General features: G+C 40.8%; 1 long non-coding RNA gene across 1 annotated transcript; it reads right to left on the bottom strand.

Moving 5' to 3' along the window:
• Positions 1-40757: 40757 nt before the first annotated feature.
• LOC147822179 (uncharacterized) lies at positions 40758-97408 on the bottom strand. The gene is made up of 3 exons (XR_015445984.1): positions 97276-97408; positions 96722-96810; positions 40758-40906 (listed from the first exon to the last, which is right to left on the bottom strand). It is a non-coding gene; the product is annotated as an uncharacterized LOC147822179 (long non-coding RNA).
• Positions 97409-144179: the final 46771 nt, after the last annotated feature.

Genomic DNA, 144179 nt, shown 5'->3' with positions numbered 1-144179 from the left:
TAAAAAAGTGTTCACAGAAGTGATGGCAGAAAACTTTCCAAGCAGGGGAAAAGAACTTCACATACAGATAAGTGAGGCATATAGGACTCCAGCTAGCCTTAATCAAAAAAATCTACATAGGCATATAATAGTTAGGATTCCAGAAATCCAACAGAAGAACAAAATTCTACAAGCAGTGAGAGAAAAGAAACAAATCACATACAAAGGAAAGTCCATCAGAATCACAGCAGACTTCTCAATGCAAACCCTCAAGGCAAGAAGAGCTTGGAGTGATGTATTTCAAGCCCTAAAGGAAAACAGCCTCCAACCCAGATTGATGTACCCTGCAAAACTATCTTTCAAAATGGATGGAGAAATAAGATACTTTCATGATAAAGAGCACCTCAGGAACTACATAAATACCAAACCAGCACTCCAAAAATTTTAGACAATATCCTAGGAAAAGACAATGAGGATCACAACCCCAGGAAGCCCAGCAGAATGAATCCACTGGGCGTGACAAATTAAACACACAGGGAGAGAATCCAACAAAAAGAAAAAGTCATGACAAGGCTTTTAAAACTTTGAACTTCATCTCCCTAATGAGTGTATAATTCAGTCTTGTTATTGTACTGATTAGTATTTTTCTGATTCTAGAGTTGCACACCTTTCCTTGTGCTGTACTGGCTATTTTTCATCTTCTTATGTCTACTTTTTAATTGGGTTGTCTATTAATGAGCTGTAAGAGTTCTTGATATATTCTGGTCATAGGTTATATGCACTGTAAATATGGTCTGTTTAAGGACTACTTTTCATTTTAATGATGTCATCTAAAGTTCTAAATTTTGATGGAATCTCATTTATCAATTTTTTTCTTTTATACATCATGTTTTTTGTATCCTAGTTAGTTCTTGCCTACCCTAAATTCAAAAACATTTTCCCTTATAATTCATTCTTAAAGTTTTATACTTTTAGGTTTTCATATTTAGGTTCATAGATCCCTTCAAGTTATGTTTATGTATGGAAATAAAGGGTTGAGGTTAATTTTTTATATACGGAAAAAAAGAGGATGTTTAGGTCATCAGTGTTTAAGTGTTTCACAAAAATTTCTAAAAGTCATTATGGTCAGACAAAAAGCAATAGTCACAAACTCAGGATACCCAGTCCATCCCTGTGAGATGTGACAGTACTGCTTTATTTCTGCACTTTCTTTCTTGGATAGCTGGACATTTTCAAATCCACTCTTGTGTTGAGAAAAAGAGAACCCAACCTGGACATGACTTATGGCTACTGCAGTTTCTCCATAGTCATGTCTTCTTATATACTCTTATACAAATTGTCTTTAATGGAAATTATGAAACCAACCTCTCTTTTCTGTAAATTAAAGTCTCTCTCCTAGAAGTTCCACTCTTTTCCCAACTGTGGCATTTTGTCTTCAAAAATAAAGAAATAAACATCATTCATTCTGCTCTAGAGATGGCTACTGCTTAGCCATGGAGGGTGGAGGGTTGAAGATGAACACAGCTACTGGGGAAGATCTCAAGTTCCTGTCTGTGGGTTTACATTGTCAATCCAAAGTCTTGGGGATCTTTTCCTCATTCTTTAGAAATAAAATAAAGATGAACAGCATCTAGAACATATTCAAGCCTTGGAAGAAGCCTTTTTACTTTGCTTGTCTACCTGTAATTTAGTTGCTTCCGTATCCTGTGACAGTTAATATGTCCAGAAACCTTTTGCTGAGTAATTATGGCTATTCTTTTTCATCATTGTGCGAATGAGTGCCTTCCCATTTTTAGACTTTAAAATCATAACTAAAAATCTAATATATGGTCTCACTATTCCTGCTCTTCCTACCATTTATGTGTTCTTTTGCAGGTTGCCGCTGGGATGAGGATGGAGATGGCAGCTGAGGTTTACTGAATGCTGACATTTGTGGTTCATGGAGCACTGACCATTCGCTCTGCCATTCATGTATTGTATCAAGTAGGTTCTTTACTGAAATTATTTCCTTGATCTTCATCATAATCTTAGGAGCTACCTGCTCTTATAAATATCCTTTGACAGATTGGGAAACTGAAGCTCAGAGAGAGGATAGAGCAACTTTCTTAAACACACAGAGGTAGAGAGAAGTAAAATAAGGATTTGAACCCAAAAGTCCTGAAAGCCACAACCTAGACTGTGCTTCAGCTCTATGTATGTTGCTTTCTGGAGTATGGAAGTTGGGACTTCTCAATAGGAGGCTCAGGCTTGGCCAACAGAAGTCCAAGAGCCCCTTGGAATTTTGTGCAGAATTTTGGATATGGTTTGATTTATTTTGTTTATTTTTCAGTGGTTAGGAATTTAATCACACACCCCAGTTTTTGAATAGTTTACATATGGACTCCCAACAGTTGGGTATTTATTTAAAATTTATACTTGCACTGAAACATTAATATATCTACAATAAAGCACAAATAAACACTTGGGATTTTAAGTGGCATTTTAGTCAGTTTGGGTTTGCTATAGTAAAAACACTGCAGAGTGAGTGACTGACGCATCAAGTACTTTTTTATCACAGTTCTGGAGGCTAAAACTCAAGATCATGGTGCAAGCATGATTGGATCTTCTTGGTTGCAGACTTCTCACTATTGGCTGACACTACTGAAGAGGCAAAGTATCTCTCTGTAATCCCTTTTATAAGCACACTCTCATCCATTCATGAGAGCATCACTGAAGACCCTACCTGTTAATCCCATCACCTTAGGGTTTAGGATTTCAACAAATAAATTTTGGGTGAACATAAATATTCCGTCTGTTGCAAATGGATAAGATAAAACCAAAACAAACTACTTGAAATCTAATTATGCACTAATTGTGTATAAAACTCCACTCTCACTAACAAAATTAGTATTAAAATGAACTTCATACTCAGTTTTACATGTTTTACCAATTGTGATGTCTTCATATTATTAATTTAAAATACTCCAAGGCATAACATTTAGTTAGAATGAGGTTCATTGCTCTAGTTACCTAATATTATGTTACAGCTTATCCCCATATTGAGTGTCTTAAACCCATAATTTTGTTTTACTCATGAGCTGTGGGTGAGGATTAGGAAAAGGCTCCGCTGGCCGGTTCTCACTTGGAGTTTCTCATGTGCTATGGTCTCATGCTGACTAAGGCTGTTGTCACCTGAAGGCTCAACTGGCTAATGTCTCAGGTGTCCCATTTGCCTGGGAGCTTTAGTCCATAGCAGTGTTGGTGTAGCTGAGCTTATTACCTAGCATCTTGTTTCCCTTTGACCAAGCATCCCAAGGAAGGCTGTAGGGAAGCTGTGTGGCCTTACTTGACTTAGCCTCAGAAGTCATACCATTTTCCTTCTAGTATAAGCTGTTCCACAAAGCAGTTAAGGTCTGGAGAGTTGGTCTACACCCCTTGATGAGAGAGGAGCAGGATGACATTATAAGCCAGGATACTGAAGGAATGGGAGACATTGCTGAGGCATCTTTGGAAAATATAATCTGCTCACTCATCACTAGAGATTTACTCATTTGCTAGTAGACATAAATGACTGAGTGGAATACCTACTATGTGCCCTGCTGAGGATTGCCCTTAGATCTTAAAAATACAATGGAATGAGCCCTGCCTTTCTGCTGTAAAATGGGTCATCTTTTCACCTGTAAAATGAGCTATTCTTTTTATCCCCCGTGGGTGGGCTATTGCTTTGTCCTGTAAACCAAACCCAAATTTTCTATTAATCCACAAATTCTACAGATTTTCACTGTCAAAAACACATAAATACTCCCATCTTCAAACTATAGTGTTCTTTTCTTGAGGCCCCACACTCTTATTTCTTTGAGTGTATACTTTAAATAAACCTCTTTTTAAAAAGATTAGGGAAGAAGGGAAAGGAAAAATTATGAGAAAAGAAAAAAAAAAGGAAACAAGGTCTATGCAAATAGGGAAGTGTGGAGGAGGTGAAGGGCACACGGGTAATGGAAAAAAAAAAACAAACAAGATGCATCATGTACAGGTACAAGCACCCAATGATAAATGTAAGCGTATTCTATATGTAAAATGTACCAATAAAAGAATTTAAGGAAAAAAAAGATTAGGGAAACAACACTGATGAATACAAGGTCCCTGGCATTTTGGAGCCAATATTCTAGTACAGAAAATATTGGACCTTGGATCTCAATGTAAATCTATATTTTAAAATAATCTTGATAACTCCATTTTTTGTTTGTTTGGTTTCTTTCATTTTTTTTAATGTTTAGTTTCTTGACAGGTCACTGATCACTACTATTTTGTCACAACGTAAGTGACAAAGAGCTCCTAACAGGAGTGGGAGAAGACAAAACCGAGCCACTTTCTTTGTTGTGCACAGATGCTCATGTTTCTAGCATTTTCTTTAACTCAGGTGGCTCTGCAGTAATCTTTAAGTCACTAGTGCTTTTTGTGGGAGCTGCTTAGATAAGTGTGGCTGGTACAATCTGTGCATCCATATTACTGGGCACGTGTAGCTTGCGAGAAACCTCGCTAAGCTATAGCCTGGTGGGAAAGCTCTGTGGTCTTCCCACTTCTCCCCCGCCCCCCTGGATGGTAGATTTCCCAGCCTATCTCAGAATTCCTGCAGTACCATATGCAACTGATGCAGACTGGGTGAGAGAAGTGTCAAGCTGCTTATTAAAGGATAAAACAGCTTAATTCTTTCTTATTTTAGTATAAAAGTAAATATAAGTAGGAGGTCTGACGTTGTCTTTTTCCTGCTTATTTTCCACTTTAGAAGCCACTGCGGAAGGCAAAAATAGAAAACATTTCTTTGTCTCTCACCAGTGAGAGAAGATGATGCCCCTGGAAATGACACAGTCCCCAAGGATGGGACAGCCCCACACCTTGTCCCCATAAGGGCCTTCTCTTGAGTGATACAGCAAAAGGAACTGAAATGAGTTGCATGTTGCAGGAAGGATCCTGACACACAGTCTTGTCTGAATGAAAGAAAATGCAAAAGAAAAGCTAGTTACAGCTTAAGTAGGTAGAAGGAGAAGGCTTTTTTTCTTTCTTTCTTTCTAGCTGCTTGTACATTTTGGGTGGAGAAGAATTTCTCTGAAGAATTTTACATCTTACAAGTGTTCCTGTCCATATATTCGAATATCTCAGGTTTTCTTCTATGGAAGCCTTTGTGTTATTGTGTGAGGAATCTATAAAAAGAGATAAGCCATCTTGAAAATGGAGCTGGCACCAGGATGTTCTTGTTCCTTTTTGCCACAGGCCACTGGCATTTATCCCTGAGTTGATGCATGAGTGACTGGGGTTATTGCTCCTGGAATCCATGTTAAACTGCACAAGCTACAGAACTTTGCTCAGATGTGCTATATACTCAGCCTAGGCTTGTCTCAATTCTGGTTGCATAACCCTAATACGAATAGCAATAGAGATACAAATGGCAATGCTAATATTAGTTCTAATAGCTCAGAGCTACTCAGTGACTACTCCTTGGCAGGCACTGTGCTTGGTACTATGCAATTGTATCTGTCATTCCTCATGGCACTCTATGAGGTATACACTACCATTTACTTGACATCAGGGCAAGAGACAGCTCTGAGGTGCAGGGAAATAAAACAACTCGAATCACACGGACTAAGCTTGGGAAGACTCCCATAGTCTGACTCCAGAGTTGCAAGGAAAATTAAAGACTTCTATGTATGTGTGACTCATTAGGAAGTTGTGTGAGCCAGTTCCATTGCTGTGTGATCATCGTACGTCTCACGCTAAGCATTGCCACGTGTTGTGGGCAGAATTTGAAAACGATCCTCACCCTTGCTTAAACCCCTCCCCTTGAACATGGGAAGAACCTGGGACTATCACAAGAAAAAACGATTTTGCCATTGTAACTTTAATGAATAATTAGTTGACCTTAAAATAGGGAGATTATTCAGGGTGGGCCTGATCTAATCAGGTGAGTGCTTGAAAGGAACAATGCTTGTTTCTGGAGAGAGAGTCAAAGAATAAGACTTCACTGCTGCTACGAAGATGGCAGCGGCCACATGGTAAGGAGTGTGGGTGGCCTCTGTGAACCATGAGTGACTCAGCCACGTCACCCCTGTACTGCTGATGTAAGCTGAGCCCTGACAAATGGGGATGGTGTGCCTGGCACAGACTAGCAACCCAATTAATACCAGTTATTACCCTACTGTGTGTTTCATGAACTGGCGAGTAAATTTTAACCCCAGTGGAAAGAAATCTTATGAAATATAACAAATATCTTTTCCTGTTTACAGAGTTTATGGCGTCCTTTTCTGGGCTATTTGTTACTCCAATATGGAAGTGCCTGTACCATGGGGATATCTTTTGGCACCAGAGACACTGGTGGCTCCTCCCCAAATGCTCCCATTCCATGTGGTTTTTATTTAAGCCTCTGTGGGTGGAGAATTTTTACTCTTTCAATGAACTTTGTAAAAGCTCCTGTCCATGTATTAGAATATCCTGGTATCTGCAGTAAGAATTGGTTTATCCTGCTTTATTGCTGTCAGATGTTCCCCTCTGGGGTGGGCATGCATGGCACATAGCAGCAGTCACCTGCAAGGGGGGCCTGGAAACCCACAGTGACCTGTGCATCCGGCCAGCTGTCTTCTGTTTGCCCCTGCACACCCCTGGCTGCTCTCTGCCACCCTGCTCTCTGGCCAGAGGGATGACCTTTAGGGGCTGCATCAAGGAGCTCCCTTGCTCCCCAGCATTCAGTGGGGCAAACTGGTAAGAAATAGGAGAGAAAAGATGGTGCTGATGTGTGCTCCCTGCAGGCCCCTTGCTATGGAGCTGCTTTGCTGGTTGTTGCTTCAGTGACCACCATTCCTCTTCAAATGGCCTTTTCTACATGGCTGTCCTTGTGCCTGACTCTGGAAACTACTCCCTTTCCTGTGCCTTCATATCTGGGGATATGATCTGCTCCTTTGACCCCCTCTACTGCATGCCTTTGTTACAGTGCTTTGACTCCGCTGCCATAGACTTACCCTAACTTGAGTGGCCATCTTGTTTTTGATAAACCTTTGAGTGATCCACCAGTAATGTTGGATTTGTATGAACGGCTGAGCCCTAGTTTCTGACTGCAGCCCTTTCATTAGCAAAGTGAGTGGGTCTGGATTCTAAGAGACCATTCCTGTTACTTCTCACTGGGCTTGGAGTTCAGATTACAGATGATGGAATTGGGCTGAACCCTGGCCTCTGTATCAGAGGTATCCCAGGATGCTTTGCTACCAGGGCATCTCACTCAGCTGCATCTTATTTTGCAACAAGCTCAGCTTTGAATGCACTGAAGTAGAAGCTGATCTGATGAAAGAACGAACTCTTCAATAAGTCAATTTTAAAGGTTGTTTGTTCATGTCTCTGGCCAAGCAGGATTTTCCCTTGAATTCCATTTCCTGCAGATTATTTTCGGAACTTCTTGAAATGGAGACAGCGTTCAGTTCTGATATGAAGCACTTCTATTTTGCATATTGACATACATTTTAACAAGAAAAAGGTCAGGGATGGGGACAGTATTGCATGTTAGCGTGACAGCCGACATTTACCTGGGCCTTCTTGATACATAACAGTTTAAAATAATCTAGTAAAATAATTGTCATGATTGATTTTTATTTTCTTTTTGGACTCAGAGTTTGCCTTTGTTGCTCTTGGGCTAGGTGACTTTTGGAAGCTTAAATTTCCTTTTGATGGAAATTCATTTCTTAAGTTCTGGGTGGATGACAAACTTTGATTAAAATCACAAACTCTTTTATGATCTTTTGGCAAAAGCTGGGGAACTCAATTGCTGCTGACATATTCTTTGACCAACATCTATTCATCGGTTGACATTAGAATAGCAGAAAATGAATGGCTGGGATTTTTGAGCATACTATCCTTACTTGTAAATCACACATCCTCTGAGGACTTTCCAGGGGCCCAGGAAGAAAGATAGGCATTTAAATGTATTGTCATCACATTTCCAAAAACTATGGGGCTTTTCCTACAAAGAGTGTGATCATACTTTTGGCAAAAGAGAAGAAAAAATAATTTATAGACTGCTTTGGTACTTTCACTTATGAATAAATAGGGATGCACTGGATAGGTAGATACAGATTTGATACCTGGAGGTCTAGTGGCCACATCAGATAATGCAATTTAGGGTGGACATTGTCATGATCCCTCAGCAACTTGCATGTCCTAGTCTCCAAAATTGAGACTTTGCCACTTTATATGGCGAAAGAAACATGATGAGTGTGATTAAGATCTTGAGGTGGGAGATTGTCCTGGTGGACCAATGTCATCATAAAGATCCTTACAAGAGGAAATGCAAAGGTCAAAGAATGCAAAAGAAGGTTTGTGGTGGAGAAAGAGGCTGGAGTGATCTGCTTACAAATGGAGAGAGTGGCTATACGCCAAGGACTGCAGGCCACCCTGAAAAGGGCCGGGGACTGATTATCTCCTAGAACCTCAAGAAAGAATACCATTTTACTGACACTTTTTCTTAGCTCTGCAAGATGTATTTAGGATTCTAATCTCCAGAAAGATACAATAATAACTTTGTGAGGATTTAAGTCACTAAGAAAGTGGTTTTCTGTTACAGCAGCAAAGGAAAACTAATACAAAGTTACCATGAGATAAAAAGCCTGAGGTGAGCGGATGTAGCTCAGTAGCACAGTGCCTGCCTGGTAAGTGCAATATCCTGAGTTTGATCCCTGGTACCAAAAAGAAAGAAAGAAAAACCCTCAGCTGGGATGTTAAAGCAGAAAGATGGGGCTTGCTGGTGACAAAATGGTACCACCATTCTGGTTGTGGATTTGCTACTTCTGGACTTATTTTATGTTGGAAATAAACTTGCATTTGATTTATTTTATTATAGGCCACAGTTCTGAAGGGTTTTTTTTAATCCATTGTTTATCAGGCATTCATTAATTACAAGGCCAATATGAGCACTGGAGTTGTTTACATCTCCCTACGATCCACATCCCACAACCCTCTCCTTTATCTAACTCATACCTCCAAGTCAATATTTCTTCTACCTAAATCAACCCAGGCCCAGGTAGCAAATGCCTGGGCATGGCCCGGTACCCACCAGAATTATGCAAACCAGCCGATCCTAAACTGATCACCCTGCCCTCCTTGCTTTGCCCGTGGAAACCTCAGTAAAGGCTGAGGTCTATACCTTCCCCTGGCTCCCTTCAGCCTCCTGGCCAACCCCAGTGCTTCTTCCCAGGGTCCTGCAAGATGGGCCTCTTGTTTCCAGGGCAAAAGTGAGTAACATTAAACCCTTCTTTCAATGGCATTGACCTCTTAGTCCCCTTACAAATTAATATCTGGCACAAATCAGCCACCAGACTAAATTCTAAGCAATAAAAATTAAATACATTAAAGCAAAATTTCAAAGAGTGATGATGACTTGAAGAAAATAAACAGGGTGATATAATAAAGAGTGGCCACATACAGATAAGGTGAAGGATCGTGTGTGAGTATGTGTGTGTGTGTGTGAGTGTGTGTGTGTGTTTGACCTTTAAGCTGAATGATGAAAGGGGGCTGTTTGGGTGAGGGGTGGGGCTGTCCAGGTACTGCAGGGATAGGAAGAGCTGGGCCCAGGAGCAGAGGTGGCCTGGGGCTGGATGAATTTAGAAGGCCAGGTGGTTGGAGCATCAGCAGAATGGAGAATGACGAGGTCAGAGGATGCCAGATCAGGAGAAGGAAGCTGGCTTTTCTCCTTGGTGCTGTGGGAAGTCACTGGAGGGGTTTAAGTGGAAGCCGTTGGCTCCGATGTGCATTTTAAAGAGATCACTACAGATACTGCTATTTTAAGCAGGGGAAAGCCAGCCCACAGTACGGCATGGTCCGATTCTGTCAGGCCAACTTTCATTGGTCCCTCCTGGGGCCTTAAAAATTATATTATAGCTGACTACTAATGTACACACGAATTGTGATCTAGGACAGCAGAGCAATGCTGCTTTCCTTTGTGTGTGGTTTCCGCATCAGATATCGTCTTTCTCTGAGGCTGATAAATATAAGTACTTAGGAGCATTTTATGGATCAATGAAATATTAATGGAGCTGGGGGTGCTTTAAGTTTATTTATAAAGCTGGGTCATCTATAGGTCAAATGCCATTATAGCAAATGTGATTGTAATGAATATCTTTGATAAATTTGATTTTTAAGTTGAAACCCATGTCCTATTTATTTCAAACAACATGAGCTAAAGGCCTACAATTTCTTAAATGCGATTCTGAAACCCCAAAAAGAAAAAGGAAAACCTGAAGATCAAGGTTTGTTTCTTTTAATGTATTTTTAGGATTCATTTGTAGGCTAAAATGGAACTAAATTGATAAAGGCATATAGATATAGGGGCATAATCTTTATTCATTCTGCTGCTTGGGAATATCTATATATTTCACTGCAGAAATACTGAGTTTGACGCACAAGAGCGTGCTCTTGCTCCCTATGAGCTTGTTACTTATATATATATAAGGATCTATATCTATATCTGCATCTATCTCTATAGATTATATACATGAAATTACCTAAGATCCAAGTAAAATCTGAATACAAAAATATGTTTGACCCAAAGAGTTCCAGATGAAGGATTAAGAACCTTCACTATTGCACATGATAAATTCTTCAGAAGCTATGAGAAGGAATTTGAATCCAAATTGATATTAGGAAGTAGATAAGACATTTAAAAGGCTATCTCTCTAGATCACACAAATATGAACAATACTTACATTTGCTTATAACACTAGTTTTACAAGACATTCTTTTTGTGGTTAAGGATAGAGACTTGGATCCTCTGTTAAAATCCAATTTCAGGAGCTGTATATATATGAGCCTGGCAAAAACGAGATGCCCAATATGTATTTGTGGAATATAACCTTTAAGTCAGTTGATGAGATAAGCTATCAAATGTTGAGGGAGCCATCCTGGTACTGGAGTTGGTGAGCGGATCAAAGTCTTCCAACACCTACGCTAAGGTTTCTTCTCCCTGTAGATCACAGCCTTGCTGAAATGAAAGTGAAGTCTTTTACAAGGTGATCAAAGGGATTAGGACATAAAAGAGGAAGAGGAGGAGGAGGAAGAGAGATTTTTGTTTCAGTTGGACAGAGCTAACCAATCTGTGTAAACAGCCAAGAGCTTTGTTTCCACATAAAAGAAGACTCTCTAATCAGTGCTAATCGAAGAGCATCATTGGCAGTGAGAGATTGTAAAAGCAAAATATTCACTTTGAAAAATGAAACCTATTAAATTCAGGGCATTGTAATTTCCTATTGTAAGACTGCAGTACCAGCGATTAAATTCTATTGTGTATCTAAAGTCCTTGTTACTGTTGATGTTTAGCATTACTAAATGAGATTCCAAGAACACAGGCTCTCCATAGTAAAGTGCTTTCTACTCCTCATATGAAACAATTTTCACATGTCTTAGGTTTGTTCTTGATTTATCTTTTTCCCTTACTCTCTGTATCCTACCTGGGAGCCACTCCTGTATATCTGGGAGCACCTCCAGATATATTCTGTGCATCTCACTCTGCTCACGTGGTTCAGATCTGGACAACTCCACCACCTTCTGAACCGCTCTATCTGCTAGTCACCCCCCACACAGCAGGGAGACTGCTTTCTGAAGAGAGAGGAACATTCTTTGGCTGTTTTTCTCAGAAGCAGACTCTGAGGGAGGATTTTTGTGAAGTACAAGACTAGTATTCCTTAGCTGAAATGCTTGGAACCAGAAATGTTTCAGATTTCCCGGTTTGAATATTCACTTAGAATTTACCACTTGAGGATCCCTCATGTGAAAATCCTAAATGCTCTGAAATCTAAAACTTTTTTAGTTGCATGTTGGCACTAAAAAATTTTCAGATTTGGGACATTTCCAACTTCAGATTTTTGGAAATGGGGTGTTAAACCTGTGAGATTTTAGGATGCCAGGAAAGACCAGAAAGGGAACAGGGTAACGAGGACAGGAAGAGAAGAAGGTTAGACAAGCATTATTCACTTGCGGCCCTAGATAACAAGTGTGATTATTATTTTATTGTGAGGAAATAGAAGTCCAGCATGGTCATGTAAATTGTTCAAGACCACCCAGTCAGGAGAAGTAGAGAGAATGTGACCCTAGAAATCTGTCTTAGAGTGTATCTTCCTATGCCTGGTTTCAGAAGATCTTGTAAACACAGATGACAGGAGAACTGCAAGGTCTAGGCAGCACAGCCTTGTGCTCTTCCAAAGTGTCATGATCATGAAAGTCAAAGAAAGAGTAAGGAACTGCTCCACAATGAAGAGGAGACAGGAAGAACAGAATGTCATGGGTGATCCTGAACTCCATCTTTTTACTACGAAGGGCATTATCAGGGGTTTGGAAGAACATGATTGAGATTTAAAGACTAGGTTGTAAGAACAAGTTGTATTGGACTCCTGATTATGACTGTTGAGTGAAGTCCTTGTTTGTTGGAAATATATGCAAATATACATTAAGTATTTGGGACACTGGATCAGGAGCTTGCTTTTTTTTCTTTCAGTCCTGAAAATTGAAACCAGGACCTTTAAACCATCTGTTATTCTTATTTTATTTTATCTCATCCTATTTTATTTTATTTTGAGACAGGTCTGAAAAAATTCCCCAAGCAGAACTCATAGTCCTCCTGCCTCAGCCTCATAGAGTGCTAGAATTATAAGCATGTACCACCATGCTTAACTAGGGACTTGCTCTTCTAGGTCAAGACAATAAGTTTATTTTTGCCCCTACTTACAGCTTTTATACAATTTTGAGATGGCTTCGAAATTAAAAAAGCAGTTAAAAAATTCTCAAGCAACACTTGTTAAAATCTAATTATATTAGTTACAATTCTTAGCTTTGGGTTTCCAAATAGATATGTAATAAGAAGTTAGCCAAATAAACCAGGCTTTTGAGGAATGCATTGTTCTTATGGGAATGACTCGAGCCAGGCTTTTATATCTCAGGAACCAAGATTTGATGGGCAGATCATAAAGCCATAGGGTGAGAAGAGCAAAGTTATGAATTAAAACAAATTTATGATCATATAAGAAGAGAAAATCTCTTGGGGACCAGAGGAAAGGCTTAGAAAGTTGGTGAGGCGAGTACAAGCCAGGAAATTGTGATAAGAGCATCATGGTTCTGGATTTGAGGTCATCCAGAACACAACTTTTTGGTTTGAAGACTGTAGAGAACGTAGTCCCATGGAGAAGCTCTGCATTGGCCACAAGGATAATTCTGACTGGGACTGAATCAGGAGGACACCATATGAGTGCCTAGGCTGCCTCCAGGACCCCACAAAACCCAGCAAAAGGGGAAACAAACAGCCATTCATAGAAAGATATAGAAGGAACCAAGGAAGATGTAGAAGTTGATAGTTCATAGAAACCATCTAGCTAGAGAAGACTGGATTCAGGGAAAGGGAGTTTAGGTGACCAGGACTTCATGTTCAGGGTCAATGGTGAGGCTGATGGTCATTAGCATCAGGTGCTAGCATAGAACCCAAAAGACTAGGTGTCCCAGTGGCTTCCTGAGGACACCAGGCTAGAACATCCGTGGAGCAGGGAGGACACATTGCATGATAATAGTTGCAGTAGGCCAGGAGGAGATTCCTGCAGATTAGGGCAGAAGGAACGGGGGTGAAAGGGACTTCCTGACATTGCAACATTCACCTCCCCCTGGAACCCAAATGCATCTGAAAAGAACCAAGAACCCTGAGATTAGAGAGAACCCCTGAAAGGTCAGATAATAACCTGCCCCACAATTGACAAAAAGTACTGATGTTCTTTACTGATAAATTGAGAGATTTCTACTCTCTGTGAGGTAGATTTGAAAACAAAAGGAGTACAGGTTAGAGCAAATTATTTACATACTCTGTTTTCCTTCCTCTTTTGCAATCTGGAGTTAGTGGTTATGAACGTTGACTTCCTTTTAGAAATGATGAAAGTAACCAAGAGATATGAGGGTAAGGTTAAAGGCATCTTTGGATGAGGCGGCTCTTCTAGGGACCAGAGACCAAAGAGAAGAAACTGGTGAAGAAGAAGATTGAAAGAAAAGCACCAGGAAGAGGAGGAGCCCCAAGAAAGGCCCTGAAGTTTACTGAGCTTGGTATGTTCTGGGTTAGAAGAAGGCCGGCGGGGATGCTGCTTACAAATGGAATGGATGGAAGGATGAACAGCAAGAAGGAGTGGCAGGCAAGGGCCAGATCTGCGTGTGGAGAACCTGGAGGGTCACAGCGAGGAGTCCTGGGCTTCATGCCAAGTGCAGCAGCACCCATGAAAAGGTTTCAGGGACAAGAACAATATGACTTGTTTTAAACTGATAATGACGGACTGTTGGGTAAAAGATGAGAACTAGGAGGTCAGGATAGAGGCTATTGTAGCAAATAATCAGAGAGGGAGTCAAGTGGGCAGATTCAGGATATAATTTAAAGTTAAAATGGCCAGAACTTGCTGACACATTGGCTGTGGGAAAGAGGGCAACGAGTTCGAATTCCTAAAGTTTTGGCTTGAATAAGTCAGTGGTGATGGGAGTTGGGGGGGTGGGCGATGGAGCCTTTGAAAGGGGAATGGTGGAGCAAGTGGTCTGGGGTGGGTTAGGCTTATTAATTCCATTGTGGAAGCATAAAACTAACCCATCTTCAATCAATAGTAAAGGAGGTGGATCTGTCAAACAGCAATCTCCTCTCCAATGTCAGTGATGATGGCCATGCACACAGCAAGCCAAATAACATCAGGGCCAAGACCATGTGTTGCCATTATTACGCTTTTATTCGGTTGGTAATTTATTAATGGCATTGTTTACATTTGCCCTTGGATGTCTTGCTAAAATTAAAATAACTCTTGAATTTGTCAACTGAATCCTAAATTAACAACCCACTAACGGCTGTACGTTGTGATATAAATCTGCCTGTTCTCTTTGATCCAGACAGTTATATACATTTTTGACATATATAATGCTTGACATCAGTCCAAAAAAGGGTAATACTCCACATTTAAAGTAGAGCTGAAAAAAAAGGCACTCCATATTGCATAAAAGAAGGAGTTAGATTGCCACCAAAGTGAAAGGAAATCAATCGGTCGACTTTGGAGACCCGTTTCAGTCTGTTGTTGACATTGTTTTCTGGTAGTAATTTTCTCAAAATGTTAACAGTATTGAGTTTACCTATTGATTCTATTATTTTTGACCTTGCATTAGTGTGGTCTAATCTTACATGCCATAAAATTTCCTTTCACAGCTAAAATTATTGTATGACTCTGGAGGAAACCTCCAATCAGGTCAGACACCCCCCTCTGGATTTTGATGAGCCTATAAGTGGCAATAATGAGTTATGTTGACTTCCAATACTCTTTCATGTTGTTTACATTTTATTAAATGGTTTAAGCAGGGTCATCATATAAATGATCAACATATTGACTAAAACACTCAAGCCGGGATGAATTGAAGGCCACGAGAGCCAACCAGATTGGTCAGCTTGAATTTGAGTCAATAGCATAAATATATATTTGGCTACAAAAATCGAAGAAGTCAACTTCACATTCATTATTCTGAAAACTCTACTAAATAAATAGCTCCAAAGCATGCCACCGGGACATGCATACTCCACTTACCTGGTAGCTCCTCCCTTCCAAAAACATTTCCAAGCTGAATGAATACAGCAAAATGGAAGCCAGTTGAAGTCTGAGTGAATGAGAAACCAAAAACTCTTGTATGCTTTTCCCGAGAAAAGAGTAAACTTATTACTGGCTCTAGGTTGAGGGAACTTGGCAGCTGTATTTTCGAAGGGCTTTGGAACTGTAGCAGTCCATCCATTTCCCAGCCTGCCCCTCCCATGTGTCTCTGTAGGAGGTCAAACCACCTGCTTCCACACTTCCCCTCCCATCCCTTTCCTCTGATGCCATAGTCAGTCAGTCCCAGGCAAAGAAACTTTAGGATTTACTGGCACCATGCTAATGGGTTTGCCCACAAATACTTAGAAGACTATTGCTAGAGAAGTTAATTTGCCTCTTAATGATTTAATTATATGCTACAGCTCTGCTCTAGGAGAATAACAATGTTCTTTGCTTTTCTATGTGGCAGGGCTGCCGAGCTGGGAGACTTTTGGAAAAGAATGTGTCATTTGGTGTCCTTACAGAGAGGGGAACTGAGGATTAGGGCAGAGAGCAACATTTTTCCCAGGCCACAAATAACCGTTCCCATTTATCTGTAATGGATCTAGGGAGACCTCTCCGGATTACAATGAAGACCATTACACATTGTGCTCTGATTTTTATTTATGCTGTCTTGATGCATTCTGTGAAGTAATTTTAGTCTTGATTTTCATATAAAGTTCAGAGGAATCACCTGACTTGCCCAGTGCAGAGTTAGTAAATGGATGAGCTAGGAGTCCAGTCAAGGTCTTTCAAACCCCCATCTCAATTTGTTTTTCACTGAGCCTACTACCTTTCTGTGACTTCAATAAGGGCCTCGAGTTCCTTAAAGCCCTTGAATAGGGATGGTCATTGTCACCCTTAGCATTAGACTTGGTCTGCTGACTGGACTGTGTGCCTAGCTTTGTGCAGCAGGTTGGTTTCCTTGGAAGCTGACTCTGAGGCAGAATGGAGGTTCAAGCTGTTTATTAGAATCAACACCTATAAAAAGAGGCAAAGAGAGCAAGGTTGGATAGCAGAAGGGACAAACTGACACACAGCCAGACAGAGGCTCTGCTAACCCTTCGGGGGCTCTGAGGAGGGCGCTGCCCATCAGAGTCCTGCTCTGGGCAGACATGGTCAGCCTTTATGCCACAATCTCACCTCAATGTTAGAAGAAGATCATTTGGAGTCAAATAGCATTTTGCACCCGTGGCAGGCCCTGCGTTCAAGAACAGACAGTGTGGGAATGGACTGCTGACCATACAGCCCTGAGCTGGGCAGCCAGGCCTTCCCTGCTGGGAGAGCTGAGAGATGCAGCTCTGTGTCCATAACTCCGTTTACAGGCATAGCTACAGAAACACTAATCACTCAAGACAGACACCAAAGGAGGAGCAAAGGATTGTAGAGACCTGGCCAAGATGTCTAAGTCTGCCTTTGACCAGCTAGGGCCCTGCGGGACCTTGGTCAAAACTTGAGATCAATCCTACCCGTGAAACAGGGATAATCACACCATTTTGCTCCCTCATGATGAGAACTAGGACTACTTTCTGTGGAGGAGAGATTTCTGTGACCCTCTGGAGAAGGAGCCCCTGTCACCCTTCAGTCTCTCTACCACGCACCTGTGCGGGTTTCTCTTCCTGGGTGTGAGCATACTCTTTCTTCTCAGTGCATCCTGGGCAGCCTTGAACTTGTAGCTGAATCATCCCCTGTGGCCTTCAGAGATCCCAGCTGGGATTTGGGCCTGGGAATTAAGAGAGGACTCTTCTGACCCTGGCATCCTATCAGCGGTTGTACTGTTGCTCTCTCCCTGGATATCAGTACAGAGGTCTGGTGAGAATCTAACCGGGGTCTCCCTTCTTGTCTCTGGGCTGCAAGGGAAGCTAAACATGAAGGCTTCCGGGTAGAGATGGAGGCCACAGGTGGCCTGCCTGGTGCCCTTGGGACTTGGGTGAGGATAGAAGGAGAACTTGGGATATTTGTTCCACATTGGCCTCCGAGTCACGCCTTTTGCTTGCATTTCTCAGGTTTTCCTTGTGACAACACCTGGAAGGAGGCAATATTGCTGGCCATATTCCAGTGAGAAAACAGAGGCTCACAAACTTCTCAAGGCCTTGTAGCTGGAGAAGGCTGGAGCTCAGAGCCAAAGCAGGACAGTGTGACAGCAGGCTCAGAGTGTGAGGCAGATGGGGCTGTGTGGACCATTTGACGGGCACTGCTGGGGAAGCTGTGAGGTTTACAGTCATAGCGTTGACCTCCGTGCAGTGCAACATGGATCTTTCTCTCCTGCTTTCTCTGGTGAGGGTAGATTCACTGCCAAGTCTCATCTTTCTATCAATCAGTTCCTCCTGGCTTTAATTAGGGGTTCTTCCAGATTAGATTCTCCCCAGTTCATTGAACTTTTTCCTCAGATGACTGTTGGCTCTTTATGTTCTCTCTTTTCCATGTCTGCTGTCTAGTGGAATAGTGGTTGGCTTTTCCTTGATGACATTTATCAGATTAATTGTGCTTAAATTTCACATAAGGCAATCACTGAGTATAAAATGCTATAGTCAGATTCTCCTGGGTTAAAAAGTCCTGGCTCTTCTACTTATAAGCCACATCATAAGACCTTAGTTGATTTTTTTAAAGCATGGCTTAAAACTTTCCAACTGTAAAGGGACATAATTGTTAAGTGAGGTGATGAATTTCAATGTCTGGTACATAATAAATGCTCAAGAAATTCTCACTGTTTTTATTCAACAGTTTTGCAGGTAGGCCAAAGGGACAGATTTGAAGTTGCATATAATTACACGGCAGGGTGGGTTCTTGTTTGTCTGTCTGCTTTTCTTCTTCAGATCAGGAGAAGCGGCACAATTGCTAATACGCTGTCACTAAAAGGATATTTGGAGATGAAATGTCGTGCAGACATTAAGCACCTGGAAGGGGAGAGCTGAAGAGTTCTCAGATCTTCACACACATCCAGGATGACTTATTTCTCAATGGAAACCGAGAGATTCCTCAGGGGCAAAGATACCCAGTGATAAACCAAGCTCCTTTTTTGAAGATTTCCCAGCATATTTGTCCCTAGAGGAGTGCGCCTCGAGGAGATTTATTGTTGGAAACTTTTAGCCTCGAGCTTAATTTCTAAAAGTATGTATTTCCCTAGAAACAGAGTAGCTCCGTTTGAAAGTCACAGGTGCCCCCAAGCTCTGCTCCCAAGATTACCTCAAGTTGCATTTAATACCAGCCTCAGACCTGGAAGCAGATTATTTATTTTATCCTCTGAGAATAATTTTTTCTCTTCCACTTCTCATTCCAGTCCCTGCTGTCTCATGGACCTCTATGTGCATGTGCATCCCGAGAGAGGAAAAGGGAACGCGAGGAAAGTCTGATAGAAGTGCTCCGTGGGTGGCCATGGTTCCTCCTCTTTCATTAATATGCAAGGATATTTACCTTGCTGGAAACCGTGCTCAGTCTTATTCTGATGCATTAGGTGTAGTTCCTCCAGCTGCTAACTCTGAGATCAGGGCCAGAGTGGCCTTGGTAAATAGTTCAGGAACCCTTGAAAATATCAAAATCCAAGGATGCACAAACCCCAATAAAAAAGGGCATAGTATTTGCATGTGACCTGAACATATCCTCCTGGATACTTTCAATCATCTCTAGAACTTACAATACCTATTACAATGCACTGAATGCTATACAAATAATTGTTATACTATATATTTTTTTGTGGTACTGGGCATTGAATCCAGGACCTTCCTACTGAGCTGCATCCTCAGCCTCTCCTCAACGCTCTTTTTTATTTGTTATTTTTGGACAAGCTTTTGCTAAATTGCCCAGTTTGAGCTTGAACTTGGAATCCTCCTATTTCAGCTTCCCAGAGTGCTGGGATTACAGGTGTCAGCCACTATGCATGGCTTATACTATATTTCTTACTGTATTTTTAAGAGAATAATGACAAGAAAAAGTCTGCACATGTTCTGTACAGATGCATTTTTTTCCCAATATTTCCAGTCTGTAGTTGGCTGAATTAATTCATGGGTAGAGAACCCACAGATACAGAAATCCAACTGTAGTTTATGTAGAAGGCAAAGCCAAAAATCACTGATGAAAACTCACGGATAAAATCACCTGAGTTGAACAGTGAGACAAAGATGGGAAAGGAACAGATAAAGGGCATGTTATCAAGCATGTTCCCACTAGGGGTTATTGTAGCTTCCTCCTGCTGGGCCACAGTGTAGAAGAGATCTCCAAGGTGAGCTATTCAAGAGGTGAGAGAGCTGTGGTGTTTATACACAGGAGTTGGTTGAGGAATACTCCCTGGAGGTGTTGATTCCCTAGCTCTTCAGGTCTGCTGCAGCCAGGGTGGACTTGGAGGTCAGAGACCAGAGGCAGAAAGAACACCAGGCTACAGCTCCATGAAGTGGCAGACGCTAAGCAGAAGTGGGTTGGCACCAATGGTAGTGCCTACAAGGGCTGTCCATGGATAAAATATTTTTATTAATTTTATTGGTACATTTTAGGTATACAATATAATGACATTCATCATTGGAAATTTGCACCTTTACATAATCTCTCTTGGTTCTTACTTTTTCCCCTATTCCCCTGTCCTCCCTCAAACCTCTCCATCCCTCCCTCCCTACAAAGACTTTGCTTCCATTTTTTTCTTTTTATCATATTAATTCCATTCCCTTCTTTCTTTAACCCTATCCCTCCCACTTCCCCTTCCCCTTTGCCCCTTTTCTTCCCATTTCACATTATCTATTATAACTTTTAGTCCTTATTTACACTTTCAGGTTCTCACACTAGAGAAGCTGTTCGGTATTTACACATGTGTGTCCTATTTATTTCACTTAAGAGTATCGCGTCACTGTGCATCCATTTAGCTATAAATGTCTCTAATTCTCATTTTTGATGGCTGAATAGTACTCCATTTTATAAAAGAACCACATCTTCTTTATCCAGTCTCCAGTTGTTGGGCAACTGGGCTGCTTCCAAGTTTTAGCTATTACAAATTGTGCTGCTATGAACATGGGTGCACATATATCACTGTGGTATGATTCTTTTAATTCTTTGGGGAAGAGACCCAGCAGGGGAATAGCTGGGTCAAATAGGACTTCCACTCCTAATTCTCTGAGGTATCTCCATACTGATTTCCACAGTGGTTGCATCAGCCTACACTCCCCCCAGCAGTGGAGCAGTGTTCCTCTTTCCCAACAGCCCCACCAGCATTTGTTATTGTTTGATTTCTTGATAGCAGCCATTCTTTTTGGGGTGAGGTGGAATCTCAGCATTGTTTTCATTTGCGTCTCTCAAAAGACCAGTGATGTGGAACATTTTTTCATATGTTTATTTGCTATTTCTACTTCTTAGTCTGAGAAATGTCTGTTCATTTCAGATGCCCATTTTTGGATTTGGTTTTTTAATTTGGGAGGTCTGATTTTTTTAAGTTCTTTATAGATTCGAGATAGTAGACCTTTGTCTGAGGGACAGCAGGTGAAAATTTTTTCCCATATTGTGAGTTGTCTCTTCACTCTGTTGGTGGTTTCTCTTGCTGTTCAGAAGCTTTTTAGTAAGACGAGATCCCACTTCTTGATTGTTTGTGCTAGTTCATGGGCAACTGAGGTTTTGTTCATAAAATCTTTTCCCACACCAATGTCTTCAAGACTTCTTCCTAAACTCTCTTGCAGCTGGTTTAGTCTTTCTGTTTTAATATTTAGATCTTTAATGCATTTTGATTTTAGTTTAGTGCATGGTGAGAGATATACGTCTAGTTTCAAACTTTGGCAAGTTGAAGCCCAATTTTTCCAGCACCATTTATTAAAGAGGCCATCTTTCCTCCAGTGAGGGTGATTGGCTCCTTTGTCAAAGATGAGGTGGTTACGTGTGTCTGGAGCTGTTTCTACATCTTCTAATCTGTTCCACTGGTCCTCAGGTCTGTTTCTTCTCAGTACCATGCTGTTTTTATCACAGTAGCTTTGTAGTATAGTTTCAAGTTGGGGATTGTGATACCCCTTACCTTCTCTTCATTGCCTAGTACTGCTTTTGCTATTCTAGGTCTCTTCTTGTTCCAAATGAATTTTTGGACTGTTTTCTCAAGGTTGGTGAAATATACTTCTGGAATTTCAATTGGGATTGCATTGAATCTATATATGGAAGTATGACCATTTTCACTATGTTGGCTCTTCCTACTCAGGAGTAAGGGATGTTTTTCCATTTTCTGATATCCTCTTCAATCTCTTTATTCACAGTGCCATAGTTTTCAGAGAAGAGGTCTTTGATTTCTTTTGTTAGGTTGATTCCTAGGTATTTCAGTTTTTTGGATGCTATTGTGAAAGGAATTGTTTGCCCTATTTCTCTCTCAGTGAGTCTGTTGTTCATGTAGAGGAAAGATATTGATATTTGTGTGTTGACCTTGTAACCAGCTGCTTTGCTGAATTTGGTTATTAAGTCTAGAAGACTTTTGGTGGAGTTCTTGGGGTCTTCTATATAGAGTATCGTGTCATCTGCAAATAATGACAATTTGACTTCTTCATTTCCTATCTTTATTCCTTTTATTTCTTTCTCTTGTCTAATTGCTGTGGCTAATGTTTCCAAGACTATATTGAACAGGAGTGGTGATAGTGAACATCCTTGTCTTGTTCCTGATTTTGGTGTGAAGGATTTCAGTTTTTGACCATTTAGTATGATATTGGTTGCTGGTTTTTCATAGATGGCTTTTATCAGATTGAGGTAGAGACTGTCTATTCCAATTTTTTGTAGGGTTTTTATCATAAATGCATGTTGGATTTTGTCAAATGCTTTTTCTACATCTATTGAGATGACCATATGGTTTTTGTCCTTGGTTCTATTGATATAGTGTATTACATTTATTGATTTGCAAACTTTGAACCATTCCTGCAGCCCTGGGATGAATCCCACTTGATTAGGGTGCATGATCTTCTTGATGATCTTCTGCATTCTTTTTGCCAGTATCTTATTAAGAATTTTTGCATCTATGTTCATTAGTGAGATTGGCCTATAGTTCTCTTTTTTGGTTGGGTTTTTCTCTGCTTTGGGGATCAAGGTGATGCTTGCTTCTAGGAATGAATTTGGGAGTACTGCTTCCCTTTCAATTTCATTGAAGAGTTTAAACAGTAGTAGCAGTAGTTATTCTCTAAATGTCTTGTAGAATTCAGCTGTAAAGCCATCAAGACCCGGGCTTTTCTTAGTGGGTAGGTTTTTAATTACATTTTCAATTTCATTGTTTGATATTGGGTTATTTAGAACTTTTAGGCCATCTTCTTTCAACTTTGGCAATTCCTGTGTATGTAGGAATCTGTCCATTTCTTCTGTGTTTTCCATCTTATTGGTGTATAGGTTCTGGAAGTAGGTATTGATGATCCTTTGGATTTCTGCTGGGTCCATTGTAATTTCATCCTTTTCATTCCTAATTGCATGGATTTGGGCCTTTTCTTTCCTTTTTCTGATAAGGTTGGCTAAGGAATTTTGTTTATTCTTTTGAAGAATCAACTCTTGCCTTCATTGACATTTGGTATTGTTCTCTTTGTCTCTATTGCACTGATTTCTGCTCTGATCTTTATAATTTCCTGCCTTCTATGGGGCTTGGGTTTGTCCTGCTCTTCTTTTTCTAGAAACTTGAGGTTCAGCATCAGATTGTGTAATTGAGCTTGCTCTGTTTTCCTAATGTGAGTATTCACTGCTATGAATTTCCCTCGTAAGTGTGCTTTCGTTGACTCCCACAGATTCTGATATGTTGTATTGTCATTGTCATTTAGTTGTAGGAACTGTCTGATTTCTTCTTTAATTTCCTCTGTGACCCACTGGTTATTCAAAAGTGTGTTGTTCAATTTCCATGTGTTTTATGAAATTCTTGTGGTTTCTTTTGCTATGGATCTTCAATTTCATTGCACTATGGTCTGATAATATACAGAGGATAACTTCAATTCCTTTGCACTTACTTAAACATGTTCTATGAGTGAGTATGTGGTCTATTTTAGAGAACTACCCATGTGAGCTGAAAAGAATGTGTATTCTGCTTTTGTGGGGTGGAACACTCTGTCAACATCCGTTAAGTTCATTTGTTCAAGAGTTTGATTGAGTTCTAGTATTTTGTTGTTAATTTTTTGTCTAGTTGATCTATCCATTTGTGAGAGTGGGGCATTAACATCCTCCACTACTATTGTATTAGTGTTTATGATTTTTCATGTCCATTAGTATTTGTTTCATGTAGTTGAGTGCACTAGTGTTTGGTGCATATACATTAATGATGGTCATCTCTTCCTCTTGCATTGTTCTCTTTAGAAGGATGTAGTGTCCTTCTTTGTCTGTCTGTAATCAGTGTTGGTTTGAAATCTACTTGATCTGCCAAGAGGATAACTACTCCTGCTTTTTGGGGGGTTCCTGTCTCATGGAGTATTGTTTTCCACCCTTTAACTTTCAGTCTGTGAGTTTCTTCTTGAATTAAGTGTGTTTCTTGTATGCAGCATATTGTTGGATTTTGCTTCTTGACCCATTCTGCCAGTCTATTTCTTTTGATTGGTGAATTTAGACCATTAACATTGATGGTTATAATTGATATATATTGACTTATCCTTGTCATGACTTTTTCTTTCTGTTGGATCCTCCCCCTTTGCATTTAATTTCTTGTAGTGCCTAATAGATTCATTCTGTAGGGCTTCCTGGAGTTGAGATCCTCATTGTCTTTTCTTAGGATATTGTTTAAAATTTTTTGGAGCGCTGGTTTGGAATTTGTGAAATTCCTAAGGTGCTCTTTGCCATGAAAGTATCTTATTTCTCCATCAATTTTGTAAAATAGTTTTGTAGGGTATACCAATCTGGGTTGGAGGCTGTTTTCCTTTAAGGCTTGAAATACATCACCCTATGCTCCTCTTGCCTTGTGGGGTTGTGTTGAGAAGTCTGCTGTGATTCTGATGGGCTTTCCATTGTATATGATTTTTTCTTTTCTCTAACTGCTTGTGGAATTTTGTTCTTCTGTTGGGTTTCTGGAATCTTAACTATTATCTGCCTGTGTGTAGATTTTTTTAATCAAGGCTAGTTGGAGTCCTATATGCCTCACTTATCTCTATGTCAAGTTCTTTCCCCCTATTTGGGAAGTTTTCTGCCATTACTTCATGACCAGTTTTTTAATTTCATCTGCACTTTCTCCTGTTTCTTCCTTGACTCCAATTACTCTGATATTATTCTTCTTTGCATCATGTAGCAGCTGCTGGATTGATTTCTCATGGTCCCTTACTATTTTTAAGCAATTTTTCTTTTCCTGGTCACTAATTGCAATCCTATCTTCTATGTCTGGAATTCTATCCTCGCATTGGCTCATTCTGCTCAGTAAACTTTCAATGGAGTTTTTAATCTCCTCAAAATCTTTTTGCATCTGTTTTATGGATTCTATTTGTTTCCTATGTTGGGATTCTATCATACTCCTCAGCTTCTCTATTTTTTTTTTATCTGTGTCTATTCTAGATTTATTAATCATGTCTTGTACTGTGGACATAATCTCTGATGCTATCTGATAAATTATTTCTGATTTCATTTTTTCCAGGTCCCCTTTCATTGCCAGTTCAGGGAGTCCAGGTGGTTGAGTATCAGACTGTTCCATCACGTTGCCCTTTGGCATTCCCTTAGGTGATCTGGAAGTCTGGTTTTGGGACTTATTTATGTGTCTTCTCATTTCAACAGATGCAGCCTGCTGTGTCTTTGTTGAGGTGACTTTTTGCTCACCCAGTGGTCTTGAATTCTCAGGAAGCCACCAAGAAGCCTTTACTCTGCTGGTCACCAGTACACTAATTCCTGAGTTCAGAGTGGTGGCCTTCTAGATTCCTGAGCTGATCTGTTGTCTGGGCGGGCTTCTGGCTGGGGCCTGAGCACACTAGGGATGGTATCTAGGTGTGCCTCTCACTGGGGCCCCTATATAGCTATTGCCTGGGAGGGCCTTTGGTTGGGGGCTGTGCATTCCAGTTTCTGTTGTCTGCACAGGCTTTGGCTAGGGTCTCCTTGCACTTATCAATAGTATTGGGGAGAGCCTCTGGGTATTGCTTGTGTGCCTGTATACTCTTCTCCAGGCGGGTCCCTGGCTGTGGCCGATGGTATATTGAGCCTCTGGCTGAAGCCCGTGTGCCCATGCAGCACCTTTCTGGGTGGGCCTTTGGCTTGGGCAGGTGTTCCCGAGCCTCTGTGGTTGAGGGGCACCCCCAGCTGGGATCCACCTGCAGCTGCACCAGTCTGGGCCACACAGCTGCTCCCTGGGATCTGCATGCACTCTCTGATGGAATGGCTGGCCTCTGGGAGGAGACATGGATTAATTTTTTGGTTTCTAACTTATTGTATTTGAACTTTGCTTGGTGCTGAGGTGGCACAAGGTTTTGATAGATAGTTCTTCCCTGAAGATAGTCACAATTTAGTGAGGGAATTGAGGGAACTGGAGAAGTCAAACAATTCCAAACCAGTGAGTTGAGTATTATCTGATGATATATTGATCAGTATGTGCATAATTTTGATACACATACTATGTTTCAGGTGTACTCTGAATACCCACCTAAATTATCTGATGTTCTCAAGAACCTTACCAAAGGAGTCCTTTTATTTTCAGTTTCGGAGATAAGGAAAGAGACATCTAGAAATGCTAAGGTATTCAGTTGGTCAGTGAGTTGAATTCAGGCTCTTTGGCTGTCCTTGAATACTACACTGTAAATCAGGTCTTCTTAACATCGCGCTATTGCCATTCCGAACTGGACTCTCCCTTATTTGGGGGCATCCTGTGCATTGTAGGATGCTCCACGGCATTTATGGCTTCTACCCACCAGAAGAAGCCAATAGTCCCTCTCCACATCCACATCCCTGCCTCTAGTTGTCCCAAACTTTGTCAGTGGCCTCCTGCTGGGACCACTGCAGTCTACTCTAAAGCACTTTCTCCTGGAAAATCTCCGTAGAATGGAGATGAACAGTATTTCTTTCTTGATGTTTGCTTAGTTTTCCTTCCTACAAAATAAGGAGAAAAGTAAATATTGTGGAGCTGGTCATGTCTGTAGGTTAATGGCCTGATATCTTCTAGTGCAGAGAAAATGGAACAAGAATCAAGCTATGGAAAAATCAAGTTAAGGTTTTTGGGCATCTAAGTTGTGAATTGGACATGCTTGCTCGCTGCACTCTTGTTATATGCTCTTCAAACAGCCTGGCTCTGTGGTCATTTATTTAAATATTGTCTTGCCACTTGATTAAAAGAGAGCTTAGTGAAGATATCAGTAGATGAGAGAGGAGAGTGAGTAGAGATGGGACTGTATGTTGTATTGCTTTCATTTTCCTTGAGCTATTTTATTTGTGATTATTCAGAGTTCTATTTTGATTCCTTCCTTCAAGTAAATAAGTCCCCTGTCTTCCTATATTGCAAGCCTCGAGATTCTAAGTTTTATTTCCCAAATCCTTCAAACTGTTGTATCCATGTGGCTTCTTGGAGCTGGTCAAGTTTGGCAACTGATCCTTGAGATTTCTGGATATTCTGTGCAAAGACTGTAGTCGTAACTTTGATATTAAACTGTCCTTGTTTGTCTCCTTTTTTGTCGAAACACTCTAATTCAACCTCCTCCAAAAAATTTTTTGTTTAGTCTATGTGATCATCCAAATTTCATTTTAATGTTGTAAGTCTGAAATTCATTTTTTTTAGTTGATCATGAATCATGATGCTTAAGCAATCATTATAACAAAGCATTTCCATCTTCCTCTGGGTAACTATTAAACAGTACTTTGCTAATTTGCCTGCAAAGTCTGTGACAATGTGTTTGATAATCACTGCCCATGCTCATGAAAATAGTCACCCTGGTGTCTTCAGTTCGGTTTGGGTGCCCTTGGTAAGACATAAAATGCCACTCTGGTCATGGGTCAGGTGGAACTAGGTGTTTCCTGGCTCTATCACGACTAGCTGCATGAGGTTGGAAAGTGTGGTAGACAGGATGAGGTCCCTCAGCAGCCCCCCAAATTTGCTTTATTTATGCCATTAAGTGTATGCTGGTTTGTTGCACCAACAAGCAGAAATGAAGACAGCAAGCTACGCAATCACCCTGAATCATTGGTCATATACAAAATGGAATAACTATTTTTGTCCCCTTAGGCTACTGTGAAGTGGGAAAGAGAGAGGTACTTGGCCCTGAAGGTTCTGAATTAGTCATGGGTTTTTAATTTTGCTATACAGTAGCAGCCCCAATATCCTGTTTATGAATAATATATAATACTATCAGTAGCCAGGTACAGGGTTGCACACCTGTAATTCTAATACTCTGGCAGGCTGAGACAAGAAAATCACAAGTTCAAGACCAGCCTGAGCCACTCAGTGACTTAGAGAGACCCTTTCTCAAAATAAAAAATAAAAAAGGCTGTGGGTTCAATCCCTAGCACCCCCAAACACACAAATTCATCAGTGATGGTTAATTTCAATGTGCCCAGTTATTTGAGGAAAAACAAATCTAGGCGATACCTTGAAGGTATTTGTGGATGTGACTAACACTGACAATTGGATGACTTTCAGTAAAGCAGAGGACTATGTGAAGGCTGTTAGAGTGATGTCGAATTTTCCAGAGGAAGATGCTGTTCTGTTTCAAGATGAGGACATACAACCCTGCCCACATTTCCTGCCTGCTAGCTTACCTGATAGCTTCAGACCCAAGACTGGAGTGAGATCAAAGGAATCTCCAGTCCACCAAACTTCTCTACAGATTTTGGACTTGCTAGCCCCGATCTGCACAAGCAAATTCCTTAAAATGAATCTCTTTCTTGTCTCTGTGTCCCATTGGTTCTGCCTTTCTGGTGGACCCTGACAAATGCACTGTCCAAACCAAATGGAACATATCAAAAAGATGTAAATGCTCAGAAAAGCAAGGTGTGGTAATGGCAAGCACATAATATTAAACCCGTTTATCTGGCTGGGAACTTTGCAGTTCTCTTTGACATTTAAAGAGGTTGCACCTGAGTAGTTTTCTTCACCTTTAGACCAAAAATGTATAATTAAGTTACAGTAATAACAATCACTTCAAACAAAATATCCTAGCAAAAGAATTGGGATGGTTCTGTGATGTTCTTTGTTATGGAGTTTGACCTTGAACTTACAAGACAAGCAGAGTTGATATTCAGCAAGAATCATTGGTTTGCCCTTCTAATTCACCCTTTCAGTCATTCTTTCTCCAATGCCCTCTGAATGTCCCTACCCTGTCCTGGTCACCCAGAGTCTTACCTTGGACATTTTACTGGCCAAGCAGCTAAGACATTAATGTCTGCCCAGGCGAATATCTGTCTGATTGATGCCATGCTATTATTATATGTTCTTTATTATTTTGGCTTACACCTATCTAAAACTAATATACAATACACAAAGGGCAATATGTATAATTTTAACATATGTTATCAAATAAAGGAAAAAGTAGGTGAAAAACATCTTCATATTTCATTCTTTTTCTTAGCCAAAATTTTAAATCTTCATTTTCAAAGCCACTCTTCTTAGAATTAATGTATTATATCTCTTGTTTACTGTTTCCTTTATCAGACAAGAGCTAAAAGTGACTATTTTAAATTGGACAAATATTTAGATTTTCTTCTCTGACTATAACTCTGAGAGCCTCACTTGCTGATTCACATTTAATTCTTCTCTATAAATTATCTTGCTATTGGCTTTGGAAGAAAAGACCAACTCATTCACACTGTGGGACTTTCCTCACCCAATTTCATAGAGGAATTCATTTGCCAAACATGAGGATTTGATCAATAAACAACTTGCAATCCCTAGGAGGCCTTTAAAGGGATTTGGATTGTCAAACACTGACTCAGGATTTGTTCTAGTAGTTGTTAAAAATTACATGAATGTAGGGTTTTTTTTTAACCTCAATCAAACAGTCGGTAGTAGGAGATGAGAAGACTTGGACCTGTTATTGATTAGTTGCTATACAAGCTCTTCCAAAGGAAGTTAATCAACCAGGTGTTGACAATATCAGCAATGTCTTGCATTTGTCTTGGAAATTATTGCTTAGAATTGCAGAGTTGCTGCTACACTATTCCTTCCCACCAGGAAACAATAGAGGTGGGTTCATTTGTTCCACATCAAATATTCTAAGAGCCTATGACCATGCCTGTCCAAAACTAAGTGTTATGGCATAGACCAAAAGAACTTCTGGGCCAGGAGAGAGAAGTCACTCCCCAACACACTTCCAAACTAAGCTTCCTGATGGTAAAGCCCATATCCATCTTGTTAAATGCAATTCTCAGCACCTAGCACAGTAGTGGTCCAGAATATTTTTCAATATAGAAGATTTCAATGTAGGCCAAGATTATGCCCTAGAAAAATATGGGAAGAGTATAAATTAGTTAGGTTACAGGAAAATACAGTTCATAATAAGGAAAAAAATCAATTATACTTGGGTGTATTTGAGTCCTTGATATATACTGAGATTACCTAAGAAGCAAATACAATTCATAAAGAAAGAATTTACAAATGATTATTCTTTTTGTAGGAATTTAATGTAAAATTAAAGATGAGGCCATTCCCCAATTTTGAGTATGTAACACATGTAACATGTAAATCTGATATGATCACCCTATGCATGTTAAATATTGTAATACTTAGGAAAATTACAACATTAATAAAATATTTATATATAATCAATCTTCCTTCAAAAAGTGTTCTCTGTGCTCTTGGATGGGGACCTTATAGAAGCCATGCAGCTCTCATATGCAAAGCAGAAACTGTGCAAGGGAATTCTCAAGAAGGATGGGGGACAGCTCTTTGTATTCACAAAGCTTCTGATCCCAAAGACTGGTTTCTTCTCACTCTTACCCACTTCCGGTTCTCTGCACATCAACTGAGTTTGGACACTACTTACCTGGAGTCAATATCAGATCCCACAAGTCAAGGGGTCTTGATTTAGGTACCAAACAAAAGTCTTAGGCCACCAGTACACAAACAAATCATTCATAATTGAGCATCTGGCAGTTTCCTCTTCAGGCTTTGCTCACTGAACTGAGAAAGTCAAGTTACTTACTTTTACTGGTTTATAGAAAAAGAGATAAATGAGCAGCCAGATGGACAGACACATAAGGCACAGTCCAGAAGGCCTGCAAGTTCAGGAGTATCCATCTCCTTTGAGTTGAGGTGTACCACTGCCCTGCCTGCGGATGTGTTTATCAACCCAGAAGCTCATGAAACCTGCTCATTTGGGTATATTTTTAAATGGCGTTTTCACCATGTAGGCGAGATTAGTTAAACTGTGAGCCACCAGTGATGAACTCAAACTCTAGCCCTTTTCCTTCCCCGAAGGTCGGAGTGGGACTGTAAGTCCCAAGTTTCTAATCAAGGTTTGCTCTTTCTGGTTCCCAGTTCCATCCTAAAGCTATTCAGGGAGCCACCAAGAGTTGCTTCTTAATAACAAAAGATGCCTCTATTACCTTTACCACTCAGGAAATCACAAGGGATTTTTCAAGAGCTGGGACAAAGGCCAACTATCTTCCTAGGATACCACAGTAGCAGAGAGAGGGGAGTGGGAGGAGACTCACACCTGGCCCCTCAAGTCCACATGCACATTTGGGAAGAGATGAGAAGCCCAGGCAGTTGCGGTCCCCTGGAGGACTGGCCTCTTGATGCCCCCTCAGTACTCAGCAAGTCAACAAAGAAGGATAGAGTAGGAATTGCATTCCACTACAGATCTTGGCTTTTGGTATTGTATGGCACCATTCCTTCACTTGTTCTAGCCAAAACCTGTCATGCACCAAAAGTGTAAAATGTGGCTCAAATAACTAAGTTCTGTGAGTACAAAAGGATGCAAAAATAAGCACTATTTAGTCTGGGTTTCCAGTATGGACTGCATTCATTACCAAGGAAGTGATCATTTTCCAATTCATCCTCACAAGTTCACCTCCTTAGGCTTCTTTTCTATGTTATTTCTGTTACTGCTTTTGAAAATTAGTTCCTTCTCTTTCTTACCCCCTCCCTTATTTTATTCTAACCTTCTCTCCTCTGGTCCCCTCTGATTCTTCAGGTTTTGGTGTCATACACATGTTCGCAAACATACTAATTAGTCAATTACTCCGGAACCCTTCCATCCTTCCATTAGGTGCCCCAAGCGCCTCGCTCCTGGTCACCCTGGCCTAGGCGTTGCTTTGCTCTGTGTAGGCCACTGGAAGGATGAGCCAGAGCCACTTAGCATCATGAGTGATGGTGACTTGACTTTTACAAATCAAATGGAAACAGGAGTATTTTAACCCCAGAGGCCTTTCTATTTATCTCTTTCTAAGGATAAAATATTAGCATTTTTCTATTAAAAAATTAAAATAGAGTCCTTCAGTAAGGACTACCTTAAAAAACACAGGTCAAAATCCCCAAAGAAATATCAACATTTTAAATAAATTTTCTATGCTTTGACAAATCACATAAACAACATTAAAAGGCACACTATAAACATAAATGAATATGTACAACATGTATGATATATGCAGTATAAATATATTTACTACTGAAGTGCTCTTGCAAAATGATTTTTAACAATAAGAGCTATGGGGGCAGTAGATAAAAGACCAAATACTTCCTTCATATAAGGAGAAATAAAATAGGCTATTAAATATTTGAAAGCATTCAACTCTAATGAAAAAGAAATTCATATTCAAACAGTGTATGTCTTTTTATTCTGTAAACCAATATTGTACAACTTTAGAAAATTTAATGCTGGCGAAGTTGTGCTCAGTTTCTTCCAGAAGGGCCAGATATGGACAATTTCTCTTTCTCACCAGCTCCTCAACATGGAATTAACTATTTGTTTTGCCTCTTTCCTGATTTAGTCCCTGTGGGACTAGTTTATCAATCTCAATGCCTAGCCCTTGTGTGTAATTGATATTTAAGTCCCTTTACCCTTTCAACTGCTTTCCCCTTGGACTTCTGCTCACTAAGCTACGAAACTGCCACACAAAGTGACCAACTTGTCCTAGTTTGCCTGGGATTTTTCTAATTTGAGCACGGAAAGTACCTAAGAAAACCCCTCATCCTGGACAAACAAGGGCAGATGTAAACCTTCCTGCCATGTGAAATGAGACAGAATCCTGTTGTACCCTGTCCCTGGTGTATTCATTTTCTGGTGCTGCTGTAACAAAGAATCACACATAGTAGCTTATGGCAACAAATCAATTCTATCACAGTGCAGAAGCATGGGGTTGGGAATGGGGGTTCCACGGGGACATTCTCATTCTGATGGCTCCAAAAAAACCTTTTCTTGCCTCTTCCCGCTTCTGTTGCCCGGGCCAACAATATTCTGTGTCCTTCTCTAGGCAGACGCACCTTTTCTGTCTTTGGCTACATTGTCTCCTTGCTGTTTTCATCCTCTGAGCCTTCACATAGTCTTCCTCTCTGCTGTGTTTGTGTCCATGTTTCACCTTTTTATGAGGATAGCAGTCCTGTTGGGCTAGGTCCTATTCTAATGACCTCATTTAACTTGATTAAATTGGTAAAGATTCTATTTCCAAATAAGCCACACTCTGAGGAACCAGTTTTAATGACTTCTATACATCTTTTTTGGAGAACACACTTCAACACAGAACAGCTGTCTTGTATTCATTGGTTCATATACAACAAACTTTTTAGCATAAGCCATGGCAAGTTGTAAGTGCAGGACTGAGATGTCTGTACTTCATCCACGAGTCATCAATGAGTCACTGATGGGATCTGAATAAAGGAGTGACATGCTGTTAGTATCATTTTAACAACCTTAACATGGGAAGAGTGACTATGATGGATTGAGCCATGATGGAAGTGGATGATTAAGACTGAGAAAGTTCCTGGGCTTAGTGCCTGGCTACAATCACCACTTCCTGCTGCACCCAGCACTTGGGTCAGGACACATCACACATCTCTGCACACGAAGAAGGCATGTCAAAGGCAGGGTGCAGACATGCTCACAGTGCCATCCTCTGCTCTGCTGCTCAGAATCCCATTGGGCCTATCCACTTGTGAAAGACTTCTTTATCAAACTACAGGTAAGCACCCCATTCTTGGTCTTTGTGACTGTATTACATTCTCATTGATTACTCCTTTCTTACTTTGAACTTGGCATCTTGCTTTGATCTCAAGATCAAAACTCCTGGTCATAAGCCAATCATCTGGAAGAGGGCAGCACCACTTGTCACGGACTCTGACCATTCTTTCCTGCCATCTTGACTCTGAGATTAAACTTGTGAAGGATTTCATTACCTGGATCCTTGAAACATATCAGCAAGGAAACTGTTAGAGTGCAGAGACCAGGGGATTGGAATACCCAGGACCCACGGTTTCAGCTTCTCAGCCAAATCCACATCCCTCAGAGAATCTGCCCTATTCTGAAATTTATAAGATTTAGCCTTAGGACCCGCCCTCTGACCCTAGCCTGATGAACAGGAGTGGGTGTCCAGCCAGCATTGGTCAGATAGAGTAGTTTCTTCCTCCAAATGTAGCGTGAGTAGAGTGGATTAGTTTACTGGAATGTGGTTCAACCTGGAGATTCACATATATTCCGGGTCTAAGACTCCTTTCTTAGAGTATCCTTGATGAGGTACCTGCAAGGGTGTTGAGCACAGGAGTCTGTCTTCAAGGAATGAAGGAAAGACATGGATATTCACTCACCAATGACTGAGAAGCAATCAGAATACCAGTCTCAGTTCTAGGTTTTATGATTATGACAGGGAAGTGGCCTCATATACCACAATTTGCTTTAGAAAAATGGAAGAAGGATAATAAATAAATAATAGTACCTGCTGTAGGGTGAGCTAGGAGATGTATGGAAAGGATAAGAGAATAAAGATTCAGAGAATAGTGTATATGAGGGGTTACTGTTTTAGGTAGAAGAGCAGTGGAAGGCATCTCTGAAAAGGTATTGTTTGGTCAGGGGCTTGAATGGAGGGATACAATAGTACACAGCAAGAAGAGAGAACAGGTGAGATATGATTGCACAGAGGATGGCAGGGAGGTTTCTGCGGCTGGAGAAAAGGGGGAGAGTAAGCAAGTTATGAGCTGTGAGATATAGGCAGCGGACAGATCAGGAGGCTCCTTGATTATGATAAGGATTTGAGATTTCATTCTAAGAACGATGGAAAAGCATGGAATGACATGTTTACAGGGATCATTTCTAATGCTACATGGAAGACAGATGGCTGTGGGAGACGTGAGGAAGAGACAGAAGAAAGAGACTGACCCTTCATGTGACATACAAGTCCTACCATGCTCTCCCTGTTTTCTTTGATCTGAGAAATTCTTGTATATATTTGGGATATCTAATTTATTGGCCAAATTTGATATATTTATATTTTTTTGCAACCAGATTTTCCTGTGAGTAGGGCAGCTTTCAAGAGTCTAAAATATGATAGAAGTAATAACAAAAGGGAGAGAGAAAACTATGAACCATACCATGGTGATGCATCTATAGGACCTAATTATGAATTAATTTTAACCACAGGTGGTGAAAATAGAATTTACTCTATGGAAAGATGTGCTTTACAATAGTCCTTCTCAACTAAGTATGGTCCTGACCTCCAAGGAACACTTGGCAATGCCTAGAGACATTTATTTTTTTGACTGGGAGGTAGCTACTGGCATCTAGTGCGTAGAAACCAGGGAGGCTGCTAACCTTACTACAATGCATAGGACATCTCCCCAGTACAGAAATTTTCTAGCCCCAAATATCAATAGTACTGAGGTTAAGAAACTTTGCTGTAAAGTGTTATAGAAACAAAGAAAATGTGCTAGAACATAAGCATTATTGTTTACCAGGAGGGCTTCCTGGGCTTTCAAGTTATCCCTTCTAAGTTGAAGGAAGAAGAAAGGATAGTGAAAAGTATTCTTGGAAGATGAGATGGAAGGCTCTCGAGGTGAGTCAGCTGCTGTGGCCTCTGTTCTCTGACCCACATGTCCATCATGAAGCAGGGTCTATACCATACCCAGCTCCAGGAGGGGACCCGGTCAGATGCAGGTAATATATTTGGAGTACCGACTTCTTGTAAATGCACCATTTTCTAGTTCTTGTCCTTTGTTGTACAGTTTTGAAGATAAGCATCAAATATTGCCAAATTACTGTCAGTGGTTTTTAAAGAAGATCTGTGCAAATAAAAAGAAAACAGATTGGTGCCCAGTATTAATCCTTAATCTTCATAAATGAGTGGAAGAGAAATCCTTTGCAAAATCAACTAATTTAAGCAACTAACTTAAGCATTTTCCCTTTCTTCTTATCGAAACCTTAATGTCTTTGTGAATTCAATTAAGTAAATAAATTTTTGTTGAATTGAATTGCAAATAAATCCATTTGTTTCTTGGTGAAGAAGGGGCAGGAGAGGGAGGGAAAAGGAGGAGGGAGAGACTGACCTCAACTTCAATTTCAGGCCAGGATTCATATCTGACAACTCCAGAGGAGAAACAGAGACAAGAGTGGCTGGGACAGCCCCATTGCTGGCATGGTTCTCAGCTCTCTTGGTCCAAGAACCTTCATTTTATCTCATTACTTCAGAGAAGACTGTCATTGTCTCACTGTTACCAGGTTTTTGGGTGCTGGAGTCTCCTTCTGGAGGTGGTTTCTGCATTCTTTCTGTCCTAAGCAAAGAATTGGTCAAGACAAATATAGACAGTAGCAAAGTTTTATGATAGGTAGGAAAAGAAGCAGGCTCTGCAGAGCAAGTTTGGGCCAAGCAGGAAAGGAAGTACACCCTACAGTGTGAGAATGGGCCAACATACAAGATGGCACAGTGGCAAAAACTCACTGTGAGCTCTTCTTTTCATATCACCCATTCCTCAGGCTGACATCAGGTCTGGGCCACCCTATCTAAACCTACTCAAGTGGGCATGTGTTCTGGGATCCTGTCACACCTCCTTTCCCACCCAGTTTTAGCCATGCTCTAACTCATAACCATCTTTACAAATCCTCTTGGAAGAATGGCGACTCTAACCCTGAGGTAACAACTGATAGATTTTCCTCAATTTAAAATGGCTGCTACATATAATGGCTGCCTTTTCCTTCCCATCATGCCCTTCTCCCCGCCAAAGCCCAGTTGGAAGATGGCTCCCTTCCCACCCAAGCTGGCCTTCTTCTTCCCATGATGCAGTGTTTCCCCACCTAAACCTAGCCCCAAAATGGTTCCTCCCGCCAAAAGACAGCCTTCTTCTTCCTAACATGCCCCTCTTCCTGCCAAAAGAGTAACCTTATACTTGCTGTCTTCCTAGCAACTAGTGATGTCATGGGCTCCTCCAATCCTGGTCACATGCCTTTCTAAACCTCCAATCCCTAACCACCACATCCCTAAACCCTAGCCTAGCTCCCACAGAAGCCCTCTGTATGCAGGCCACGCTGCTGCACTCCTTTGTTCAGAGGCAGCCCGCCACCAGATTGTTTCTCCTCCTCAATGAAGGCTTGTTATGTTACTGGTCTAGTCTTGGTTTTTGGCTCTTTTACCTGACAACAACTTGGACATATTTGAGGCAAACTTAGCAATTTCATTTTACATGTTGCTCTCATGGTTCTTTTCCACTCACCTCTGCTTTTTAGTCACTTGTTTATCAAACACCTATTGCATTCTGGGAGACACAACAAAGAACCAAACAGGATCACCTGGAGTTTATAGTTGAACAGGTGAGGCAGACAGTAACTCAGATGCTTAACTAAATTACTGTACTTGGGGTAGTTATAGTCTAAGGGCAGGAAAAGAGGAAAGAGAATAGCAAGTACATGTGAGTGGGATGGGAAGGAAGTGATCACTTTGGAAAACTTGGCTCTTGAAGGCTGCCTGGAGAGGTGACCTATGAGACAGGAAGGAGGTGAGGGAACAAGGTTGGAGGTCATTTAGGAGAAGCCAATTGTGGAAGGCTGGAATGTCCAGCATTAGTGCTCTGAGCAGGAGTCGCAGCTGGTGTTTAGGAAACCTTGTGTATCTCTTCATGCGCCTAGATTAAGTGAACAGGTAACGGGCAGGGAATGGGGGCTCCAGTCAGGTGGGTTTCATAGATCATTATGAGAAGGTTGGTTTTTTATTGCAAGTAAGTTGGAAACCACCAGAGGACTCAAAGTAAGGAGGTCCTTGATGTGTTCTAACAGGATTATTGTGGCTGCTGTGAGGACAATAGGATGTGAATCCTTAGTCTTTACACAGGGAAGGATGTTGGTGGTTTGGAACAGAGTGGTGTAGGATGGAGCTGCTTCATGATACATTATTTTTCTTTTGTCCACTCATTCTCACTTCTCCATTTCTAGCAATGGTTGCTAATTCATGATTACCACTGACATTTCCTGCACCTTCATGAGTTTCTGGAGCCCTGTCTCTTCCCCGTTTCATTATTACCAAACAGCTCAGCTGTGATAGACTGCTGATCTTCATCTTCAGATTGATTAATTTCACTTTCACACCCATCACCCACACTTCCAACATCTTCAGCACAGTTTTCTTATGATGAGTCATTTACAAATGACAGCTTTTCATTATAGGAGTTATCTTCAGAGCAGGATATGTTGGACTAGACTCAGGTAAAAATGTTTCCTCGATTCTACTTAGTGCTCTCTCTCACAAAATAGGATTTGATGGGTTTCTTTGAGTCCAACCACTGTTGAAATAATTACAGAGCTGTTTTTTCTTATTTATTTGCTGATCAACTGGGAATTGTGTTATTGTTTTACATGGGAAATGTAATTTCAGCAGTCACTACTTTTAAATGAAATGATAACTGTGCTGTATTGTGATTACGTAACATGCTCATTATGAACTCAGGGCCATGGTCTCTTGGTCTCTCTGGATTCCACACTGGGTGGGAAGGAGGAACCTCACTTTAGTTAGACCTGACTTGGCTACTGGAAGTTCCTCATTTATGGTAGGGTCATCCTTCCAATTTTAGTATATGTGCTGCTGAAGCAAGCACTGCGGTAGGGTTTAGATCAGTTAACTAATGTAACTGGGTGGATCATGCAGGTGCAAGAAAGCACAGAGTAAGGAAAATAAGCCATGTGTCCACAGTGATGGACTGCATCATTTGCTGTTGTACTGTTGGAATGTCATCTCAGCATCGCCAGATTTCCTTAAAAGAAGCTGGGAATCTGCACATCTATTGACACTTTGATTTTTCACTTCTTTTCACTTTAGAGCAACTAAATGGATCTTTGAACCAGACCTAATCTAGGTTGCCTATTTTGCAACTCCTGCTCTGCAAGGAGACATTTGCACTTTCTGTGTTTATCGGGCTGACTTTATGTGCTCTCAGTATGGAAAACGTGGGATTCCAGGCATACAGGTGAGGCCTGTCATAACTAACGGCAAGCAGTGTTACTTCAGGAATGTCTTCCTGTGTTTGGATTGCTATAATGAAACACCATAGACTTGGTAGCTCATCAACCGCAGAGATTTTTTGCTTGAAGTTCAGAGGACAGGAAGTCTAAGATCAAAGTGCTGGTAGATTTGTTGTCTAGTTGATAGTTTCCTGGTCCATAAATGATACCATCTACTTCCCTCTCTCGAGTGGTGGAAGGGATGTGCAAACTCCACTGGGTCCATTTTATAGGGGCTTTGCTCTCATGACCATGTGGGCTCCCGCCCATGTTTGCTTACTGCCTGTGCCAGTTTAGACAAATTACAAAGCTCGCATGTGTTCTGACTCCTGATTTATATAATAGGTTAACTGTAAGACCTACCTCTGAAGATCATCTAGAGAACTAAATGGGATAATACAAGATGTGACAAAAATATGGTGAATGTAAATTTTGATAACATTTATTGCAGTAAAAGACATTGCCATTAATCCTCCTCAAAAGATTCCTCCTCACTTTGAACACACTGATCCCATTGTTCTTGAAGCAGTTTTGGAAGTCCTTATTCTTATCTTTTGTTGTACTACTATGGCTGGCTCTGTGTTCTGAATCAATTCAAAATGTGTACCTTTCATGGTCATTTTAACGTTGGGGAAGAGGCGGAAGTCATAAGTTACGTGGTTCCAGATCCAGTGAATAAGGTGGATGAGGGTCCACCACAATGCACTTAGGAGCCTGCCTTTCTGTTAGATGGCACTCAGAAGCAGCATTCATACCTCATGTTTCTGATCACATCTCATAAAGACCTTCATGCAAGAGGTCTTCCATATCTGCTTCGAAAGTGACAAGAATGACGTGATATGTGTGTTTGAAGCAAGGGGGAGTATTTTGAGGAGGATTAATACTTTAAAAAAAAATTTAAGCATTCACCATATATATTTTGATCACATCTCATATATGCAAAATGTCCACAACAATGCCTGCCACAAAATTCATGATCATTGGTTCATATGTCCTTAGCAATGACTTACCTCCTAGAAGAAACACAGCTGTGTGATTGTCCACACGGAGATCTCCTTTGACATATATTGTCTTTACCTTTAGACTATAGGAAGAGATCTTCTGCTTAGAATTCTCCTTACCAGTGAGAACTACAGGAGAAACTGGCTAGGTATTTAGAATCTAGTCCTGGTTCTACTTTTCTTCAAAGTCCAATACAAGCAATCTAACCAAGTCAGGCCAGGAGCACCCTCCAGCTTTTAAGAAATCATCTTTTTTGGGTGCATGGAAATTACATCAGGGGATGTAGAAAAAAGAGCACAGATCTGGATTGAAATCAATCTGTCCAAATCTCAGCCCCACAACTATACTTTTCTGCAACCAGGGCTCAGGCACATCAGCCCCCAAGACTTGTACTTCGGTAATTCAGGAAAATCGGTCTCAATCTGTCTGTCTCCATACCCTCTCTTCCTCCTCTCTGTCCTTGTCTCCATTTTTGTTTTACTTATGAATTTTTAAAAATGTCTTTGTCATTGCTAATACATATCAAAGTTGTGCTAATGAGACACAGATCTAGACAAAGGGAACTCAGAATTACAGAAGCGAAAATTCATAAAGAGTCAACCCTGAGTGTTAAACTTTGGAAAATGCTCTGAAGTACATTTCCAGTGGGTGGATGGGGCCTGGAATCTTGGAATGTAGGTTCTGATTCAGGGTTAGGGTTGACCTCAACATAAGCTTCCCTTCACAGCTCCTGATGCTGCTGCTACTGCTCTGCAGACCACACAGGAAGGAGCTCTCCTTGTCTCCTGTCCTCTCCTTGCTCTTTGTCCTCAGATTATGTCAGTTCTTCTCTAAACATCAGTATGTAAAATGAATGAGCAATCATGTTTCATTTCATGTATTTATTTCTCTGTTTGGTTTAACAGTGACCACTTTTCAGATATGAGTTAGAAACGCTGTGATTGTGTGTATGAGGAGAGGTGGTTTTTCCAGGAGCCAAGCTGCCACCGGAACATGACATTTGACCCTCTTTGTCCATGGCTTCTTCATCTGCAATTCAACCAAATATGAATCAAAAATATTCAGAAAAAATTGCATTTGTACTAAAGTGTCCAGGTTTTTTCTTATCATCATTCCCTAAGCAACACAAAATGACAAATATTTACATAATATTTACACTGTGTTTGTACTTACATTGCATGGTAATTAATCTAGAGATGAGTTACGGTATATAAGAGAATGTACATAGGTTGTATTCAAGCGCTGTGCCATTTTTATAAGAGATCTGATATCCACAGAGAGTTTTTGGAATAGATCTGCTACAAGTAGAGAGGATGACTGCATTTTCCTGTTCCAACACCTAAATGGCCAAAATAACAATAATAATAATAATAATAATAATGTTATGATTATGGTGATAATGCTTATTGCGTGTATTCATAGTCAAGCACTGTATCAGCACTTAATTCAGTACATTTCTTTGTCTGCTCACGATAACCCTATGTATGTGGACACTCTTGCACTGATTTCAACTTTACACAGATTGAATGCAATCAGAGAGTAAGAGACTCTAAGGCACTGGTCTAGGGTCACAGAGCAGGAACATGGTGGCAGCAGGATTGAACCAAGGCCTGGGATACTTCAAAACTTATAATCTCATAGGACTGGAGGCACACCAGCTATGCTGACTGAGTATACATGTCCTGGGTTTCCCAGGGATGTCCAGTTTCAACATCTCCCCTGGAGTTAGGAGTCAGGTATCCGGGAACCAGAAGTGACCACAGTAGGATATAGTGGATGAATCTTAGCCCCACTGAGGAAGACCGAGCTGTTGCAAAAGATACTTCAAAGGCATGAATGAATCCAAAGGAAAATGCCATTTCCTTATTCGCCATCTTGCAAAATATGCCAATAGCCAATTTCTGGAGTCCTCCTATGCTGAGGAGTAAAACAGGGATTGAAGAGAAGATCTGAACAAACTCTAGCTGAAAATATATGGCCATCGGAGTAGGTTCTAGCTAATCAGGCAGCTTCCTAAGTAGAGTCTGATCACTATTATGGGCAGTGAAGACCCAGGCATCCTAGGTAGGGCATTTATGGAGGCAGCCCAAAGGCCCCTACCAATCAGGAATGGAAGAGACAGGAGATCTCATACCCATAAGCAGCTCAGAGTCCACTCACATTAGGAGTGCAGAAAATTGGTAGAGAAGGTGAATTTTGGAGCCAGGACCAACCAGTAACCAGCCTGGGCTGTGGGCCCTTCTTAGACTCAAATCACTCATGTGCACGGTGCATATAAGGGTGCCTTCATCATAAGGCTTTTGGGGGAATTGAGTAAGGGATTATTTGGTTATTTAGTAGGCCAGAAACAATCCCTAGTTTTGTTCACTACAGCATCCTCAGTCCTAGTGGTTCTTCGTACAAAGGAAGAACTGAATGTGTATTTCTTATATGAACACAGAAAGACCCTGCCCATAAGACAAAGTGGGAGATAAGATCTTTTATAGTATAAATGCAAAGTTCACATGTAGGAAGACTCAGGCCTGGGTATTATCAGGAAAATCCAGCCCTGAGGAAAGAAAGCCATGATGTGAGCAACACTTTGATAGTCCTTAATCTGAGACACATACTCTTGTAAGTAAGCACTTTGCCCAGGATGTGTTGGGTCATCACCACCCACATCGTTGACTGGACTCTACTTAGGAGGCTGCGTGATTAGCCAGAAGCCCAATCCAATGACCATATCTTCAATACCTTTAATTCTTTAGATAATCTTATGACGCCTAAGATATTTTTGTCATCCCTGCCACATCTTGCAGATGAAGACACTGAGATGCAGAGACGATCGTCTTGCTTAAGGCCATGGAATTAGTAAATTGGATTTGAGGCCAGGGGTTTGGCCACAGAGCGCATACTCTTGATCACCATCTACCATCGCTGCTCATCTCAACGCTGATTTTTCCGAGACTGTTTTTCTTGAAGGACACTGCCAGGGTAGGAGGACTTGTGCTTCCTTTGGGCCAGCCTTGATCTCTGTTTTATAACAGGAGGTGAGCTTTCTGTGGAGGTTGGAAAAGGCCATGTGAATTAAGCAGTGATTGTGCTTTTTAAGGCTCACAAGTAAGTCAAGCAGAATTAAGATTTATTAGAATTAAATTATGGTTCTTCTTCTATCAGAGCAGCTGTGCTCTTAATTATTCAGTGGAAGATCATATGGGCTATTCCATGGAAAGAGAGCAAAAATGGGTGATGTTTAGTAACTCTGAACATACAAGAGGACAACTGACAAAGATTGATTTTTAAAATAACAATGAATGCAACTCAGAAGATAGTGTTTTGGAAAGTTGTAAAAATATTACTTATACTATATCTTTTGAAACTTTTTAACAATAAATATGCATTATAACGTTGGAAAAATATATTATTGTATAGGATCTTCTTACCGTGGTGATAATAAGTAAATGTGGATTTAATGACATCTTCTATGTGATATCTAGCAAAACTAAACAATCTGGAAGATTATCCCCTTTTCTCTGCGGTAAGTCCTTCCATCAGGGTCTGGCTCCAGTTTCTCCTCCCTTCCAGAGACACCAACCTAAGTATCTCCTGGGTCCCATGTTTGCCTATATTGCACTATTTTCATCCACACTGAATATTATACGTTGTTAATTTTTTTACTTTAAAACCATCTCCAATTGAACAAATGGACCTCAATCATATTCATTAATTAAATATCTATATGCCACTGTATTTATATCTTTTCCTCACAATTCCTTTTCTTTGTTTGATTTTTTTTAACCTCTGATTCTTATTAGAAGATCAGATTTACTTATTTTCTTTTTCGGTATAAAGTTCACAGTTATATATCTTATTTCTCTTCGTCATATTTTATCTATAAATTGGACATCACATTCATGGAGAACTTTTTTCATGTCACATCATGAGTCAATGAATATTCCCTGACCAGTACAGAAGCCTTAGCATGTTTCACTTCCATTCATCAGCTTTACTTCCTAATCTACTATGTAGAGATCTGCAAACCCAGGTTCTTATTAGAGATAGAGAACTTAGGTATTAATTTTTAAGTGTTTGATCAGTGTAAATAGAATGGCCATCTGCCACACTTCAGAAGCATTTGGCTCTTGGCTGTGGAATCATCAAAGGCCGGGAAAGCAGCTATATTAATTGTGCCATCTTTTAAAGTTACATTATTACTTTTTTCTTTTTTGCCTTTTATAGAGTTTTACATTTTTATTATATAAATGAAACATGTATAGCGTGAGATTTTGATATACACTTACATGCTGAAATGATTATTATTGGTAAGCAAAGTAACATAACCATCACCATCCACAGCTGTCTTTTCTCTGTGTGGTAAGAGTATCCAAAATCTACTCTCTTAGAATATTTTCAGTGTAAAATACAAAGTACTAAGTATAGTTCTCTTCCTGGACAATGCATGTCCAGACTTTCTTACCCTACATACCTGCAGGATGCCAGGTTTTGCCTTATACTCTTCCTCTCCTCCTTTCCTTGTTCCTGATAACCATTGCTCTACTCTGACTGTCTTTGACTTTTCTTAGATTTTACAATTTGATCTTAGGTATGTTGTGTTGGTTTCTTATTTTCCATTCTTTCTAATACATCATTTTCCTCTATAATAAATTCTTCGATAATTTTCCTATGCTGCACAGGCTTTCAAGGCATTCTTTGTAAAGTATCTGATTTCTCTTACGTGTAAGTGAATAAATGAAATAGTTGTTCAGTTAGGTACAAGTTCTAAGTTTGTAATAATATTTCTTTCTTTTCTTTTGGTACCAGCGACTGAACTCAGGACCTTGCATTGTGAAGCAGGTGCAGTGCCACTGAGCTAAATCTCCAGTCCTGTAATAATATTTCTTATAAATCACTAGTCTTCTAGCCTACAATGTTATCAATGCAATAACCGCCTCAGAATTTTAATCTTTTTAGGTAAACTATTTTAACTCTTTGATATATTTTCAAATTTCTATCACTTGATTTTTGCGGTGAAATTCCACTGTAATATCTGTGGAGGTGGGTAATTTATTGTTATTAGTTTTCGTGTCACTTAATGTTTAATTACCCCATTCAATTTAAATATCTTTCACTCTTCAGCTCTAAAAATTTTCTATCATTATAATTATTTTATTATTTTTTTAAAAAAATTTTAAATTTTATTATTTTTACAAATATTTTCTTCTCTTCAGAATTTTCCTGTAAAAAATGATGGCCATTTTGGATACACGCTTTACGCCTCCTTTGTCGCACAGAATTGTAAGGGAAAATCATGTCCGCATCTTAAGGTCCTTAACCAAGTCTGCAAAGACAGTGTTTCCACACAGGGCAGCATGCGTTCCCAGGGCCCTGTGTCTCCGAGAGCCTGCTGTGCTCCTCTTACTGCACCCGCTGCCCTGGAAGTCCTCTTCATGCACCCCCACCCCCCAGCGAGGTTCTGCTCCCCACTTCCCCATCTGCCCTTCCTTCTCAATCCTTTACAGACTTCTCACCACTCACTTCTTCCTCTTTCCTTCCTTCCTTCCTCTCTTCTCGGCTCACCTCTTGACTGTGTTTTACCCTCTTCCTTTTCCCTTCCCCTCGCCTTCCTCCCCTCTACCCCTTCTTCATCTCACCCTTGCCTCCCCTTCACCTGCCTCATTCTCCTGTCTCTTCCTTTTTCCCTCCTGGTCTCCAGCCTCCCTTTACACTGCTTTCTCCTCTCTGACTTCCTGCAGTCTAACATCGCCAAAGCTCTGATCAAACACCTCACCTCCTCCACATCAGGAACCATCAACATCTCTGATTTGCATCTCATGTTCTTCCTTCTTGCTTTCTAGTATCTTGAGTCACTGAATTATAAAATATCAATTTCTGAAATTTCAGTAAGGTTTTAGAGAAAGCTTATATTGTTTATAATTTTGATACACAGAATTGCCTTTTTACCTACTATATATTTTAGACTTTGAACTCCAAGTGGCAGAGACTCTGCCATATTTATGTTTTTGTTTGTTAATGCCTGTACATGGTGTTCTTGCACACTTATGTAATGCACGTCACTGTGGATTTTGTAAGATGAAATGCATCTGGTTGTTTTAACTGACTATCCAAGTTGTTTAGATTGTTATGTCCCAAGCACAGAGAGAGCGCTCCCAAACCCAGTGTCTGGGCCATAATTTGAAAACAGCTCTCCAGTTTCTGTCAGTCCGAGTCTGAGAGTGGCGTTAACCCTTTCTCAGAGGAGCGGATTGGCGGGGTAGCAGGTTTGTGCCTTTTTGGTATGCAGATGTTCATTTTCAAAACTTAATTTAAAACAATAAAAAGTGTACCTCACAATCATTTTGTCTCCTTGTTTACTTAATATGATTTATTCTAAATGGATTCACATCACCATAATGTATCAGAGTTCTACCACCACCTGTATTTTGTAGGGGAAATAAACAAGACCTCTCTCATCAGATGAGTTAATTACACTGACATATTCACTCCTCCCCAGAGATACCATAAACTGAAATGCTGCAAAGCTTTAATTCAAACAAGCAGCTTGGAAACAAGAGCTATGCAGTGGTATACTTTCCTTTGGAAGAATCAAAAGCTCAACGCAGATTTGATCCTAAGGGGCAAGATAACTTGAATTTATCAGATGGAGGCTCATTTGGGGTCGGGGAACAAATCTGTAGGTGAGCTGGGCTTGAACCTATTTCTCAATGTTTTGGCTTCCCCTAGTAATTTCTCCCTCCTCTTATGTGTCTGCCCAGTGATGACTGTGCTTATTCCGCTTATTCCACAAGGAGCAGGACAGCACGTGGTCCACTGTCAGTCACGTTAATCTTCAGGAGGTGGCTTCAGTGCCGTCACCGGGGCTTCCATCTGTTAAGAAACCGTAGTCGTCTTGAGGGAAGAGGCTCCTGCGGATGTCTTAGGTCAGCTTCCCTGAAGCAGAGCCTAAGGTGAGGGTTTGTAGCAAGGGATTTTTTGGAGAAAGCTCCCTGGAATTATGTAAGAAGATGGGAAAAATGACAAAGAAAGGCAGGAAGCCAAGCAAAGTATGGCCTCAGGCAAACCCCAGCCTCAGCGTGATGGCACGGGGGTGCCAGAGCACAGATTACACGTGGGATGTTCTTCTCCACTGTTGGCAAAAAAGTTGGGCTTGCATATTCCCCTTCTGGCTGGTCCTTGGCTGCGAGCCACTTAGGAAGGACGTATACTCCAGGCACTTATGGTTTCTTCCCTGTGGACAAAGAGCCCTCAGGTATATATGGGGGGCCCGTATATGATTTATGACTTATGATTTTCCCCATCCAATGCTGTGAAAGTGATCTGTGTATATGAAACTGCAGTTGAGTTTTAAGTACGGGTGTCTCCATGGGCTGTGATATGCAGCAGGTACTTCCTCGGGGTGATATGGAGAGAGCCACAGCTCCCAGGCAGCCCCAGGGTCACCGGGGAACATCTGAGACTCTACATTGTGCCATGCTGCTCAGCTAGTCTGCTCTGTACGAGAGATGCAGTAGATGCATTTCCAATGTACAATACTGAAGAGTTCATTGTAAGATAAGGAACCTCTGTAGAGGCAAAAATCCACAAAGATTGGCATGGGGAAGGCACAGAGAGACTGTAAAAGAGATTCAAGGTGGGGTGAGAGGAGCAGAATTTCTGTCTTCAGTCAGGAGCACCAGGTGGCTGAGCCTGCAAGATCCTAGCTGGGGGAGGAGGGCAGCTCTCTTCCCACACATTTGGGGCTACTGCATGCATTTGACACTCTGTGCAGAGCACCTGCAGTTCATGCAGCTTTTAAGAGCCTCTACAATATTTGAGACCTAAGCTTTCCATAAATCAATGGTTTAACAGATAAAAAAGATAAGCTATAAATTAACAAAGTTTTTAATACTTCTAATATTTATTGAGTTCCTAAGAAGTTTCCTTCTTTCCTAGGAGCTGGAGTTACTGCAGTGGACAAAACATAAAAAGTACCATGTGGCAAGAATCAAAAGACAAGAAGTAAAATAAGATACATAGCACGTATCTTATGTGCACAGCCCAGTCAAGAAAATAAGCAGGGTAAAAGAAAGAGGGCACATGGGGATGGGGGCAGTTGTAAGCTAAAGGAGAAGAGGAAGCCTGATTGAATCTTCCCTTAAGTTTTATGGGTGAGGGAGGGCTATTCAAGAGAAAGAAGAGCAAATGCAAAGATCCTGAGGCCAAAGGTTGCCCAAGGTGGTAAGAAACAAAGAGTCTGGTGTGGCTGAGTTTGAGATGCAGAGAGTAACGGGAAGCAAGCACAGAGAGGGGGATTGGCTGCCTCATGTAGGGCTGTAGTCACAAGGACTGACTTTGTTTAGCAGTAATAAAATCTTTATTATATTTCAAGGGGTGTACATTTTGGTTTTCTCACTTTACTACACTCCCTGCTATTGGGGCATGGGAAAAGCCCATGGAATACAGTCACTTGGAAAGAAGTCTTAAATAACACAGTGTTATATTTCTCTTTTGGCATTAGTATCACAGTAGCTCAGGATAAAAAGCAATTCTGCTTCCTGATATCACTCAGGAACCCAGGTTCCTTCCACCTCATTGCTCTGCCTGTCCCTCAGGCATTGTCCTTTTCTGTGTAATGATCTTGAGTAACCATCTGTGTGGATGCTGAACATTCAGGCCAGAAGGACTGGGGGTAAAAGACATCAAGTAACTTCTGTTCTAGGGAGCACAATCTAGATGTCACACATGTCATGCCTACCTATGTCCAACTGCCAAGACTGAATGTAGTGCAGAGGTAAATTTCACAAGCCAATTTGACTGGGCTAAGGGATGCCCAGCTGGCTGGTAAAACATCATTTTCTGGATGTGTCTGTGATAGTGCTTTCAGAGGAGATAAGCATTTGAATCAGTAGAGTGAGCACAGGAGTTTGCCCTTGCCAGTGTGGATGGGCATCTTCTAATCCACAGAGGTCCCAAAAAGAACCAGGTGGAGGAAGGGTGAATTCATTCTCTCTCTCTTCTTGGCCTAGGTCATCCATCTTCCCCCATCATGGACACTGACACTCTTACTTCTCCATCCTTCTCTTTGGACTCAGTCCAAAGTTCCTCTGGCTATCAGACCTGGGAACTTGGGCTGAAACTAAATTGCCAGCTTTCCTGGGCCTCTGGCTGCAGATAGCAATGTGGAACTTCTCAGATTCCATCACTGCACAAGCCCAATCTCAAATTCAGAACTCTATATGGCTCTATTTCCCATTTGTCGGGATTCTCGAGAACCCTGGTAGAGGCACATGGCCACATGTAGAAGTACACAAAAAGGTGACAAGGTAATGTTGTATTCTTCAAAACTAAGGGGTGGAGAGTGGCTTCTATTACTAAGATGAACAAGTAAAGAATGGGTTCTGGGATCCAATTAACATTCTCTATTATACCTAATGATTGCTGTGAACTTCTGATCTAAATCAAATTAAAGGAATGACTCAGAAATAAATGGCTTTATAAACAGTCTTTCCAATTACTTTAACAAAATAAATTTTTCTATGTCATAAAATCCAGGCAGTACATTGTATAATTTCAGGGAGCTCCATTCATTGTAGGTTGCCCTGCAACCTGGCAGCCCTAGGAATGAATATATTTTAATATACTTGTTATAATAGCAGTCGCTATAGGTTAAGCAAGTCTTTTATTTTTAAAATGATACATAAAAATAATGCATATTTATGAGGTACTACGTAATGTCTCCATACATGTACATATTGTGTAAAGAAAGTCTTAAAATTGCCCATGTACTTTGGCCATGTAACATTGCAGGGGTATGAGTCAAGTGACACTGCACCCTAGGAGAAGTGGTATTTGCAAACTGAACTCACGGGAGGTAGATTGATAAATCCACAAACCAATTTATTCATTTACAGGAGGAGATATAGCTGGCACAATAACTCAGCTAGTCTCTTTCCTGGTATTGACTTACCTGAGAAACCAAATTAATTATCAGAAGGTTGCCCTGCTAAGTATGGAATTAGAGAGAAAGGAAATTGGATGGTCTTAAGGGATTGTTCTGATAGACTTGGATAAGTCCTGATAAATTGCCTTTAAAGAAAGGAATGTAATACATGTGGAGGAGCCTGTGGCTCTGTCCCAAGCACCATCGCTTTGAACTCTAATGTTGACCCAAGTTTATCACCCAAAGCTTTTAGTTTACACTTGTCATTATTATATTATGAGATTTTTTACAAACCTAAATTTTATTTTCCATCAATGCAATGTTGTTAAGTGCCACGTTCTTGTTGTCTAGGGAACTAGTTTAATCTCATAGATAAATGGCAATCTGTCATCAGAAATAATTTCCTCCTTTAGACATTCTTCCCATTCTTTGGTTTGTCTCACTCTAGGGCATTCCTATTTTTTTTCTCATCACCATAACATATGCCTCAAAAAGCTTGGAAATACATGGTAGTGAAATAAATCAGATGAAACATCTTATTTCGTTATAGTGAATAATTGCTCGCACTCCAGCAAAATTCTAGTCCTTACACTTAGTGGCTCTATGATCTCAGGCAAGAGAGCTTTCCTTAGTTTTCTTATTTTTAAAACGGAAGATAATAATGCTGACACCCATGTCCTAGTGAGTGTGTTGACTGAGTTACTGTGATGGCTGGGTGTGTGAGAGTAGTTTGGAACAGCAATCCTCAAAGGAATTGTAGCTCGAGGATTCTGAACGGTTCCAGAGCCCTAAGAGCCGCAAAACCAAAAGCCTTTTCATCACAGTATTAAGGGATTGTTGGTCTTTCCACTGACCTGACTTTTGCACAAGCAGTGGAAGAGTAATGTTGGGTGGAAATGCTGGTGCCTCGGGATGGAGCACGGTGGCAGCAGCAACTGGGACATAAATGACAGTATTTGTCACCCTGACATGGCTGCAGGGGGGAAAATTAAGCAGAACACTGGCTTACTCCAAAGTGTCCCTGATGGAATAGCAACATTTCTTAATTGTACCGAAGTGCGTGTGCTGAAATGGAGATCTGTGTATGCACTGAGCTGTACAGGGAATCACTTTGGTTCTCGCCAGAACAACACTGATACGGTTGATTTGGGAGCTGAGGTCACTGTTGTTTTCATGATGCCAGAAACACTTGATTTGGAAGAATGACAAATTAGGGTTATTTAGACCTCAGGACCTGCCAGATTGTTTTTAAATGAGCAAAATGAGCCATCACCGCATGGAATACAATGAATGGTATCTGTTGCCAGGACAAAAATTCTTATTTTCAAGGGAAAATGAGAATGTTCTAAAACTTGAGTCCACTGCTGTGAGACTGACTGCTCTCCACCCCTAAGCACTTCTCTGACAAGAACATTGATGATACAAAATTTGTCAACAGCTGGAATATCTTCTATGGTTTGGATGTGTGTCCACCAAGGGTCCACATGAAGGGGTTTGTGCTTGGGGTGATGGTATTGGCTGGTGCTAGAGACCTTCAAAAATTGGGGCCTAGCAGGAGGTCCTTAGGTCATCAGAAAGTGCCCTTGAAGGAGACTGTGGGACCCTGGGCTCTCTTGCTTTCCTCTGCTTCCTGATTTGCAATGTGACCCTTTACTCTGACTTGTTACCTTCAACAGATGCCAAACCAATAGGCAGCCCTAATCCTGGACTGGACCCTCCAAACTATGAGTTATAGAAACCTTTCCTCTTTATAAATTAATTGCCCTAAGTATTTCATTGCAGTAATTTAAAGCTGATAAATATATCTTCATAACTTGGTAACTCAGTGTGGCAGACAAAATGAATTTTAATGTAATAGAACATGAAAAATCTATTGATATGATTTCAGATTCTACATTGCAACTAACCCTCAAAAAACTAGCATTTGGTGAATTTTGGCATAATAACAAAGACTATCTATACTTATCAAAAAAGCTTGTTGAAAATACTCTTCTAACTACGTATGTGTATAAAACTGGGTTTTCCTCATATACTAATTCAAATAGGGTAACATGTCACAACAAACTGAACATAAGAGAAGAGTATATCTGTTTTCTGTAGTCAGATTTTTAAAATATACTTCTTGTTATATCCTTTTGTTTAAAAATTATAGTTATATTTATGTAAGCATATGTCTTTATGTTAACATGACATGGATTTGCTATTACATATTATTATTAACAGCATTTTATCAACATGGCTTTATAAATACACATTTTAAAATTTTTCCCTGCTTTAATTTGTAATGTGGTAAATATTGATCACTATTAAGCATAAGCAAAAAATCTTTGGAAAGCTCAATAGTTGTTAAGAGAATACAGGCATCCTGGGAGCTAAAAGTTTAAGAGTCACTGGTTTAGAACATTGCTTAGTACACAGTAAAAGATATACAATCCTTAACTCTTTTGTGATATAGTTATTTACAAACCTGTAACTACTTATTACTAAATTATATATAATTTCATTTAACAGTTAACTAAATTAATTAGTTCACTTTTAGTAAAGATTTATTGCATGCCAGAAACTGCTTTACATAAACTATCAAATATAATTTTAAGAAAATGTGATGAAATAGGTAGAATTATTAGCTTTATTTTATAGGAAAAAATGTGATACAGGGAAGGCAGGTAATTTGACCAAGGTCACAGAGCTATTCAAGTAGCTGCAATGAAACCCCTGGGAGTCTGATTTTAGAGATTCTGAGCTTAATGTCCTTTTCCCTCTGCAAGTGAGTTGTATTTATTTTATTCGTCTGTATAAAAGGTCTGAGTGCCTCACCAACTTGACCGTACGATCAGAGTTCACTTCCAACCCTAGCAAGTCTTCCCATTACTTTACCGGAACTCCCTAAAATTGTGTCACATGGGGCCACATACAGTTCCATCATCGGCCATCTTTCTTTTTCTTGCCTCTTTCTTCCACTCATTAGTGCCTGTTAGTTACAAAACCAGTGGAAAGAGCTTTGTCAGTGCAGTGTTTATGATGTTCTTTGTGTATAAGCTACTACCTCATAACTTTTGGATGCCAAAAAGTGCCAAGTTCTACCAAAACTGGCTACCAAAATTCTACCAAAATTTGCAGGCCCAGTGCAAAATGAAAAATAGATCCTGTTCTATAAACACTGTCCAAATTTCAAGATTATAACAGTAAAGCATCAATCAAGTGCAGGGATCTGTGGGAGGTACACTTTTGGTCTCATGACTGAGAAATTCACTCTGGGTTCTATAGAGAGAAGGGAGATATTACCACCTGCCTGAATTCATCCCATTTTATGTGCCTTGGACACAAGTCTCACACACACTGTCATGGAAATGAGTCCAGAAGCTCTGGCCCTCATCCCTTTAGCCAGATATGACCAACTCTAGTTCACAAGATTGGGGGTGCAGTTGCTGTGACATTCCTTCTAGTAATCTCTCCTTTCAGAAGCACCCTACTGCATTTCTGTCGTTGTGTGCAGCTGATAAGGGACTGGGCGTGAGGTGCAGTTCAATCTCCATAGTTGCACCAGAGACTGGCCATATTCTGCTGCTATTCTGTGGAGAGAGAAGACTTCAAGTTTTATCTATTAGATATTGTGAAGAGCATGCTACACTGATCAGGAGCCCTTCAGTTTATAGAGAAATCAAGCTATCTTAAACCGAAGAAGGACATGTACCAGTGCCACGGTACAATAAGAAAGATTCTATTTCCAAACTCACAATTTCATTAAAAATTGTAAAACTAAAGATAAAAACAAACCATAACCCAGGAGATCTTATCTGTCTGGTCACTGTATCACATGACTTATTTATTGCCCAAACACATTTGATGACAAAAGGCAAACATGAAAGAACGCTTGCATGAGCTAATGAAAATCAGCCCTCCTCCACAAACTGTAAAAGATGGGCCCAAGGAAGAATTAACATACTTTTATTTGTGTACATCCTCTCTTTTTGGCACCAAAGACAGTAGCTTTGCAGAAAGGCTGTATTTTTTTTCCCAACACCGGAAATGGAGAGAGAGCAGATGGAATGCAACTAGGATATGAGGAAGATCATTTTCTTCATTGTAAGTGGAACCAATGAGAAGTCACCAGCTTTGCAGTGGATCAGTGATTTCTCAAAATTCGTTGCAAGGCTGACCTATTTCTAATTCCTTGAGCCTATAGTCTGAAAGTTCATTAATCTGGGCTCAGTTTATGATGTTGAGGCTTAAGACTTCTGTGTCTTAAATGCCAAAGTTGTGTCAGATTGCCTTTGGAAATGTTGGTAACTCTGTTCAGGCATGCAGTGGTTAGTGAAGAGATACATCAGCAATTTCCTTTCTCATGGAAACACTCACCTAACCAAAAACCTGTGGGTTTTTTTTTTCCATTTGGATCTCTGTCTTGGATTCAAAAGACCACATCCTCCACCTTTCCTAGTGTGGAGTACAGGAACAAGTAAATGTGTATTTGCTGGAAGGTTGACAACATCAGATGATGTCCTTCTTCGGAGTGAAGTTGGAGGAAAACATGAATGTACCAATATATTCTTGTCATTCTCCTATGTTTCATTTTCTGTGGGGTGAAATCCCAGTTCTTTGTTCACAGACAGGGTTCATTTTGGTCTTTTTGTTTTTGGTTTTTACTCGTCTTACTTCTTGCCTCTCCCCAAACTTGCCTTTGACCTCTAAGAACAAGCTGTACCTTGGATCCTTTTGGGGCCTTTGTAAATGCTGTAATCCACCCTTTTACCTGGCTGATTCCAGCTGGTCTTCATTAGGTTTCAACACAGCCATTCATTCAGGTGGCCTCACTGAATGAACGGAGGCTGAGGGAGGGCTCTTTCTTCTGTGTTCCCACAGAACTGTTATGTGTTGCAGGACACAAGTCCTCATAAATAAAAGATGTAGTCGTCTTAGATCATGCGCAGGATCCACTCTGGGTCCCTCTAGTTGCCCTGCCCAGTGCCCTGTGTTGCTGACCACAGGGTCTACACTGATGGGCTCTTTGCTCTCCTCTTTCTTGTTGGGCTTGGTCAAGATCAGGGGTAGGTAGAGAAAGAATTTGGGGCATTCATACACACACTTGTCTCCTTGCTAGACGCCCGCAGGCTGGTTGTGTGTGCTAGCAATGACTAAAGTCCTCTCAGGTGTCTCTCTCCCTGCAGTCACCTTTCTGGATCCTGGTGGCACTTGGCCTTCTCATTACTTCAGGCGTAGGGTTATAAATGGTCCCACCATGACTATTCCAGATGGATAGCTCTGTGCCTTGTTTAATCCCTTAAAGATTGCTTCAGTTTGTGTACACAATCCTTTACTAAACGTTCCTTCCCCTACACAGCCTGAATGTGCATCTCCTTCCTGCTAAGATTGTGACTAAATCAGACTATCCCTTCCAACCCCAGTCCCTGCCCCTTCCCTTGGGGTCAATCCAGTTACAACTATATCTCTTAAATCACCGTAATCCTAGATTTGAGCACAGTAGGAGGGGCCCGACAAATGTTGGCTAAATGCTATTGCTGAATCTTAAGCTCCCAGGAGAAGATGGGTCAAAAGTTGCTAATTCCAGGCAAACACTCATTTCCTCTGCACATCATAAAGATGAGACAGGATCACAGTTATTAGAGTAGAAAATTCCCTTGCTGTTGTGGCAGCAGATAGCCATTATGTGTTCCAACGAAAGACACAGGAATGGGTATAAAAATAATCCACTGTACACCATCAAAAATTGAAAGCACATTCTTTTCCTTTGAAATGAGATCAGCTTCTGGAAGCTTTCACTCCAACACCCATCCATCTAAAACTTCTCTCCAAGGACATGGGTAAAATGCAATTTTTTTCATAATAAGCCTCAGGAGTTTACTTTAAAGACATGATTACCCAGAAGGCAACGAGAGCTGTCTACAGTTTCATCTGTTTCAAGAATATTTCTAACCCAAAGAAAGACAAGATAGCTTCAAAGTTTCAATGAAAAGTCTGGCTTGTAAATCATAGAGAAAATAGGATTTTTCATCTTTGTGATTTATGCTGGAGTGGACCTCATTCCCTGTAAGTGTGCTCAAAAACCAAACATAAACTCCCATCAGAAGCCCCCCTCTCTTTTAAACCAGTTGTGGGATGAGCTATAAGCTCACAGCCTTAATTCTACCAGGATTTCATCACTGGCTCACAGCCTATATCAAGACCAAGCTGGGACATTCAAACTCCAGCCATTGCCATATGAACCACCCATGTCTCATCTCACCCAGTCCTCTTAGTAGCACTATCAAGGGGATGCTCTTCACAGCTCTGTTTTACAGATGGAGACACCAGCTTAGTGAGATGAAGTAACTTCTCCAGCCGAGTGGTGGAGATGGTACTTCCCTTGTAGCCCAAGTTCTCTGTCATTGCATCTGCTGCCTTCCAAGCCCTCTCCATTTATCAATGTGGAGGTAATCAAGTTTAACTCTGGGCTCTCTCTCCATCTTGGCCCCAACTTCTACTTTTGTGCTTACCATTGTGTTGTATTTGATGATACTCAAAGGTGAAAACAATTGGTCATGAGCTGTATTTGGTCTATAAACTACCTCCCCTCCAAGATCCTCCCCTTCAAGAGTGAAATTTCACTGAATCACCTACCATGGTTTTGGATAACTATCTTCCAAAGTCCCACATGTTAGTGGCTGGTGGCCAGCCTGTGGCACTATCAGGAGGTGGTGGAACCTTTAAGAGGTTGGTCTACTGGGAGGAAGTTAGGTCACTGGTGGTAGGTTCTTAAAGGGAATATTAAGACCTCAAGGCCTGTCTGTCTCTGTTTCTTGGCTGTATAATGTGAGCAGCTTCCTCTACCACACATTCCCTGCCCTTATGTTCTGCCACACCACAGGCCCAAAGGCAAGGGGGTCAAGTGATCATGGGCTGAAACCTCTGAAACCATGAACCAATGTAAATCTTTCTTTCCTAAAAGGTGTCTCAGGTATTTTGTTACAGTGACAGAAATCTAACTAACACAAACACAGATCAGAGTTACTCGTAAGATTTTTGATTTCATTTACTCTCCTCTATTGTAACTCCACTGAAAAGGAATGAACCACTCTCAAACATCACCCTTTCTTCTGCTCTCTGGACTCAGAGAAGCAGTGAAGTTAGCAGAAACCTTCCTCTAAGCCCTACTTCCATTCTCTCTCCAAACCTTACCATGTCTGATTTGTCTTTTCCTTTGAAGTGTCCTTGTCCTCATTCACACTAGCTGGTTGCACTAGGGCATAGATGTTGTGATGTAAACCTTCTAGAGATGTGTTTCACCATCAAACACAGATTCGGTACAGTTCTCCTTATTCATGCCATGTTCTGACATGAGCACTGTTAACATTTTGGACCTGATAACTCTCTGTGGTGGGCATTGTAGGATGTTAAACAGCTTCCCTGGCCTCTGAACACTGAATACTGGTAGAAGTCTCCACTAAGTCATGACAACTAAAAATGTCTCCAGACATTACCAAATGTCCTAGAAGGCCAAACTGGTCCCTAGTTGAGAAAAACTGGCACAGTGCATGACAAACGGGCTGTATCAATACAGGAAGCTCAGTCTTGGCAGCAATACAGCCAGATCTGCACATTTCTACACATTAAGACTCCCTAGAGCATGCTCAGTGGTGACTATGATTCTCCTCCAGGAACAAGGCAGTCTGGAGCCCCCAAGGTAAAAATTCCAGTGCATTGTTTTCCTGAAGTCCTTTCATATTTCATGCCTACAGGAACTCAGGATTATACATATTCAATTTCTGCATGGGTGGAGTTTCAGACTGCTATAAAATCTTATAGGGACACATGGCCCTGGCTGTTAGGTGACCATAGATCATTACCCTGTCTCATGCACTCTTCACAGTAACTCCTCATGAAAGATAGTATTACAATTCTGTTATATAAAAGATGATTTGAGAGGAAAACCAGATGTTCACGTCTTGTAGGTAGTGATAGACAGAACCAAGATGGGAGGCGAGGTCTTTTTCACCCCAGACACTGACTAATTGATCATCACTGCTTTTTTGGTGATGACAGTGGGTTCTGTGACTCTCTTACCTGAGAAAGAAATAAATGAAAAGCATACCCAAGAGCCAGGCTCCTCTGCAACCAATAAACCAAGGACAGTTACTCTGATTGCTGTTACTGCCAGAAAACTGTCTGAGAGAGGCAGAAGTCTTTCCTTTGGCCATCTGTCTGGCAGTCTAATCTCAGTCTCATTTTCTATTTAAGTGGCAGGAAGGTTTTAGACAGGTTATTCTATTACTCTCGTGGAAGTGTTGCCACCTGGTTTAGTTTTTGTAAGCTGTGTGAGTGGAGGGCAGTGTCTGTATTGTTTGCAACTTTATTCTGAACACTTAGGGGTCTCAGCGAGCATTCACTGAATGAAGAAATCAATGAATTAATGGCTAACTCCATCTTCAAAAAGAGTAGACTAATTTTGACTTTCATTGCCTTTTCCAGACTTATAGTCTGTGAGTGCTTGGTATGGAATTAGTGATGTGTTTCAATATTAGCAAACTTAATGTAGTTTCAAGAATATTGATGTAGGATCTTCAAAATGCCCAGGAGGGTAAATATATGTTCCTAGTATCTGTGAGATGAGGGTAGAGCATGATATAATATTTCTAGGGAAAATAACACTAGAATTCACAGTGGGAAAAGTTGTCCCATTGAAATCTCTTTAGGTCCTTCTGCTTGAGGTGGGGAGAAAGTCTCAGCTGTGACAATGTAGCTTTAACATCACTTTGTCACTAGTTAGTCTCCCTTATTAGCAAACCAAGAGCAGATGTGCAGCTCAAATGCTTCAGTAGACGAGTCTAGAGAGAATTTAATGCATGTTCATGTCCACACTGTGGTCTGCTCAAGATGGTCATCCATTTATGGCAAATGCTACTTTGGTGTCTTACCTTTATGGTTTTCATGTGATATTTCCATCTACACAAAGTGAAGAGAAGGTTAATTGAAAGAATTATATTTCATATCTTTGTAACAGTGGTTATGCAAACTTGACAAAATGGTGTATGAGGTACCCAAATGGAAGGAGTTTGAGAAGTATTATTGTAACTGCTAAGACTAAAGATGATACTGGTCTTGAATCGTGAATTCATGTCTCACTAGTATGATGGTGTTCAGCACGATGTTCAGCTTTCCCAAATCTGGGGTCTTCCAAGTGAAAATGAGGATCGGATGTACATGATAGTTTTCTCATGAAATTTAAGAAGATAATACATATGGGACACTTGGTTTATTAGCTGACATACAAAAAAGCACTTAAAATTGGCTATCATTGGCTGTTACTATTATATCTTGCTTTCCCATGAACTAATGTTATTACTAGATAAATCCTGGTAATAGTACCAGAGCACTGAAAATATTCTCAAATCATCTGACTTCATGATATAACCCTAAAGTACCCTGAATAGACAGACAATGGCTTCTGTTGGGTAATTGTTGTCAGATGGACGGGTAGATGACCAACTCTCCTTAAACTATTGTTTTTGGCAGATGTTCTTCAGTGTTTTCCTGTTGTATAAATACTGATCCCATACAAAAAAGTCACTTTGGTTAGTTTCCTTGGTGTACATTTCACAAGCTGTTTGTTTTGGCGGGTTCTCTGAAGTGACATTGTCCCAGCTACAGGTGGCCTCTTCAGCTTTCATTTCAGTCAAGGACTGCACCTGGTTACTTCTGCCATAAACATTTTTGGCCCATAAGTATTAGGGAACTGCTAGATTCTCTTTGATCTTAACTGTGAACTCTGTCTTGGGGTGGATTCAGAACAAGATTCAGGGTGAAATCTGGAAATTCGGGCTGTGGAATCGAGTTGGGTTCTGGTTTTGTTCCAGCTTGTTCTTCCCGCTGTCTTCCTCTCTGCTTCTAGAATACCATGAGAAGGAAGTTCAGTCACTGGTGCTGATGGGATTCTAAGGTGTTATCCACAAGGAAAGATGTGTCTGACAGTGAAGAAATTTGTGACAGGGAAGGACGCAGGGCTTGGGGGAGGGAGCTTGGATTATAGGGACCCACTTGTCACTTTATGCAGGGCATTAGTCCATTTGCTGTTGTTCTTAAAAAAACAACCTGTGACTAGGTAATTAATAGAAAATAGAAGTTTTTTGTTGTATGGTTCTAGGGGTTGGGAAGTTCTACACCAGCATTTGCTTGGCCTCTGATGAGGGCCTTCTTGCTTTGTCACAGCATGGCTGAAGGTTTCACCTGCAAAACAGAGTGTGCATTCAGGCTCAGGTCTCTGTTCTTCTAAGGTTAATGATGCTGTCATGAGGGCTGCATCCTTAGGACCACATCTAACCCCAAGTTTCCAAAGGACCCGCTTCTATATACCGTGTCAAAGTTGGGATTGAGTTTCCAACACTTGAAAACTGGAGGACTACTCAACCCACAGCATGGGGCAGCAGACAGGAAGCTAGACCTCCGTGGCTGGATCTGTCTCCTCAGGGAAAAAGAAGTCTCTCTGTTTCCCCAGGGGCCTCTGTAAATGGAGGTGTTCCTTAGCTGAGAGGTTTGACTGCTGTTGCAGGGAGAGACATAACATGACCTGGGCTTCATCCCAGTCTCAGGGACCCCTTCCCTCCTTCCTGTTGTTCCTCCGTGGTCGGGCAACTTCCTTGTCTAGCTTGAAATAGTTCATCACCAAGTCCAACTGCAGCTGGGGGAAGAGGTAGATGAGAGAGGTGGCCTGGTGGGGACCTTTCATGGCCTGGAATTGGTACTCTGTACTTCTCTCCATAGCCCTGATGCATGTTTACCGAGCACCGCAGCTCCAAGCATCAGTAATAGGACATAGCAGGTCTCGACCTCCAATGTTGAGGACCAGCCAGAATTGTCCAGGGGCTGTGACCTTATTTCTGGCCCATGAATATTTATCCCATTTTGCAGAAAACATATTCATGGCTTTGCATGTCTATTGTTATGTATAAAGCACACTGTGGAGTGCAGAGGTGACTGATAAGCAGATAACAGATAAGCAGGCAGCCCCTCCCCACAAGGAATTTACAGTGTAGAAAAAATAGCAAGGAGTAAGTAAACCAACCAATTTAAAAAGTGATGGCAAATTTCAACAAGTGCTTTAAAAGAACAAACGGCTAAAAGCTTGGATAGAAAATAACCAGAAAGTACATTTGTTGGGTGGCTACTAAGGTTCTTTGAGATCTAATTCCTGTGAAGGAGTGGGCAAGTGAAATTTGATGCCAATGGAGTATTAGACACCAGTGAAAAATGAAAGAACCACAGCTATGTTCAGTAGTATAGATGAAATCTTAGAAACTACAACTGATAGGGCTGGGAATTTAGCTCTGTGCAAGCGTAAGGACCCACGTTCGATCCCCGGTACCAAAAAAAAAAAAAAAGAAAAGAAAGTACAACTGAGCAAAAAGGCAAATCATTTGTGGTATCATTGCCACAAAATCACATAAACAAGCCAAACTAAGTCACATATCATTTGGAGAGGTGTACATCGGGGATAAAACTAAATACAAAAAAGCAGGAAAATGCTAAACACAAAATTTAAGATAATGTATACCTAAGGAAAAAGGGAAGGAAAAAATAGTATGAGTATATTTGAGATAAAGTCCTGTTTTTAAAGTTAGATGGTAGGTTCGTGGATGCTAGCTTCATTTTTATGCTTTCTAACTTACATATGTGTTAAATGCATTTGTGGCATTGTCTAATACTGCGCACTTTAACCTCAGAGCCTCCAGGGTCCAGGCAAGTGGTGTAAACAGGAAGTGCGCTGGGTGAGTCTGGGGAAATGGCGCTGTGCCCATCCTGCCTAAGAGGGCCCCCCATCCCGCTCCTGGACCCAGAGTCTGAGGGCTTAGTGAATCCAGATCTTCCTGTGTGTTTTAAGAAGCCTAACACCTCTGGCGTCACCAGCAATTTTGTGATTTTCAAATGCTGGTAATGATTTCAAATTTTTAAAACTGCAGGGACAAACAACACCTTTTTTTTAGGGGTGGAGGGGACAACATAGTGCTCCTCTGAAATAGGCAAAGTATTTGGAGACAAATACTGATCCCACGCCCATTTGCAACAGGAAGGCCTATGATCATTTCTACCCCTTTGCCCTGCAAGGCAGGCAGGCAGGAAGCCCGTCCCTTCCCAGATCCCCAGAGTGCAGTTTCCGCCCCGCTGTCCTCTCCCCAGCGAGCTCGCACCTGCACCTCGAGTTCGGGAAGGTGCGAAGGCTGCGGGGTGCAGCTGCCAGGCGCGGGGAGCTCTGTCTGCACCCCCCTCCCCACGGCCCCTGCCAGGCTCTGTCACCCTCGCCCCAGCTTTGCAGGCCCAGCCGGGCAGAGTGTTTGTAGCTCTCCCTTTCACCCCACCCAAGGGTCGTTAGTTAAGGGTGCTGTGGTCAGAAACTCTGATTCCCCCAAGGACCCCACTAACAGACAAAGATGGAGACAGTCGCGGGCAGGGCGGCTCCTTGTGCACCCTGAAAGGTGTGCGTTGGGGCTGGATGTGGTGAGGGTGTGACCGACCTGAATTTACAAGACATGCCCTTTAGCTGGAGCTTGAATTTGTGGCCGCTATTTTGGTTTTTATTAAAGCATAATGCTCACAAGCAGAAGAGGAGATTTGTTATTCTAAAGACAGTTGCACACCAAAGCATGCTATTGTATAATCTGGCATTTTCCCCTCGAGGGAGCTATGGTGCATTACTCACAAGTGACAGAAGCAACGAGCTCCAACTCCCGAGAGGCCGGCGCTTCTGTTGAAAGGGATCCAGGCTGTGCAGGTTCACTCCCACCGTCCTGCGTGACCCGGGCGGGCAGGCTGAAGGTGAACAGCTTCCGGGTCACAGCGGGGACGAGTTGGGCCTTGATCCATCCCTCGTCCATACCCAATCCTGTTCCAGTAGCAGGGCCACAAGACAGGAGGCAGGTGCCTGAATTGTTCAAGGCTCCAACTTAATAAATGCCATTAGGGAGATCCCTTTCCATGCCTCAGTTTCTGAGGAGACCTGTGTACACTGGGGCTAAGAGCTTGGGTTTAGGAATGCAGTCCCGGGCTTCCGGTGTGGCCCCTCTGATCTTGACTTCTCTCTGGTCCTCGGTTTTCTCATCTAAACAGTGCAGATAGTAATATTTGTCTTATTGGATCACTGTCACTAAAAGGGGCTAGGTAAAGCTCTAGGCAAGGGACAGGTACATAGCAAGGGTCAATAAGTGTTTGCTACCAATGCATCCTGCTGGCATCCAAAGATCAAAGGAAGGTGACACAGCTTCCCGTCTTAGCACACAAAACAACTGTGAATTGAAATGAGATGGCAGATAAGAAAACACTTGGAAAGTGTTAAAATGCTCTATTAATGCAATGTAATGAAATCAGTGTCAACATCAATGCAAATAGTCTATGGTGCCGTTCCTAAGAATATGGAAAAATGACTACACATTATAATGTGTGGAGGTTAGCTGTAAAGGCAAATGAGAATGATTTTAGCTCAAATTTTCCATTTTACAAAGAATGGAGAAACTAAGCTTAGTGGCAAAACTTCTCTGAACCCCGTCTCGGCACACCTTGTATGGTACTCATAGGAGGTTAACTTGCTAGAATTCAGCAAGCCAATTGGAAATGGTCTCTTCAGATGGAAAATTCCTGACATCCGGTCATAAGCCTGAGTTTATTTGTCCCTAAAGTGGGCATGATAGCTGAACTGAACACCCAGCTAGTGATGAAGAATGAGACCGTGCAGGTGAAATGCTCAGCAGGCATACTTGGCATGGGAGAAGCCCTCTAAGACAACGATTAAGCTTGGTAATGATAGCCATTGAGATCCTGCATGCGACAGTGTTCCTTCCAGAATCTGCAGAAAGGGTGGGCCTGTATATTTTCACTTACATGCCGCTAGTAACAGTACCTCAGGGCCTTGAGACTCACTTATGGGGACTCTCATTCCCCCGAGGAGTTTGTCCTGTGTTTAGAAGGTCCTGGACAGGCTGTAACTTCTGTCACTTCTGAAACAAAGAAGGCTGCCTGGTGGTCTGCAGTTAGGGGAGGGGTAGAGCTATAAGCCACGGGCCCTGAAGTTGATTTTGTTTTGGACTTTAAGGACTTGTGAGCAGTTGAGGGTGGGCATGGAACCCAGCTCACCTACTCTGATGGCCCTGGACCAGTGCTTCCCCAACTTTGGCCTGGATCAGAATCAGCTGGAGGACTTTCGGAAACACCTGCTGTTGGCTTGCCTCTCAGTGTGTGTGTGTGTGTGTGTGTGTGTGTGTGTGTGTTTGTGTGTGTTTGTGTGTAACCCTGTAGTGTGCAACTCTAAGAACCACTGTCTTTTTGCCTTCATGGCCACTGCTCTTGGAGCTGGCTGATTCTCAGCGGTGGTATGTATGTTTAGCAGCACCTCTGCCTGCTGCTTATTACATGGCTGTAGTGACTGTAGTTAGCAAAAATGCATTACAATTTTTAATAAGCGGAAATGCTCTCTGAAAAATGAAATCACTCCTTGTTAGAACTCCTGTTCTGGAGTAAAATGGTCTAGAATCCAGTCGTTGCCACTCCTTGTAATAGCCGTGTGACCCCGTCACATAAGAGCCCATCACCTGTCCAGGCTTCTTCATCCGTGTAAAGAAGGCCAACTCGGAAGGGCCACTCGGCGACAAAGACAGGGAAAACATGGGCACAGTGCTTGGCACAGAACCTGGTACGCATGGAACAGGGAGTTAATACTTTCACGTCCTCCATATCTGACCCACTCAGTGAAAGGGTTGTTTCCTTCAAAGAGCTCTCACAGAGAAATCATCAGCTAGGCTGCTGGTTGGAGTGGAGAGTTTGAAAGAGCCTCAGGTAGGGCCATGGAACTTCTGGGAAGCGGAAGTCAAACACTGCCCATTTGGGTAAAAGAATCCAAAGTCACCAAGTCCTCTCCAGCATTCTGAGTGACAGTCCCAGTCCCGAGCTTGGAAGTGACTGGCTCTGAGAATATATTCCGGCTTTGGGGACCCGGCTCCTACTTGGGAGCTAAGGATGCACAAGATGGATCTCTTTCCAATTCTGAAAGAATATTTAAAGCAATGATCTCATCACTCCCAGTTTTTATTTTTAATTTTTCCCAGCTTCACTCTAGAAGTAAACTTTAGAATCTAAAGGGCTGCTGCCCTGTGAGGTCCCCAACAATGGCTGCTCCAAAGAGTGATGGCTGCTGGCATCCACGAGGGAGCACAGATTTTTCTTTGGCTGTCAGCTCTTGAAATTACCCAGCAACCCCAAAATGAATTTCCACTAATCTGACAGTTTTGCTTCTCCTGACATGATGTACTGTATATTCAGTGGTCAGCAGGGACTATTTAATTGCAGTTAAGCCTGTGCTGTTCATTGTGGCATTTAAAACAGAGCTGTGTGCAATGTCGTTAAACTTTCTGGCTTTCCCGGTGCAGATGGGTGGGTGGAATTCAATTTTCTTTCTTTCTTTCTTTCTTTTTTTTTTTTTTGGAAACTTTCTACCTGGGAGCACTTATTAATTAACTTTTCCTGGCTAGCAGCTTCAATTCATCCATTTTCAAGATTTATAAATATTACAATCAAAACTCAAATCCTTCTAAAAGGGAGAAGGGACTGGAATATCAGATGAAACCAATAGTGAGTAAAAAATGGATCAAAAACTGAAGAAAGAAAAGATGCAATGGCATAACATGTAACTTTTTAAAAATGCTATACACTTGACAATTTTCAGGGACTACCTCAGTTTGTTGTTAAAGCATTTCAGAGTGCCAGGGAGAAATCTTGCCCCCATTTTATAGGTGTGAAAACTGAGGCTAGGAGTATGTAAGGAACTTTTCGAGGTATATGGGGGGCCAAGATTTGAGTCCAGGCTTGTGTGCTAAGAGTCTGTATTATTAGGCACTACTCTGAACTTCCCCAAAGATTCTACATGTCACTGGGTTTAAACTGCTCTTATTTATAGGTGATCAAACTGAGTTCCACACATCTCAAACTAACTTGCTCAGAATGAAGTTATCTCAGATTCAGAAAATTAGCTTATGGTTATTCATAAGTCTGATTATTAATAATAATGCAGTGTTTTACAGCTTATAAAGTGCTAACATCCATGATTTCATATTTAATTTTGGTTTTTAAGCAACTCTGCTGTGTGAACTGGTAAGAAGAAAAGAATTTTGATAAGTACTTCTTTGTTCATAGTTGAATCCAAGGATATATATCTGCGGTGTAGCCACACAAACACCCCTGCGAGGAGCTGTCAGCACATGAACAGTGAGGACGTCAATGGAGCCATTGATTCTATTAAGCTTTTCATATGTGCCAGGCATTATTCCAGGTACTAGAAATATAGCAGGGAAAGAATCAGTCAAAACCGCCCTGCTCCAAGAGAGCTTTCCTTCGAGCAGGCAACAGGGGATGAGTGACCAGATGAATAAGCAAAATAGAGAGTTCATCAGGTGCTAAGGGTGAACTAGTAAAATAAAGCTGAGAATGGAATTAGGGGAGCTGGGGAAAGGGATAAAGCTCTACATGGAGAAGGCGACACAAGAACAAAGGGAACACAAGCTACGGAGAACAAGCTGTTTGAATACATGGGGAAGAGCATTCCGGGCAAAGGGAACAGCTAATGCTAAGTCTTCAGACATGTGGTGTGGTGTGTTTAAGGCATCTTAAGGAAGTCAGATGCAGAAATTTGACTCTTGTGTGTGCATGTTGTTGGTCTTGCAGTAATCATCTTTAAAAATTGAGGTATAGCTGACATTCAATTAATTGTACATATTAAAGTATACAATTTGATAAGTTTTCATACATATATGCTCATGAAATCATCACCACAGTCAGAATGATGAGCATACTGATCAGTTTCAGAAATTTCTTTGTGATCGCTCTCTCCCACCCCTCCCTGGTCCATCCCCATTCAACTACCAAGCTGCCAAATGCTTAGTTTGCATTTTACAGAATGTTATGAGTATCTAGGGAGACTCATGGGGGTACTTCTCCTTTTTTGCCTGGTTTCTTTCACTCAGGATAATAAGATTGAGTCATTGTGTTGTGTGTGTCAACAACACTTCTTTTCATTTGCCAAGTAGTCCTTGATTATATGAATAGTACACAATTTATTTGCTATTCATGTGTTGATGAATATTTGGGCCATTTCTGCTTTGAGGCTCTTACAAAAAAAGCTCTGTGGGATTCTTGAACACGCCTTTTTAAAAATTTCTCTTATATACCTGGGATTGTAAGGGCTAGATCACTTGTAGCTGCATGTTTAACATGTTAAAGAAAACTGAAAACTTGTTTTTCCAAGTGCTTGTACCATTTTGCATTCTTATCAGCTACGTGTGAGAGTTCTAGTTCTGGTATCATCATCATCATCATCAACAACATCAAAGCTTAGCCCGGGCAGCTTTATAACTTAGATATTTAGAAGTTACTCATTTCACTGTAGATTCATTTTCCCTCATGACTAGTAATGTTGCCAAGTTTACATGTGCCAATTTACCGTCCACATGTCTGTTCAAATCTTTTGCCCATTTTGGGGGCATCAATCTGTTTATATCGATCTCTTTGTTTTCTTATTACTGAACTTTGAGTATTCTTTATATAATCTAGACACAAGTCTTTATTCAGATACATCATTCTCAAATATCTATTTCTTTATCAATGTCTTTTTTTCATTTTTCTAATATTTTTTTTAGGTTTTGACCAAGTCTAATTTATTATCTCTAAATTGTGCTTCTTGGGGATTGTGTATAAGAAATCTTTTGGTTTGATTATTTTAAAAATGGGTTTTCTAATCAAGTGAAAGAAAATGTGCTTTTAAGTTCCTTTAAGCATATTTGCTTTATTTAAGCGACCAAGTTACTTTATCCAGAGTGGCCATTTTTAAGGATCTGTTGATAAAGGAATTAAAAACGATTGCTTCCCATGGTCCTTGTTATACCCTCAAGATGCCACGCCTTTCATCCGAAGTACAGTTCAGGGCTTCTGGCCCACTGGGAATGCTTTGGGTAAGAATAGCTTTGGGGCGGAGCATACACTGTCAGAAGCTCAACTCTGGACTATTTGTTGTCCCCTTTTTAAGTTTTAGGTTTCCAGAAGCAATCATAAGGAGTTTTGCTGGATCTTTCTGAATTTCTGTCTAGTCCTAACATGATGTAAATGGGATGTTAGCAGTCAATTAGCATCTTCAACAGGAAATGAAGAGCAGAGCTGGGGAAGCACGTGGCCAGAGCCCATTTGAGGAAACTCACATTGTCAGGGTTGCCCCAATTTCAATCTTGCTTTTGCACAATCCTGAGGCCTTTGCACGATGCTGGAGTGAGAACCTCCTGCCCTACACACTGGCCTTGCCTTAACCTTGTCCTGGTCTTGACACTCAGGGAGAGAAGGGAAAGATCTTTGTAGTGCCTGTGCTTCCAGCACGAAGCTTCTTGCCCTGCAGCGTGTGTCCCATCACCTGGGACTGTCGTTCACTCTGATTCCGGAGGTCTGGGGTGGGGCTGAGACTCTACCTCCTTACAGGGCCCAGGTGATGACAGGCCTGCTGGCCCGTGGACCACACTTTGAATAGAAGGAACTAGAGTGCAGTGGCTTTACCCAAAGGTGCCACTCAGCTCCCCCAGTGCCAGGTGGGGATTTGGTCCCAGAGGGTCCCTATGACCAGATTTGATACCGGGCCTCTGTGATGTAATATAAAGCCTTCTGTTCTTAAATATTCTGCAGCTTATTTTAGACGGCCAAGCAAGGCCATCTGAGAGTCAAATTTGTCCCATGTAAAATCAGTTGGTCACTGGCTGTAAGTCGAGTTTTAGGAACATTCCTAAAATTTTGCATAGAAAATTGGGGAAAAGAAATGGGAAGATCTCAATGCAAATTAATAATAAACTCGACATTTCCATTCCTCCAGCAAAAATGTGAGCCTCAGGAAACAAAGAAGGGTTTTAGTTAGGCTCAGCTTCATTTCTCAGGGTAGGTATCCTTGCTTGGCTTGACCCATGCTGATGCCCCAGGGCTCCTGCTTTCTCCTTGACCATCCTCTGTGCCTTCGGTGTCTCCTTTGTTTGTTTGTTTTGCAGTAGTGGGTATTGAACCCAGGGCCTCGTGCATAATAGGCAAGTGCGCTACCCCCAAACTACTTCCCCAGTCCCAATGTTAAGTTTTTCGGCATATCACCACCTCTCTCTGCATTGCCCGAAAGTCACTGAAATGGATCACTCGTTCACTCAGAACAGTATTGACTTTTTTCATCTTTTAGAATCAGCTCATTTCATTCGTCCTCCACTTTCAGCTCATGGAATTCAAAACAGATGTCATTATCCTGTACCTTGTGGATTTGTCAGAGACTGAGTTCTGCCACCCAGATCCTGTAGATGGCTCAGGAAAGGCACATGGCTCAGACATGATAAATGTCTTTCCTGCTGAGTTTGTGGGATCAGGAAAGGGGAGCCCTTTCCAGTGGAGTGGACAAGCTGGCAGTAGTAATAGCTGGCATTACTGAGCATCTGCTCTCTACCAGGCCCTGCTTTAAGAGCATCTTTCACATGAATTTCTTTTCTAATCTTCCCAACTATGAGGCTCAGCGAGGTTAAAGGAATGTGCCAGATGTCACACAGCTTACAAATGGTAGGGCTGGGATTTGAACCTGTCAATTTGATTGCAGAGCTGAGCTTTTAGAGACTGTTATACAGCTTCAGAGTGTAAACCTGGGGCTGCCGGTGGTCATTTTTGTAAATTTACAGAGTGAGCATTAAGGAACATGAGACCAACAGAGAAGAAAACATTGCTGAGAGATGCGTGAGAATCAGTGTCTCAACAGTAGAATCTGTGTTCCTGCATCTCACCTTAGCTAGTGCCCAGACTTATAAATTGGACATGCCAATTAAAGGATTCAAATGTACGGGGTGGGGGGGGAGTTGTGTGTAAATTGAAAATTTAGGTTAGTTTTTTTGTTGTTTTTGTATCAGAAAGATCAGAAAGATGCCTGGTTAATACACAGTGTGACTTTGGACAAGATACTTTCCTCTAAGACTCAGCTTTCTTATCAATAAAACAATAGGTTCCTGAAACATTTTTCAGCCTTTATCAATCTCACTGAAATCTTTGTTTCTCAGGGTCAAAAACCATTTAGGAAGAAGGAAAAATGTGATGGAGTCCTACTGTCCCGAGTGGGAATCCTGACTCTATTATACTTCTCATATTAATTTCTGCCTCTCACTACTGGAATGTAAACTTATGAGGACAGGGAATTTTGTCTGGTTTTCACAATACCACATCATCTGCAATTTGGTGTGTATCTAGCTCAGAGTGTGATCTCAAAATACATAGAAATGTAAGTATACGTTAAATGAATAAATCGATTTGTATATAGCTTCATGGGTAATAAGCTGCTTGGACCACAATTTTCAGTTATCAGTCCCTTCTTTAGTTTGTAAGCTATAGGGGTGGCATTTGTCTCTGTCTACCTCAGGCCTCTCGCATCCATTTTGACTTCAGGGATGGAAACAATAGAGGAAGACAACTAAATATTCTCTGAATAAAGCACAGGCTTTTAATGCTTCTTAAAGCCTGTAACATATTATCACTTCTAAACTCACAGTAAGCAGTTAGCTTCTTATGATGGATGGATTTCCAGTTTCAAATGATATAAGACAGGGCTATGTCTTAGCTTCCTTCCTACTTTACTTATATTTCAATATCTTAGTAAAGCTATTACATGAAATTGATCCCTCTGCTTTAGGAAACAGGATGTTTCTGACACAGTTATGTGCTATTATATAATGCACCATTATTTGTCATCTTTGTCATGACATCCAGCCCAAGCTTCTCTCCTGCTAATAAGCCGCAATTTGGTTTTGGGTGGCAATGTGCTCAGACACAGGCAGTAGTAATGACTATAATAGCTATTACTTAAGTATTTCTTACCTTGTCCCAGGCACTGTTCTAAGCCAGGCACATGCGTTTTATTCATTTAATGTGTGTAGGTAAAAGATCAAGATTAGAATCAGCCAATCACATTACCACTGACCCCAAACTCTATACAGCAGAGTGACCATGATGCTCCTTCTGCCCAGAGAGAGGGAAGGCGGCAGTCAGACTGGATAAGAAGGTGGGCTCCACTGCTAACTTTGTGACCTTGGAGAATTTACTTCCTGCCTTGGTGGCTAAGGGATTTTACCCCCTAAGTCAATGAAATGGGGCTAACAATGTAGTGTAGTCTCCCTGTGGCACACTTAGGACAATGCCTTGACCAGTGCTTCTCAATCGAGGTGATGTCAGGGACACTGGCCAATATCTGGAGGCATTGTTGGTGGTCACAGTGGGAGGGGAGGTGGAGGCACACATCTAGAGTGTAAGGGGTAGAGACCAGCGATGCTGCCCACTGTCCCACGATATGATTCCCCACAAAAAAGACCTATCTGGCCCCAAATGCCAGTCACACAAGGTTGGGAAATTCTAGCCCAAGCCTTTGAAAACACTTCACGGGAGTTGTTTGAGGCCATCTAGAACATGAACTCCAGGACAACAAGCAGACTGACCTTCTTAGTTTCTTTCCTCCCCCTCCTTTACCTTCTTTCTTTTGTCAGCACTGGGAATTGAACCTCGGGCCTTCACTCTGAGCTACAGTCTTTTTATTATTTTATTTTAAGACAGGGTCTCCCAAAGTTGTTCAGCACTTTGGGAAAAAAAGTTATTCAGCACTCAGACTTACCATCCTCCTACCTCAGCCTCCCAAGTCCTGAGATTATAGGCGTGCACCACTGCACCTGGCCTGTCTGCTTAATTTCTTTTTTTTTTTTTTGGTACTGGGGATCAAACTCGGGTCCTTGCGTTTGCGCAGCAGGTGGCGAAACCACTGAGCTAAATCCCTGGCCCGTGTCTGCTTAATTTCTTACTTAATCCTTGCAGCTTTGAAATTTGGCACATGGTAGTTGCTCAATAAACATGTGATAATTGGACAAATGAGAAAGGATGAGTCTAGGGAAACATTTGCAGGCATAATTATGCATGGCACCCAACATGCTGATGGCAGAGAGAAAAAGTAGAAGGAACATTTTAGTCTCTGTTAACCATCTTGGTCATGCACTGGCTTGGACTCCCTGATACCAATGTTTTCGTCCTATTAAAAATGGTTTCCTAGTTGTCAAGTCACTCATAAGCCAGTTACTGTAGCCTCTAACTTCTAAATGGGGAAGACAGCACCTCTCTTAAGTTGATGACGTGAGTTTAGTATCTCAGATCCACTGGAGAGAACAAACCCATTCACTGATTCACTTTTTTAAAGGGCTCTGCTTATCATCAAACACACTGAAATAAAAAATTTACATTTGGCTTTAATATTTAAGGGTTAGTACTAAATGATCTAACTGAAGTGGAACTCATACTGTGTTTTTTTGGGGGTTGCTTAGCAACTAACAAACATATCCTGGTATGAGCTTCAGGAATTTACCCTAATAAAAGTTACATACTTACTTAATTTTTGTTTTTGAATGACTATAGTATGCTCATGTTGAGGCTGGGACCAGTGTATGACAGAAAGAAAACAGAGCTGCTCCTAGCTGCATCACCTTGAGTGATTAATTGCTAAGACTTGATTATTTTATTTATTTATTTATTTATTTATTTTTGGTACCAGGGATCAAACTCAGGACCTTGCGTTTGCCAGGCAGGCGGCAGCACCATAGAGCTAAATCCCGGCCCTGATTATTTTATTTATTGAAAGGAGGCAAAATAATACTAACTTGATAGGGTTATTTTGAGGATTAAATGAGATAATTATATGCAAAATTATAAGCCTCAAATAGTGTAAGCTTTCAGCTTTTAGGATTATTAAAAATTAACCAGGAAAAAGAGACAAAGGGGGTTCACCTAGGAAATTATGACTTGCAAAGTTGGTTCTTCATGTATCTCTCGTATGTTATAGGATGAGAAAACAGGGCATTTGGATGCTCTTTGTTTATCAAAGAGCTTGAACAAAGCCAAAGTATTTCCTGAACAAAATATAGAGCACACTTCCTAGAATCTGTGACTCTCTTTTTTAGTCATAAACAATTATAAATGGAAATTATAAGCTACAATTATTAACAACTCTTGTTAGTCAGCTTCCCATTACTATAATGAAATAGCTGAGACAATTAATTTATAAAGAGAAAAGGACCCTTTGGCTTAGAGATTAGGAGGTCCTTTCTTCTCTGTGATTGATTGGACCTCATTGCTCCAGGACTGTGGCAAGGCAGCTCTCATGGTGGAAGCACATGGCAGAGCAAAGCCACACACTTGATGGTCAGGAAGCAGAAAAGAAAAGGATGGGAAGCCACAGTTCCCTGTGAAGGTGCACCCTCGATGGCCCAAGGACCCCCCAGGAGATCCTACCTCTTAAAAGTTTCCCTAGTAACACTGCTGTGGGGATCAAGTCTTAACACATGCTCCTTCAGTGGGTGCTTATCTAAACCAGAGTACAACTCGAATGTTCCTCAGCTGGTTAATGGATAGATAAGACGTGCTATTTCCACACCTTGGAGTTCTGAGGTCAATACAAAGGAATGAAGTGCTGGTGCATGCTACAGTGTGGTTAAATCTCAAAACACCATATGAAGTAAAAGAAGTCAGACGCAAAAACATTTTGACATGGGATTCTATTTATCCAAAAGGTCCAGGAGGTCTGGGGATTTGGCTCAGTGGTTCTACAGCCTGCTTCACAAGCGCAAGGTCCCAAATTCAATTCCCGGTATCCACCCCCCCCCCCCGCAAAAAAAAGGTCCAGGAAAGGCACAACTATAAGGACATAAGGTAGATCAGTGATTGCAGAAGTTTGGGGATGGGGAAAAAAGATTCACTGTAAATGGAAATAAGAGATCTTTTGGGGGAGTGATGGAACATTCTATAACTGGATTATAGTGGTGGTGGTTGCACAACTTTATATGTTTACTAAAAGTCATTGAAATGAGTAAACTTTGTGCTACATAAATTATGCCTCAATAAAGTTATTAAAATGAAATACTTGAGGTAAAATAAGGTTTCAGACTCTTAAACTTGTATGGCAGGATATTGATTCTTACCTTGAGAGATTAGGTTTCTAAAGATACTGAGCCTCTGACTACGTCAAACAGACTATCAGTTTAGCCAACTTGAGAAGCGACCTTGATAATTTTGCTAGGAACATCTGATATTTGCAGGGGGCACTGGACATTTTTGAACCATGCTTATCCAAGATCTCTGACTTCTAGCCTCCCAATGATCTATGTTACTGACTTCCACAGCATTATTTCCCTTACCTGCAGAAATCCTCTCTCAGTTATTATTACCAAGATTGCTCAAGTAGAAATTCATATTGCTGTATTTTGTCTTTTGTACAGTCATCTTTGAAGACTGCTGGCATCTAGGTTCCTTGAAGTCCCTAAAATAAAGATTCGTGTAAAAATTTCTTTGAAAAAGTTTTCCTTCTAGCATATTTGTACATTTTATCCTGAGCTCGAGTGTGAGACAGAGAGTGGATTATATTTTCCTTTTTATCTGGTTCAAGGATAGAAGTGAAATTCAGTGGTCAGAATAGCTGCAGCACTGAGGCATGGTAGTATCTGTCTTACTGCTATTTTAACTGCCTTTCCCCCCATGGTTCTATATATAATTGGCCCATTTATATTATGCTTAATTTAGTAAGCTTCTTCACCTTTGAGGCAGGCGGTAGGTGAGTTACAAATAAAATTAATGAATGCGCAACTTTTACATCTGCAATTAGGCATTTAAGCTTTTGAAATTAACCCAGGAAGCAGCAGCACTGGTGTGGTAGTTGTTATCATAAATACTATACACATTCAGGTGTGTATGTGTTTGATGTATTAGATATGCAGATAAAGGTGTAAACATGAATTCTCAGCTGAAAAATAGGAGCAGCTAGTGAAAATTTGTGGCTAGGTTTAAATCTCTAGAAACTGGTCTTTGGAAAGGACATATTAATGCAAGGTAAATTTTGCTAGGAAAAACTAAGCAATAATTCTTCTGTTACAAACCGTACAGCATTATAGGGCAGTTAGGTTTAGATTACTTTAAAATAACTTGTAGTGGAGCTTCTGTGATTTAGACACAATTGTTTCTTTTAAAATTATTTTTCATGACCTCGATAGAACTTCAAGGACAACTAATGCCTAAGGAATCAGATCAAAGATGCCACTTGAAATTTCAAAATGTAATTCTAAGATATTCCACTGTAGCCTTCTGGCAGCAGATACAGTACGCGATTTGCGTTTCTGTCTTTGAAAACTGGTCTTTCCATCTCATCAAGAACAGTGTGAAATTGAACTTGCAATTAAAAAATAAGATTTATTTTCCCCTCCTCCTCACCCACCTTTTGACACAAACAAATTGAGGGTCATCAGGAAACAGAAGGAAGAAAATGCTGCAAGATTTTAAAGATGCCTGGTAGGAATATTTCTTAATTGAGTCGTTCTTTTGAGCCGCGTGGAATTGTTCTTATTAAAAATTAAATAAGAACAGCAGAGAAGAACATGCGAGGCTCTTCGAGATTAGAGCTTTGTGAGATTTACTTAAAAGGCTTTCATTAGGCACTGGGGGTTCTGTAGTGTATTAAAACCTCACCTATACAAAATACCTGGTGTTCTATCTTTTAGCCCCTTTGCACAAGACATATGAAACACTGGTACTTAAAACAGGAATAGGGGAAGGATACTTTCACAGTGTTCTTCGAAATAAAGGCGATATTTCTACACTGTTAAGTAATTAGCCCTTTCATTCTATTCTTCCCTCCTCACTCCCTCTTTTCCTCCCTTTTTTCGTCCCTGTCTTTGTCAGTATGGGTTAGGACAGGTCTAGTTGTGGTTTGCTTCCTTATTTTGTTATTATTACTTTTTAAAAAATCAATTTTCTGTCTAGGATGAATGAAAGGAAGGTTTTCAGCAAGGCTTCTTGAACTTTAATATTCACAGACGTCGCCAGAGATGTTGTTAAAATGTAGACTTTGATTCCTTAGGTCTGGGAGGGAGCCTGAGATTCTGCATTTCTAACAAGTTCTCAGTGCTGTCAGTCTATAGACAATGGTAGAGTAGCAAAGAGCTAAATTAGACCCATCTGATTCATTAAAATTACATGGGTCAGCTTTGGGGGGTACTGAAGATAATGGGAAATAAAGGTGAAAAAAGAAAAGAAGCAAAAACAAAAGAAAAACCCCACTACACATACAAATATAAACTGCCTAATTATCCACATTGATTCATTTGATGATTTACCCTAAGAAAGTGATGTCTTTAATGCAATTTTTGTCATGTCTTTATAATGCAACTTGGCTTTTGGCAAACTAATTGGTGTTCAAAAAAGTGAGCATTTAAGGCACTGAATATGAAACACACACACACACACACAAAGAAACACTGCCAGTCGTATATATGCAAGTCCACATAATTTTCTCCTAAGGATACAATAAACCTTGTCCTGAAACATAGCAGTTTCACTATAGGCAGAGTGGGGGTTGAGACCTGAAAGGTAATAGATCTTCAAGTTTTTTGAAGTTCAATACATGTCCTGGCCACCTACCTCATTTTGCCCCTAGGGATCAATAAAATCAAGTGACAAGATTCATTGGGACATATTGGAAATATTTTGCAAACTACAGGGTGTTGGGTAACTGCTACTTGCTCTTGTTATGTTTCTATTTGGATGATATTTTCTAATATTTTATTTCATTCAAAGATATCTTTTGTGTTACTGCTGGTTATTGTGAATCATGCTGGTTGTATTGCAATTGGGGATTCGGGATCAAAATTAAAATTTAAAGTGAGCATTTCCTCTGTCTACCAAATCCATGGATTTAAATAAATTCTACCAAAATAATCATGCAAATGTGAGAAGAGGTTTGTACGAGTGTAGTCACCGCATTATTACTTGAATAGAAAAAAATCTGGAAATTCCTAAACACCCTTCTCAGGGACTAGCTCACCGTGTGGTGGTACATCCGGAAGGTGATATATTTAGTGCCTGAAATCCCAAAATGAAGTGTTGCTGAGGTGTAAGCAGGGAAAGATATCCAGTATATAATAAATGTGGTTATGTTTATAAAAGAAAAAAGTAATGAATATGTGCTAAAATTGAATTGTCCATCTGTCTGTCAACCTGTCTGTCTATTGAGCTTTCTTTCATGAGCCTGGCACAAGCTCTTGACAAAAAAACACCAAAAGGCTAACAACAATGATTCCTAGGGGAAAAATTAGAAGGTATAGTCCGTTTTGGATTCCATACTTTTTTCTCAGTGTATTTCTGTAAAACAGAATATAAACAAAAAGGAGAGCAGAAGAACTAGAGGACTTAGATTTGGGTCCTGTTACCTGGGTTGAGGACTCTAGCCAAACTACTTACCAGAGCAGGTAGATCCTCAAATGTCCCAGCAGATTGGGACCATACAAATTCATGGCTGTATTTCTTGGAAGACTTAATGAAGTGTATAAAGCACTTTGCCCTTCATGAAGAACCGAGATTGTTCTAGTTTGGCTTTTGTTACTCGAAACATCTCTATGTAATTGCACAATGCTGACATTCAACCCTGATATGTTTCTGTATGTAGCTCCACACTCCAAAACCACAATGCCTCCTGTCATTCCACCTCTCTCTTCTCCACTTCCCTCTGACCCCTTCCCAGACACTTTTTGGGTTTCCAGTGGAACCTCATGACAAAATGTCAGAAAGACCCCTGTCATTTACGCACACTTCCATATTAAACAAAGACATTGCATTCTTTCTCCCAGGGATATTTGTTCTCATATCTTCCTCTGCACCGTCTGCCAGAGGGTTCTGGTGAGAACAGCCTGAGCCAGGAGAAGGCAGGGAAGATGCTCCATGAAGGTCCCTGAAATAATATGAAGTGAGCCATTTCTAGTAAATATTGCCCAACTTGGTATCACAATATTATTTTTGTTTTAGCTTTTTCACTAATTCTATCTTAACTAACTTAAAATCTATTTTAAAAGGAAATAGTAATAGATAACCCACATGCAAGTGCTCTGTTGGTTAAGAAAATGAATGTATGGCCAGTAAAAATTCAGAAACATTCCTCTGTAATGCCAAGGACCTAAAATAGTGTTGTATACAAAATATATATCCATCTCACTGCAATAATGTTTGTTCCTCATAGCACTTCCACAGTGTACAAGAGACTGACACACATGAAGCCTTTCGTGGATTGTGGCAACAGACCAACACTGGTGACCCAGAGTGTCTCTTCCCAGCGGGGTGGACAACGTGCCCTATTCCCTCCTGTGTCCCCACTGTTTATTGGGTAGCCCCACACAGGTGTTCGATTAATACCAGGTGAATAAATGAATGAGGGTAGTGCTTTTAAAAACTGATTTCTTATTAGTGTCTGTTAACAACAACAACAACTTTCAGTTGTCATTTGCCCACCTGCCTTGCCCATCTTAGAGCATTGCTTTTTATCAAGAGCAGACTCCAGTGTCCCTATTATCCCAAAGCACGAGTTTGCACAAAGGAGAACAGCGAAGGCTGTAGCTGAGGCTGCTAGCGGAATCTGTAAGGGAATGGAACGAACTGTACCTCCTATATATGTTTTCCATAACATCAGTATAGAATTTTTTTGTTCTCATTTAATTGTTGTTGAGACTGCCTGAGTAAAGTGCCACACGGAAGTTGTCAGGTATTTAAAATCAAAGGTTGAATCCTGATCTTCTGAGAGCTGTCCAATGTGGGACCGTGGACATTCATATAATATTGTTAATTTCCATCATGTCTCCACTGTGGAGTTTAGCTAAATCAAAGTGGATCACAGGTTAAGACCAAGGAGAAATGAAAACGATCTATGTTTATACAAATGCATATTCATATAGACAGAGAGAGACACATACATACACTGACATATATCAAATCAGACTACTCCAGTTTGCAACAGATATGCTGAATACGAGGCTGCAAGTTCCCAAGTATTCCAAATTCTGGGTATTATAATCCTTTTCCTGGTATAACTGACATAATTATTGTTTTCAATGAAATCAGAGATTTTCTTTATGCAATCTATTTTTAAGAAAGAGATAGATATGTGCGAGCTTACAGCACACACACACACTCCTATCATATAATTATATTCTTTCTGAATCTTTATACTCTGTGCTGTGATTTCCTTTATGTCTTATTGGGGGTTTCATCCAGCAATTGAATGACTGGAGGGAAAAACAGAAATTTTTTTTGTCTGCTATAAACATTAGTGTGGTTAGATTACAGCTACCTATGTACAAGTAGTATTTCTGCCTGCCTTAAATCTTGCATTTTTTTTCAGATTTCTATCATCTTCACATATGTTTTCATTGCGAATATTCAGCTTGCGACTCTTAAATGTTGTTTTATTTTTTAAAAAAATTAGATAGTTGGGATGATGATGATGATGATGATGTGTTTGTGTACCTATTTCAAGCATTCATTCCCCTGATTTTGAAAGAATAGCCCCAGAATTTCATTAAATAAATCATAGATCCCACCACTGTCTTTGTTCATGTATTTAGGTGCAATGACTTTCAAATAGGAAAGATAAAATAGAAGACGTCCAGTTAAATTTCAATTTCAGATAAACAATGCTTGCATCTTTTTAGTGCAACTATATTCCAGTTATTACATGGGACATATAATACTGGGAGCAATTCACATGTTCAAACTTACCTGAGTATCCGGCAATTTTATTTACTAAATTGGGTGACCTGAGTCCCACCCCTCAGCACTATGCCCTGACCCTCATTTACCCAAGTGAGCTCAGGCTTTTCCAGGACCACTGCGAGCCAAGGCCAGAGCTATCTCTGGATGCCTGAGGGAGAGATGGGTTTTTCTTCCTCTGGCCTGAGGATGTCATTATCTGAGGCTGTTGCTGCAGCCACCTTGGGCCATGGTGGGAGCACAGCCTGGAAAGATGACACATAATGACAATAGTGGCCACAGGATTTATCAAGCATTTTCTATGTTCTGGGTGCTGTGCCAAGAAAAGCATACTGGCTTATCATTCTGTCCCTAGTCTGTGCTTGACCCTAAAGGTAAAAGTTAGGGTTAGATTTATGAGGTTTTACCACTGCAGTTTTCTGGTTCAGCTTAGCAGTTTTCTGTCACAACCAGGTGTGATGGCTAAGTGATGACATCAGGGACCCAGGCCGCTTGGCCCCCTCTCATCCACAATCCTCAGCATGTGGTTTTCATCGTCATGGTCACAGGGTAGCTGCTCCCTTTCTAGGCGTCTCTTCGTGATGTCAGAACGAGGAGAGAGAGCCAAAGGACCTTCTCCTGGGAAGGCTTTGTCTTCTACAGGAAACTTACATGGGATAAATAACTGCACTATTTTTTTTTTTATAATTCTTACAATTATTGTTCCACTACATCAATGAAAGGACTGGAACACAGAGATAGCTGGTGACTTGTTCAGCTATAACATTGCTGTACTAGAGATTTCGTGTTTGCGTGCATGTTTGTGTCTGTTCATGTGTGTGCAGGCATGTGTGTGTGAGAGGAGAGAGTTAGAGACAACAGTATTTATTGCAAGGAACTGGCTCATGCAATTGTGGGCCTGTTATGTCTAAAATCTGCAGAGTGGGTCAGTGGGCTGGAGGCCACAGAAGAAATAATGTTGCAGCTGGAGTCTGGAGGTGTTTGGAAAGAGAATTTCCTTTTTCCTAGGAACCTCCATCTTCTTTCTCTTAAGGCCTTGAATTGGATAAGGCCCATTCAAACACGGAGAATACATTCTGCTTTACTCAGTGTCTACGGACTTACATGTTTATCTCACCTAAATATATCTTCACAAGACTGGTGTGACAGGTGCTGTGGTCCGGCCAGGATAATACCAAAAGGGAAACTAGGGATCAAATCCCAGTACTGTCCCTGCGGCCCAGACGCTTCCACCAGGCCACTATTTGTGTGACCCACCTGGCTTCTTTGAAGCATCACACAAAGAGAAAACGATTGTGATCTTTCATAGGATTGCCTTTAGTCATGCCCTGCATGAATTGATTTCACATTTTATTTTACAATAAAACACCAGATACACAAAACCACATGGAAAAATTATATAGCTTAATGCAAAATATAAGCTAAATACCCTTACAATAAACACCATACAGCTCAAAAAATAGATCTAGGAAACCTCTGATGTATTTTATCACAATCCCAATTCACTTCCTCTCCTCCCGAGTAACTATGATATTATCTAGGGATTGGCTTACAGTTATTTTTGTAAATAAAGTTTTATTGTCACACAGCCACACCTATGGATTGACTTATTGTTTCTGGATACCTTTGTGCTGCCATAACAAAGCTGAATAATTGTGGCAGAGTCTGCCTGGCTCTCAAACCCTAAAAAAAAAAATACCAGAACAAAATTCCAGAACTGGGGGTTGCATCTTCTCTGTGCAGCTCAGCCTGCTCCTATGTCTGCTGAACCTCTTACAAATCAAAGATTGAGTCCGGAGCTGTGCCTGGATTCCTTTCAGTCTCCCTGGTGAGCCTCATATTTTAAAAATTAATTTTATTGGTACATTTTAGGTATAAAATATAATGACATTCATCATTGGAAATTTGCACCTTTACATGATCTGTCCTTGTTCTTATTTTTTCCCCATTCCTCTGCCCTCCCTTCAACTCCTCCATCCCTCCCTATTTACAAAGACTTTGTTTCCATTTTTTCATTTTCTCATATTAATTCCATTCCCTTCTTTCCTTTCCCCTCCCTCTCCCCCTTCCCCTTTGCCCCTTTTCTTCCTATTTCACATTATCTATTATACCTTTTAGTCCTTATTGACACTTTCAGTTTCTCACACTAGAGAAACTATTCAGTATTTACACATGTGTCCTGTTTATTTCACTTAAGAGTATCGCCTCAATGTGCATCCATTTAGCTACAAATGTCTCTAATTTCTCATTTTTGATGGCTGAGTAGTGCTCCATTTTATTAAAAAAACACATTTTCTTTATCCAGTCTCCAGTTGATGAGCATTTGGGCTGTTTCCAAGTTTTGGCTATAACAAATTGTGCTGCTATGAACATGGGTGCACATATATCACTGTGGTATGATTCTTTTAATTCTTTGGGGAAGATACTCAGCAGAGAAATAGCTGGGTCAAATGGGACTTACAGTTCTAGTTCTTTGAGGTATCTCCATACTGATTTCCACAGTGGTTGCACCAGTCTACACTCCCACCAGCAGTGGAGCAGGGTTCCTCTTTTCCCACAGCCCCACCAGCATTTGTTATTGGTTGATGTCTTGATAGCGGCCATTCTTTCTGGAGTGAGGTAGAATCTCAGGGTTGTTTTCATTTGTATCTCTCAAATGACCAGTGATGTTGAACATTTTCTCATATGTTTGTTTGCTGCTTTTACTTCTTTGTCTGAGAAATGTCTGTTCATTTCAGATGCCCATTTTTGGATTGGGTCTTTAAAATTGGGAGGTCTGCTTTTTTTAAGTTCTTTATAGATTCTAGACAGCAGACCTTTGTCTGAGGGGCAGCTGGTGAAAACTTTTTCCCACATTGTGGGTTGTCTCTTCACTCTGTTGGTGGTTTCTCTTGTTGTGCAGAAGTTTTTTAGTAAGAAGAGATCCCACTTGTTGACTGTTTGTGCTAGTTCACGGGCAACAGAAGTTTTGTTCACGAAATCTTTTCCTACACTAAACTCTTCAAGAGTTTTTCCCAAATTCTCTTCCAGCTGGTTTAGTGTTTCTGTTTTAATATTTAGATCTTTAACCCATTTTGATTTTAGTTTAGTGCATGGTGAGAGATATAGGTCTAGTTTTAATCTTTGGCAAGTTGAAGCCCAATTTTTCCAGCACCATTTATTAAAGAGGCTATCTTTCCTCCAGTGAGGGTGTTTGGCTCCTTTGTCGAAGATGAGGTGGCTGAGTGTGTCTGGAGTTGTTTCTACATCTTCTAATCTGTTCCACTGGTCCTCAGGTCTGTTTCTTCTCAGTACCATGCTGTTTTTATCACAGTAGCTTTGTAGTATAGTTTCAAGTTGGGGGTTGTGATACTCCTTACCTTCTCTTTATTGCCTAGTATTGCTTTTGCTATTCTAGGTCTCTTCTTGTTCCAAATGAATTTTTGGACTGTTTTCTCAAGGTTGGTGAAATATGCTTCTGGAATTTCAATTGGGATTGCATTGAATCTATATATGGAAGTATGACCATTTTCACTATGTTGGCTCTTCCTACTCAGGAGTAGGGATGTTTTTCCATTTTCTGATATCCTCTTCAATCTCTTTATTCACAGTGCCATAGTTTTCAGAGAAGAGGTCTTTGATTTCTTTTGTTAGGTTGATTCCTAGGTATTTCAGTTTTTTGGATGCTATTGTGAAAGGAATTGTTTGCCCTATTTCTCTCTCAGTGAGTCTGTTGTTCATGTAGAGGAAAGCTATTGATATTTGTGTGTTGATCTTGTATCCAGCTGCTTTGCTGAATTTGGTTATTAAGTCTAGAAGACTTTTGGTGGAGTTCTTGGGGTCTTCTATATAGAGTATCATGTCATCTGCAAATAATGACAATTTGACTTCTTCATTTCCTATCTTTATTCCTTTTATTTCTTTCTCTTGTCTAATTGCTGTGGATAATGTTTCCAAGACTATATTGAACAGGAGTGGTGATAGTGGACATTCTGTCTTGTTCCTGATTTTAGTGTGAAGGATTTCAGTTTTTGACCATTTAGTATGATATTGGCTGTTGGTTTTTCATAGATAGCTTTTATCAGATTGAGGTAGAGACCATCTATTCCATGTTTTTGTAGGGTTTTTGTCATAAATGCCTGTTGCATTTTGTCAAATGTTTTTTCTGCATCTGTTGAGATGACTATATGGTTTTTGTCCTTGGTTCTATTGATATAGTGTATTACATTTATTGATTTGCATATTTTGAAACATCCCTGCATCCATGGGATGAATCACACTTGGTCAGGGTGTATGATGTTTCTGATGATCTTCTGCATTCTATTTGCCATTATCTTATTAAGGATTTTTGCATCTATGTTCATTAGTGAGATTGGCCTATAGTTCTCTTTTTTGGTTAGGTCTTTCTCTGCTTTAGGGATCAAGGTGATGCTTGCTTCTAGGAATGAATTTGGGAGTATTGCTTCCCTTTCAATTTCACTGAAGAGTTTAAACAGTAGTGGCAGTAGTTATTCTCTAAATGTCTTGTAGAATTCAGCTGTAAAGCCATCAAGACCAGGGCTTTTCTTAGTTGGTAGATTTTCAATTACGTTTGCAATTTCATTGATTGATATTGAGTTGTTTAGAATTTTTAGGTCATCTTCATTCAACTTTCATAATTCATATGTATCTAGGAATCTGTCCATTTCTTCTGTGTTTTCTATTTTATTGGCGTATAGGTTCTGGAAGTAGGTATTGATGATCCTCTGGATTTCTGCTGGGTCCATTGTAATTTCATCCTTTTCATTCCCAATTGCATGGACTTGGACATTTTCTTTCTTTTTTCTGATAAGGTTGGATAAGGGTTTGTCAATTTTGTTTATTCTTTCAAAGAATCAACTCTTGCCTTCATTGAATTTTTTGTATTGTTCTCTTAGTCTCCATTGCATTGATTTCTGCCCTGATCTTTATAATTTCCTTCCTTAAAAGAACTTTGGGTTTGTCCTGCTCTTCTTTGTCTAGAAGCTTGAGGTTCTGCATCAGGTTGTTTAATTGGGCTTGCTCTGTTTTCCTAATATGTGTATTCATTGCTATGAATTTCCCTCGTAAGACTGCTTTCATTGTGTCCCATAGATTCCAATGTGTTGTATTGTCATTGTCATTTAATTGTAGAAACTGTCTGATTTCTTCTTTAATTTCCTCTGTGACCCATTGGTTATTCAGAAGTGCGTTGTTCAACCTCCATGTGTTTATGAAATTCTTGTGCTTTCTTTTGCTATTGATTTCCAATTTCATTGCACTATGGTCTGATAATATACAAGGAATAACTTCAATTCCTTTGCACTTATTTAAACATGTTCTATGAGCAAGTATGTGGTCTATTTTGGAGAAGCACCTGTGTGCAGCTGAAAAGAATGTGTATTTCAGATATAGAAGATAAGATTGCAATTAGTGACTACGAAATGAAAAATTTCTTAAAAAATAGTAAGGGACCATGAGAAATCAATCCAGCAGCTGCTAGATGATGCAAAGAAGAGTACCATAAGACTGATTGGAGTCAATGACAAAACAGGAAAGAGTGCAGACATAAAAAAACTGTTCACAGAAGTGATTTCAGAAAACTTCCCAAGCAGGGGAAAAGAGTTTGACATATAGATAAGTGAGGTATATAGGACTCCAACTAGCCTTGATCAAAAAAACTTACACATAGGCATACGTTAAGATTCCAGAAACCCAACACAAGAACAAAATTTTACAAGCAGTTAGAGAAAAGAAACAAATCACATACAAAGGAAAGCCCATCAGAATCACAGCAGACTTCTCAATGCAAATCCTCAAGGCAAGAAGAGTTTAGAGTGATGTATTTCAAGCCCTAAAGAAAAACAGCTTCCAACCCAGACTGATGTACCTTGCAAAACTATCTTTCAAAATTGATGGAGAAATAAGATACTTTCATGATGAAGAGTATCTTAGGAACTTCATGAATACCAAACTAGCACTCCAAAAAATTTTCGACAATATCCTAGGAAAAGACAATGAGGATCACAACCCCAGGAAGCCCAGCAGAATGAATACATTGGGCATGACAAGAAATTAAAGCAAAGGGGGAGAATTTAACAAAAAGAAAAAGTCATGACAAGGATAAGTCAATACATATCAATTATAACCATTAATGTTAATGGTCTCAATTCACCAATCAAAAGAAATAGACTGGAAGAATGGGTCAAGAGGCAAGATCCAACAATATGCTGCATACAAGAAACACACTTAATTCAAAAATAAACTCAGTGTGAAAGTTAAAGGGTGGAAAACAATACTCCATGCAATAGGAACCCACAAAAAAGCAGGAGTAGCTATCCTCTTTGGGGATCAAGTGGATTCCAAACCAACACTGATTAAGAGAGACAAAGGACACTACATCCTTCTAAAGGGAACAATCCAAGAGGAAATGATGACAATCATAAATATATATGCACCTGACACTAGTGTGCCCAACTATATAAAACAAATACTAACGGATATGAAAAATCAAATAAGTACTAATGCAAAAGTAGTGGGGGACCTCAATACCCCACTGTCACAAATAGATAGATCAACTAGACAAAAAATAAGCAACAAAATACTAGAACTCAATCCAACTCTTGAAGAAATGAACTTAACAGATGTTGACAGAGTGTTCCACCCCACAAAATCAGAATCCCTGGTGAGCCTCTTGGCAGTGGTGAGCTCATTTACCAGAGGGCATAGAATGTCTGCTCCTCTCTCTTCTATGAGGCCACAGCTGTGGAGGAGCAATGCCTGGGTCTGGTCATTCCTTCTGACTTGCAAAATATAAGTATTCTGATGGAATCAGCTTTTTCTTGTGCATGACTTTTAATACTTTTAGAAAGAGATTCTTTGTCTTATCTTCCATTTGAGTTCCTAGAAGTTCATGTGGAAAAGGCAAGTGAATGCTCAACTCTTTTTATCAGATTTTGAGATATTTAACTGATTCTCTAGCATCATCCAAAGGAGACTACTTAATTTTATTATTAACAGTATTATTACTGTCATTATAGCATAGCAAGATACGTGATGGGTTTTAATCCATTGCAATTATTATTTTCATTGAAGCTCATATTATCACATTTTTGCCAATGGAAGTCTTTTCTTTCAAGTTGGCTCCTAAAATCCTCTGAAATGACCTTGGAGTCTGATGAGTCTTTTTTCTTTCTGCTATTGCACTGTTCTAAACTCCTCTGCATTCTGTGCCCCAGATCTGGAAGGAGCCCCTCCCCATTTAAAGTGATATTTCAAGACCTCACACTGTGCTAAATGAGCTGTGGATGTTCATTTTACTGCCCTCATCATTATTTTTAGGCTTTTGCAATAGACAGAGCCAAGAAGACGAAATACCAGATGAGTTCCAACTGATAGCACCAACTGAAATTCAGCACTATAGGACTATGCTGAGCCTCTTCAACGTTATGTGTGTATTTCCTTCTCTTCCTTGCTGAGCATTTGGTTCTCAAGGACATGGGGAGTGATAAAATTAGAATATCTCATAATTACTCATTTGTTTTATGTCACATTATGCAACAGCTCTGAGAGAATAATACTAATGCTGCCACTATCAATAATATGATTATTTGAAGCTATTACAATTATTTTTTATATGTTTTCCCAGTTCAGCACTCTTGACATTTTTAAGATTATTCCTGTGTCCACATGGTCTTAACGTATTATCAGTGCATGATACACTCTGCCCTTTAACCTTCTTCCATTGTAAATCTACAAGCAAGGGTGTGTTTCATTGCCACCTGTTGTCCTCCTGTAGATGTGCTCTAGGAGTCTTGGTCACCTGAACCTCTGGGAGGTTCTTTGAGATGCCCCAGAGTTTCTATATTCTCAAGGTTGTCAGATGCCTGCCTCAGTCTATTTAGGCTCCTCTAACAAACTATCTTGGGCTAGGTCCTTTATAAACCCCAGAAATTTATTGCTCACAGTCCTAGAGACTGAGAGGTCCAAGATGGAGGGCCCTTCAGATCTGGCATCTGGTGAGGCCTGTTCCTCACAGATAGTACCTTCCACAAGGCAGAAGGCAAAAAGGACTGTAAGAGCCCTCAGGTCATTTTTGTAAGGGCATTGCATTGGTGTGACTTCCATTGCTACACAAAATGTGCAAAGCTGGGTACTGTATAAAGAAGTTTATTTAGCTCACAGTATTGGAAGTGGAAAGTCAAACAGCATGTCAATGGCTCTGGTGAGGGCCTCCTTGGCTGCAAACAACCCTCTTGCAAGAACTACCCAGGGTCCCATGAGAACCACACTCATCTGTTGTGAGGGCAGCACCCTCAGTGGCTTCATTATTTCCTTCCACACCCCATGTGTTACAGGTCCCACCACCTCTTAACATCCCCATACTGGGGACAGAGCTTTCAACATATGACCCTAGGGGACTGCCATACCCAAGTCATAGCAAGCACTAATCCTAATCATAAGGACACAGCCTTCCAAGGAAGAATTACCTCCCTAAGAAAGACCCCCACCTTCCAATAGTCTCACTTCAATGATTAGACTTCCATGTATCAATTTCCAAGGGACACAAACATTGAGACCACAGCAATGCCCAGGTTCTTCCTCTGCTTACCCATTCAAGATTGTGGCTTTTCTCTCCACCCTCCCACTTGAAATCCCAGGTATCTCAGGGTTCCGGGTTTTGCTCTAAGTTCCTGCATGTTGCTAATAATTTTGTATTATTTCTGCTTGTAAGTCACTTTTGCTGGATATAAAATCATTGGCTCATGAGTTCTTCCCTTGAATATCTCATTTCTTCTTATTTTCTCTTTTCTTCTTATTTTTGCAGCTGACCAAAATTTCAATTACAACAATTTTTGGTTACACGTAATTTTCTCTCTTTACTTAAATGTTCAAATGATATTCCTTTTAGATCTTTCAATCTAGTACATTTTATTTGAATGATATGGAAAGTATCATTCCACATTACTTCTTTAGGGTATATAGTGTGTCCTTTTAATAAACAGCTTTAAAGATTTTTTTTATTTCAGAAAATTTTTTTCAAAATATGTAATATTTTGTTCTGTTCCTTTGCATTAGTTTTCTTCTTCAAGGACTCTTGTTTTCCATCAATATTTGTCACCTTCTCTTGAAATGTTTATATTTTGTATTTATTATATTTTGCATTTATTTTGAGTTTCTTAATTTAGATTTAACTTTTAAATGCTATTTTAATTTCTAAATATTTATTGTCTTTTTATTTCTGAGTAATTTAATTCAGATTTGTGCCATCTTTCAGATATAATTTCATTGTATAATGCAATCGGCTACAGTTTTCACCTGCTTTGGGGCTTATCTTCCTGGTGCACTTTCACCTTGATAAGCATGTTTTTGGCTCACACTTCTTTTTTCCTCTTGTAACATTGCAAAGAATCTGATCTCAATACTTTCCTATTGTTACTTATATATGAAATTAATTTTCTTGGTGTTTTAGAGGGAAATGTAGTTCAGGATAACTTTTATAACCTTCCTGAACTTCCTCATTTAGTTTGCATGGAGCATTCACAAGCATGGTGGCTTGCTTCCTGAGATTTTCATGGCTCTTATTTACAATAGTGAGGGTTTCCTTCAGTATTTGTCTGAATCTTCCATCTTGGTTTTCCTCCCAGTGACTTCTCCTGAGTGTTGGGCCAGTTCCTGGAGGGGATAGTGGCTGTGGCCACTGGGGCTTGTGTGGCCCAGATGACTGCTGCCTCCTTCTGAGCGCATGCTGGCCTCCTGCTCTCATGACCCTTACAGTGTTCTGGCATCCCCAGTTTTGCCTGCTGTCTCCCTCTGGCCCTGTGTATTCTGGTGAGTTCTTGGGGCTCCTTGGGATTTTTCTTATTCTGAAGTCTGTAGATGCTTCACCTCCTCTGCATTCTCTGCGCATGATCTGACCCACTGAGGACTAGAGCACCTTGTTTCCATGCACCCATTTGAAATATGGAGATTGTAGGAAGACGTTCATACCTGCTTCTGTATTATATTCCACCATGAAACTAGTTTTGCTATTTAGTTTTCTGTATTTTTATATACAGTTTTCAGGAGACTAAAATAGTATGCTATTATTGCCCAAATCACCCCAAATATTAGTTATCTCAGTTGCACAACAAATGACCCCAAACCAGGTGGCTTACATGAGCATCCCTCTATTACCTCACAGCTCCATGGATCAGAAGTTAGGTGGGCTCTAGCAGACTAGGCTGAAATCAAAGTATTGGCTGGGCTGGACTTTTACCTGGAGCCATGGGGAAAGAATCCTCTTTCAAACTTCTTTAGGCTGTTGGTAGAATTCAGCTCCTTATGCAGAACTGAGTCTCTCCCTTCTTACCAGTTGTTGCAGTCATCTTTTTGGGTTCTCAGCCAACTGCACCATTCCCATGAGGCCCCTTTCATTTTTTAAGTCAGTGCTATTGCTTTGGCTCTTCCTTTTGCCATAGTCTGACTTACAATAGTTTTTACTTTATAATGTTGCAAAAATGTACCCATATTTCAGTACAAGGTTTGATAAATTACATGAGATGTTCAACCTTTCATTCCAAAATGGGCTTTGGGTTAGACGAGTTTGCCCGCCTGTCAGGTAATGTGTGCTCAGAGCACATTTAGAGTAGGGTAGGCTAGGCTAGGCTAATCTAGGCTAGGATGTCTGGCAGGTTAGGTGTAGTAAATGCACTTTCAGCTTATGATAATTTCCTCCTGCAATGGGCTTATAGCAATGTAACCCCATCAAAAGTAGAGGAACATTTATATTTGGAAGTTATCTGACTTTCCATTTTGCTCTCAGCTGTAAAAAAAAACAAAAAAAATGCTGTTTAATTACACCTGCAAAATCCCTTTGAAATGCAAGGAAACATTTTCCCCAGAGTGACACTCTGGGTGAAGGTCATTGGAGCCACCCTAAACTCCTCCTAACAGGTCTTCATTCACTTCTTTTGAAACTCTCAAGAATTCATAGAACTCCTAGTGTATTCTAAATCCTTGGTTTAGGGAGAGAGCTGGGAACAAGGCAAACGTCCTGGCCCTAAGAGTAGGAAAAGTGCTGAATGTTTAATGAATGAGTGAGAGTATCAGTAGACTCTTACAGGTCAAAATGCACAATCAGAGGAAAGCTATAGAAAAACGAGACTCAATATTATTGAGTATGTTTTAAAGGTCCATGTATCATCTTGCATGGAAACATTGCTCAACTTCTGATGAGGAGACTGATTCATCAATATCTCGGTTATCATTGACTGATGACCTCGCCTATAAAAGATCTTGACTTACGTCTATGTTAACAATTAATGGAATGGATAATGTATCACACAGAGTGTATGGAAGGTAATAAAGATGTATAAATGAGAATTACATGGGTTAGTTGGTGTCACTAATGGTTCTTTTGTTCTGCGAGAGCATCAGTATCTTATTCAGGAGACACTTGCTGTTCTAGTTGCCAAATGACTTAACTATGCAAATTCAACTATGATTGGTTTTTCAAGGATGTTTCCCATTACAAAAGTCCCTCACTTAAGTCTCATCTTTAACACTGTTTATTCCTGATCTTCTTGCTTAACTCTTTCAGGGTCTTTAGCCACATGGAGACCCACGTACCTTGTCAGAATATGGCTCTTCTCATAAATATTTGTACAGTATTATTAAGATCCTTTATGTCCCAAATCAGTTTTACACAGGGGGTGTTATTCATTGATTAAGAAATATATGTCATAAAGACTGAATGAGAAGCTAATGTTCAGAGCTGGGAAATGCAATACTGTATATTAGAAGGAATCAGCATTTGTTAGCATAAGTAAGACTTTGAGCCTTGATTATAAGTGTCAGTGTGTTAAAAAACATTGACTAATCCTAGTGTGAAATTACAAGTTTGTAATGCAAATATATTTGGGGAAATGCAAACACATTTATTCATGCATTAATTTACTCATTCAACAGCAATTTATTGAGTGCCTAGCATGTGTCAAGAGTTCTTCTGAGCACCAGAGAGACTGGGGAAACAGGCAGAAAATGGTATTGCCCTTTGAGAGCTTATATTCAAGTATAAGGAATATAAAAATGCATAAAATAAGTAAAAGCATCATTTTGTTATCATTTATTGTAATGACTTTACTTGTAGCAAAGAAGTTTGACTAAAACAAACTTGGAAGGATAGGAACTAAAACTTAAAAAGGTACACACTATTTCTGTCTTTCAGGTATGCATCTGGAACACAGATTGTTCTAGGGACACCATCCATGGTGGGGAAGAGAGAGGAGAGAGAGAGAGAGAGAGAGAGAGAGAGAGAGAGACAGACTTAGGTACCAGGCCCAATGCAGATGGTGCTCTTCATTCTTGCAGATTAATTCTACAGGTATTTTCCAGTCACATGGCCCCAACCTTAGTACAGAGATGGCTGGGAATTGTGGAGGATCATGTGATTTTTTTCAGTGTGCACAAAAAGCTTTTGCCACAGCCATTCTCAAGAAATTTGATGGTCTCTGAGTTTGATAATCCTAAGTCATAAAACAGGTTGTTCTCTATGGAAACTCACAAATCCACCCAGAGAAGCTCTTGAAAGAAAATTCAGGAATCTCCTTCTTTGCCGATGGTCAGGTGGCATCATGATGTCACTCACACAGGCTTTCTCTCCTGATGCAGAAGGGTGCGGCCCTAATAATTAGGGACACCACCTCCTAGCACACACAGAGCTCCTTTCACCACCTCTCATGTGAAGATTAATTTATACAAGCACACAATCACTGCTTCCTGCATAAAGAGTCATTCCTACTTCATACTGTGCTTCCATACCAGTGGTCTCCATTCTTCATTATGCATTCTAATTTCATGAGCTTCTCAATGTCTCTACCTTTCTTCCTCCTTTGTTTCCTTTCTTCCTGATTCATTTGACTGATGTTTATTGGGCAGCTACAAAGTGTCAGGCATTGTGCTAGACCCTGGAGACACGGCGGTGAATAAAAACGATGCCATCTCCCCAGCAGATCAAACCCCCTGCTTTCCTTCTTTTCTTTTCTTTTCCCCTTCCTTCTTTCTTGCCATCCTTCCCCTTTTCTCTTCTCTTTACTTCCTTCTGTTCTCCCTTCCCCATCCCCCTTCCTTTCTTCTTTTCCATGTACAGTTCAAAAATGTAAACTGTTGCACTGTGCATGACTGATCCCATGTTTATAGTGCTTTTCTATTTTTGCCTTCCTGCTGTCCTGACTTTTGTGTCATAGGACCACAAACTGTAGTCCATGGAGTATGGCTATGACTGTATCCCAAACCCACATGTCCAGAGAAATAGCAAATCCCCTCTCTGTGCTCTTAAACTCCCTCTTGAAGTCCTTCCCTGTGGCTTTCCTTTTGAGCAGGGTGCATGCTGCAACCCTGTAATTCTCCTGTCTTCTCCCTGCATTCTATTTAGAAATATCTAACAGCAATTGACTGGGTTTTTATTAGTTCTTTGGGTACATTTTCTGTTTCTCAAGGATCTCTCATCAGGGGTTCTTTGCCAGTAATTACTGCAGCACTGAAGACTTGAAGGAGCTTCCTCTCAGCCTTGAGTGATGGGATTTCTTAATAGGACTGCTTTTTATTTTTGGAGGAGAAAAATTAAATTAAATGTGCTGCTCCATACTAGGCTTATTTAGACTGCAAAAACATAGGAATAATTTTGTTAAAATGAGCAGACTTCTCGATCATTCTGTCGAGTCATAAGAAAATGGAAAGACCTCTATGTATTTATCATTTTCCTACGGGTACTTGGATTAAAAAGGGTCATAGATGCTTTGAAAGGACAGATGCACAGAATTAAGACCAGTGGTGTTGAAAATAAGCCATTCACTGGGGTATTACCTTAGTCAGGGGTCAGACATGGAGGGCCTTTTGGCCAAATGTAGATGGTTGCCTTTTTCCATAAATAAGGTTTTATTTCAAGTCAGCTACACCTACTTGTTTGCCTGTTATTTATGGCTGCTTTTATTTTGCAACAACTGAGTTGACCGGTTGCAACAGACTGTACACAGCCCAAAGGTCTAAAATGCTTACTATCTGGCCCTTTATAGAAAAAGAAAACTTTCAATCTTCAACTTTAATGATCACATGGACCGTGTGTGTGTGTGTGTGTGTGTGTGTGTGTGTGTGTGTGTGTGTGTGTATTGGTCAACTTTTCTGTTGCTGGAACACAATACCCCGCACCCACAAGTTAAAAGAGGACAGGTACAGTTTTGCTCACGTGTTTCAGGGGATTTAGCTCACAGCTGGCTGGCTTCAAGGCGAGCACATCATGGCAGGAAGGACGTGGAGACCAAAGGTGCCCAGTTCGTGGCAGCAGACAGTCTGAGCAAAGACGCAGTGCCAGAGAGGAAAGGGCGAGGGAGGACATAGAGTGCCCAAGGCCACACCTCCACGACCCACCCAGACGCACCCGGTGGCTTCAACTTTTTAATGATCACAGTAAAGCACTCCTAGGTGGCTTCCAAGCCAATCAGACACAACCACTTCAGTGTACATTTTAGTACTTCCATATTTCTAATTGTTTAACATGGAAATTTTTTGTTTATTTGTACAATTTTGCTATTTATTAGCCAGGCAAGCTGGTTGATAGAATTAACATAAAAATTGTTTGCTCATGCATTAGAGACTCACTCATATTCTTTCATTCCTATGTCTTCCTGAAGATTGAAGCTAGACCCCTAGCTCTCACCAGGTACTAAACTAAAACCAAGATGGATCAAAGATCTGAATATTAGAACAGAAACATTTAAAATGCTGTAAGATAAAATAGGTAAAACTCTTGAAGTCATATGAGTAACAAGGACTTTCTGAATAGAAACCCAATTGTATAAAATTACCACCAAGAATTAACAAATGGGATGATATCAAATTAAAAAGCATTTGCACAGCAGAGGAAACAGCCAAAAGCCAATGATTCAGGCATGGAAGCCACAAACACAGTTCTAGCAGAAAATAAGAACTCGAGGAGTCAAAGAATACACAAAGCCAGCGCTGAGGGTACAGCACAGGAAACAACCGCATGAGTCCAGCTAAAAAAGAGCTTTGCCAGCTACATCTCAGAGGACTAATATCTAGAATATATAAAGAACTCAAATAATTTAGACTCCCCAAAATAAAAATCCAATCAAAAAATGGGCAACTAAAGTTAAGAGGAGGCGCAAATGGCCAATAAATACATTAAAAAATGTTCAACGTCAATGGGAATGACAGAAATGCAAATTCAAACAACATTGAGCTTCCATTTTACTCCAGAAAGAATGGCCATCTTCAATGAATCAAATAATATGATTTTTTGATGATAGGCATTCTTTCTGGAGAGGTTGTGGGGAAAAAGTAATCCTTGAGCATTGTTGGCGGGAATATAAACTAGTACAACCAGTATGGAGATTTTTCAAAAAACTAAAAAGAGAAAGTGCATTAGACTCAGCCATTTCCCTTCTATATATCTTCCCAAAAGAGTTAAAGACATCATATCTCAGGGATACATGCATACCCATGTTTATAGCAGTACAGTTCATAATAGCTAACTCTTAGAAGCAGCCTATATGTCCATCAACAGATGACTGGATAAATAAAACATGGCATTTTACATAAAGTGGAGTACTGGTCTGATATAAAAAATGATGAATTTGAGTCATTTGTAGGAAAGTGGATGCAACCTTAGATTATAATATTAAGTGAAATAAATCGGACACGCAAGCTTAAATATAACAAAGTTACTCTTATATGAGAAAACCAAAGTGTAAATAAATTAAAGAGCAAAATAAAAGATAGATAATGGGAAACAGGGAGATAAGTCTTTGGCAAATGGCAAGGGGACCAAGAGGTGGTGGAGTGGGGGTGAGGCAAAGAGGAAGGGTTAGGAAAAGAATCATGTGCCATGCATACGGACCAACCCCCCACAATAGATGTAATCGTTAGGTACTGGAAACATGTGCTCATAAAAATAAAAATGTTTTAAAAATCAAAACTAAACAAACACAAATCAGCCGTAGAAGACCTAAAAGTTAATCATTTTTTGTGTGCTCCTTTCAGATCTGCCACAGGACCACTCATTCACAGGTTGGAGACTACCTAGGGCCAACCCCGAGGACATAGTTTATGGTAATTGACTAAGAATAATTTTCCCTGGGAGATGCTAATGCAGTATTTTAAGCTAAAAACTCTTTGGACTGCGGTATCTGGCACTCAGCAATCAGCCTAACAATCACGCTGAAAACTCGCCGCTCACAACTATTTATGTCAAAAACAGGAATGCTCTATGAGAAGATCAGTTTCACAATTAGATAATTGGTGTGCGTGACATTCTTCTGCTGTTTCATTTGAAAACTGACTTGGAGATGAGGAAAAATGAGCATTCCCTTTAAAAAAAAAAAAGAAGGCAAATATCAGGAGATTTCGTTAACACTCAAATTATGTGTAGTGGAGGTTCAAAGAATTCAGGGCCCTTGAGCTCACCTATGAGGGATGGCATGGTGGGAGGCAACTGTGTTCTTCATATCCAGGGATGTGAAATAATACCATAGACAAAAGAGGTTTTTCCCTCTAAATTGGTTAAAAGTGTTAAACCTAACAGAGTATGTAATTATCTTCCTGGGCTATGGTCACTAAATACTAACAATAGAAGCGATGGCTAATATTTGTTGAGTTTTTGCCTTGTGACAGAGCTGTGCTCATGGTTTGCATGCCTTCCCATTAAACATTATCCTGAACTCTTTGAGGTGGCAGATATCTCTCCCCACCTCACGGATGAAAGAATAAAGAAGTTAAAAATTAAACTCAGGTCAACCTAAATATAGCCCAGTGCTTTTTAACTGAAGACGACTTTGCCCTTTGCCTGCGTGGCTCCCCCGAGGGACACCAGGCAATATCTGGATACATTTTAGATTGTATCTGGGTTGGGGAGCAACTCTAGGTACCCATTGGGCAGAGCCCCCAAACGCTACTGAGCTGCTCACAAGATGCAGAGCCACATCTACAAGCAAGAATCATCTTGCTCCAAACGTCAACAGGGCCCAGGCTGAGAAACCATATTCTAGAGCATGCACAATTAATAGACTGTTCAGTCTCTAGATTTAGAAGCTGTCTCAAGGGGATTCTAGCTTTTTCTTTATCCAGGAAAGCAAGTTGTGACACCACGTATCCCCTTGAATTGTCCTTTTTCCCTCTCAGAAGTCTTAGATAGTACGTGCTATCTTCCCCATAGCTACCAGATCCACATTTTATATGCAGCCAACTGGACAGCTTTTACCTTTCCCCCATGCAGGTACCCATGGTCCCTTCCGTGAACTTGTAACGTCACAAACACTGGAAACTACCTTTAGAGGACAGAAATCCCGTGGCCATGATTCAGGCAGTCGTGCTCCTTCGTCCTTAAAGTCTTAGCTTGTGAATAGTTTCCTGCCTCCTAAAGCAAAGAGCCATGGCAAGAAATGAGAAGCCAAAAGCAAACTGTCCTCAAAACCAGCTCATGGTTCTGACAAGCAGGTGGCTTTACACGCAGTGCAGTAGACTGTATTGGTATCTTTCTTTCATCTGTGCTGGACTTTCTTTGGTCTCAATGCTATAATTGGTAATCCACCTTTGAACCTCACGTTGTGTGAGCATCTAATTCATCTATGCCCGTGCCCCCTTTCCCTTAATGGAAGTCTTTGAGCCGATCCTTCAGAGAAGTTTAGATTTAAATCTCTGATCTCAATCCAGATTAGAGTTCCAGAGCTAATGATCAACAGGCTATTAAGCTTACTTCACATTCTATATCCAATGTTAATCAAACCTGGTGGTTTTTACAGGAAAGTTTTCAGGAAAGAAGCTGTTTTCAAAAACCAGTGTCTTTAAAAGTGTCTCTCCAAATTTTAACTTGTTTACTTACCTTCTCATTAGGTAACGCGATGTTTCTCTAAGTTCCGAGAAGAGCTTTTAGCGCTGCCTCCTCAGCAGAGCAGCGGGCGTGGCATGGTGCCAGGCACTGCGGGGGATCAGCAGGAACAGAAGGAAAGTCTTTGCCCTTAGGGGTTTCACAGTGCGGCTGGGGAAATGGGACATATGCACACACGTGGAAAATGAAATAACTAAACAGAGGTAAAAGATGGTAATCAGAAGCAACAATGCAAGGGATGGCAGGCACCATGTCTGCTTTTTAAGTAAAGAGATTCAGTTCATTGTTCCAGAGGAAAAACGGTTGCATAGTTTGGTTGTTGTAAAAGATGGGATTTGAAGGAGGGAACAAATTGTCAGGGAAGTGGAGATTCTATAAATTCAAGGCTGGATGGGAATCACTTAAGATGGGTTCAAGATGTGTGCTGACTCGTCATAGGGTTGAGCGCATAAAAGAGTAGTCAAAAATGAGCCTCGTAGTGCAACAGGAGTCAGGATACAGTAGCTTAGTGTCATGTATGGAATTTTAGCTTTTTTCTGTAGGCAATGGGGAGTTATTGAGGCTCGTATCCAAATTAAAACAGCTTTCTGCTGTCCTTGAAGTTCATTCACAGCTGCCATCCAATCCACTCTCCAAAAGGCAGATTCTCTAAAAACAAACATCTAATCAAGTTGCTCCCTTACTTAAAAACATCAGATAATCATCTGAGTGTGCTTACACTTGTGGTCTCTCCTGCAGCTTCTGTGGAGTATTAGGAGGTCTTCTTCACAGAAAAGGTGGCCAAGAGCAGGTAGATATTGATACGGAGGAGATGATGGGAATTGGCTCTCACAGCTGTGGAAGCTGAGAGGTCTCACCATCTGCTACCTCCAAGCTCCAGAGCCAGCAAGGCTGGTGGTGAGATTCAGTGTGAGTCTGAAGACCTGAGAACGAGGCAAGCTGACACCAAACGAGCCATCATGTGTGGCCTGTGTGGTCCAGTTCTTGCCTCAGGTTAGGCACCTTTACTCTAAAATCACCAGGGTCTGGCCACGCTGCAGTCTTCTCTTTTGAATACAGAAGTGTAGTTTCCATCACAGGAATCCCCAACGGTTTGGTCCCTGGCTTGGACTTTTCTTTCTCTGCGTTATCAGTGAACATTCCTTCTCTGCAGTTCCCTCTCAGCTCTTATTCCACTTCCTCAAAGCAGCATGGTCTGATCCTGGTGCATTTCCTGCATAGCTCTCATTACTGACTAAAATGAACTTAGTGATAGACCTCTCCTGTGTCTGTGCTGCTAAGTACAGATGAGGCCAGGAGTTGGGAGGTAGTATGAGTCCAGGTGAGAAGTTGCTATGATGTTAGTGGTAGTAATAAAAGAAAACATTCATCTTGAGAAGATATTTGGGAGTAGAATTTTTCTTGGTGTTCTTTTGGATATAATTTTGTCTTTCTTCTTAGGTTTCTGGGTTTTAGGAACTGGATAGCTGGGGGGTATAAGATAAGCAGGTTCCAGGGAGGAAGGTTAGTTCAGTTTTGCTTATGTGGAAGCCAAGTACTTAGTGGAAAGTTACCATCTACAGAGACTTGAGAGTAATAGTCAAAGGATGGAATAGTGGTGGTCAGTTCAATGAGGTGGTGATAAAATGGTAAAAAAAAGAAAAAAAAAAGTAAGGGGACCGAGATTTTCTTTCCTTCCCAAGAGCATTTAAATAACCTTTAATATACAGTCCCTTCCCCCAAAGGCTCAGCTGTAATCCTAGATGTTAAAAATATGCAAAAAAAAAAAAAAAAAAACCCACCCAAATTTGAGTAGGCTAATGGAGGAAGGGAGAAATCCTGGAAAGAACCTGATTCCATATTCAAGTTTATGGCAAATTACTATATTTAAAGGGAGAAAATATGACTACAAATTATGAAAAACATCTTGAGTTATGTTAAAATTGTAATAGATTCTCGACTCCAAAGAACATTTTCACTCCAGAATGTATAAATGTTGCTCAGTTTTATGGCACAGGGAGACTAGAAAACCCAGCAAGCTGAGGACTTTATTAAACTCTGGACAAACTGGGGAGGATGTTTCCAGCTCTTTGAAAGAAGTGGCTGATTTTTTTTTTTTTTAACATTAAGGGAAAGAAAGCTAAAGAAAGGGCTTAAAATATCTGCATAGTGCATTTGCAGGAAGTTTAGCCTGGGTTTTTTCTTCATGGAGAAATAGAGGAAAGGTGACTTTTATTGCTGAAATTAATTTTATTGCCACACTAACTAGCCCTTTCCTCCTCATTCCCTGGTATCACACAGAGATAAAAAGGTGACGAGAAATGCCGTTTCAGCCGCCATAGCTTCTTACAGTCACCGGGGAATCTGGCAGCCCAATGTTAGGTTTATAAATATATCCCAGAAAACTGCAAAGCTCCAAACAGATACATAAAGAATGAGGAATCTGATTAAGAAATGAGCATTTATATTTTTACTGGGCTTTACTTTTAACATAAAACATCTTGAAAAAATGTTATGATTTAGCATTTATGAATGACTAGATTTTAAGAGAATTGTAATATTTTTTAGGGTGTTTCAGCTCCATGAGTTATTTCTTATAGATTCAGATAATGACATTATAAATCTTTCTGTGGAGGCAATTACTAAGGCAGAAATGGCCTATTCCCCATTGGCTTTTAGGTTCAGCTCACTGACATATTACAAGCAGGCTTACCGTGGTCATTAAAACCTGATCTGGGATTTATTGTACCTCTTTAAACTCTCGGTACTTTGAAAAGTATCGAACAGAAAGGAATACAAAGTTAAGTTACAAAGGGGGAGCAGCAAGGCAATCGGGAGACAAGCAGATTTAATTTATCCATCCAAGACCACCACAAGTATCGTGAAAATATCTGAAACTGGAGCATGAGGTTTTTGAACAGAGGCAAGAACATGGTCGCTAAGTGTGGGTTTCCACCTGAAATTCTTCGAAGTACGCGTCAGAATTGAAAGTTGAAAGGACCCTGGTGTGAAATATTGCACAGATGATGACGTGGGTTTTAAAATCTTTCCTGGAGCCTGGGGCATCACAGAAAAACAGCACTCTCTGGACAGCGCCACCTCTACCTTCTCCGACAACAAAGATCACTGCTGTGGGCCGGAATGAACGGGAGCTTTCCCATAGGCAGCCTGGATTTCCTCATTCGCTTATTTGCTTAGCTTCCCTGGCCTCCATCCTTCTGCTTGTCCTCAAATGATGACAGAATACCTTTTCCAGGAAAAGATATCCCCAACCCTGTCCCAGCAGATGTGTTGAATCCGCACCAAGGGGTGTGAATGAGAGAAAGACAATCGCAGTTGGGGTGGGTCTATCCCAAACCAGGCCAGGACAAAGACCTCTGAAGGAGGTAGGGTTTTACCTCGAACCCTTGACCATGAAAACCAAGGCCGTCACCCGAGAGTGTGCCAAGCATCCCTTCTTTGTAGGGTGGCTTATTGAACCATGTGGAGCTGCATTCTCTTGAATGAGAACAGAGGCACTTCCCAGAAACACTTTCATCACCTTGCACAAAAAGTAAATTGAAAGCTTTAGGCCTGCATCTCTCAGTCTGTCACCATTTGAGGCTTGCTGAATGAATATTATAGCCTAGCAACCAGTTCATCTCTTGTAAAGCAATATTTTATAATAAATGAACAAATAAATAAGAAAACACCAAAGTTTATAGAGAAATTGCTATAAATTTGCATTTATAGATAATTTGAAAATTGTTTTGTTTTTTTTTTATCTTGATTACCTGCTAGTAATAGGCTATGGGATTTTGCCTCATTTTAAAACATGTGTCTTGATTTCTATTTCTTGAAAACTTTTAGGAAGCTGGTAATTAAAACATTTCCTTTGCATTATTTGTTGCAAAAAATAAATTCTCATTTTAAAAAACCCTCAAATCATCCCATTGTACTGCCTGAAGCACTTTGTTTTCCATGGCTGGCTCCTTATTACACAGGGCATAACTGAAATGCCCACACTACTCCCCACACTTTAACACAGTCACCCTTGGGTTTTTTTGTAGAAGACCATAAACTTTCTGTAAGAGGCTAGATAGAAATATTGTAGGCTTTGTGGGCTATGCAGCCTCAGCTGGAACAACTCAATTCTCCATTCTAGTACAAAAGCAGTCGCTGACAACCTGTAAGCAAACCAGCTTGTCTGTGGACTAATAAAACTTTATTTACAGAAACAGCCTGTGGGCCATAGTTCGATAGCCCCTGCTTTAAGAGGATTTAATGTTAGAATTTGGGGGGAAGGGGGCATTTATTTATTTATTTTCCAGATTTTTGAGGATTTCTTCAACGGACTGATATTTATGAGGCCAGCAATGAGATCTATTTAGCAATCTCCCGCTATAGGTAATAGATGTAATCCATCACTATATCCTGAGCAAATAAGAGCTAATGCATATTACATTTTCCATAGATATCTGCTAAATAAATGAACCAAAATTTCCCCCGGAAGGAGTATTAGTGTCATTGTAGTCTACTGTTTGGAATCACGATGCTAGCCTGTACCTTTTCTGGAAACTTCGTAAAATAATACCTAGTTATTAAAAACAATGAAGACCTTTGATTTACTTGCTAAACAAAATGTTGAAGTTAAATTATTTAGAGTTAATTTGGGATTTTTCTTGTGGTTGGTTCAAGTTCTTAGTTCAGCATTCATTTGGGCTAGGTTGAATCTGATTTAAAATTTTGACAACGAATCGTTTGAAAAATTTCGTGTAAATATCACAGATCTTGAAACTGCTCTCTATTTTTAGAATCTGTAACTCATGACACAGTGGAAAGGCACTCAGCTCTGAAGAGTGTCATGAGTTCTCATGGAGACAGCCACTGCTATCACAGTGTCATTCACTGTCTTTGTAATGTTCCGGCCAGTCCATATGTTTGACTGAAGCGTAATGTAGTTAATCTCATAGAGTGGTTCTATTTCCTGCCACTTCGAGATGTTAAAAACCCTTCCTCCAGATTCGGACATTCTTTATTCTTCATTCTTTATTCTCTGTAGTAGCTGTCACTGCCCATTAAGACTCATTTCTGATTGAAGAAGGCTTTTGCAGGCAGCAGCAATCTTCGACATCACTCTAGGCCACTGCCGACATACAGATCTACACTTGAACTTCTAAGATTGTGCTAGCTCTGGTGACTATCTTATCTACTGGGGAGTTATTGGTGGGTGACAGAGCATGAAGTTTGAACAAAAGCCTTTGGCGGGAATCAGTCTGTTCATGACTATACTAGCTTCAGATTGATATTTATCTCCTTATTACCCTTGGCAGAGTTGGAATGGTGGGTCCAACCTCTTTCCTTATATCAGGAATTGTGGTAAGGTTTTCATTATGACATTCTGTTCCATGAAATGAGACTAATAAGGGGTATCTCATAGTAGGACCCATTGTCTTTGTCACTTACTTGGTCCAGTCATGAAATAATTCCTAAGTATCTCAGCTATTCAGATTCTTCTCTAAAATTGACAAGTTGAGAAGAAATCCTCTTCCCACTGGATTTGGGCTCCAGTAGTGATCCTAGGAAAGACGAGTCCACCATATTGAAAAATACATGCAAGCATAAATAAGCAAGACCTAAAGTAGAAGAAAAAAGAGAGCCTAGAAGCCATGGTTTGAGCTTCTAGATCCACTCTTACCCAAAGATAAGTCTACCTCTGAACTTCCAGTTGTAAAAACCATTCATCCCCTCACCTTTTTTTAAACCTAACTTTTGATTTGATTGTCATTTGCAATCAAAATAATTCTATCTAATGTAGTTATTTTCCATTATTCCTAATTATCTGTTCCCCTAACCCATAGCACTATGGAATTATGGAATAAATTTTTACTATAAGAAATACCTTTTGAGCTGCAGTTGAATGAGTTCTCTGTAATTTAATTCTACATACTCATTTTGGTGGATCTGAATAAAAGGTGAAGGCATAATTCAATTGCCCACAGAAATCTGTTTCTTATGTAGATATGCTCCAGCCCCTTCTCTTGAAATACTGAATTATTAGATTTATTTGCAGTAGACAAGTATGTATTGAAACAGACTAAAATAAACAAAACAAAACATCTCCTTCTAGGTAGGCCTGATTGAAAAACCACAGATCTATAGACTCTGTGACTTATTTATTTTATATTAGTAGTATTTTTATTGGTTTGTCGTCTTGGGTACTACAAATTATTTGTACTGAAGTCTCTTTTGATAGGTAAAAGCCTCAGTAGAACTCAGCTTGGGTCATGTGCTCATTAAAAATATTCATAGCGGCCAAAGATAAAGAAAACTTTATTTGGTGTGACCTGAGTTATTCATCTTTGGAGCAAGGAAGTTATGTTGTCTACCTCACTACCCCGTGTGAATTAACCAGTATCTATTTGTGAGGTGGAGGCCACCTGTCTCCAAAGAGAGGGATATTCAGAAGACTAAGGAAATCCATGTATAATTCTCTTATCTGATACTTAAATTCCCTATATAAGAACAATGCATGGCAGACTTTTTGAGCAATTTCTATGTGTCAAGTTCTGTTTCATTTTTTGTACAGATATTATATAACTTTCACAATAACTCCATGTACTGAGTGCTTGAGTTCCCTGCACTATAGATGAGAACACTGAGGCATAGATATAATGAAAACTGCCCCAGATCACAAATGAGAGTGGCTATGGCCAGACCCAGGCAATCAGGCATTATTTAGAAGCACATCAGCACACCACAACCACAGGTGAACAATCTGTGCTTCTAAATAATGTTTTATTGGGGCATAGCTGCATTAATTTATGTAGTTTCTGTGTCTGTTTTCACTTTAAAGTGGCAAGGTCAGTTGTGACAAAGCCCACAAAAGAAAATACTATTGACTTGACTTTTATACATAAAATACCAATCTCTCTCACCAACTCCTGAGCCAGGCGACATATCAGCCAATTTTTTTTAAACAGTTTTGAGTCAAGAGACCCATCAGTTCTTGGATAGCCTACTGCATATCTGGATACAGGGAACATTTGTACTTAATTTTAGCTAACCATCATCTCAAAGCCTTTTTTAGACTTAAAGAATCTCTCATAATATGTCTTGGTGGGAAGTAGAGTCCACAAGCCAGATATAAGTTCAGGCATCAAGTATGTATTTCCCTGGATCCCTTTCAGCTAAGCTCGTAACATAAACTCAAAATCTAGGATTGGCCAACCATACCATCTCATACCGTTAAGCCTGAAACATTGCAAAGGCGGAACAATGTAACCTTCCTGATTGCGTTAGCCAATAAGTTCAAGAATCTTGTATGAGATAACTTTTGGATTCTCAGGAAAGGCAGGGCTACCTTCAGCTCCTTAAAATAATTCTGGTTTGGGGGCCAGGGATTTAGCTCAGTGGTTTCGCTGCCTGCTGCTCAAACGCAGGGACCCAAGTTCAATCCCTGGTACCAAAAAAATAATAATAATAATTCTGGTTTTGACATTAATATAATCGCTGAGAAATTATCAAGTTTGATGACTCTCCCTTCTAGGAATTATTTTTAGAGATTAGTACGTGAGACACTTTGGCACTCCATGATCTTCATCTCTGACTTTACCTTCTAGCTGTGGAATTAGCAGATCTTTTGCATGCTAGCTTTTGTTTAGGTTTTGGAATTTTGTTTTTGTTTATCTGATTGTTTGCTATTGTGTTTTTACATATGTAGGGTAAGAATAAACATGGAAACATTTTGTTTAACCAAATTCTTCTGGATCTTGGAAAGAACAAGTCCAATCATTGTCATTTAAAACATACTTTTCTATAAGATTTATCCAATTTCTCATTCATTCCATTGTAGAGTTGGAAAGATATTCCAATATGGAGTAGAAGGATCAGACTACTCTGTAGCTTCCATGGATACCTTTCAATACAGGCAGATCAAGAAAGCAAATGGATCAGTGGATTTCTGAAGAACATAATGAGCAGAGGGGGAAAGGATGCTGTGCAATTCTAGCACTTCCTCTACCCATTTTGAGACACTTGCCACTTTCTGTCCTCCCTTTCTGTGTGATAGAGATTTCCTCCTGGACTTGCCCAATTAGCATCTAGAATATAAGATCTGAGATCCTCTCTGTCTTGGCTCTCGAGCTGATGGGAAAATGCCTGGTAGAAGTTTGTACCGAGAGCTTGGTTGCCCTTGTTCCTTGAATGACAACTTGACACTCCCTTACCCCTACACTATTCAGTCATAAATACACGACTGGGTGAAAGCTCTGCCATGCAGCAGACACTGCAGTGCGGGTAACACCGAGTTGAGACTGGGGTCACATTCTTCGATTTGAATATGAGTCTAGCTTGTTGTTCATTTAAAAGAAAAGAGAATGGGGGAGATTCCAATCTGCTGGGTGAGCACTCAGTGTCTCAGCCATCTAGCACATGATTTAAAGCTGTCATACTATTCATTTACTGCACAAATACTCATTTTCTGCCATTTGTGTGACTCCCTTCATCTGACTTCATTGAACCAGAATAAATGTAACATTCCTGTCCTCATGGAGCTTGAAATCTCACTGGGGGTCCCATGAAAAGACTGAAGAAAAGACAATTGATGACAGAGTTATGAATTGTGATCATGGACGAGAAAGAAGCCAACAGGAGACTGAGCATGGAATTCAGGTGGAGAGCAGAGGGAGGAGGTCAGGCAAAGTCTGGCAGGGAAAGTGACCTCTCCTTGGGGGCAAGAGAACAGCAAACAGCAGGAATCAGAGAGCACGTGAAATGAGCCAGAATCTCCCCATGCAACTTATGCCTCAGCAGTTGCAATCCTGTGATGCTGACTGACTCACAGAGCAAGTGACAAGAGGTCTGGAAAGTCATCCCACCTGTGACTTCCAGGTGCCAGGGTATGTGAATGTGTGCTTTCTGGGGCTGTTTTGTTTTTCCATGTCCTCATTTTCCTAATGCTATCACGTAGCTGCCTTACCTGAATGCCAGTCACTAAATGAGGCAGCAGCTCTGGATCCGGGGAAACAAAGGGAATGGTTGCCATAGTAACAGAGGCCACCAGAAGCCCTGCGAAAAATTCCTCCTCCTCCTGCTCTCCAGATCCCTCTCTCCAGGAGTCATGCAGAGCCCTCAGCATCAGAGCAGCCTTCCCAGCTGTGGGGCATGGAGGGTCTTTACCAAAGGGCCCCACCTCGTTTGCCGACCATACCCCTTTCTAGAGTTGAGGAAAGTTACTCGGTTCTGAGCATAGAAGACAGAAAAGAAACAGGTCAGATGTTTGTAGAGTGGACCCCTTTGGAATTATTTTGGTACCTGACATGGTACCAAACGTGATTCTACTTACTTGGTACCTGACACTACTTACCAGGCAAATTTGCAGTGCTCCTCACAGTTCAGTAATAGGAGTCCTTGCCCAAAATTCTGTGACTGATCATTGCTCCCACTCTTGGGAAGTGATTTTTTTAAAAAAAATGTTCATGTTCTGATCAATTTTAACAGATCAGGATATCTGTAAAAAGATAATGGTTGACAGCAAATGAATTGAAGTTGTTTTAATTGGAACAAAGTTCCCTTGTGAGAATTTAATATTTTTCTTTTATTGACATTTCCAGGAATCCATCCCAGATAAGTTGAGATTTCCTTATGAAATGCCATTTTCTCCTGCCTTTTCATACTCAGAAAGTACTCCTATTTTTGAGTGTAGCTAAAGTCCTATTTAGTTTATACCTTCTCCATTCTGGTCCTCAGGCATCTTGGACACTTCCCTGAAATGTTGGCTCCTACTTGGACCATTGCTACTCATATTTGCAATCGTGTTTAGGAGCACACTAAAGAGGTATTAGTTAAGGCATAGAATTTAGAATCATGTGGAACTGTTCTACTACTAGCTCCATCCCTTATGTTTCTTACTTACTGTCTGGGGTCAAATTTTGGGCAAGTTACTTGATTAGACTCAGTTGTCACATTTGCATTTATCTCTTTCCTACCATTATGGTGACAATTGAGTCAAGGCACCTTAGATGTTTAGCTCAGAGTCATTCACTACACCTGCTGCAATGAGGGTGTGAAGGCGCCTACCTTACCTGCCCAACAGGTCTCCCAGGGGTGGTGGTCAGCACCTCTCTGTTATTCCCCCCTTTCCCAAAGAGCACTTGATGACATTTGACACAATAATTGATTAAAAATATCCTTGAAGGGCAGGGGATTTAGCTCAGTGGTGCTGCCGCCTGCCTTGAAAGCAAAAGGTCCCAAGTTCGATCCCTGGTACAAAAAAACAAAACAAAACAAAACAAGATTCTTGAAGATAATTAAATTAATTTCATTAGTTAATCAGTTTATTTCTCCTTCATTCCAACTGAAAAAGGAAGTGGAGGAGGGATAAAGTATTAAATTACAGGTCACCGCAGTTAGGAACAGTGTATTCATCTCAGTCTCTCCACTTCAAAGTTTGAATGGGAATTTCAAGAAAAAGGGCAGTAATTTGATGTGTGACAGCCACACTGTAAGTCCTTTTATGCTTCAATTAGCAAAGTGCTTTACATTTCCTACCCACCCTCCATAACAGGCTGGAGGCAAATGAGAGCTTCTCACTTGTGCTACTTTCCTAGCTCCGCAGTTGTGAAGCGCAGCTCTGTAGAGATTCCTCAGCACAAGTGATCAGGAAGCCAATGTGTACAAAAGCCAAGAGGAATGTGCAGGAGCCTTCTCAGCATGGTGTCTCAGCCTTGGAACCATTTCCAACTGTCTTCTGCCTAGGTTTTAAGTGGGATGCCTTTTCCTTCAAAAGTGCTCTCCTGAGAGTGCTGTTATAGACAGGCGCTCCAGTCTCGAAGGAAGACACAAGGGTCTTGTGCAAGCAGGGCTTGTTCTGAGGAAGGCAGCCAGTGAGGGTCCACTGAGGATGCTCTTTACTCTGGCTGCCGATCGAGGCCCCCTAGAGGTCTATGAGTTGTGTTTTTTTGGACTAGAGTGTTCCCAGGTTTGATATATTGCTCTGATAAATCAAGTTCTGTTTTGGGGAAGGGAATGAGGTATGTATGTAGGTAGCTGTAGGGGACAAGGTAAGAATAATGGAGACCTTAAAATATATTGTTTGAATTTGTTTTACAATGTGGAAGAATGACAATTTCTTTGATGTAATTAACAGTAAATAAGTATATCATGTATGTGAAGTCAGAGTAACATTAACATTTATCTGAGCATTAAGTAAACTATCAGGTGTGATACTATATTTTACTGAGAAATGCACACAGAGAAAGGCAGAGCTCTTAAGTACATTGTTCTATGAATTTTGACAAATGTGTGCATCTATGTAACCAACATTGAATCAAGGTTTAGATCAGAAGTTGATGCATTGCCACCTGTAGGTTGGACTGCTTTCAGTGGCCTGTGAGAGAACACCCTTTACATCTTTAAAGAATTATTTTAAATGAAAATATAAAGAAGAGTCAACAAAGATTATATGTCAACTTCAAAGTCTAAAGTATTTGCTGTCTGGCCTTTGTCTTGTTTTTCTTTCTTTCTTTCTTTTTTTTTTTTTTTTGGTACTGGAGATCAAACTTGGGACCTTGCGCTTGCCAGGCAGGTGCTGGAACCACTGAGCTAAATCCCCGGCCCATGTCTGGCCTTTTTCTGAAAACTTTTTCTAACTACTACAAGGTGTAACCACTGCACTAGAGAGTTTCCTCATATTCCACCTGTCAAAGCCAAGGTCTATTCTATTTTCTGTTTCCATAGATTACTTTGCCTGTTTTTGAATTCATAGAAATGCAACCATGTACCCTGTTCTGTTAAGGAGCTGGATTCTTCCATGGGGTGTTTCTGAAATTCACTAGTATTGGTTTGCATATCAGTAGCTCAATGTTTTTCATTGCTGAGTGGCATTCCATTTTATGAACAATTTACTCTAGGGCTGATGGACATTTGGGTTGTTTCCATTTATTGTTTTTCTGGTCTGAATATAGGTGCGATAAACATTCTTGTCTTTTAATACATGTCAGTTTTTATTTCTTTTGAGTAATGATCTAGAAGGGGAATCTCTGAGTCATACAGTAGGTGGATGAACTTTATAAGAAACTGCCAGCTGGGTGGAGACACTAGGAGTGTTGGCTGCCTCTCCTGTCAGAAATGTGTGAAAGGTCTGGTGGTTCTGTGACCTACAGCACCTGGATGCCCCCGTCTTTAATTTCAGCCATGTTGGCGAGTGGAGACACTGTTCTTAAGTTCATTGCTCTAAACAAAGCTATTTAATCCCGCAGTGGCCGTTGGAGATAGATGCTATTGCAGGCTGAGTGTCCTTAACCCTAATATCTGAAACCTGAAAGACTCCAAAATCTAAAACTTTTGGAGAAGCAACATGATGCAACAAGCAGAAAATTCAACACCGTGGAACTTTGTCTCAGGCGCAAAATTATGAAACCTATTGCATAAGATTATCTCCGTCTATGTGTATGAAGTCTGTATGAAACATAAATAAAGTGCATGTTTAGACTCTGTTCCCGTCCCCCAATACCTCATTGTGTTCACGCATATATTCCAAAATTCAAAAAATCTAAAATCCTAAACAGTGCTGATCCCAAACATTTCAGAGAAGGAATACTCAACTTATATCTGTATTTTAGAGTTAAGAAAGCTACGGTGCCCAGGAATTAAGGAATTGCCTGTGTTACACAGCAGGTAATAGACCCCAAATGCATGCGTGTTGAGCTCCTACATTGTTCTGCCTTATAAGTCCTTGAAGTTGTATCAGCTGGCACATAGCAGGTGGGGACAGCTGACAGGAGTGTTGCCTGGGACTGCACAGGTCCCCTGTGCTTAGGTACAGAGTGGCACTTAACTCTTCAAGCAGCCAGGTGTGGCACCTTTTTCTACTTTGCACAAAGGGCCTGCATTGCTAGCCATGACTCTTATAGGTGCCTAACACATGTTAGTTGAATGAATACCTTGTATGAAAACTTCTTGCTGTTTATTTAGCATTATAGAAAATGAGAAGTTCTTTGTATATTTGGGTAGGTATTCAAAATTAGTCCAAAAGTATTCTCAGAGTTCGTGTGTAAAGAAATATCAATGCTTTGTTTATTGATTTTATCGATGTTTATCTTTATTTTATTCACAGAACATAAAATTAACTATTTTGAAATGAACGATTCAGTGGCATTTGTGACATGACCGTGCTGTGCTATCATTATGTCTCTCTGGCTCTAAAATGTGTCCATCCCCCCCAAGGAACCCTGTACCCATGGGCAGTCACTTCCCATCCATCCCCAGCTTTCCTGGCTCTTCATCCGCTCATATTCCTCTAGCTCGACCTATATGGGATGGCTCATATAAATAAATAGAATCATGTAGGAGGTGATGTTCTAGGTCTGGCTTCTTTAGGTTGACATAGTTTTTAAGGTTCACCCACACTGTGGCATGTGTTGGTATGTCATTCCTTATGATGGCCAAATAATTTCCATTATAAATCTAGATCACAGTTTGATTATGTATTTGTCCATTAACGGCCCTTTGGGTTGCTTCTGCAAGTCTTTTGTTTATTGTGAATGGCACTATTATAGATAGGTGTACCTGCATTTGTTAGAGTATCTGTTTTCAGTTTTTTTGAGGGGCATACACATGAGCAGCATTTTTGAAACTGTAACCTACAGAGATACAAGGAGATGTTTAGTACTGGTGGAGGTGACAGTGGAAGACTCTAAGAATGTGGATCACTGTATGTTTCCTTTACTCATGTATCAAGAGAAACATCTCTCTGAGGTTAATATGAAGGAAGCATCACTTGGAATGTGCTTATCTATGTGGGAAAAAGTGACCAGTATTGTATTTCAAAACTCAGAGAAACCTGTAGAAATCGACTGACTAAAGACGCTCCACTGAGAAGCAGAGATGGCAGAGGCCTCTCTGTGGAGTCAGTTTCCCCAAGCTTTGTAGAGCATTTTGCCTGACATTGCATCGAAGGCTGCCCTGGATTGAGTGTGCCTCCTTTCTAGCTTCTTTTCAGGTTAGGATTCCAGATACCCAGTTATATTTGAATTTTAGAGGAGCAACAAATGATATTTAACAGCGATGTGCCCCCAATATTGCATGATTTGTTCTTTATCTAATATTCAAATCCTGCATTTTTATTGGCTAAATCTGGCAACCCCATTTCTTGTGGCCCAGAAAAGGTATCTCATCAGCAGCGACTTGGAGGAGAAACTGCAGGCGAAGACGCTTTGCTCGCTCGTTTCCCTGTGTGAGCACCATTTCCCTTTTTATATAAATAATGTAAAAATTTGGAGATAAAGTATGTGGGGCATAAGGAAGGTGAAATGGAGCCTTTACAAAGTAAAGTGCTTTCTCTCTGGCCCTGGTTCATTAGTGAAACCTAGTGGTTTAAATTACCCAGCTAACCTCTTCCACCACTGGAAGATTATAAATCAAGTAGGTGGCCACTACCTGAAGCACTTGTAGGGCCTTTGCAGAATGTTCTCATCAAGCTAAGAGGGGCAGAAAATTTCCTATTACTGTGCCATGCATAAATGGTAATGCTTGAACCTCCACTTACGGCGTATTACCTCTGCACAATTCACTTGCTAAAATAAAAGAAACAAAATTGGAACATGTTCACTACTTTGCATGACAGAGGAATAAATAAGATGGCGGGTCTCTGCACCAACCAGCTACATGATCCACTAAATGTCGACGGATGAAAACTAACGCATTCCAACACAACAGAAGTACTGGACCTGTTTATCTGTCTGTCTTTCCCCCTTTATTTTTGTCTGTCTCTGTGCCTTTATTTTGTGTGAAATTTTGAGAGATGAATTCCATTTTCTATTAATTCAATGGCTGTCATATCGCATTACATCATGCAGCTCGGATCACAACAATGAGATGTTAGGGTTTAAATTAATAATATTGCAACACATCACTTGATAAAGTGATGTGCTTAATCCTATCTAGCCTGCTCAGGTAGCTTGACTTCTGCCCAGTGCCTTGAATCTGCAGACTGCAGTGGAATTATTCAAGTTCAATTGCAAACAACCTATAATTGTGAGCTGAGTACTTGAGCTTCATGGTAGAAAGCATTAATTTAATATGCTGGTGAGATTTAACAAGCTTGGTTTAAAAATTTTTTTAAATAAAAAAGTTGGAGAACAGGGAAGCAGGGACTTTGAGGTTTCTGAGCAGCATTTTCTAGTCCTAGAAACACCCCCAGCAGATAGCTGTTGTATGAACAATTGCTTTACACGCGGTGTCAGCCAAGGCCACCGGGAAAGCGGGACACGAGTGGGTGGGGACAGAGGTAAGAGGAGATCCTCTGAAGGAACTGGACTGGGTGAAGTGTTCAGAATACATTTCTGCACTCATTAATTGGAGAGTAACCTCCACTCCCACCACTACCACCAGAGGACTGGAGTGTGAAGACAGAACCCAAATGATGCCACATATGAAAAGGAATAACATCAGATGCCCAAAGAGGAAAATGAGTCCAGGGCTCATCAAAAATACTCCTCACCCAAAGCAGATTGTCCTCACAGGACTTGGCTTTTTCATGTGCACTTTTCCTGTGAAGACAGAACAAAGTAATTCATAGCCATTCATTTTGGGAACTGTGGGAGGCACCTTGGAGACTCAAACAACTGGCCAGGGGCGCGAAGAGGAAAAGGCTGTGAAGAGAGGGCTCTGCGGATTCACCTTCGTCTCACCCTCCCACTGTGTCCCCACTGCTCCCTGAGCCCCCGTTACCCTCCTCCGGCCGGATCCATTTCCAAGCAGCAGCAGCAGCAGCAGCAGCAGCGCAAGGAGCCAGGCAGGCAAGATTTGTCGGTGGCCTTCATTAAGGTGGGTTGCCAATTGTCAAATTAGTTTCTGCCCAACCTGCTGAGTGAGAATGCAAATCCACCACCCCTGGCGCTCCTCATTTGCAGTTATTGATTCATGTTTGACTGTGAGTTCAAAAAACGTTGTCTTTGAAGCTTCCCCGTCTATGCTTGGCTTCTCAGTCCAGGTGGCTCAGGGATCCCTGGCATGCATTTTGATCTTTGTATTCCCAATGCCAAGGCGGGTCATTTCAGGTAACATAAAGTGAGATACAATCAGAAAGGATTTGGAAATAAAGTCTTTGCCTTGTCACATTAATGCGGTCCTATCAAGTGGCAGTTTATCAAGAGCCACCTCACAAGGTTTTAATGAGCATGCTGCCTGTTCTTGTACAATACTAATTAATCCCATTTTTTCACACTGCTGTGATTGCTTCATGAAACCCACATTGTTTTATACTCGCTAGCAAAGCGGCTCTTACTGATTAAATCTCCTTGCCTGCGATGGGGCCTGACAACTGAATTATACCTTGCTCAAAATAATAATGGGTATCAGCTAATAAATACGGTTTAACACACACAAAACTATGCAGCCAAAATCACACCACAAAATAGGAGTTTGACTTATAGGCTCAGCAGTGTTTCATTAAACATCTGTATTATAATTCACTGGTTTTCCAACTGATGTAATAACTTAATTGATGAGAACAAAGACAGGCTTATTTATTCCCCCAATTGCTTGCTTCTTGACTAACGTTTTTCCTGGGTGTTATTGTGGAAATAAATATGCAATATTCTTTTTATAGAAGTCTAATTTAGGTCCTTTTTTCCCCTTATTGAGAAGTCAGCATCACCATCTGTATCTGACAAGTTTGTGCTGTTTTGCAAGGGAAGCATTTTGGTAAGCGGGGTGGTGGCATTGCCCCTGACGTTCACATGAGCCAGCAGAGGTCAGTGGGCAGGATCCAGTCTCCCACCCTCCCTGAGTAACTATCCACAGGCTTTCTTCATGAGGGTAAAAATTTGCTCAAATAGAACACACACACACATACACACACACCCTCTTCCAGTGCCTTAAATTAATTCCAACAGGACCGAGTTGCTTTTGCACGGCTCACAAATGCTGTAGACACTCCTCTCCAGCCAGTGTCTTCCCATCTCCCTTTCAATGGCACCAGGGTTGAGTGAGTTTCGTAAGAATATCACACCCAGCATTTTTCTCTGCATAAGGCATGTACTTGCTGGAGCTAGAAGTAAAAATTGAGGGGACTTTGTTGCCCCTGCAGCTTAGGGTGTGTGCCTTTCATACCAGCGATTTAATAATATGCAAAGAGAACCAGTGCGCTGTGTCTTTGCATTAGGTAGGCTAGCATCCATGCCAGACAACAGCCTTTCTCTCGGGTGCCGCTCAAGGGCTGCATCTCTCTCTGTGCTTCCCTAGCCTCGAGAACTTCCGGCTCTGATCACATTGTGTTGTAATTGACCACTGGGTTTCCGGCTCCTGAACTATGTGCCTAGGAAGGCTTCCAAACAATCCTGACTGAGGACTCACTATGCTTCAGGAACCGTTCGCAGCTTTGACGGTAGGTCAGTAGACAAAAGCAACGAATTCTTGCTCTCACAGAGCTTGCGTTTTGCCAGGGGAGACAGGCAGAGTCCGGTCAGTAAGCACATGGGTGATGCATGACAATGTGGTATCTGGATCGGCATGTGTTGTGAGGAAGAACAAAGCAAGAGAAGGGCTGTGTCATTCGTGTGGCCCACTTCGTAGACTTTCGTCAAATATTGGCTGATATTTGATGCAAACTCCATTGTGTCAGTCTCACATTCTTTTCCTTAGTTGTCCAAGAAATGCCAATTCTTGCAGGATTTCCCCAGAATGCACAACTGCTCTTCAGTATTGCCTTCACCAGTTCCATACACGGGCCAGGTGCCTTCAGTGATATTATCTCCTTCTTTCCTCTGATCTCACCGTAACATTCTGCAGCAGAGGGACAGTTTTCTCTCGTACCTTCTGAAGAACTCAGTAGAAAACTGAGCAGCTTTCCAATGTCTGTGTTCTCACCTCTTACACAAATCCTGTTTCCTTCCACATTTTTAAGTGTCAAAAAAATCAATGTAGTTACTACAGTGTTGTTTCAAGAGTTTAAATAACTTTCTATATTCATCTATTGTGTAATCGTCTTCCAAAACATCTCAACACAAAAGCAACATTTCCCCTAGGTTTTAATGAGTCCAGTATGGCCCAAATCCACCCTAAGGCCTCATTCTTCCAGTGATGGAGCCTGGCACCAACTATGGCTCGTTCCTACCTTCGCTACCTACCTCAGACAAAACAGACTGAGAACACTAGCATTCATGGACATTTTCTCTTTGTTACCATTGTCTTTCCCCCTAAATTGTCCAAGACCTCAATTTCTCAGGTCAGATTTGAAAAGCTTTTCAGATTCTAGCATCTTTTTCCTTAAATGCAATCTCCATGCTATTCCCTGAAATGTTGCTTTCAGCACGCTTCTCCCTTGCTTCCAAACTTCTAAGGATGATGTAGGAGAATGGACCAGGGTTGCTGTATTTTCTTAATTATTTTCAAAAACCTCAGAAATACAGGATTTTGTGAAATCTTATGTTTTTAAGGTTGCCAAATTATTCAGAAAAGGCTTAAGCTCTATGTAAACCAGACAAAAGTATTGTCAGCTATCTAGTCAGTGTCTACTTTATAATTTTCTTATTTGCATCCTGTTTAAGTCCGGCTTCGGGTACAATCCATGTAATGCAGTTGGTTCCTATTCTTTTATTTCTTTTTCAATCTCTAGATGTCTCTTTTGCCCCCTATGGAAATCCATTTGTTCATTTATCATGCTATCTGGACTGTAGAGTTTGTCATAATTTGACTTTTACTCATCTCATCACCATAGTGTCAGATGATATGTTCCTTTGTCCCCTGTATTTCCCATAGGTTGGTTACTACATTGATCTAATCAATTCTCTCTTTTCATTTTTTGGGGGGGGGGGACTATGTTAGAGATACTATTGGTACACCCATCATGATGTACATAATATCTACTCGTGTCTATTTCTTGTGATATAGAAGTCATTGATCTTGGACAAGATTAGTACTTTTATTCTTGTGAAATGGTGATGTATTAATTCAAATGAGCCTTTAAAAATGGGAATATCAAGCAAAATGCTATATTGATTTTTAGAATCAGACTAAAGTCTTTACCAATAGACTTGCCAGGAGCAGATTCATCCCTCGGGAATATGTGCCAAGAGATATGCTGGACCTGGGAGGACTCACAGGGGACAACCTTTCCGAATTGGAAAGACACCAGCTAAAGGAGCAGACGGGGATGGGTGGGGAAGACAGATGTCAGGGCAAATAATTGTAATCAAATTCCTTAGAAGTATACTTCCAAAGAAATCTAGAAATTCAGGAGATGACTAACTTTGCCTAGGGGAGTAGATGGCCAAGAAGTTTCTCAGAGGAGGGCTTCAGCAGGTAGATCAGAAGGACAGATAACGTTCAATAAATAAAAAGATAATAATGATAGCCATGAAAACAGTCAGACTGACCAGGGCACCTTGGCATTGGTCTGTTATAAATGAATTAGATATTGTTGCCAACAACCAATTCTGAAAAAGGATTTGGATTTACAGTTAGGGTGGTGCTTCATTAATCTTGTGAATTATAATTTGCTGATTTCCCAAGTGATATAAAAAATGGTGAAACTGAATGGGAGATTATTTTTTTTAACCTTTCACCGATTTGTTTAATTAATGATTTTAGTTTTTCTCTTTAGCCATGTGCTTTCATTTGTCTATCATTTAAATTCTGAGAATGGGGAGTTTGTGTTTTTACCTCCCCAAAATATACCGAAAAAGGAATTTAAAATGATTGTTTAAAAATTCAGTGATAACAAAGTCCCAAAATAATGGAAGTCAAAGGTCATTTTGTCCAGTCTTCTGCCGTTAGGGAAGTGCCATTTGCCTAAGATTTCTCAGACTGTAGAACTGTAGTCATTAATAGAAATACATATTATCTTTCTGTTGCCATGAACTCTGGGAAAAAGAATGTCTTCACCTAAATTTGCACTTAACCAAGTCAAAAATGTTAGAGAAATATGTGACAACATTTGATGAACTTCGGGGAGGCAGCAATAAGCTCCTTTTTCCCTACGGATATTCTTCTCATTTTTCAATTTAGGTATTAAAGTTATCTGTGCACTTAAAAAATCAGACTTAGAAGTCTTAAAGGCAAAAAGAGCTTTTTTTTTCTTCCTTAGGTATCGGACCTGTGAAGAATTTCTGCAAAATGTAAAAAAGGTACACTGAAATCATCCGAATCACCCATCTATATTATTACAAGCTTTGATCATACAAAGTTGCACTGATGTTAAGAAAAAAAGTACCATCTCATTGTTCAGATTTTCTTTCTTGAGTTTTGTTCGTTGATTATAATTATGATGTGTGAAGTAATGAGCCTATACATGATGGGTAAGACAGAAAGATGATTTATTGTTTGGGGAGTTTTATGCAAGAAAAATATGCAGGCAACAGGGAACTAAGTCTCTGACTGTAATTTATTAGACAAGATGGGATGTAGGTCTTTTGCCTTGACAAGGGGCGGCTGCCTGCTGCATGGTATGGGTTGATTTAAGTATTTCCAAGCTCACAAGTAAGTATATGTGAAAGGTTGGGTGTTTGTTCCTCTCATGCCAAGGGCAATTTAGGGTTTGTGAATTAACTAAGGACCTACTACAGATTTGGGGAGCTGTAAGGATTGGGAAATCGGTTAGGGAGAGGCCAATTGTCTCAGTTTCGCTGAGAAATATTACTGTTGCCACGATTATTGCACTGTATTTGAAAATATCATCCACTAAGTGCCGAATGGACAATGGAATACAGCCCAGGTGATGTGCATCGCTTCTTCCTCCTTATTAAATCTGACTGCCTTTCAGTTTACAGGTGAATGCCTACATTCTAATCAGAGAGCATGACTGGGAATAATGGATAGAAAGTATTCACAGCAACCAGAAAGGATGCATTTCCAAATCTCATTCTCTTCCTTTGCACGTCATTAAAGCTTTTTGTCCTTTCACCTGTATGAATTTGACAATAATCAAAAAGAATCCTATGCGTGCTATTTGAAAACAAGGTAAAACAAAGACATTTAGTTTCATAATTAAGCAGACTTGCCTTTTGCTTATTATCTGTGGCCCAAGTGAGTGGCTTTTCCTGATAGTCTCAACTCTATTCCTGGCATTCTGTCCTTACTAACTTCTGCCCCATAAGAAATTCATCAGGAAGTCTTATAAATCCTTTCTCCAGAGCATGACACAGAACACCTTCCTCTCCACACTTAGGGGCACAGTCAGCATTTACTCTTTGGGCTGAGCTTGGTTTCCCCTCTCTTCTTCTGCAATCTACATTGCAGAAAGCAGCTCACCAAGTGTCACCCAGGTCACCTATAAACAACATCAACTCTTGGCTCAGGTGCTCCAGCTTTTCAGTTCAACTAAAGTAAAATCCAGATGCCTATCTGTGGCCCCCAGAACACATGAGCTCCAGTCTCTGCTGACCTCTTGGAACACGTCCCCTCTTCCCTCCTAGTGTCCTCTGCTCCAGCCGCATGGGCTTATTTCTGTCCCTCAATACTGGGCTCCTTCTTGCCTTCAGGATTTTACATTTCCGAAACATTTTGCTTCTGTGGCTGCCTTTCTTCCTCCACACTTGTTTAACTTACTTTGGCTACTGGAGCATCACTGTCTATGGTGTTGGGCTACCAAGCTTGGGCTTGCTAATCACTAGCCCACTGGTGCTTCCCAGATGGAATTTGCCCTTGGCTACCATGTTGTAAGAAAGCCAGCTTGAGCAAGGCCATGCTGAACATTAGAGAACTCTGTCCATATGTTGAATGCAGTTCCATAAATTAGCCCAAATAAAAACACCAGAGAAACTGTTCACCAAACTCACTGATGTGTGAAACTATTATACTGTTGCTATTTTAAGCCACTAGGTATTGGGGATGATGCATTATTCAGAATTATTGGAAGACCAAATGAGATAATAAAATTAGTGTCCAGTGCATTTTCAGTTCACATTGGGAGCTCGGTTATTCTTTGTTCCCTGCAATTATCCTTGCTCTGAACTTGAATGGTGAAATTTTCTCAGTCAAGAATCTGAGCGTGCTTTCTCTGACCTGACCATGTAGTCTAATGGTATTTGCAAAATACATCTGGGGATTGAGCCAATCGACCATGGAAGAAGAGGGACGAGGCCAATTAAACTCATTCCGTGACTGTTTCTTAGGATGATTAAGGTGGCAAATTGAAGCAGATTAAACTACTGGTAATATGGACTAGTCTTCCATTTATTAAGTGTCTAGTATATGTGTGGAATGATATTAATGGAGTCCATACATTGTTTTCTTTTTTTTTTTCATACATTGTTTTCTTTATGTTTGATACCAACCCTATTTTGGAGAGGAGAAAACTGAAGTTCATAAGAGTTAAATAAATTGCCCATGATCTCCCCACTGGTATGTGGCAAGGGTGGGAGTTGGAAACTGGTCTGGCTGACTCCAGATCTACTCTGAGGCTCAGGTTTCCAAAGGGGTAGGGGATCCATTGTGGGAAGGGAGTCACTGGTTGGCATAGAGATTGGGCAGCTGGGATGATAGGTCACCAGTACAGGGAGCATGTGCCATGCAGCCAATAAGCACTGTGCCAGTTAAATACTATGGAAATGAAGTGCAAAGAAAAGGGAAGAGCAGACTTGGGGCCTCCATGACCTGCCACCTGTAAGAGCGAACACATACAGTGACCACAGGCCTTGGGCTCAGAGTGTTACATGCATCTTTTGCTTTAACTTCACAATAGCTCAAAGAGGTAGGGATGCTGTTGTTCTCTATCAAGGAGTACAAAGGTGAAATGGCACTGGAGGTGACACAACCAGTGTTTTGGCTGGTGATCTGATTCCAGCCTCTTGGAGCAGCATTGCCTGTGGAAGCCCTGCAGCGTGAAGATGAGTACTAACTGGGGAAATTAGAACAAAAGGGACAAAGGAATGAGTGGAGTGTGTGTGTGTGTGTGTGTGTGTGTGTGTGTGGCTATGTATACATATTTGTGTGCAGGTGTCTAGAATTAGAAATCTGCAAAAGATTCTATGGAGAAATATCAATAGAAATCTGCAAAAGATTCCATAGGGAAATAGCGATGGTTTAGGGTTAAGTTGCGGGTGGAGATTACAGAGCATCAGAGAGTCCAATGATGGGGCAGCTCTGAGTGTATGAAGAGTCCTAATCCAATACCCATTGCTTGTTCTCTTCAGAGCTGCACTCAGGCCAGCCTCTTAAACTCCACAGCTCTTCTGTTCTTAGAGGCAGTGGCCTGGCCAATGAGACCCCAAACCCCCTCAGACATGGTTAGTAGTTGACATACAGGCCCTTGAAGCCATCAACATAAGGGGTAGGGCTCCTTTCCGTTAGATTTAAACAGGATGGGACATGGCCTTGGATGGCTGGCAGCTGCACTGATATCATATGGAACCTGGGAGCGAAGCCAACTGAGAGAGAATCTCAGCTGAGAGAATCTCTCTGCTGAGAGATGGCAGGAATCGTGTTCTGGGGGCCTTGTTCCAGTCCCAGGGCTAAACTAGATTTGCCTGTAGAATTCTCAGTTACATTGGCCAATAAAGCCCCATTAATAATAAAGCTGGTTTGAGTTAAAGGTTTCTGTTACCAGACACAGAAAACAATCTTCATGCAAATTAAAAAAAAAATCCTCATTGAAAAAATTTAAATTATTATTATTTTTACAAATACACATGAACTGTGACATACAACTTCAACTCAAGTAAGCTTAATTTAAGACATAATCAAGGATTGAGGAGAAGATAGAATTTAAAATCGTGTTTTGAAAGTCAGCAGACTTGAGTTCTAGTGTTGGCTCTACTGCTATATTTTAATGAGGTGGTTGCTGGATTTAGTCACTTAGCGAATCTTTGGTACAAGATTTCTGTAGGCAAAGAAATCTTTCTACTTGTGCATATTATTTTTAAAAACTTGAAATTATTAGCCAGGGAATTTGAGGCGAGTTCCCTCACTTCTCTGAGCTACAGTTTCTTCTCTGCAAAGTGATAATCATAATTGTAATCACCTCATCATGAACAAATGAGTGAATATTTTCAGTCATATGTTGTCTTTCAGAGAGATAGGATTATCTGAGCAAGATAAGATTATTTGGAGGCACAAGTAGGAAACAGAGACAATGCGCCCTGGGGTGAGAGTGAAGTTCTGGCTGTCATGACCTCTGAAGTTCATTTCCAAGTGTACAGTATGGGTTAGGACACAGAAACAGCTGCTGTTGTTGTGTAAGACTTTAAAATACAATAGTTTAGACAAAGAGATGACTGGCGTCTCTTTCCTGGGCACCGGAGGTAGCAGTTGTTCAGTAGTGAGCCTCAAAAGAAGCAGGGGCATGGCTTGTAACTTTTCTGTCACCACTAGGGTGCCCCTTACCCTTGTGAGACAGAGCATCTCAGGATCAGAGGTGGCTATGACTATACCTATTCCTCTCCCCTCCAAGAAGACAGGAAGGGGGAACGGGGAGGAAACGCTCCTTTCCTACTAAGGACCTGACATGGAATTTGGAAGCTTCCATTCCTTTCATACCTCATTGCACAGAACCTGGCTCCTGGTCCAGAAATCTGCCAGGAATCTTGGGAAATGTAGTTTTAACTGGGTGACCCTGTGCCAAAGAAACACTCCTGCTACCATTGAAGAAGGGGAGCTACTCTGCCACATTTGTGATTCCCCATCACTAGGGAGGCACACATATTCATTTGCTCCAGGTCTGTTCTTGGTTCTGGGTTCCAGCCATCTCTTAGGCCTGCTTCCATCTGGCCTTTGCTGTGCATCTTCCTTTCTCTCCAAAGCACATTTCATGCACATGAAATACAGAAAGATCAAGTCACTGGCCTCTCCCAAATGTGCGTGTGTGTGTGTGTGTGTGTGTTTGTGTGTGTACTTTCTTTTCTGCATGTGTCCAAAGTTATTCTTCAACAGAAGGCTACCTCTTTATGAATCAAAGGCCCACATACTTTATATTAGCTTCTGCTTTATTTCATAATTTTTTTAAAGGAAACTCTTTCCTCTCATGCAGGAAAATCTAATTATGCAGTGACAGCAGTTGGCTGACTCGGGCACAACACAACATGTCAATTTTCCGTTGCTTACACGGTCTCACAGAAACTGTTAGAAATTGTTTTGAAATCTGGCATACATTTCAGTCATGTTAATTCCTACAACTGTGCCAAACTTGATGAAATTTGGCTCCTCCACACTCAGGGGAAGGTGGGGGATTGGGAAAGGCAAGCTTTTTTTTTCCCTGGCAGTGACATCATCTCCTGTCCTCCCCTCATGATGAACAGTGTCCTCAAATAAGCCAAGAAGTAATATAACTTTATATTTACAAGACCGTGTGACAAAATGACTGCAAGAGACTGGAGCCATGCTATAAACGATTGAAGAAATGCAGATGGCATAATGGTTTTTTTCTTCGAACAGATTTGTGCCAGATGTGTGAATATTGATAATTTCTCTGGGGCTCTGCTCAAGGCACAATATAGATTTCTGTTTGATGGGGGAACGGGAGAGTGAGAATCCATCCCAGTGATGGTATTTACAGGAAATGTTTTGCTTCTTATTCCAAATCTGTCAAAGCAGAACCAGAAATCCCAAATTTCTAAAAGAGCCTCAGAGTCACCCTTTGTTCTGGACCCCATTTTTATCTCCCCAGTAATTGACAGGCTGGAAAATACATCTGTGAAAGCTGTAGTAGAATTCTTAGAGCGGAACAGCTCAACTGGCTTGGCTCTTCCTAGTGCATCAATTTGGGGCGTGAGTGTGGAGAAAATCTCAGCCAAGAATCTTCGAAAGGTATCTGTGGCATCAGAAGGGCTTCTCCACAGAAAGTTCATAATAGAAATACTTTCATGGATGCTAATTTCCACCGGATGCAATGAGAATTATAAAAAAAATTAAAACAAAAACAAAAACCAAGTATTTCCAAAGCTTTCTGAGGCTTTTGTTTTGCTCCTTCTGGGATTCTACTATTCCTAAACCCATTTTAAAATATAATTCTGGGAGTCAGAAAACTGCAATAAAGTTCAATTTCTTAATCCAACATTGATTTTAAAGCTACTAGACAGAATTGTTGAGGAAACATAAAAAGAAATAAGGATATTTATCATTTCTAAAAAGATTCAGCTTTGATCAAATAATGAAGTTAGTTTCTAAATCAGTATAAAAAGTTTTTGTATTTAGATCATGCTATCTTCCATGAAGTATTTCAAATGACTTAAAATAGAAGTGGGAAATACTATGGTGAGGGAAATATAAGTAGAGAAATAGAGAAGGCTAGGCAAAGAGGTAGAGTAGATCATGAATTAGAAAGTGATAAATGGAATTTCTCAGGGTTTGGGGAATATCTGCTGTAGTTGAAACTTAAATTTCTTCTTGAGCTTCTTGGCAGCCACAGTGAAAATGGAGATGCAATCACTTACGTCAGAAAGGAGGAACTACATCAGTTCTCAAGGGGAAGGGAATTTATTTCTAGGCTGTAATTTTAGTTCTCCACTAAGGACACTCATACCGCCCCCCCCCCGAAACATTGAGCAATGGGTAGAGACACTTTTGCTTGTCACACCTGGGAAGGGAAGATGTTACTGGCACTGAAAGGGCAGATCGAGGTCCCCTGCTCAATACACTGTAGTGTACAAACAAAGGATTACCTGGCCACAAATATCAAAACCCAAGTCTAAGAAACCCTGGGTTAGAAAATCAGTTTTTCATATGGGTCTCCATAATACTCTCTCTGATACTCCCATAGCACATGGCTTTGGAACCAGGCAGACCTGAGTTTAAATTTATACTCCATCACTCAGCAGCTTTGTAATTTTTGGCAACTTGATTAACCTCTCTCAGGCTTGGTTTCCTGGAGATAATTATGTAAATCCTACAGGGCGGCTGTAAGGATTAACAGGAGTAATGTTGGCAGAGCATCTAGCACAGTCCTTGGTACATAGCAAAAGCTCAGTGGATGTTAACCACTGACTCATTTCCACAAGAGGGAGGCTAATGCTGAACGGTTATTTCCTGAAGATGGTTATGGGTTGGGAGAGGCTGTGGGATGAAGCTCTGTCATGAGCTGTTTAACCTATGGCTACACTTAAGCAAGGTCAGGAATATGGATGAAATGTACATAATGTTTTCCCCTTAGTACTACCAACAGGACACTTGCAGGCACAACTCTCTGATGGAGGTTACAGTGCTGTGGTGTGCTGTTGTAGCTCCAGAGCCGCACCATGTTGCTGAGTAGCCATATCAGCAAGTGGTGGAATGCTGTGGGACGTGCCTATCTGCCTGGTGCTCAAGCCTTTTACCAAGGTGTTTACACAGTCTTTGAGAGAATCATCATCCAAACGAACAGAATAGAACCGTGTTGTGTTCTACCTTTTGGAAATATAAGCAAGGGTCACAGCTTCAGAATTTAGGAGATTTTATTGATGAACCAATTCAAAGAAATCTGGAAATCCAGAAAATGAAACAAAAAATGTTTTGCTACTGTTCTGTCTTGCAATGGGATCACTGTGTCCGTTGGGTTATTGCTAGCTGCTGAAGTCAATTTCAAATTCCCCTGGCTTGACACACTGCAAGTGCACTTTCTAGAAGTGTTGTGAGCATGCAACAGACTAATATTGGTGTGCATGATTAGATAGAACTGATATACCGAGAAGTAGTTCAAGATCCCAAAATTCTTCTAGCTTATGGCTCCATCATTCACTCCCTCAGAGTTCTGAGTGTCTAGTAAGAAAATGAGAAAAAAAGAGACAACAGGGAAGACAGATGGGCCCCATAAAACCTCTCCCTGGGTGCTACTCATGTCGTTTAGGCTCATGTTTCATTGGCCAGAACCTGTGGCATGGCACTTCCTGGAAGTGCGCTTGGAAAGCAGAGTCCTATTGCTTCCTGCGCACAAGGGGAGGGCAAATTCTAGTGGACGGGCACCTTCTGCCACCACTCCCAGAAACTAGTGGGGTTTTGTGAATCCACTTCTGCTCGGCAAAGCATTTCCATTTTGAAAGCAGAGATAAATGCTCATGTCTAGAAACCATCTGCAAGATTTAGTTCAGGCCTTTTCTTTTCAGCAGTAGGAAAAATGGAAAAAGTGGACATGTGACAAGTTTGATAGACTGGTAAAACTCTAAAAAGGCCATTATTCAAATATTTATGGATCCTTTTAGCTAATGGATTCAAATTTATAATGCTGCACTTGTCAACAAGATAATTTTGCAAAAAACATTAAAGGCTGAGCAGTTCGGTCCCTTCTAACCCTGAGGCCTCTCTTCTCCTCAGTAAATGAGCAGCTGTTCTCTATGAAAATGGAACGCCCGCACGCGTTGTGTTCTTGGGAGACCCGCTGCAGGTAGCACCGCCAGCGTCTATGCTGTGCTCTGGAGAGGAATTTGGCATCTGATGAGATGTCCAAGATGAGGTGAAGGCATCCATCATTTTATCCCAAAAATAAAGAAAGGGAGCAGCAGCATGCCACCACAAATACCTTGAACAAAGCGTGGGTCATTGTAATGGAAATTAAATGGTAAGGGACTATGCAAAATGTAAAGCACCACCCCTCACCCCTAGGCCCCTGGACTAGGACCCAGGGTGACATTCAAGAGTGTCTGACACGATTTTTACTACTAAGGTGTTAACAAAAGAGGAAGTGTACTGTATCATGGATGGTAATAGTAATCAAGAAACCAATGATAGGATTAAATAGTTTTTGTGGAAAACAGACCTTGTTGAGAGGCTTTGTAAGCCATCATATGTGTTTGAGAATGTTTTCTATTTGTTGTCTCTGCCAGCTTGACATTTTGAGATGCTAAACAAAAAAGGAAGAAATTTTATAGGCCTGGTACACTGAGAATCACTGGAGAGCAGGAGAAACAGGTGAAGTGTTGAGAATAGTTTTTTAGAGAATACACAATAACGGCATGTGTTTGTGTGTTTAGGGGTCTTGGGCCTTCAGAAATATTCTGAAGTGCAAATCAGAGGATTTCTCAAATGCTATTTTTCATGAGAAGAAAAGCCAGTGCAAATAAACCAAGCCCTTGGACATCCGCATAGAATGGACCATCCTGCCTGCAGCAAAACTGACAGAATCTGTGTGGAGGGAGAGACCCTACCCTAGACATTCCCGTACACAAGGTGGGATGCTGGAGCGCAGGGCTGGGACTCCACATTTCCTTGTTCTTGAGGACAGAAGTGTACGAGCACACTGTTTGGAGCAAAGCTACCTGAATAAATCTTCATTCTGCCTCTGACCTACCGTGTGATCATGAACATATTATTTCACCTTTTTTCACCTTTAATTCTAAAAAAAATACTAAAGCACCTCTTTTCCCCCTAAAGAATACAAAAGACAAAATGAGTTCCTATTTAGTAATAGTGTAGCAAGAAGCTTAATGCCCAACAAAAGGGTGATACAGGTATTAAGTAAATTAGCATATAGAGATCTCATGGGATATCGTACAACCATTCAAATTCACCTTACAAAAATGCTAATAAACTTGGGAAGTTTTTATAATTTTATAGTAATATTAAATGAGGAAGTAAAAAAAGTTATGTAGCCAGCATGAATGTAGCTATACAAAATGTGACACAAAGAGAAGGTTGGGGAGGACTTCTGGTTAATAAGGCAGACTCAGCTGATGTATGAAACTACTTGGCTCCACCTGAGCATAGGAATGCTGGAAAATTGTATATTTTAAATATAGAACTCAGTTGGAAACCAAGAAGAGAAATCTTTGGAGTGTCCAAGCAAAGTGTTTGTGTAAGGCTGAAGAATATCGTCTGTATGGGGAGAGGAGAGGAGACCAGAAGCCACCAGTGAAAGGTGAAGATAGTCCCCCACCTTCCAGGCCCACTGTACAGAATCTTATTTTTGCCCAATGTCCTGGGAAGTAAGAGTCAAGAAAGGGAAATTGTATCCCCAAGCCTTGCACCATGCGTGGGTATGAGGCCCACTATCACACTAATTTTGGGAGCGAGACAAGGGAACCAGAAAGTAATGTAAGGCTGATGTGAACTGACAAAAGCTATCAGGGCTCAGTAGAGGCATATGCCACCCCCAGCCCCGCCCCCGCCCCCGCCACCAAGGTGGTATCCAAGATCCCAGGATCTCCCCAAATTTGAGCTCAATTCCAAGTGAGTTCAGGGTCATAAATGACAAAGAAGTGAACCACCGTGAGGGTCACCACATGAAAAGGAGCAGGAGCTCTTCCCTGACAACTCCAGACAATAGGACCATCTAAAAGAAATTAATAGTGCTGTGTTAAAATAGTCAAAGTGACGAAGCCACATATAGAATTCGTAGTGAAAGTTTATAGAGAAGTATGATCCTAATTGGAAGGGAAAAAACCTAACAGTAATTATAAAAATTATACACGACTATAATAGTCATTGTTTCAGTTATTTAGTGTAACTTTAGTGACGGCTTAAGAAAGGAAACACATATTATCTCATGGTGTAGCTGGATCAAATCCTTGCGAGTGGCTTAGCTGAAATATTCCAGCTCAGAGCCTCTCATGATTGCAGTCAAAATACGGTCGGCTACATCTGAGAAGGGTTCACTTCCAACATGGCTCACTCACTGCCCAGCTAGTGGGTTCTCCCTGTTGGTAGAGGCCTCAGGTCCTCCTCACAGGGGCCTCCCCATGAGGGACTTGAGAGTCCTCACAGTAGATGCTTCCCTTAGAAGGAGGGATCCAAAGGAGTAAAGAAGTCCTTTTTCAGCCTCAGTCACAGCAACACAGCCTCCTGTTCTTTGTTAGAATCAAACCACTCCCACTCAAGGCAAGGAGAGTTAGGTTCCTTCATATGAGGGGGAGAAAGTTATAAGATTGTCAGCCTGTCAAAAACAGCAGCATCACTGAAACACCAAGAAGTCTACTTGTAAAAGTGCTTAGGTCTGTATGAAGGGTTAAATCTGATTGTTTTTACTCTTGATTTTTCCAAACTTTCTACAATAACAATACTTCAATATATATACTGTTAAGGGAGAAGGTTGTTTATACTTTTAGCTACATACTCTGTATAAGGCTATGTCCTACATGCTGTAAGGTAGGGATTTATTTTACCACCACCATCAAACCTCTGTAAGATGCAGACTGATTTTGTTTCTATTTTTAAAGGGAAAAATGGAGAGAGCCACAATTCTCTCTACACCTGCAGTTTTATATATAAAGCCATTCTCATGCATCTAGCTTTCCAAAGTATCTCACAGAATTCAGTGAAGTGCCCAGTATTTCATGACGTCACCTGTCTCTGCTTTCTGTGGGATAATAAAGTATTCAGGTGCACGATTGGGATGGTATTAATTACCATCAGCCCATACGAACAAGCCTTAGGATTGCCCAAAGGGCATTTGAGAAAGCTTCACATGTTTATAAGGGCTCCCTGGCTGGGCCCAATCTTTCAGAGATTAAACATGTTGAAATTCACAAAAGGATTTGTAATTCTTTATTTCTCTAAACAGGCAGAATGATTTCTAAAACAATAGGACTGCAATAGATGGGGATCCCTTTCTCCTCTTGTTATGTGAAACACCAAAAAAGGATCATCTTTGATTTCCTGGTCTCTGAGTCTAATCCCAAGGCCACATGATTGGCATCTAATTCTCACCCAAGGATTTGACAGGATTGGCAACAAAGCAGCTCTTCATTTGGCATGTGCTACCTTCTAAGGTCTACATGTGCCTGCCATTGGGCAAGGAACTGGAAAATCAGATAAATGTGGTCCTTTGTCTTGTGGACTTAGGCAAAAATACTAATAATGATCACAATTTAGTAGAATAAATGTGAATAAACAGGGTCACGCTTAACTCTCAGACACCTAGAATTTAACCATAAAGCATCTGAGATTAGGAAGCTATTTGACTTGTGATAAAGCTGGAATACCCAAAAGTGAGTTTTTGGAGAATTTAATCCTTCTTTTTACATTATTTTTGTGTTTTGATAAGTACCACTTCTTTGCACTTTTTCATTCAGGATGATTAGGAAACATTTTTATCGGCATGTGAAAATCTTCTGTTTTAATAAGAGGACGATTCATAATATTGCATATTGTATGATATAAACTGCAAAACTGCATAGGCAAAAGTCACTTAGTAGCACACTAAAATATTTATAATTGTTATTTGGGAGTGACAATCTTTGTCATGATTTTAAACTTTTTCTTCTTCATAGTTTTTCATGTTTAAAAACGTGCTAAAACAAGCCCTATGTATTTAATTTTAGATTAATGCCAACTGACTGATTTGTGGTTCCATCTTCTTGAATAAAAGGATTTTGGTTGGAGAATGTGTGCATATTCCAGGGATGATCTGCCCTGTTCATTCTTGATTCCTGCGCAGATGATACAGCAGGATCGATGGCAAACTGAGCATTGCGCTGAATTTTAAGATGAAAGTGGGCCAACACAAGAGTGATGGCGAAGGAACGAGAGAGGATGATAGAATCCGATAGACAGTTGGTTCAGCGTCTGACATATTGAAAGACCATTGTGTGAGTTCAGAGAGTGGCCATGCAACAGAGAGAAGTTTGGATAGGGAGCTTAATAAATAAGTAATGACCACCGAGGGTTTAGACAGTTTCATATTTAAAGAGATATTTATGAACTATTGCAGGAGTTGGAGTGGCTCTCCACTTGTCTTTTCTCCTCTCATTACAGCCGAAGGGAAGAAATGAGTTCTAAAGAAAAATGCAGACATGCTTAGAACCACATATGACCTGTTCATTAAAAGTAAATGTAAGAGTTAGCACAAGTTTTGACTGAAAAGCTCATTTTTATTTCTACCTCTGATAATAGCTTCAGAGAAGCATCCCAAACAGGCCCTGCCAAATGCAGTGCCTCCGGTGACAGGGTGACTTTGCTACAGAGCTCATGTTAGGTATTGAGCTGAGGAGGAGTCCACACAGCCAAACACCAAAACTTTCCCTATTTCAGGGCTCCGGGCTGTTTAGTAAAGAGATGAAGGGTAAATGCAATGTACTAGTATTATCGTATTTGCATGTTTTGTTTCACTTTGTTTATCTTAAAATTAAGGCATGCTGACAGCCACCCTAAAGATTATTGCAGCCCACAATTACTCAATTCCACTATTTTTGTATCCATGCCTTTTCTGTGACATCCCAGAGAACAAAACATTCATGAGGACTGGGGAATGTGAACACAGATGTGTGCACAATTGCCTATGTGAGATGAGATTAAATAGCACAATTTTAAGAGCTGAAAGTTAGAGAATGCTGGTGGTGGCCCAACTCTCCTGTCTTTACCAGCTTTGTGGGGTTGGGCAAAAACGTTACCTTCTCCAAGCCTCAGTTTCCCTATTCATAAAATGCAAATAACAATTGTGTCTGCATTGAGTTGTTTTCAGGAATAAATCAGGTAGGATATATAAGTAACTTAGAATGTTTGCCTGGCATGCATTGATCATTCAGTAACTATTGTCTATTACTGCAACTGACTTTATATAACAGTTGACTTTATATAAATAGACATCAATACAAATAAATGTTAATGATTATAAATAGTAAGATCTGCATTTTTAGTTTATTCTGCTATATCTGCTTTTAATTATAAAAGAAGCCTATTGTTAACCCTTGTTTTGTTTTGTGTTTTGTGGTACCAGGGATCGAACTCGGGTCCTTGCGCTTGGAAGGCAGGTGGCGGAACCACTGAGCTAAATCCCCGGCCCATTAACTCTTGTTTATATTGCCTTTTCCCTCAGGTGCTGTGGGCCCACTTTATATCATGAGCATTTCCTTGCCCATTTTCCTGACACATGACTCCAACTCCATTGTGGGGAAGGCAAAGAGTCCAGCAGGATGACTGTTTGTTAGATCTGACTATCTTCTTTATCTATCTAGATCTGATTATCTTTATCTATCTTAGGAGAAAATTTGCCTCAAGTTGATGTGCAAGCATCCATCTCTGCCCCAGCCCATGGCGGTGGATGCATCTGCAATCCTTCTTCCTCAGTGTTGGAGACACTTGTATCTCATGATCAGTTATCGGCAGACAGGTATCTTAGAAAAGTGGCTTGGCTTGAAATTGTCTGTTCCATCATCCTGTCTATGGAATAGTACACAAAAAGATTGTTGAGGGGCCACACACACTTTTCTTTAAGTAAATTGGGTTTTCTTTGAAAGGTATTCTCAGTCTTCCCGTGACAGGTGTAAATTTCAAAAGACAGAATCTTCAGAGATAAGTGAGTTCATACAATGATAAATGAGCATTAGCCTTGAGAATCTATGGTACCACCTTGAACTTTCTGAGTTCAAGCTTGGCAGATGGAGGATCCCAATGTTATCTGCCCACCACCATCACTACCATGTTGGTACCTCCGGACTATGGATTACTTAGTACCATGGGAAAATCAGGGTGGTTTTCTCCCAATGATAGTTTTAAAGGCAACGAGTTCATTTTCAGAATGTGATGTTGATGGAATGTGACTTAACTCCCTGATTCTAAGCCAAATCAGCGTCCATTGATACTCAACGCAGTCTATCCACAGACTCAGTTCAATACCCAGCAAGGCTGACTTCCAACTTGAAGACAGGTTACGAAGGACAAGGATGCTATTAAGTGTTCTAGACCTCCAAATCGGGTATAAATTTCAACATTTATGTTAAGATTGTATGAGCATTTTTTACTTGCTGGATAAATGGGAATGAATAAAGGACAGGAACTTGAACAATGACAAGAATGATATTTTGAACAAAAGGTTACAGAAAGAAGGTTTTTAGAGAAGGATTACTTTGACCTAAAATTGAAGTGTGTAGAATTAGGCTAAGATGGAATCAGTGGATTACAGTGAAATCATGTTTCACCATAAATTGAGAATAAAGGAGGTGATGTTTAAGAGAAGGACACAATTATGTGCAATTGATACAAAAGCATTTATTGATCACTTACTATGTGCCAATACTGTGCTAAGTGCTTACATACCTGATCTTGTTTAACAATCAGAAGATCCATGACAAAAATCAACATCGAGTAATGGTTTAAAAACAAGCTCAAAGGCAGGCTGAATTTGCATTCTGATGTTGCAACTGACTAACTGTATCATCTGAACAATTTGAGGACTTCTCTAAGCCTTGGTTCTTGCTCATGATGCTATGCTGACTCCTCAGAGGTGCCTTTGAAATGATGCAGAGAAAGCCCTTGTCTTGGCTTAAAATGAATCCTGAATAAACGCTGAGAGGAAATAATTATTACAGAGGGAGAAACAACCTCGGAGTGTTTTGATGACTTACTCAAGGCTGCACAGCTACTAAGTGGCTGGACCAGGACTTCATCTCAGATCTATGTATGTCAGATCTGTGTTTAATACATCTGTGTATTAAACTCTGCATGGGCGGGGCTGAGGATTCAGAAGGGAGGCAAATCAGTCCACTTCCTTTTGCTATAATTAAACTCCTGAGGCTAGGTGAAGTGGAAAGAGGTTTATACAGCTCAGAGTGTGGGAGGCTAACAGCCCAAACAGGATGGTGCCAGCCATGCCAAGGGTCTCCTGGCTGCATCACATCATGCCAATGACACAGGACAGGAGCACATGTGAGAGGGAGAAAGCCAGAGGCCGGAGAAAGGCACATCCTGTTCTTTTATATCACTCTCTGGTGACCCCGTGAAATCTGAAATTCCTGAGAACAGCACTGTCAATGGCTTCTTATGAGGCTCCCCTGTTTAAAAGTCCTTCCACCTCCTAACACTGCCACACTGTGGACAGACCACACACACCAGAACCCTGGGGACACACTCACTCCGTGTGCAAACTCTAACGGGAATGTAATCAATTGCTTGCTTCTGTAGCTCAACATGGTCATCTTGCAAGAGTATGCTTCATCGATCAGTGAGTTAAAGGCTAGAGAAAAAATCAACAATAAACAGTAAATCCTCACAAATTCAGTTCTGAAACTTTAAAATCTATGTTATCCTTAGGTCCTGTAACAGATTCCTTTGTCTTTGGTATCGGAGTCAGATTAATTTGCCTACTCAGAAAGGCATAGCTGGTATAATGTGATTCTAGGACTTGGAATAAAAATAACCACATCTCCTTCATTAGTTCCAATCATTACTTGAAGTTCCATAAATACTCATCAGTAGACATTTTAGTACACCCACTTGCAAAGTTCCCTGACCTCATACCTTGTTGCCCATGCCTGTAAGAATTGTTCCTGAGTTCCTGCAGCTCCATTCACTTCACAGAGTTTGCCTTGGAAGCCATCTGGAGAGAGAAAGTGTGGGTTGTAAAGTCTGCAAACTGACCTCTGGCCCCCGCTGCTGTTGTTTCTAGTTCTTCCACATGGTGTCACTGTTGAGAACTGCTCTTACACAGCCTATGTGGCTTTGCCAACAATCATAGGATGCGTTTGTGCAGCTTGGGATCTTAGCTTCTACCAGACTTCTTGAGTTTAGAATCCCATTGTCTAGGGCTGGGGATTTAGCTCAGTGGTTCTGCTGCCTGCCTCGAAAGCTCAAGGTCCTGAGTTCGATCCCTGGGACAAAAAAAAGAATCCCATTGTCTAAACTACACAGGCTTCCTGTGTGTGCTCAATGAGTCCTGCAGAGCATGTCCTCTGTGTGAGAGGGCAGGCCTGTTCCATGGTGTGACCCTGACAGGTGCCTGCCACAGACCACTAGGGATTGATGCTTATTCTGGATCACCAACCAGGATGCCTTGCTCCTTGAGCAAGCCCTTGTCTGAGGTCTGTCACAGGACCTGGGGCAGGAATATTCAGGCAATCAGATGATGTCTAAAGTGAATGAGCCCCAAAGGCAAGGGCTTTCTCTTCCTGGGACCACATCTGATGACAGATGGTACTGGAATGGGCGACTCCATAAGACGCCAGATCCTCCTTCCCTCTGAACAAAAGAGCTCCTGCTGAACTCTCTGAGAGTCCATGAGAAGCCACTTCCTCTGAGAGTCTCATGAGAAGCCACTTCCTCCCACACACTTCTCTGGGTGGGCACACGGAGGTGACTCTCTTGCTTTGTTCAGCGTGACTTCATCTCTCTCCAAATACAGCCCCAGGCCTTTCCCGATGTCTATCCCTGTCTTCAATGCTGGGACAATCAGTTTGAACAAACTCTGTTGTTTCCTCTGGTTATGTCTTGGCTGAAACTCTTATTCCATGACCGAAACCCTCCTCTAGCCCTCAGCCTACATCAGAGCTGCTCGACCACAGTGCTGTTGACATTTGGAGCTGGCTCATTCTCGGCGGTGGGAGCCATATGTATATTGCATGATGCTAACATCCCAGAGCAAAGAAAATCCGTGAGTTTTCCTCTGTGTCTTCCAAGCAGAGGTGTGGCTAGTGGCTTCTTGAGTAGAAACAAAGGAATCACCACAAGGGAATCCTTTGGAACTCCTTTGTTCGTGTTTTTGCAACCATTGGGATTTAATCACTGAAACCTTTGAGCACTGGAACCAGGTTTGACACTTGTCAAGCAGGGCAACTAGCCACTGATTGCATAGCAGGAAGGAGGGCTGCATTACCCCCTTTTTCCAAAGCTACTCAGGAGACTGGATTTAAGAAACTCCATGCTGATGAGGCCACATTAAGAGTTGATCTTACAGAGGATTGTGAAAGGTGAAAGCATTTATTCAAATAGTATTAATAGTAGCCACTACTCCCATGCTGCTTTAAATCCAGATATTGAGCAAACAAAAAAAGACACAAACAGCCTACAGCCCACAGGGTGTGAGAGGTGTGGTGTGCTGTGGCAGACAATGAGAAAGAGTTAGAGTGTTCAGGACGTGGCTCTCTGAAGATGGGGCATGGGAGGTAAAGCTAAGGAGGGGACCGGTGAGGCCAATGGTTCCCAGCCAAGGGTAATTTTGTCCCTTTGGGGACCACTGGCAGTGTCTGGAGACAGTTTTGGTTTTCATATTGTGTGTGTATGGGAGGTGTAGGGTAGTGCTATTGACCTTGAATGGGCAGAGCACAGGGTTGCTGCCAAATGTCCTACAATAAACAGGACAGACCTTACCACCACCGAGAACACCCCAGCCCCAAATGTCAATGGCAATACGGTTGCCAAGTCATTGATAGAGGCTGAGAACCAAAGGAGCACCCCAGCCATGTGACAAGAGTTGAGTCAAGAAATGCCCAGAAGATGATATCTTTGGAAATAGTATCTTTGTTCAAACTGATGGTTCAAGGGGTGAGCACAGGGATTGACATCTGAGGAGAGGTGAAGTCAAGTTAGACAAGGACAGAGGGTCGCTTACATGTGCCGCTAGGGGCCAGAGGAGCAAAGGAAAACAGCAGAGTGGTCAGGGGAGCTGTGGTGGAGCTCCAGAGGGTCCCAGGTGCTCAAATTCTGCAGGTCATGAACAGGACAACACAGAGATGCAGAATCACTAGACATTCCCAGTTTTACAGAAAAGCCTGCACCCTGAAGCTTTATATCTTGCTATGTCCTTAAGCCATTTTTCACACTGTCCATACTAAGAAAGAAAAATGCCTGCAAGTGAAGCTTTGGCCTTTGGAGTTTAGGTTTGCCACACCTGGGTCAAAGATGCAAGGAAGTGACTAATGGCTTCAACTCTAAAGAGGGGCTTGGGGACAACTGAGCAGCCCATGAGTGCGACAGGCAGAGCGCCTGACCATCCTGGATTAGCCATTGATAAGTCTCATTTTTAGGTGAGGGGAGTCATCTCCTTCCACCCTGTATCTTTCACCTCCTCTTTCCCCGCATTCTTGATGCAAGCAGCAGAAGACATGTCCCAGCCGCTCCATCACCAAGACTCAGGTAACAAGATGGAAGGAAAAGGCAGAATTCCTCCTTCGTCCCCATTGATAGGTGACTTTGCGTAGCACTTTGAATATTATTAAGTGTTTGAATTTCTTCCGATGTCTTTTTCACTGAGATGACTGTCTTTCTGTTTCCCTGACAGCTTCTGCAGGACCAAATTGACAGCTCTTTAAAGGCGGCTGACGAAAAGCAGCATTAATTAAGTCATTGCCGGACTGTAATTGTGTTAAGAAGTAAAAATCTAATATGAGAAAAGGTTAGTGAGTCCTCTCTTGTGTCAGATTTTCTACTCCCTATGAATATTAATGTCCTTAATGAAGACAATCTTTGCCTCATCAAGCCGGTGTTCCGCGTTCAGGTGCCAAACCCCCCAGCATTGATTTGTTTTTAAAGAACAAATATGTCAGGGGAGAGTGACTGTCCTGCTTCTCATCAACATCATAGAGGATGCTTTTGTGTTCCCAGGAAGAGTTTATAGATTTTGTGTGCATGTATGAGCTCTGGCCAAGGGGAGGGGAGATACTCATGCGGGTGAGGTAAATGAGTTACAGTAATTTAATATGAGTGTTGTGTTTGATCGCATTAGCTCCTTTTCTGTGCGTGTGAGCAATATTCATATATTAGTGGGGTTATGATCAGCAGTTTTAATGATAAAATAGGAATTCTCTGCAGGAAAAGGGGAGGATGGCAGTTGAAGCGTGGAAATGAGCTCGCAAGACAATCTGACTGTCCTCTGCCACTGACCCTCTTCCTCCTCTGATGGAGCAGGTAATGGTGGTGCTGGGAAGGGGGCTTCCTATGTAGGGTGGGGGCTCACAGATTCCAGCTGTAGCAAGTCTTCTCCTCTCTCTCTCCCTTCTCTTGTTCCAATATTATTTACTACCACCTCCTCCAATCAAAGGCAATAATTTTACCTCTCTTCTCCAAAATTCTTGGTCAACAAGGTAATAATCTTTTTCTAAAAAGAATGTACATATAACCCACATTCCTCTAGAAAGTCCAGAGAATCTTGCTCCTGCAAATAGGCACCTAGGCACTGTCTTTTTTTTTTTTCCTTTTTCTGCTGGTGGGACCCTGATGGTAAGTCAATAACTGTTCCATGGAATTTATTCACCAGTTGGAACTGGGAACAGTTAGAACTGGGTTGGGCTAGAAGTAAGAGGGAAACTTTAAAATAGTGGCTCAGCCGTGAGAGTTGTTGCTTACATGTCCAGGTGCCTGTTGTCATGGTTTCTGTGAGGGTCAAGGTTTCAAGCTCCCTCCGACTTACACTCATCATCCCTAGTGTGGCTTGTATCTTCATTGACCAAGATGGCTGTTGCAGCTCCAGCCATCCCATTCACTTTCAGAGGAGTAAAGGGAACAAAATGTACTGACATCACACATGTGCTAGACAAGCTACCTGTATTACTTTATTTTATTTTCATATCATTATATGATATATCACCATCATATTAGTTTTCTATTGCTACATGCAAAATTAGTACAAACTTCGTATTGTTAAAACAACACAACTTATTATCACACAATTCCCGTAGGTCAGGAGTCAGGGGGTGGATGAGCTGGATTTGCTGCTCATGGTCTCCCCCAAGTGAAATCGGGTGTTGTTGAAGGCTAAGATTCTCATCTGAGTCTCTGGATCCTTTGGTGGTTGGTGTAGTTCACTTCCTGTGGCTGTGTGGTTGACATTTCCTGTTTCTTGCTGGCTGTGGACCAGAGACTGCCATCGGCTCCTAGAGATCACACATACTTCCTCGCCATCTGGGGCCCAGAGACAGTGCACAACGTGGCTGATTGTTTTCATCCAGGCCTCTCTGATACTTCAACTACTGTAAACGCTCCTCTGAGGAGATGGTCATCCGAATCAGCCCACTGGCAACCCACATTATGTTAGTGGCATCCTATCATACTCAGAGGCCTCTACACTCACTGAGGCATGTGTAACACCAGGTGGTGAGAAACTTCAAGAAGTGTTCATTGAGTTTGGTATGTGTGAAGACTAGATAAGAAAGATTTTGACCTGAGGCAGAGTGGAACGTGGTTAAAAGACACCGACTCTCTCTGAAACCAGATGGCCAGAATTTGAATACTATCTCCGTGGTGGCCTTTTAAGTACCTGTGTGACCTTCTGTAGCTCACCTATCCTCAGTGAATTCGTCTGAAAAATGGGTGTGATGATGGTGACACAACGCAGATCCTGGAGTAATTGTGATGCATAGCGCTCAGTCAACATTTGCCATTATTATGAAACATTTATATCCACACTGTCTGTTTTTAATTGCAAACTTTGGGAAATAAGGGGTGGAGTCTGGAAGCTTTTCTGTTGCACCATCAAATCCTTCTATCAAGAGCTAAGATGTATCAGAAAAGTAATTCCTAGGGAAGATGCTGAGAGCTCATTTCTGCTAAGAGGAGGTAGATTTCCCCATCTCCACACGCACATGCCTGGGCATTTGGAATAGAGGGAAAATGCACCGTTCCCTCCAAACGGTGAGGGCTGCTAAGCTGTATCTTCAGAAGGGGAGTCTCGAATTGGCTCCAGCTTTGCTCTCGGCTGCCAGACCGTGGGAAGTGAGCGAGAATGTCAGAGCTGGCAGTTGGCAAACAGTGAGATGGTTCCAAACTGAGGAGGATTGGCCTAAACAACATCCTTCACAAATGTTTTTCTCGGCTCTTGATGCAGAAAGAGAAAGGAGAAAAAAATCCCACAAACCTTCACAAGATATTCTGGAGCCCTGGGGTTACAATTTGTAAGTTTCAAAACCAGGGGTTTATGAATTCTTAGTGTACGAAAGAAAAAAATGTTTAAATATGCAAGTAATATATGTCATCAAGTACTCTCCTTTGACAAAGAAATGAACGATAAGGAGAGTGGTCAAGTTCCCTTCGACCTGACCCCATTTTTGTTCTCTCTTTCTCTAAGGAAGACAGTTATGAATTTGAAATGCGGCCTTCTGATCCATTTAAAAACTAAATTGCATCTACATACTACTCCCTGAGGAAATGTGATTATTCTGCTATTTTTACACAAAATATATAGAGAATGTATACATACACTCATTCAAAACACATAGAATGTTTTAGATTTTTATAAAAATATCATGGTGTGTAGAAGAGTCCACACTTTCTTCTTTTCTTTCAACTCTCTTCCTGAGGTCCCCTTGTGTCAATATGTATTGATCATCCTCCATCCTTTTAAATTGCTAAGTATCCTACATCTCTTCTGTCCATTTCCATCTTGGTTGTTTCCAAGTTATCAAGGCCATAAATGATGCCGTCTTACACATCTACTTGGAAAAGTGTGGTAGTGCTGGCTTGTCTGCCGCTCCTCACTTTGGTCCTGTGGTGGCAAGGTATTGTCTCTTAAAGATTTTCTGATGTTTGTTGGTTTCTTTTCCAAATTGGTCTAATGATAAAAGCTTCAAGCATTCACGAAGCAACACATGCCCACCATGGGTCAGTCACTGTTCTAGGAGTCAGGACATCAAATCAAATCAGGTAAGACATTTCCTCCGACCCTCAGGCAGCTCACATAACAAACTCTATGACAGAGACTCATGCAAGGAGCTCCCATGGCTCACTGGATGCCCAAGATGGAGAGAAGGAGAACGCTCCCCAGTAAGAGCTCTTTCAATTGATTTAGCTTTTACGAATCATCCTTCAGAAAGCCCAGACCCATCCTTACAACCTTGGTAAAGACAGTGAGGGGAAGCAACCTCATCCTTCAAGTCCTTCAAACTATGATTTCTCCTGGTCGGCATCACAAATGGTTCAGGCTGGGTCCTTAAATAAGACTGTGAATGTTGAGAAAGGACAGAAGCAATAGGAACAAAATTAATGCATTATGGATCTGTATTAACCAGGAATGTGCCTTGGAAATTTCAAAAGAGCATTATTTGAATGTGTGTATGTGGGTGGGGGGAGAAATCTGTTTCCCTGGGTAAATCTATTGACTGTTAGCTAGAGTTCTAGATATGAATTGTTCAAATTGTAATTTTTAAGATTAAATGTCATTTGTGGTATTCAGCTTCAAATTTCCTGTTATAACCCTAGGGCCTTACTTCTTCTCTACTATGTTCCAAGCTAATAACTTAAACTTCTCTTCCTAATTACGTCTAACTCTTGGATGTCTAGGTCTTTAATTTCCTCTGAGCCCTGCCCTTTTGCTGGCAGAGGGGAAGGTCAAGCTGAGCAAGGGCCTGGAACACAGTGAGGGGGCTCAAAATGCTTTGGTGTAGTTTCATGCATTGTTGCTCCTGCATCTACCATGCTTACCCCAAAGTCTGGCAAATCCAAACACCACGAGTGTGAAACTCCCACGTGCTGAAACACAATTACCTCCCAACTGAGAGAGCATAAAAAATGGCTCTGAGTTTTGAAACATCCTTCCCTATTTTGAATGGGCTTCAATGATTTCTCACATTCCTGAACTTTCATTTAAAGAAAAAAAAGCCTTCTTATTGGAGAAATACATTCCTTGGCATTTTAACTTTTTTATTGCTAGCTACATAGAGTGGAAGTAACATGAAGACATATGTCTCCAATTGTAAGTTGTTGACTTCTTTTATGTTCTTACGTTCTGAAAAGTTAACTCAGGGTACACCACTTGCCTCAAAGAGGGGATAGTAGATATGAAGAAAGTCACCCAGCACAATGGAACCATGTATATTTTGAGCATGCAAATGAGAGCATTAGGATGGGCCAGGGATTCGTTTTTGAAATAGGAGGCTATCATTCATTAAATCCACTTTACATTCCTACTACTCCCCAGTTAGATTTTGGTACTGCTTGTAAGTGGACAAATACTAGACTAATAGTTGACTAGATATCCATTTAGATTTTTAAAAACAGACTTCAAGAACACCATGGAAAGACATTATACTTAGGAAACTGGTTTTGATTTCTCTTTTCGTTTTAATATAAAAAGAGGAATTCAGTTTCTGGAAAGATAGAGTGTACGTAGTTTTATACGTACGTGTGTGTGTGTGTGTGTGTGTGTGTGTGTGTGTGTGTGTGACATGAAAAGACTGAAAAATGAAGAGAAGAAGGAAAATCAACCAGGGAACCCTGGACTACAGGAAAACATGGCAGTGAGGTCCTTGAGGTTTCCTTGTATCTCGTCCATCCCAGACTCAGAGCAGAGGAAGCCAAACACCTGCAGGTGCAGGAAAAATAAAGCCTCCCGAAAAACCTGCTCTCTCAGCCAGAGGACCCAGGGCAGCCTACCAACAGAGAAAGCTTCTAAATCGTAACTGTCCCATGTCAGCTAACCACCGCAGAAAAAACTTGGCTTCGACCTGTCCAAGAACACCAAGTCCAAGTGGGAAAGAGAGGCCGGAGTGGGCCCACAGGGCTCTCCAGAGAATGAGGACTTCCACTGCTGCCCAGTGAAACCTCCCGACCTCTCCCCTGGTGTCAGTGCGGGCCTGGGGAGCAGTTCTGGGGCACCCTGTGCCCAGCCCGGAAGGCGCAGAGGAGGCCCTGCGGGAGCTGCAACTGCCACCCACTGTGATGCCAAGGGAGAGCACCACAGCACAGGATGCAGGTAGCTAGGAAGGGGCCCCTCGCTGTGAGGCTGGAGATCCTCTGCATCTGATCCCACCCACAGCCTGGCTGTGATATTGTGCCCAGCTCCACAAAGTGTTACTGGGAGGAGAGATGGGACCAGGAGTGCGTGAGACCTGTCTGTCCCATATTTCTGAATAACTGCATGAGTCTACAGTGATCTCACAATAAAAAGTTTAATTTCACAAAGGCAAAGGAAAAACACGAAACACACCATCTCCGTGCATTAGCTATTTTCACTTTCATTTATTTCCTCCCAGAGGCATTTGCTGAGGACAGACTAAGCACCAGGCATCGAGAGTCCCAGGCTATGTATTTCGAGTTCTTGCCCTCCACATTGGTTCACCTGTTGAGGAGACCCACAAGAAACAAGAAAAACCAGCCTCTAAATGAGAAATGGATTATTTACGGGCTCTGTGTTTTATCACTTTAATCAACTGATAAGGGTCACATGGTGAATATGAAGGCTTTATCGAATACATTTTCCCTTCCATAAGGTTCCGATCTTTACAGCCCGGAAGGTTGGCTCCACTGATACCTAACTACTCACTCATCAGAGGACAGAATCTATCCATGTCATCATTTGAATATCATCATGTGAATAATCTCAGTATAGCTGTGTCTTATGTTGTTACCTCCTTAAAATCACTCTAAATGCCTCTCAAAATGGTTAGACATATTTGTAATGTTTTGGACTATGTGGTACAACTCTCAAAGAATCACTTCTGGTTTTCTAGGACCTGACCCAAACTGTGCAGGTCATTCCCTTGCTTTCTGATCATCGCTGTATCCCTGTCACTGTCAGTCCATGAACTAATGGCAGCTCCTACAGCTCACACAAGATCCAACACCTCCCCAGCATGGTTGAAATCCAAGGTCAGATTAGTGGAAAAGAACCTGCACATGACACTCCAGGGGAGAGTAGCCTCATGTCATCTTCATTTTCTCTCCCCTTTGTGTGTTTCCACAGCCTGCCAGAAAAGCCTTCCTTGGAAATTTTCTATCTCTTTTCTCCCATGAGAATGATTTTTACAGTGGTCTTGGAGCTTAAATATGTTGTTGCCAGATTTAATGCAATGTAGTCCAATATTTTTCAAATTCAGTTTTGCACATGGGTGACACTCTGTGACAAAGTTTTTTTTATAGATCTTCAATGAAATAACAGAAAAAACAGAAACACAGCACAAATTTTACAAGCCAGACAAGTTCAGTATAAAGGATGGTCTTTCATCCAGATGCATGGTTTTCCTGTCTTCGTTTTGTAAATGTCTTCTCTTCTATGCAAAAGGTGCTTATTGTTGATAGTGGTTATGTTTTGCTTTGTAATGACCTCACTTGGCAAAATAAAACACTGGCTTTCTTATATTAGTCTACATCTCTCTTCTCTGCCACCTACAAATCCTTTCCCATGTTTTTAGTTGTTTTGTCACCACTGCCTGGATGCCCTCAGTTGATGCACACATTTACCTTTCATGGTCATTTTGACTTTGGGGAAAGAGCCAGAAGTCCCACAGTGCCAGATCTGCAAAATAAAGTGGATGAGGGCACACTAAAATATTTTTGCAAGCATATCTTTCTGTTCGACTTCGCTGTACAGCAGCATTCATTGGATATTAATCATTTCTTGTAAAGACATTCATGAAAGAGGACTTCCAGGACTGCTCCAGAAAGTGTCAAGAACAATGGGATAAGCGTGTTTGAAGCAAGGGTGAGTATTTTGAGAGGGATTAATGACAATGTGTCTTTTAGTGTAATATATTTTTAATATAAACATTCACTACAATTTCTGATCACCCCTTGTGTGGGTGATTCAACACAATTATCATAAAGTTGGGAGACTGAATGCATTTATTGGGGATTAAATCTAGCTTTATGAATGTTAAGTGTGCACTCTACCCTTGAGCTACATCCCCAGTGGTTTTATATTTTATTTTGAGACAGTGTCTCACTAAATTGTCATATATATCCATATATCTATATATCCATATATCTATATATACATATATATTTGCTCTACATGTATGTTTTGAGAAATACGGCCATTAATGAAAGATAGTATGTTTCAGTGAAGAAAAGTGTAGAAAGAAGAAATTTGGATAAGATTAGGCAAATTTTTTATGGAAGCAATACATTCAGGGCAAGATTATTTGAGAGAAGAGTATAAGAGACTTGCCTTGGAGGAAGATGGAGGCCAAAGATAAGCATAAAATTATACAAGAGTCTGCAAGACAACAAGTCAATATGTCCCAGAAGCTAATCTAAATGTGTAAAATAGGCAAAGTTTAGGTATTAGAGTGTGGTGGGAAGTACAGCAAACTGTAAGCACACCCTCCAGTGGTTTTGGTCATTTAGGAAGGTAAGTTTGGTGATAGCGTCAAAGCTTTCAGATCTTTGAAAGGAAGCAGAGATCCAAACTTTTTTGTCAATCAAATTTTTTCAATTTTTTAACATTGACCATTCAAAGTTAAAAACAAAATGTGAACCAAATACATACGTGTGTGTGTGTGTGTGTGTGTGTGTGTGTATGAGTTGCTGGTTTGCAGCCTGTGATTCCTTATTATGTAGGTAAATTATTGCTAAGTTTATTTGATATAACGTAACAAATTCAGTGATAAAATATACTGTATCAAAAATGGCATTGATGTTGGGACTCCAAAACACACAAAGCAACAGTAAATGTTTAGATA

Source organism: Heterocephalus glaber, unplaced genomic scaffold, assembly GCF_053883595.1.
Source record: "Heterocephalus glaber isolate CG9 unplaced genomic scaffold, H.glaber_assembly_v1.0 deba00001673, whole genome shotgun sequence".
NCBI classification, from domain to species: Eukaryota; Metazoa; Chordata; class Mammalia; order Rodentia; family Bathyergidae; genus Heterocephalus; species Heterocephalus glaber.
The sequence above is the reverse complement of the archived record's forward strand: the minus strand, read 5'-3'. Positions and strand labels throughout refer to the sequence as shown.